The 144,179-nt window shown below is 42.7% G+C and overlaps 2 protein-coding genes and 1 long non-coding RNA gene across 4 annotated transcripts in view; 2 read left to right on the forward strand and 1 right to left on the reverse strand.

The window, feature by feature from the left end:
* Positions 1-15,543: 15,543 nt before the first annotated feature.
* ROBO4 (roundabout guidance receptor 4) lies at positions 15,544-78,349 on the forward strand (the record flags this gene model as incomplete). 2 transcript variants are annotated; one of them, XM_081961077.1, is made up of 19 exons in its annotated part: positions 15,544-15,718; positions 29,937-30,260; positions 35,650-35,807; positions 36,653-36,773; positions 36,943-37,081; positions 38,218-38,345; positions 39,264-39,385; positions 40,357-40,576; positions 41,193-41,314; positions 42,265-42,436; positions 43,027-43,221; positions 43,619-43,661; positions 45,505-45,644; positions 46,463-46,798; positions 48,691-48,804; positions 56,418-56,556; positions 63,301-63,540; positions 73,007-73,413; positions 77,425-78,349. In XM_081961077.1, the coding sequence occupies 19 exons, from the start codon at positions 15,544-15,546 to the stop codon at positions 77,739-77,741; spliced, it is 3,612 nt and encodes a 1,203-aa protein (XP_081817203.1). In that variant the 3' UTR covers positions 77,742-78,349. The 2 variants fall into 2 exon arrangements, with proteins under 2 accessions (XP_081817203.1, XP_081817204.1); XM_081961078.1 differs by lacking the exon at positions 15,544-15,718 and adding an exon at positions 24,991-25,240.
* An 11,259-nt stretch (positions 78,350-89,608) lies between these two features.
* The window catches only part of ROBO3 (roundabout guidance receptor 3), a 183,939-nt gene continuing 129,368 nt past the window's right edge, over positions 89,609-144,179 (reverse strand). Inside the window, exons 7-28 of the mRNA XM_081961076.1 lie at positions 141,298-141,422; positions 136,109-136,280; positions 124,751-124,956; positions 115,438-115,519; positions 113,576-113,744; positions 110,599-110,765; positions 109,348-109,469; positions 108,977-109,193; positions 104,616-104,740; positions 104,170-104,341; positions 103,291-103,485; positions 102,722-102,745; positions 102,560-102,605; positions 100,724-100,881; positions 99,884-100,159; positions 99,216-99,387; positions 98,188-98,415; positions 97,472-97,653; positions 96,120-96,227; positions 93,634-93,813; positions 91,538-91,692; positions 89,609-90,126 (exon numbers count right to left, since the gene is read on the reverse strand). Of these exons, the coding sequence (XP_081817202.1) occupies positions 90,115-90,126; positions 91,538-91,692; positions 93,634-93,813; positions 96,120-96,227; positions 97,472-97,653; positions 98,188-98,415; positions 99,216-99,387; positions 99,884-100,159; positions 100,724-100,881; positions 102,560-102,605; positions 102,722-102,745; positions 103,291-103,485; positions 104,170-104,341; positions 104,616-104,740; positions 108,977-109,193; positions 109,348-109,469; positions 110,599-110,765; positions 113,576-113,744; positions 115,438-115,519; positions 124,751-124,956; positions 136,109-136,280; positions 141,298-141,422 (3,293 nt within the window). The 3' untranslated portion in view covers positions 89,609-90,114. The remainder of the gene's footprint in view (positions 90,127-91,537; positions 91,693-93,633; positions 93,814-96,119; positions 96,228-97,471; positions 97,654-98,187; positions 98,416-99,215; positions 99,388-99,883; positions 100,160-100,723; positions 100,882-102,559; positions 102,606-102,721; positions 102,746-103,290; positions 103,486-104,169; positions 104,342-104,615; positions 104,741-108,976; positions 109,194-109,347; positions 109,470-110,598; positions 110,766-113,575; positions 113,745-115,437; positions 115,520-124,750; positions 124,957-136,108; positions 136,281-141,297; positions 141,423-144,179) is intronic.
* LOC309396195 overlaps positions 117,020-144,179 on the forward strand; it is a 395,535-nt gene continuing 368,375 nt past the window's right edge. Inside the window, exon 1 of the long non-coding RNA XR_014176064.1 lies at positions 117,020-117,059. This is a non-coding gene — a long non-coding RNA (uncharacterized lncRNA). The remainder of the gene's footprint in view (positions 117,060-144,179) is intronic.

Raw genomic sequence — 144,179 nt, forward strand, 5'->3', positions numbered from 1 at the left:
AGACGTCTTCGGACAGCGCTGGCTCTTCAGCTTTGAAATGGAGATGAGCACTGCCCCCTGGACTCGGGAACAACTAGCATATATGTGCGAGGGAAACCTTTACCTTAATCAAACTGGACTTAAACTGCATTAGAACAGAGAGTTTGACAACAGTAGAACAGCTATCTTTTGCTCTACGTTCTACTTGTAAGAGCTGTGGTGGCGCAATGGTTATAATGCAATACTGCAGGCTAATTCAGCTGACTGCCGACTGACAGCAGTTTGGTAGTTCAATTCCCACTGGCTCTAGGTTGACTCAGCCTTCCATCCTTCTGAAGTTGGTAAAATGAGGACCCAGATTGTTGGGGGCAAAATGCTCACTCGGTAAACCTTTTAGAGAGAGCTGTAAAGCACGGTGAAGTGGTATATAAGTCTAAATGCCATGGCTGTTGCTATTGCTCTGCCACAAATGGCCCCAAGTGGATTATACTTAAATTAGGCCAGCCTTCCAGAAATGTTGAATTGCATTTCAGTTCCCGGAAGTACTGGTTGGCGTTAGTTACATGAGACAATTAAGTCTCAAATCATTTAGGAGAAAAATGCTGGATGTGATCTTTGCGCACTTCCTCCATCTAATTTAGAATGTGACAGGAATAGTGATTGGATTTAAAAGGTGGATGATATGCAATCCCAAACCTATACAACGTATCTGTACAATGCCTATTGATGGCATTGTATGTAAATATATAGGCATGCAGAGAGAGGAGAAAGGTAGACAAAGGAGGGGGGGAGAGAAATGCAGAGCTCTGGATGTGTTAATAGGTGCTTTTATTTTGATTGGACTTAAGTATGACATTTCATAATTATATTCACAAAATTTAATTTTGAATACAGATAGTTCTTGACTTACACCTGACTTATGACTGGTCCTCACATTTAAAATCATGGGAGCATCCAACACTGTCATGTGATTAAAATTTGAGTGCTTAGCAACTGGCATGGATTTCTGACAGTTGCAGCATCCTGGGGGTCATCTGATCTCCGTTTGAGAACTTCCCAGCCAGCTTCCCAACAAGCAAAGTCAATGGGAGAAACCTGATTCATTTAACAATTGCCTGATTCACTGAATGACTGAAGCAATTCACTTAATGACCATGGCAAAAAGGCAAAAAGCCCATACAATTGGGCACGACTTACTTCAAAATCACCTTCCTTAGCAATGGAAATTCTGGTTCCAGTTATGGTCATACCTGTCATTTTTCACCTAAAATAATTCAAGTATCGCTTTGTACCACTCACTGGTGGTTAGAAGGCATCTGATCCAGGGATGTTACTCATCCTTGGTCCAGAATGAGATACTTAGCGAAGAATCCTTTTGGTTCAATCCCATAAGGGAAGTCATTTGCGATATAGGCATCATTGCCCAGTTCTTCCCTCCCTTCATATTTAGCTATAATTCCAACACTTCACTGCTCTTCCACTCATTAGAATTTCTGCTGGCCACATAGAGAAGAGGCAACAAGGGGATTTTAAAACGGATGAAAAGGCTCCCCTTGCATGAGGAAAAAAGAATGTGGGTATGGGAGGAAGAAGAGGAAGAAGAGGAGGAGGAGGTTAAAACCGATGAAAAAACTGTCCTTCCATGAGGAAAAAAGAATGTGCGTATGGGAGGAGGAAGAGGAAGAAGAGGAGGAGGAGGTTAAAACTGATGAAAAGGCTCCCCTTGCATGAGGAAAAAAGAATGTGGGTATGGGAGGAAGAAGAGGAAGAAGAGGAGGTTAAAAGCGATGAAAAAACTGTCCTTCCATGAGGGAAAAAGAATGTGGGTATGGGAGGAGGAAGAGGAAGAAGAGGAGGAGGAGGTTAAAACCTTGAAATGAAAAAACTGTCCTTCCATGAGGGAAAAGAATATGGATATGGAAGGAGGAGGGGGAGGCAGAGGGGGGGGGAGGGTGCACTATTTAATCTTTTCCTACAACCCTCTCCAGTCCCTTGGCAGACTCAAGTGCCTCCTGTCCTGTGTCTGGCTTGAAGAGTGCATCGGCAGTTCACATTAGCTCACTGCATTTCTTAATCCATGATAAATGTGGGGTAAGATGTGTTACGTGTGGTGGAAATCCCCTCAGAGCACATGAAAGGGAATTAATGAACAGAGTCGATCCTATTAGTTCCAGATTGAGAGAGAGAGAGAGAGAGAGAGAGAGAGAGAGATGGAGGAATGGAGAAAGAGAGGACGAGGAAGGCTCGTTGGGTTGATTTATTAATTTATTTCTACAACGCACTCCTCTCCTACTAGACACAGCTCTTCAAGTTTTTTTTTTTTTTTTAAAAAACCAAATAGGCTTCAAAATGGCAAATTTACTCAGGTTAAAATGAAATACAAGCAAGCATTTGAGAGGAGAGCTAAACAGAGAAATGAAAAACCAGCCTTCGTTTTTTAAAAAAAAGGAAAGGCTTGATTTCAGCCCAGAAGAAGAATATTAAAATTAATAAAAGAGGAGAGTGTGTCAAAAGGTTTCTGGTGTGGGAATTCGGTAGCTAAGAAAGGCCGCCCTTGAGAACATTTCATTCAAGAAGCTCTGCTTGTACGATGCATTTACTAAGGATTCATATAATGGATCTGATTCTGAGGGTTTGCAAACCACAACAATGCGGTCAGACTGGTGGAGGGCAAAATCTCAATTCCCCCCCACCCCGCCCCCATGTTGTGGATGTTGGAGGGAATTCTTGAAGACATCTATTTATGCCTTACACCAGGGGTGTCAAACTTGATTTCATTGAGGGCTGCACCAGGGTTGTGTTTGACCTTGCGGGCTGGGTGGGCGTGGCCAGGGTGGGCATGGCCAGCTTGACGTCACTCATATCGGGGGCGCTTGTGGCGGCCTGAGTGCCTCCGCCAGTGAAAACGGAGCTTGGGAGGCTGCGACGGCCTCCTGCAACCCTCCGCCAGTGAAAACGGAGCTTGGGAGGTTGCGACAGCCTCCCGTAACCCTCCGCCAGTGAAAACGGAGCTCGGGAGGCTCTACGGCCTCCTGTAACCCTCCGCCAGTGAAAACGGAGCTGGGGAGGCTCTACGGCCTCCTGCAACCCTCCGCCAGTGAAAATGGAGCTCGGGAGGCTCTACGGCCTCCTGCAACCCTCCGCCAGTGAAAACGGAGCTCGGGAGGCTCTACGGCCTCCTGCAACCCTCCGCCAGTGAAAACGGAGCTCGGGAGGCTCTACGGCCTCCTGCAACCCTCCGCCAGTGAAAACGGAGCTTGGGAGGCTGCGACGGCCTTCTGCAACCCTCCGCCAGTGAAAACGGAGCTCGGGAGGGCTGAGCTCTGTTTTCGCTGGCAGAGGCACTGAGGGCCGGTCCTTCGCTGTTACCAGGGCAGCCCTGCAGGCCAGATCTAAGCACCTTGTGGGCCGCATTCGGCCCATGGGCCTTGAGTTTGACACCCCTGCCTTACACTATAAAATGGACACAGTCATCCATATTGCCAGTTGACTACTAACTTTCAGCCTGTGATCCTGAGGGATTCTGGATGGCCTACCCATCACGAGGATTGGATTTTTCCAAAGAGGCTGAGCCCAAACAAACCTCATTCTGTAGCTTTGCCAGCACTATTTTAAGACCAGGATTTGAACTGGTTTAATCTAGCTACTAGCGCAGGAACTAATGTTCCAGTTTTATCAACTTGGTAGTTTCATGGAGAAAAAAGATCCCAAAAACATGCCCAAACTTTTATGACTTGGTTGTGAGACCTACTAGGTCAGCAAATGAAAATAGGAGGCATAGAGATAGTTCTCGACTTACGAACAGTTCATTTGCTGACCGTTCAAAGTTACAATGGTGCTGAAAAAAGAGACTGAAGGCCATTTTTCACACTTATGACTATTGCAGCATTCCCACGGTCACTTGATCAAAATTCAGACCCTTGGCAACTGGCATGTATTTATGACCCCTCTCTGCAGCCTGGGCTCATGTGATTTGCGACCTTCCAACAAGCAAAGTCAACAAAGAAGCCAGACTCACTTAACAACCATATCACTAGGTTAACAACCACAGTGATTCACGTAACAACTGTGGCAAGAATAAACGGGGCAAAATGTACTTGACAAATGTCTCACTTAACAACAGAAATGTTGAGTTCAATTGTGGTCCTAAGTTGAGGAGTACCTGCATTACAAGGGACATGGTGGCTCAGTGGCTAAGATGCTGAGCTTGTTGATCAGAAAGGTTGGCAGTTTGGCGGTTCAAATCCCTAGTGCCGCATGATGGGATGAGCTCCCGTTACTTGTCCCACTTTCTGCCAACTTAGCAGTTCGAAAGCACGTAAAAAATGCAAGTAGAAAAATAGGGATTTGGTGGGAAGGTAGCAGCATTCCGCGCACCTTCGGCATTTAGTCATGCCGGCCACACGACCATGGAGAACATCTTCGGACAGTGCTGGCTCTTCAGCTTTGAAACGGAGATGAGCACTGCCCCCTAGAGTTTGGAACGAGTAGCACATATGTGCAAGGGGAACCTTTAACTTTACCTGTATTACAGTTCTGAACCAACCTAAGGACATATTTTACTCATCGCATTTGACTATAATGTGGTTTGTTCGGCACGTTTATGATGTTTACAAACCACTGTGTGACATACAGATAGTCCTTGATTTACAACCATTCATTTACAAACCATTCAAAATTACACCATGGTGGCTCAGTGGTTAGAATACAGTATTGCAGGCTAATTCTACTGATTGCCAGCAGTTCGATTCTCACCGTCTCAAGGTTGATTCAGCCTTCCATCCTTCCGAGATGGGTAAAATGAGAACCCAGATTGTTGGGGGCAAGAGGCTGACTCTGTAAACCGCTTAGAGAGGGCTTTAAAAGCACTGCGAAGCAGTATATAAGTCAAAGTGCTTCTTGCTATTGCTACACCAGTGCTGAAAAAAGTGACTCAGGACTGGTCCTCCCACTTGCAACCATTGCAATGTCTCTGCAGTCATGTGGTTACAATTTGGGCAGTTGACACCCAGCATGTATTTACGATGGTACTTTTTAACTTTATTTAATTTTATTTAATTAAACTTAACTTAACTTAACTTAACTTTATTGGATTTCTAGACCGCCCCTCTCTCAAAGAGACTCGGGGTGGTGTACAGTCATATTAAAATAGTTAAACAATAAATATACATGTTATAGGTATAAAATAAATACATTTAAACATAGGACTGGAGGAGGTAGTAGAGATTCCCTGTACAATTTAGTTAAGTTAGATTAAAAATTTTAAACAATTAAAAAAGTTAAAACATTAACCTTAAAAGCTATCCCAAATAAAATATCCACCAGGAGGTAATAGTAGAACTATAAGTGGGCCAGGCCGGCTAATCGGAACAGGTGAGTCTTAAGTTTTTGTCGGAAGGAGCGGAAGTCGGTAGTGGTTCTAATATCGGGGGGGAGGTCATTCCAGAGGGTTGGGCCCATCACAGAGAAGGCTCTACTCCTAGGCGCCTCCCGTTGGCATTGCTTGGTGGACGGCACCCAGAGGAGTCCCTCCCTGTGTGAGCGAATTGGTCGCAGGGATGTATGTGGTAGAATGCGAATGGTAGCAGCATCACAATTTGTGTCCTTCCCAACTGGTTTCTGAAAAGCAAAGTTAACAGGGGAAGCCAAATTGTGTTAACAACCATAGCGGGGAAAAAAAGGTTGTAAAATCGCAGGATGACTCACTTAAGGACCACATCGCTTACCGATGGAGGTTCAAATTCCATTTGTGGCTGTAAGTCAAGGACCACCTGTACTGTTACCGTTGGGTCTTATTCAAGAAACTGCTGGGCATAGCAGAGCTTAGCATAAGACGGGGAAATAACCATATTATGCCTGTTTGGATTCAGTCATGATTGGAACGATGGGCAAATGGTTAGAAAGGAAAACAAACCATGGCAGTTAAATATAAGGAAGTATAAGAAGGCATCAGACTCAACATTAGTACTGCTTTCTTAGGCAGTTGAAATCCTCCTCCTTCTCCTCCTCCTCTTCCACCACTACAGAGCCCACTGCCACCAAGGCAAGCCTGGTCAAACAATGAGCGAGATGTTTATTGGAAGCCTGCTCAGACCTGGTGCCAGCCTAGAAATGGACATCAAAGAGATCCCAGCTATTTTCTTTTACACTGGCTCGACTGTCGAGAAACAACAGCAAACTAAGGGACTGCAAGAGCTTTTGATCATCCCATTAAGAAGAGGCTCAAAAACAGTCCCAGGATGCAGGATAAGGTCAGCCCCTACTTCATCCCCCTTGCCGAAAGACTCATACCACAAGTCCCTAAGCTCGGGGCTGTTTCTAATGCCCTTTCCTTTTTTCTTCTTCTTCCATGAAACGTGCTGAAAAGCAGCCCACTACCACTCCTCTCTCTCTCTCTCTCTCTTCCCCCCTCCCCAGATCACTTTTCCCTGAGTGGGAAAATAGCTGGAACAAAGCCGGGCTGCATTGGTATTAGAAGAGGGGGGGGGGGGTTCTGAGCAGCTCCCCTTTTGTCTAAGACCAGCTGGGAATGTGGGATAAAGAGAAGCCCCCTTCTCTTACAGCCGGGACCATCTCCATTGAGCGGCAGTCAAGCAGAATCCAGCTCCGATTCTTGCTTCTTTATTTTCCTTCCTACTCTCTTCTCTCTCCCCCACCTTCTTCGCCATCCTCCCTGCAACCCAACAATAACACCCCCCCCACCTCTCCCCCTTCCCCCGCCTGCTCTTTTTTCTCGGACGTCCTCCCCTTTCATGGGGCCAACCCTACAAATGAGTTGTATTTTCTGATTTAACTAACTTGGGGAAACAACTTTGGACTCTATCTTTCTTTTCACAGGGGGGAAGCTGGCAGCCAAAGGGATGCGAGGGAGCTGGAGAAGCAAGGGACTGGGGCAGGAGGGGGCAGACCGGGGGGGGGGCTTATAGGGGAAAGGTGGTTGCTACGGGGATGATGCGCAGGCTGCCAAGAGATGGGGTAGAGCAAAGGGAGCCATCAGACTTAGAGAAAGACCTGTCCATCAACACTGCTCACCTGCAGGGAAGGGGTAGGGGGTAGGCTGTGATGTAGAGCTCTCTCTCTCTCTCTCTCTCTCTCTCTCTCTCTCTCTCTCCCTCTCTCTCTCTCTCTCTCTCTCTCTCCCTCTCTCTCTCTCTCTCTCTCTCTCTCTCTCAATTTTTTTAAAGAACCAGCCTTGATGTGCTCCACTTCCCACTTTGTTGCTGTCAAAGCTTCCCCGAATGCAAACCAGGCCTGACAATGGCTTCCTTGCTGGAGATGGGTGTGAGGAGAAGGCATCGCCTCAGGACGTCTTGAAAGAGGCCTCTCCTCCTGTGGGGATGATTAGGGGCCAATGTAAAGGTCGTTTGGGCAGAAAAAAAGGCCCACGCTGGTTGCGGTTATGCCGGGACTACCTGCCTACTAGGCAGGAGTGTGCCTGAGCAGCCCCCACTGGGCTGGGGTTCACAGGTGAAAAACAGAGGGGCCACCAAACGCACCGTTGCCATGGCCCTGTGCCAAGATGAAGCTCCGTGAACGTTCAATGGTTGCCCTCGTTTGTGGCAGAATTTCCTCGCTGGAGCCACTTCTGGATGAATTATAATCTTTTATACACAAACAAATGGGGGTGGTGGGGTGGAGGAGGCCTCATACAGCCCCTTCCAAAGAGGTTGCATTCATGGGACGCCTTTTACAATAATACAATAATACAATACAATACAATAGTAGAGTTGGAAGGGACCTTGGAGGTCTTCTAGTCCAACCCCCTGCCTAGGCGGGAAACCCTATACCGTTTCAGACAGATGGCTATCCAACATCTTCTTAAAGACTTCCAGTGTTGGGGCATTCACAACTTCTGGAGGCAACTTCTGTTCCACTGATTCATTGTTCTAACTGTCAGGAAGTTTCTCCTCAGTTCTAAGTTGCTTCTCTCCTTGATTAGTTTCCACCCATTGCTTCTTGTTCTACCTTCAGGTGCCTTGGAGAATAGTTTGACTCCCTCTTCTTTGTGGCAACCCCTGAGATATTGGAAGACTGCTATCATGTCTCCCCTAGGCCTTCTTTCTCTTAAGCTAATTTTCCTAATGGATAAGTCAACCATGCATTCTTCAGCCCAGCCATTCGTGGAAACCTACACAGAACCATCAGCTAACTGTATGGGCCTGGTTTGAGCAGCATGATTGTTTGTTTGTTTTGTTTTTATTGGATTTATATGCCGCCCTTCTCCCAAAGGACTCAGGGCGGCGTACAACATTAAAAAACACACATCCCAAAAGTTAAAAAGAAATTAAATATATATCAAAAAAAAAAAAAACCCACAAATTGAATTTATGGAACAATACATTTAAAAAATGAGATAAATTTAACAGGCCAGGGCGGCTTGCTGGAAAAGCCAACTTTTTAGGGCGCGTCGGAAGGACCGGGAGTCAGGGATTGTGCGAAGCTCCGGGGGCAGCTCATTCCAGAGGGAAGGCGGCATATAAATCCAATAAAAGAGAGCTAAAATGGGACTAACTAGTTTGTGGTTTAGTGTGACAAGTAAATGCAGCTTGTTCGAATTTAATGCCAGACGGTACCATGTTTAGCTAGTCTAATATACACTGTATATTTCTGCTGGGTGTATGCTACTGCACATCACCCAGGGTCACTCTTTGAGGGACAAAGACCACAAGAAACACAAAATACATAAGTAAGTAAATAAATAAATTGTAGACAAAAGCGGCTTTCTGTTCTGTTCTGTTCTATTCTTTATTCTATTCTAAACGTCACCATTCAGAAATGCTAAAAAACAACAAACAACCCCAAAACAAAACTCAAACACTACCCTATAAAGAAATAGCAACTTCAGAGATGGCTCACCGAAAGGAAATGTAGTAAGTGAAACTATAAAAAGGTTAGTAGGGAGGGACAAATAAAGAAAGCAAGCAAGCAAACCAAGACTGCTCTACTATTCAGTGAGAGGCCAAAGAAATGTAAATGCTTTGATTAATAACATGCAAAAGTGGCAACACTCACACAAAGACTGTAAATCCTTTGGGGATGGGGAAGGTGTGAGGCGTGACTGGACTTTTTTATATATACAGAAAATAGCTGCATTGTGCATTATTAAATGAGACCCTGCAAAGGAATCCCAGTCTTCAAGTTTTTAAAACCATTGTTGATCAGGCAATAGTTAGCAATATTACCAGTACAGTGAAAAAGCTTTTTTTTTCAGAAATTTTATTAGCTTATCAAAATATACAATGCAATAAAGTACAAAGAAAATGAAAATAATGGGAAAATAACAGAGGAGAGAGGGAAGAGAGAAAAGTATTAACATAAAACCTCATCTTTTTTAGTTCTATATAATATATACTAGCCATTTCTATAGCAACAAATCTATCTAAAACCCAAAATAAAAATAAAAATGCTATTTTGAAATACATTACATACCCCAACCCACCCCAACCCAATTAAGTTCCTCGTACCTTACAGAGTGTTTCATACTAATCCAAAATGGATGCTGAGCATACCTTAACATGACCTTAACCTTAACGTAACTTTCTTCTCTGACTTAGTAGCACATTTGAAGCCACTCTCCCAATTGGCTGCTCTATTATTAACATGCAATCAGTATTATTTCCCCTGTCCTTCTGTTGAGGAACAAAGCACCCCCACATAGCTGGATCCCAAAGATGGGAAGAGGCTGTGATTGTGGGTTTTCCCCTTGCCCAGCATGAGGAAGAAATAATTCAATAGCCTGAGGAGGGGAACTGAGGAGCTTGTAAGCCATTCATGTATGTCTCCAACTTTGTCACTAGACAAGTTGTCTTAGCTAGGAATGCAAGACCTTGATGATTAACAACAGGATCTGCAGCCCATCCAGATCCAAGGCTCACCCAAGTAGGGACAGCACTGAATCAGTTTTGGTCCATTGTTGATGTCTGTATCCATGCATTTTTCTTGGTAGCGTGACACAAAATTCATTCCCTTCGTCCAAAACAATTTTTTATTTCCCAACCGTAACCTTAGCCAGCAGAGGAATTCTCAGTTAATTCTTCCATGAAAGTATTAACCTGGTCTGGAGGCTTTCAAGAAGAGATTGAACTGCCATTTGTCAGAAATGGTGCCGGGGCTCCTGCTTGGGTGGGGAGTTAGACTAGATGACCTAAGAGGTCCCTTCCAATTCTGTTAATGTAATCTGGCCTGAGACTGGAGCCAGTTGATCTAGTGGTTAAGGCACGAGGCTAGAAATTGAGAGACAGCGAGTTCTAGTCCCACTTTAGGCATAAAAGGTGGCTGGGTGACTTTGGGCCAATCACCAAGAGATTGTGAGTTGTAGTCCTGCCTTAGCCATGAAAGCCTGCTGAGTGACCTTGAGCCAAACACCAGGATAATAGGAGTTCTATTCCCACCTTAGGCATAATAGACAAGCAAAATTTTGGAAGTACAGGCATTCACCAAATTAAAAATGAATTCTGTTCCTAAATCTAGGTTAGTCAAGTTCAGGAGGTACTAACACTTACTGAGGCAGGTATAGAGAGCAAAGTTTTTCAAAAGCTCAGTTTCAATGAACATGAGCCATGCGCCATTTCAGCACTTTTGCTTCAGAAGTAGAATTCTTATTGCAGGGGCATCTATTACGACCCACAATGTGCGCTAAACGAAAACATGTGTCGTGACATCAGTCAAATGGTGCAACGGGCTATCCCCTTGTCTGACTTATGGATAACTCCTACTGATGAGGAATACCTTATATTACCTATTACTAAAAATGGCAGACATCATTCTTTTTCCTTCAACCGACAAACTGCTGGAGCCACGCAATATTTTTATGAACTGTTGATACCACACATTTTTAATATGCAGCCAGTTCACCACCGTTCTTGAAAAGCCATTGCATGGCTTCAGCAGGTCATTGGCTTAAGGAAGGAGAACACCATCCGCCATTTTTAGTAACAAGCAGCCTGTGTATAAGGATGAGTTCTGAGGTACATACAAAGATGGATTAAAGATGGAATTAGAAGCAGAACTCATATTTAATCTGGAGACTGCCTGTATTTCCAAGTATTTGTTTGTTTATTTATCCTGACTTTAGTTTTATAAATAATTCAAGATGGCGGAGATACCTAGCACTCCTTCTTTCCCCTATTTTTCCTCTGACAACAACTCCGGAAGGTTAATTGGATTGATAGAGAGCAACAAGTCAACTGTTGGGCTTAACATGACAGTAGAACTCACAAGCTCCTGGTGATTGGTCCAAAGTCACCCAGTCAGCTTTTATGCTTAAGGTCGGAATAGAACTCACTGTCTCTCAATTTCTAGCCTTGTGCCTTAACTACTAGACCCATGATGGCAAATCTATGGCATGCGTGCCACCCGAGCTGTCACCCCAGCTCAGCTCTGCCGCGCATGCGCGCGTGCCTCCCGCTGGCCAGCTGGTCTTGGGGTCTCTGCTGTGCATGTGGGGGGGGGCAGGGTGCATGTGGGGGGTACATGCACAGGGTGCAGGGCACATGCGGGGATCCCACATGCACATGTATGGGGGTGGGGCATATGCGGGGGGATGCATGCATGCATGGGGCAGGGTGTATGCACAGGGGCTGTGCATGCATTGCATTTTGGGGGTTTGGCATGCTTTGGGCACTCAGTCCGGAAAAGGTTAGCCATTGCACTAGACCAACTGGCTCCAGTGTGTAAGCTGTGCCATTGTTATGCTGTCATTTACCCCTCACTGCCCCTTATCCTTCAGTCCCTCATGCACTAGAGCCAGCTATTAGCTAACAGCCCTTCTATTTCTGGCTTTTGCTTATGCTTCCATATGTTTGGTTATAAAGCTACCGATGACACCTTATACACCAAGTAGCTTATGTGTTTTTTTTAAGTACTAAAATAGTTAATTAAAAACTGAATAAAATTGTTCTTTGGGAAACGCATCTTGATATATTTACAAAGCCAAATGGGTTTGTTAATTTCTCCTGCACAGAGATAAATACATAGCTCAACCATCTTAATTCTATTAAATATGAATAACCCAGCACATCAAGCTACATGTCACTAATACTTTTATTTGTTCCAGCGTGGCTACATCCTTTGGCCAAAACGTTGCCATGATAGAACAGCCAAGATGGGCGTAATTTAAGGCTAATTCTGTCCTGTTAATGTGAGCCCTGATACCAACATCTTACATAAATTTTCCCAATGATTCAAAAAATACGATGTCTTGTTCTCTTAAGCTGCTCCTGGGAGGGATATTAAGAGCAGGTGGATGCAGATTATTATCAAAGCGATTGCAGTGAAGAAAACCAGCTAATACCCACCTTTTCCCCAGACAACAATGCAAATCAAGGCAATTTCTTTACACAAACACACCCACCGTCAAACGCAAGCAGTGACTATTTCACAAATAGTTGCATTCAGAAAGTGTATACAGTGATAGCGCTTTTAAAAATGGGTCCATCTGCCTTTTTAAGCATGCAGATTCTGGTGGGAGAAGAATCTCTCTGGGAAACCTACAGAAAAAAAGAAGAAGCTCTGTCTATTGTAGACCGGAATGCTACCTTATTAATGCAAATAAGAAATGGACTGGGTTAAAACTGATCAATGTTTTCTTAGCCTCAAATAAAGAGTCTGGTGGGCTATTATAAGGGGCAAAGACAAACAACAATTCAAGAAAGAGAGCAGAAGGTCCATAGGAAGGCCAGGGGTCCTGTCACTTTGCTATCTACCTACCTATAATTTCTTGCTACGATTGGAAGATTTGCATTCCAGCAAAAGTGATCTGGGAAGACCCTGAACAACATCAGAGCTAACTTCCAAAGCCGTCTCTCCCAGCCATTGCCTTTGCAATCATTAGACTGACCCTAACATGACCCTAAGCAAAACAAGGACTAAACCACTTAATCTTTACTGGGGTTCATGGATGCCTCTTTCAAATGCCAGCCTCTCTGCATCCTGGCAGCCCCCTCCCCCCCTCCGGCCATGACCTGAAGCTGCCAAATGTTGACCTTTATGCTGATCTTTCTACTAGACCCAACCCAGCTGGACTAGGAGGTGTGATATAAAAGGAAGAAGTCATTTCATGTCCACAGCTACCGTCCTAGTTCCCACATCTGTCAGGTTTGGGGGACAGGGTGGGAGACAGCAAGCCTTTAACACAGTCTGCATAGGACCTCTAAAGAAACAGTCACAATGCTAGAATGGCCATCTTTGCATCATCTTTCTTTGGCTCTGATTCATAGGGATCAAACTGTTCAGAAACATGTCTTATGCCTGGTAGAAATCATCTTACAATACCAACAGCTATTGTGACTTGCAAGAAACCACAGTAAAAAATCAGAAGAGAAGGGAAGAAATGATAACTGATTTCAAAGAACAAACCATGGGTTTGTGAGGAGCAGAGACCAGCCATCCCTTTTGGACATTGGTAGATTTGCAGAAACGTGAATTGCTTGTACGTCTTGCTACTTCACCTTTCTCATCAGATTACATTTCTTTGTAGGGTTATTCATTAAAAAAAAACACCACTGTTTTCAAGGTAGAACTGTAGGTCAAAAGCCTAGATGGAGAAGAGCTCTCAGATGTAGCAAAACTTTCCGGTCAGGTTCAATGGTACGTGGAAGTAATACTTTCTAAATCCCCTTTAACCAATCAGTCAACAATTTGATAGTTCAACCATTATGCTTAGAGTAGGTTTTAAGGGATTCAACCTTGGCCTTTGGTCTATTAAGTGACTAGGGGTCACTGATGAACTTTATTTTTTAAAAAAATCTGCTTGGACTTTATGGCAATAAGGATGCTAGCTGAAGTAGACTTTTGGTCAAGTCTACTGTTGAAAACAAGATTTTCTTTGAGTCCAGCATGACTTCGGGTGACTTCAGGGATGGGTATGTAGCTTTGTTGTCTATCAAAAGAGATTTGTTATTGACTTCTTTAAATATCTCAGGGTTCTCTAGAATTGGAGCAGGTGATAAATATTATAAATAGATAGATAGATAGATAGATAGATAGATAGATAGATAGATAGATAGATAGATGATAGATAGATAGATAGATAGATAGATAGATAGATAGATAGATAGATAGATAGATGATAAATAAATAAATAAAACCCCAAATCACCCCAAAAGGCTGTTATTCTTTGATGGTTTTCCATCCTAAAAGGAAATGTGTCTGAAACTATTCACCTTTGTAATATCAGCCAAAATCAGTTGCACAATTCTCCTTAAATTCTCGTTTCCTAACACAGGTAACGCTGAACCCAAGCAAGGAAGAGGGATTGTCCGTAACTTGTTCACTGGGAAGGTCAGTTAAGTCAGCTCCTGGTTAAAAACATAATTAGGCAGCCCAGACGGGTGAGTTTAATGGGGGTGGGGAGGTGGGGGTGGGTGAGAAATTCCTGCTAATTGAAAGTTGCTAAAGTGGGTGGGCAGGGAGACAGGGGAGTGAGCAACGCAGCTTGGAAAGAGTAAGAATGATAAACGGCTCATGCCTTTCTTTAGGCCAATTAAGTTGGTTAAATCTGTTTTGAATCAATTAAAAAAAAAATCTCGAAAAGCAGGTCGTAAGAGGAAAGGGAGGAGGCCACGGAGAAAACTAGGTACAGTAACAGCCAAGTCAATAATAATGGATGCAGAGCGGTTTCCTATTCTGAAATGATGAAATAATTGGCAATCATGCCATAAATGTAATTGTAACCATCCCAAACACTGTGTGCCTTTGTGGATAAATGAAAATGTTCCAGGCCCCCTTCGGGGCACCCTGTTTCCCCACTGGATTGACAAAGGGTTTGCCGACAGGCGGTTAAATCTATCAAGAGATGGTCAATCTTGTTTGAAAACAGCCCTTTCTCTCCCCCCCCCCCTCTCCCAAAGCGGTGAGCCTTCTTTTATGCAGTCAATCTCCTCTTGCTGAGATGGCTTGAAATCAACTTTTTCCTTGCCTGTTTCCAAAGAGAGGAGAGGAAGAAAGAGAGGGCATTTTTCATGGAACAGTTTTTTTTTTAAAAAAACCCCACAAAGTTTATTGGGGGAGGAGAGGGTGGGTGGGGGGAAAGGTTGGGGAGGGGGTCCTGAGATGAGAAATGTCTGGCCATCCAGAGAGAACCCACAAAGAATGTTTCTCTTTTCTTCAGTGATCATTTAATTTAGTTCTTCACAATATTGTGGGAAGGGCCGGCCAGGGCGGGGTGGGGTGGGGGGGGAGAGAAAGACCCCCAAAGAGAAAAACCTGGTGGGGATGCCCCCTCCCTGCTTTCTGATGTCACAGATGGTGCAGAGAGGCAGTCTGCTCACAGCATGGTGCCTATATGCTTTTCTCCCCCATTGTTTGCCAAGTTAAAAAAGAAGGGGGGGAGACACAAAAGCTGTTGGAAAACATGCTTAATAACAAATTCCAAATAATTTCCCCAAACAGAGGACTTGAGCTAAGCAGAAGGGAGCATTGTCCGGGCCGAAGGAGAGAGGAGGAGGGAATCACCTGCCCCTGGTGCTGTCCAACAAGAGATTCTTTGAATGCTACCACTGAGAAATTGTTGGGCTCTTCCCCCCCTGGAGCCATCTCTCCCTGGTTGCCGTTCTCCTCCACAGGATGCTGCCTGGGATGCTCCTGCTGAGTTTTATGTCCTTGCCCTGGATTTGGGGGGCTCAGGTGTGTCAGTGCCACTGCACCTGCCTGCCAGGACACACCAAGAAGGTCTTGCAGGGACCAAGGAAGCAGAACTGGCAGCTTCCACACAGCTCTCCTCCTAGACACAGGCTAAGAGGTAAGAGATCCACCAATAACCTCCTAAACCAAATGGGATCCCAAGAATCCTGGGCTGCCTTCTTCTTCGGCTTTCAGACCCACACCTGCTTCAGTTTGCTCAGGGTGGGGATGGGGAAAGTCCAACAACCTGAAGCATCCCAAGAGATGGGTCAGTGTTGGGGGTGGCAAAGCTGAAGCTACTTCAGTGACCTGTGTGAAGTTTGCTAGGAACAAAGATACTGGTGATGAGAGAGATATGGAAGGGCCATGGAGAGGGACGTAGCAACTTGCACAACTAAATAACATGAACGGACCTTGCTTGGTAGCTAAAGCTGAATCAAAGTCTAGCAATGAAAAGCAGAAAAAGAACTTTTCAGTAAAGAAAACACACATGGAGCACAGATGAGGAAAGGATGGCTTCAGGATACCCTTCCTATTTCTTGCATGTCTCAGGCACCTTTCTGCATTATTTGTGAGGTTTGTAAGATTTTGTGGGCGCAGACTAAAGGAAAGAAGCTGAGAAGACAGGATATGTGAAGAATAGGTGGATTCAGAAAAAAAATCAGTGTAAGAGTTCAACCATAATTTCTCCTGTGGGATGGCGGTCTGAACTTATATGAAGGAGACAGTCTCAGTGAAGGGGTGACTAGCCTGCTACAATATAGGCCAACTGAAAAGAGCCATAGAAATCCTCTTAACACCTAACAAGTACAATTCCTGGTGCCGGGTCTAAGCTCACAGACATCAAAAGGGGCTTTGATCAATTGCTTGAAAATGACTTTTTTGGGGGGTTTTGTAGAAAACTTAGAATTGCCTTATTGTTGTTTAACCTTAACCTTCTTGCCCGAAAGGTTGAGTGTGAGTAATACTGTTCAGTCCCAGACTCAGTGCATTTATAGAAAGGAAGGATGAATTAACACATGCTTTTCAACAAAGCAGCTACTGAAACAATGTTCAATTTATAACATTCTTTTAATATAATGGTAGTAAGAGGATAGGAATGGTTTAAAAGGAAAAGATCTGCAGACGGATTTTATTTTGTAACGCTTTGTTTTCTTTGGATATTCTTGCTGACCCCATAACCATTTTATTCTCTTGCCAAATAAATACTAATTTTCTATTCTTTGGGTTGAGTGCATTCTTCATATGTATTCCCATGTTGGAATAAATATGAAGGACCCAGTTTTAAGTTTCTAGGGAAATCGAAAGACATACAGAAAATAAAGACAGTGGATAGAATCTAATGACATGGTTTATTTTATTTTTTACATTATATCTGGCACGATCTGTAAGAAGCTCAAGAAGACACTTCCGAGTTCATCTCTCATTTTCTCCTTTCACAAATGACCAACCCAAATTCATCCTGTGAGTTAAGCATGGACTTACTAGAGTCTTTTTGGTCCAGCATACTAACTCCTTCATTGTGTTGGCTCTCTGAATTCAGGGGAGATTGTTTGCTTGGATATATCCTGATATTGGGTTGTCTGAGAATTTTAGGTTTATTCAATTTACCACACATGGTGGCCACATTCTTGATACTTTTCTTGAGATCTTATTACAGTGCAAAGCAGGTTCGTTGACAACTCCATAGAATCAACCAGTCCATCTTCTTCAGTGGTTCTATTGATTTTCAAGAACTGGTTCTGAAAAACTGCATTTTCTGTGCCTAGACTGAAATACTAGATATCATGCTTCCCAGGAGTAGATGAAACACACACAAAGTAGACAAATATTTCCGTCCACTTTCTGTAGATTTCACAACCCTTGCAGAAGCATCAATGGTAGTTGAGTTATTTCATAGAGAGGTAACGAGACAGGACATCATCCTGGGGATTTGTTTCCCCAGTGTTGCAATGCTTTATGGAGTGACCTCAAAGTGCCATCTCATGGCTTCCTGTGGACACTGCAGCCTCCAACAAACCGTATTTAAATAACCGTTATATCACCTAATCCAGTGTTTCCCAACTGTGGCAACTTTAAGAGGTATGGACTTCAATTCCCAGAATTCTGGGAGTTGAAGTCCACAATTCTTAAAAAGTTCCAAGGTTGGAAACCCCTGACCTAATCAACCTGTGTCTTCATATATTTGGCAGATTGACTTAGAGTAACAGATAATCTAGGTGTAACTTCTAGTTCTTGAACAAAGAATTTCCATGCTGATAGAGGATATAAAATCTTGTGGATGTGATGGTCATTCACACAGAGCAAAAAGAGAAGACAGCTTTCCATAACAGCTGCATTTTGAAATCATTGCAGAAACATAAATATAAATCCAATAAATATCACTTTGAGTGAGTCACCTGTGTACCTACTTACCTTCTTAGAGATTAATTCTTGGTGGGCAAATTGAAAGATTCTGCTGTCTCTTTTTATGCTCTTTAATACTAGAATTCTTTATTGGCCAAATGTGATTGGACACACAAGGAATTTGTCTTTGGAGTATATGCTCTCAGTGTACACGAAATAAAAAAAAATACATTCATCAAGAATCATAAGATACTACACTTAGTGATAGTCATAGGCTACTAATAAGCAATTAAATCATGCTAGGAAACAAATAAAACAATATAAATTGTAAACATAAAAAGCAACAAGGTTATAGTCATAAGTGGGAGGAGATAGGTACTAGGAAGGGTGAGAAGAAGAATAGTAATACAGTCTTAGTGTTGTGGGAATTAATTGTTTAGCAGAGTGATGGCATTTGGGGGGAAAAACTGTCCTTATGTCTAGTTGTTCTGGTGTGCAGTGCCCTGTAGTGTCATTTTGAGGGTAGAAGTTGAAACAATTTATTTCAGGGTTTAGATATTTTCACAGCCCTCTTTTTGACTCGTGCAGTATATAGGTCCGCAATGGAAGGCAGGTTGGTAGTAATTGCTTTTTCTGCAGTTCTAATTATCCTCTGAAGTCTGTGTCTGTCTTGTTGGATTGGCAGAACCAAACCAGACAGTTATAAAGATGCAAATGAGAGCCTCAATAATTCCTCTGTAGAACTGAATCAGCAGGTCCTTGGGCAGTTTGAGCTTCCTGAGTTGGCGCAGAAAGAACATTCTTTGTTGCACTTTCTTGATAACTTTTTTGAAGTTAGGTGTCCATTTTAAGTCTTGAGATACGATAGAACATAGAAACCTGAGGGTCTCCACTGTTGATATGGTGCTGTCTACTATTGTAAGAGCTGGTAGCATAGGAGGGTTTCTCCTAAAATTTACCACCATATCTACAGTTTGAGTGTATTTAGTTCAAGATTGATCGGGTTGCAACCACAAGGCTAGTTGTTCAACCTCCCTTCATTATTGTCTCAAATGAGACCAATCACTGTTGTATCATCTGCAAACTTCAGTACTTTAAGAGAGAGATCTTTTGAGATGCAGTCATTGGTGTATAGCGAGAAGAGAAGTGGAGAGAGCACACAGCCCTGGGGGACTCCTGTGCTAATTATACAGGTGCCTGATGTGATTTTGACCAGCTTCACCTGCTGCTTCCTGTCTGTTAGAAAGCTTATGAGCCATTTAGTGTGGTCAGGTACAGCTAGCTGATTTAGTTTAGTTAGAAGACTATCTGGAATGATGGTATTGATTCCTGAGCTGAAGTCTACAAAGAGAACCCTTGCATAGGTCTTTGGAGATTCAAGATGTTGTAGGATGTAGTGCAGAGACATATTAACAGCATCATCTGTCAATCTAATTTGCTCGGTAGACAAATTGCAGGCAGATCTGTGATGGTTTTCAGGTGGGCCAGCACTAGCCTTTCAAAAGTTTTCATAACTACAGATGTTAGAGCAACTGGTCTGAAGTAATTGTGGTCTGTTCCAGAAGGAACTACCCTTTTCAGAAAAATAAAAAGTTCCAAAAACTGTAATTCAGGAGTCTCATTTTCAGTGTTTCTGCTTCATCACTATGGAAGCATAGCCTTTTTTTTGTTCATTTAAAGCTGCAATTGACTTTGTTTCCTATTTGAATTATTCAATCAGTCATTTCTAGTAAGAGTCTAATACTCAATTCTGGAGATAGGTATTGATGCTTTCCAGTTGTTCAAGATTTCAACTCCAGCCAAGATGGCCAGTTGAAAGGGGTTGTGCAAACTGTAATTCAGGCTTGATGTTGGCACCGTGTAGCTCAACTCATAGCTGATTAGAATTTTTGCATTTAAATCTCATGCTCTATTTCAAACAGGTTGTCTTGACACTATTATTCAAGGTTGAATAGCTGTATTGTCTAGTTCTGATAATTGTGTTGTTTTCCAGTTAATGTGCTACTTTGGAATCCAGGGGTGGTGAACCTGGCCCTGTTTGGCATTTCCCCAAATATCTATCTGAATGCATCATTTCTTTTACTTTTGTGGAGGGAATTTGTGCCTGGGAATTATTCTTTTGACTTATTCTTCTGGGGGTCAATAGCTCACTGGCAAAACATATGCTATGCATATAGAGAGTCAAGATTTAAACTCGATAACCTGTAGTTAAATAGCAGAGCATCTGTATGGTGCAAAACCATATGAACAAATGTGATCTATAGCTACAAGTAGATACGGCTGCAGATGACAATTTTTGGCAAATTCTCTTTTCCAAATCTTCTCTGAATGTTGGGATGGATACTCTGGAACAGGGGTCTCCAAACTTGTCAACTTTAAGACCTGTGGACTTCAACTCCTAGAATTCCTTAGCGAGCTGGAAGTTGAAATTCACAGGTCTTAAAAATTGCCAAGGTTGGAGAACCGTGCTCTGGAAGATGGGAATGGGAGGTGGCTCTCAAGATTATATGGGAATTTGGCAAAAAACTGTTCCCCATTCTTACAGTTACAAGAGAATCCAATTTTCTTAGATTGCAATGGAACATGAGATTCATCTTTTTGACTTAAAAAAAGTTTTGTGAATGATTGTTAATTGTCTTGCGTCTTTATTTTAGAAATATACATTCTTTATTAAAAGTATGCAATGCAGATGGAGATTCTCCAGCCAAAGATCTAAGGAAGACTTCTATTGATGGATCTTAGGATTCCCCGGTTCACCTCCCCACACCAACATTGCAATGCTAAATAGTATTATTTAGTACTGCAGAAAAATTCTAAATTCTTTCAGCTAAACAGAGAATTTTCTTTTGAATTTTCATTTATATCAGTGTTTCTCAAACTTGGCGACTTTAAGTCCTGTGGACTTCAACTCCCACAGGACTTAAAGTCGCCAAGTTTGAGAAACACTGATTTATATGATAGGATAACATTGGTGAGATTTTCTAGAGCAAGGTTGATGTCCTTATGAATGTTTTGTTATAATAATAAGCCTATTTTTTTTAAAAAAGAAGTTTTTATTGACCAAGAAATATGGAGTGATGACCATCATGAGTCAGGATTGAGTTTTAAAAATTTGGCTGGGATCAAGTCCCACCCATTCCCCTTCCTTCTGCTGAAGGCATACATTATGGATTTCAAGGAAAGACGCTGGGAACCAACCTGGAACATAACCTGAAGGTAACACAAATAAGATTTAATACTCAGTTCATAGATTCAACCCAAACCCCAAGAGAGATCAATCTTGCCAAGCCAGATGAGTCAGAGGCTTAGGAATTCTTACATTTGAATATCTAAGCTGGTTTAGCACTAATTATCTAATAGGACCCATCCTTAGCAATGGGATTTATAAGATTCTTTCAGCTGAAGAGCTAATCCCCATAGATGCTTACCATTATTAGCTCCAGAAGCCCGATAAACATTGACTAATTCGGCCTTAACTATAGCAGGCGTCCTAATGAATCAGGGCTTGGAGTTGGACCCCAGTCTGAAATTCTTCATTGGCATATTAGCCATTAGCAACTTCTGTAAATTACTTTTCAACCCTCTCTGTCGGGAGGGAACGATCAAAAGCTGCCATTGAACAGGCCCATAGGACCAACATTGCAGTTCTGTACTCCGTAGATAGTAAAGGCGGCAATTACATGCCTGCTACTACAAACAGCTATGAAGCCAAAGTAATTAGTCCTATGCTTTATAAGACTTGTTCTTATAAAACCCAAGATTCCTTGAGTTGGTCCAATCAGAACTTTAAAGATCTGAAGCCCAAGTGTCTTGTGTATTGTCTGCATCTTAAACTGAAGCACAAGTGGTCTTGTAGTCTGCAACTTTTTTTCTGGAAAGCCATTCATACTCCTTCACCATTTGAAGGATGTTCACCCCAAAGGGCATAGCTAAATGTCTATGGAGATTCTCAGTCATTCAGGTCATGGTTGTCCCAAAGGTGCTTTTTCAAGAAGCAACTGGATTTTCTTGCTTTAATATACATCCTTCATCACCACCATTCAGTCAGAGCTGAAGACACTTCTTGGAAGAAGCAAAATGTCTTCAAAGAAAAAGAAGAAAGTCCAATTGCCTCTTGAAAAAACACCTTTGGGACAACCATGAACTGGGTGACTGAGGTTCTCCATAGGCATTTGGGACAAAGACTAATCATTTTGAAAAAAAAAAAAGCCTATGGAACTTAATTGTGTTTTCAATCCAATACTTTGTTCCATTAAGGCATTGTTTCCCAACCTTGGCAACTTTAAGATGGGTGGATTATAACTCCCAGAATTCCCCTGCCAGCAAGGTCAAGGCTTGTCAAGGCTGAGAAACACTGCATTAGGGTTTGAGAAAGTTGTTCTCAAATTGAAATAATGTATTTTTAACATTCCTCTATTATGCATTTGGAGGAAAATAGATTCCTAACAGCAAATGTCTTTCTTTCTTGCCTATTGCAATTTGAGAATGCAGAATAACTAGGTATCTAAATCTGCAAAGACAGTGTCAAACTGATAGAGTAACAGAAAGAAACCAAGAATCTCTATATTTGGCACATTCTTCATTTATGGAACTTGGCAATCAGATCTGCTGTTACACTCACTTGCCTAAACAGGCATGGAGAAAACTCACCTCATTTTAACTGATGGATTTGCAAAAATATTTAGAGCCACATTTTGTATCATTGCTATTTCTACAATAGATGCCATTGTTTAGGTTTTCCAAAGATAAACCTTCTATACAAACTATTTTTTTTATACCATGCATATTTTAAATTAATTTCTAATCCTTAGGAATGTGTATTGTTTGGGCAGCTGATATATGACTTTTCTATACATTTAAATTAATTTTTTGCACACTCAGTAAGTTACCAGTTCTTGCAATTCAGTGTCTATTGGCTGTTCACCTGATATAAGAAGCCCCATGAATGCTTGTTTTAAGTCTTTATCCATAATGCTGCAAATGTAGTTTTTGGGGGGTTAATCTCTTATTTCTTAAGCCTCTCTGTCTCTGTCTCTCTCTGTCTCTCTCTCTCTCCTTCTGTTTGTTTGTTTCAAATACACTTCCTGCCTGCTTTGTTGCATCCGACTATTATTGAGCTCTACATTCCTGGCAAACTCTGGCTTTTTCTAAGGCATTATATTAAAACTTAGCGGAGAACTAAAAACAACACAAATAAACCAATGTGTTTAAAATCTCTGTGGACCTGGTGCAATCCAGAGATATTTACAGGATATGATAAAAAAAAAGTCAAGATGACAAGATGACAAAAACAATGGCACAATCAATGCTCTGCCTGTCGGTCCGTCCCCTTATGTGCGTCTCTTTAGAGTTTATTTTTTAAAAAATCGTACCTTTATTTTTATAAGCAACCTAAGGCAGTGAACGTACATAATACTCCTTTCTCCTCCTATTTTCCTCACAACAAACTTGTGAGGTAAATTGGGCTGTGAGGGAGTGACTGGCGCAATGTTACCTAGCCAACTTTCATGCCAAGGCAACACTAGAACTCACAGTCTCCTGGTTTTTGTCCTAGTGCCTTAATCACTAAACAGGCTGATTCTTGTTACATGTAAAGCTTTAAAGGTTTTGTCTGTCCAGTCATGACCAACTCTAGAGATTGTGTGCTCATTTCTGATTCTCAGCTGAGGGAGCCTGCGTTGTCTGAGAAATGTTTTTGTCATCATTTGGCCAGCATGGAAATACAGAATGCAGTAACTTTCCCACCAAAGTGGTACCGATTTATCTATTCCTATTTATATGCTTTTGAACTGCTAGGTTGGCAGGAGCTGAGGTGAGTAACGGTGCTTATCCTGTCACGTGGCACTTGGGTCTCGAGCCTGGGCTGTCAGCTTTCTGGCTGACAAGCTCATTGTTTTAATCATGAGCCATCACATCACCCTCTTGTCGTATGAATGCAGTATTGCAGGCTAATTCTGCCAACTGCCAGCAGTTCGATTCTCACTGGCTCAAGGTTGAATCAGCCTTCCGTCCTTCTGCGGTGATAAAATGAGAACCTAGATTGTTGGTGGCAAAATGCCGACCCTGCAAACCGCTTAGAGAGGGCTATAAAGCACAGTGAAGCAGTATATATGTGCTATTGCTATTGCTATGCATGACACACTAAAGAAAAGTGGAACTTTGAATGCACCACTGTGGATCCCATTTTGACTTTATGATCCTATTCTGCAAACATTCCTAGGGGATCTGTGTCTTGCGAAGGAAAAGGTTGTTCTGGAATTAAAGGCAGTGCACAAAATGCTTAACAGCCTCATATTTTCATACAGTTCTTAAAGGGTGTGATTATATCTTGATGAACATCTTACTGGTTCATGAGAAGTGCATTTCAGAACCAGCAAAGCTTTCAGGCAGCTGACATTATCATGTAATTGTACCTTGCACTGTGTATACCCAACTACTGTATAAAAAGTAAATATATATTAACATTTTGAAACGTAGGACACACTACAATTTAGAGATAAGTGAGTGCTATATAATCAAATCCCGGACCCTGTTGTGTTTCTGAGTGCCACCAAATCACTGCCTTAGTCTCATCATATGCCTACTGTAAATGCCTACTACACTTTGAGTAAAACAAGAAGAATCCAGATTTTGGGGAGGAGGGTATGAAATTATAGTTTGGATTTTTACATTGGCAAAGTGCTTAGCTTGACGATTAGAACCCATTGTGCTACAGAACCATTTGCATTTTCACAGTATTGTTTGGCCTACAGGCACAAAACAGGGTTGAAGTAGAAATAATTGAAGAAAGGGAAATGGGAAGGGGAAGAGACCAGAGTAAAACAATCTGCTTGGAGAAAAGTTCTGTTTTTTTCTGTTTAAAAATAGGACAGGGTCCCACTGTGAAGCAGGAATTAACTGGAATGCTTGTGCGTAGACTCGTTTTTGCGCAAAAGTGTGATTTTTTAGGCAGCTGGGCTTTCAAACTGAAGTTGGAAGATAGCTGCAGCTGAAATTCACACCCAGTACCACCCCTTCCTGTATCCGGTAGCCAGGAAAGGAAAAATATACGTACATGGACTCAGGAGTTGAGGAGAACTGTTTGCAGTGGGTGAAACTTGGTGTATGTGGGATGTGTGTGGGACTAAACAACCTAAAAGTTCTGGGGGTACAATGGAGCGGCGGCAGTGAACAGGGTCTCATCCAGTGACTCTCTTTGGGTGACATCTGCACAGCAACTAGGCAACCATGTCAAGACAAAAGCACATTGAGCCCTCAAGGCTCTGGATTTGGGCATCGCTTCTATTAATGGAAGGTGAGTGGACAGATCTCATGGGTAGAATCTCATGGATCTACAAAAAGAATCCTCTCTCTCCTTGCTTCTGAGTCCACGTGTTTAAGGTTTTGCTATAAACTGAGCAGAAAGCTCACTGGGTTCCATAATCTGGAATCTAGGGAGTTTGGATAGATGAGTAACTCTCAACAGCTCTTAAATTTACATATTCCTTGCATCCTAATAACTTCGCACGAAATTTGTTCTCCCTTGATGTAATTGATATTACGGCATGGTGTTTACAGGTGCTTTAGGTTTCAAAGGGTTTCTGTGCTGTTATAGGCATGAAGTAGAATAATTTCAGTTCTAAATCAATTGTTCTGTGTTATGTTGGGCACTTTGCATTTACGTTTTCTGTATTTGGGGCATTATATATTTGTGACATCTGGGCCCTTGCAATCCATAATCCGGAACTCAGCAGGAAGCAGAGATGGCAGCTCCTTGCCATCTGCTGTTTGTTTCTTACCACGAAAAACAAGTTTTTAATATCCTGAGCATCAGAAAAACCCAATACTTCATAAGGCAAGTTAGCTTAGATTCCAGCAATTCTAAAACCAGCGAAAACAATGCTTGTAGCATGGTTGCATGGAAGAGGATCAGTGGTTGCAAAATGGTGGTTTGTTTAACACATGGTTTTAGAATTGTTCCTTTGTATTAGCTGGGTTAACACTTATTACACAAATTCATGGACTATGGTTTATAGATTAGAATATAGAATCACAGAGTTAGAAGGGACCTTGGAAGTCTTCTAGTCCAACCCCCTGCTCAGACTGGAAACCCTATACCATTTGAGATAAGTGGTTGTCCAATCTCTTCTTTAAAAACCTCCAATGATTGAGACCCAAAATGTATTATATATATTTGTAAACATAATTATAGAGACTAATGATGAATAGACAAAGGTTAAATAGCAATTATAAGCATTTATATTTGGGAATGAATTTGAAAGGGGAAAAAAAACTTTATGGCTAAAAAAAAAAAAAGATTGAGCACCCACAACTTCTGGAGGCAATTGTTCCACTGGTTAATTGTTCTAACTGTCAGGAAATTCCACCTTAGTTCTAGATTGGATCTCTCCTTGATTAGTTTCTGTCCATTGCTTCTTGTTCTACACTCAGGTGCCTTGGAGAATAGTTTGACTCCCTCTTCTTTGTGGTAACCCCTGAGATATTGGAACACTGCTTTCATGTCTCCCCTGGTCCTCCTTTTCATTAAACTAGACACATCCGATTCCTGCAACTGTTCTTCATATGTCTTAGTCTCCAGTCCAGTTTGGTGTATTCATACAATACACCAAACCAAAATTATATTATCATAGCTGCAGTTTACTTCACATTACCAGCTTGATCATTTGACAGATAGAAGTTGCATATTTGTACTACTGGGAAAACTATGATTGACTTTGTCTATTTCTCTTGATTTTTTAAAATTAAAAGACAGCATGTTCTGTACACATTATTTTCATATCCTTTAACTAGAACTGCCTATTAGGTTAGGTGGTATGAGGATCCTGATTCATTGCTTGTTTCTAGTTGGATTTGTTCATGGACTAGAGATAGGGCCCCACCTAGTTTTCAAAATCTCAGGCAGCAAACTTTATTGAATTGGCAAGCGAGCTTACCTCTGTATTCTTTCCCCAGTTTGATTTATTTTGCATTTATGAAAATAACTGCTCATTTACTCTTCTCCTCTGTGTAATGGTATGTGGGCATGATTTTGGGAGACAGGAGGAAGAGCTGCAAACTAGACAAGAGGCAGACAAGAGGCAGGTGAGTCCTCAGAAGGAATGTGGTTGTGGCAAACACCTCAGAAGGGACACTCCCTACTTTCTTGCACTGTAAAAGTGAGGGGGGGGGCAGAGATGTACTTCCAGACTTCCAAGATTCTGTTAATGTAAAATTACAATAAAGTTAGAGCTGGATGTGCTCCTTGTCTGGATTACCTCAAAAAGCTGACACTAAGATTTGGAGACTAATAAAGGAGTCCTTCTATATTCCTTAGATCAGGGATGTCAAACTTGATTTCATTGAGGGCTACATCAGGGTTGTGTTTGATCTCGGGGTGGGTGGGTGGGGTGGGCATGGCCAGCTCGACATCACTCATGTCGGGGGTGCCTGTGGTGGCCCGAACGCTCTACCAGCAAAAACAGACTCCCAAGCTCCATTTTTGGCTGCAACAACTTCCTGCAACCCTCTGCCAGCGAAAATAGAACTCCATTTTCACTGGCAGAAGCTCTGCAGGCTGTTCCTTTGCTGTTTCCAGGGTGGCCCTGCAGGGCAGATCTAAGCACCCCAGGGAGCCGCAACTGGCCCCCAGGCCTTGAGTTTGACACCCCTGCCTTAGACCAGGGTGATTCTGGAACTCAAGCATTCAGAATTTGTCCTGGGTGCCATATTGGATTGGTGTAAAAAGTTATTTATCTTTACAATAAGTAGGCAGAAGTATTTAGATTACTACTTTTGGGGGTCCCTGTATCTGTCAGTATGTGCTGTGGCCTAGGCCCTGAGCAACATCTACAAACATACATGCACATATACACGGCAAGACGCATAGGTACGCATGGGCTTGTCCTTTACCTTTTGGCAAACTGAACTGCTATTTCCTTCTCTCCATGCTATTGCCAAGAAAGAAAAGCAAGCGCATCCTTTCAAAAGATGACTTTTTTTTTAAAAAAAATGTCATTTTAAGCATTGTGGTAGACTTAAGGACAATTTTTATGAAGTCATGATTGGGAAAATGAGCTGCACCTGGACTAGAGGAACAGCGGGAGCCTATTGTATTTGAAATACTCGTGAGACTTTTCATTGTGGTTGGTGGTCCATGACTCTCAGTCTCCTCCAAGGCGACAATGTCAGGAAGCTTTGCAGAGGAAGTTCCAGAAGAATGACCGTGGCCGATAACAAAGAGTTTGATTCTCAGAGAATTCATATGCACAGAATATCATTGTGCATGCAAAGTGGTGGAAGATGGAGGGAGGTTTTACCCGCTCTCATTAAATCCTGTTGCGTGAAGGCTAAAGATGTGTATTTCCCCCCTTTTTTTAAAAAAAAAAATGGTTATTGTTTAATAATATTCTTTGGAACACTAAAAACACAGTTGTTATCTCAGGACTTCATCTTTAACTTTCTTATAAATGTACTCCACTTTTCTCCATCTTATTCAAGGGCGCATCCATGATCTTGTAATGTTTAATGTCAAGCGTAAGAAATCAGGAGCCAGAGAGCTTTTATTTATTTATTTATTTATTTATTATTCATATTTATAGACCGCCCCCTCTCCCGAAAGGGACTCGGGGCGGTGTACAGTCACTAAAATACGTTATAAAATACATACAAAACAGTTAAATAATTAAATACGTAGGTGGAGGAGGTTGCAAGACTGTACATAGAATAATAAATATTAAATATAGTATATAGTGTATTAAAAACTTTTTAAAACCCCAAACCCAATTAAAATGAATAAATCCCCGGGAGGTAGAACTAAGAAAGTGCCAGGCCAGCTGATTGAAATAGGTGAGTCTTTAACTTTTGCCGGAAGGAACGGAGGTCGGTGGTAGTTCGAATGTCAGGGGGGAGGTCATTCCAGAGGGTTGGGCCCATCACAGAGAAGGATCTACTCCTAGGTGTCGCCCGCTGGCATTGACTAGCAGACGGCACCAGGAGGAGCCCCTCTCTGTGTGAGCGGATAGGTCGCAGGGACGTGTGTGGTAGGATGCGATCCTGCAGGTAACTAGGTCCACTGCCATGGAGCGCTTTAAAGATGGTGATCAATACCTTGAAACGCACCCGAAAGGCCACAGGTAGCCAGTGCAGCTCGCGCAGGAGAGGTGTTACGTGGGAGTAACGTGTACTTCCCATAATAACCCGCGCGGCTGCGTTCTGAACTAGCTGCAGTCTCCGGACGCGTCCCAAGGGAAGCCCCATGTAGAGAGCATTGCAGTAGTCCAGGCGAGACGTCACCAGCGCATGAGTGACCGTGCGCAGGGCACTCCGGTCCAGTAGGCAAGTTTATTGTATTCTAAAGCTCTCTACAAGAACCTGAACTACTAATGGTCAAAGCAAATTGGTGATAGATAAGAATCAACAATGAGCTGGATTTAGATCTCTTGTGAGCACAAAGGGACTCGAGACTGATGATGTGCTTGACCCCTCCCTCAAGTTCAGACTGTATCTAACTAACATCTAACTTCATAATAACCATGGGAATCAAGTTAGACAGGCAGCAGTCTGGCTACACCGTAATTCATAAGTTATGGAGATACATGGGTCCTTAAATTTTTCCGAAAGGTCCTATCTCCTGTCCGTCATTCCCTTTCAGTATCAAATCTCTAGTTAAAAACTCTTACCTCTCAGCAGCAACTATTCAGAGGTAAAGCTTTTGCTTAATAACCTTAATGTGCTCTTTGTTCACCACCACAATCTTATAATCTACAATCTATAATAAAGGAGGAAGGACTGAAAGTTAGTAAGGAACAAAAATGAACCCCAGCTCTTCCCATCGAGACTAACAGAGGAATAGAGACTGCCATCACAATGGAACTCTTAACAATTTGACAGAGGGGATGATGCTACTACCATCAACAGCAATAAGCAGAGCAAGGAGAAGGGAAGAGATTGGCTGGGGGGGGGGGAAATGATCAATATGTTTCTGCTTCCCCTCTCCTTTCTCCTTCTTCCAGGTTCAAGGTCTCGCTCCGTGGAATTTGCCCCACAGATTCTTGATCATCCCTCCAACCTTGTGGTACGGAAGGACCAACCAGCTACCCTGAACTGTCGTGCTGATGGAAATCCAGCTCCCACCATTGAATGGTATCGCAACGGAAAGTATGTGAAACCCAGCAAAGATGATGCTACTTCCCAGCCTACCCTCCTGCCAGATGGGTCCCTCTTCTTCCTCCGACTCAGCCAGGAGAAGGGAAAATCAGATGAGGGTATATACCATTGCCTGGCCAGGAATCATCTGGGTAAAGCCATGAGTAAAAACGCATCACTCTATTTAGAAGGTAAGGCATTGAAAGTTCCTGAAGTATTTGCAGTAGTAGTAATATTCAGGAATAAGCCTTGTTTATATCACATCCCAGCACTTTGGGCTGAGTTTGTTTCTTTTGAGCCTATTCAATATGAAGAGATACTACTGTCTTTTCTGTATCGTTTTAGCCAGGGCAAAGAGACAGCTGTGTATCAACTGCAGTGGTTGGCCATTTGTTTCTGGTTCCTCTCCCTGTAATGGAATGCGTGGGTGACCTTGAAGAAAGGGAAGAAAAAAAATCATCAGACAAGAGCGGCAGGAATCCCCTGTGCCTTAATAACCAGAGAAAGAAACTTAGGAAGGACCCACCCTAATTGCATAATGGTTACTTTCCCTTCACTAGGCCTCTCAAAAGAGGTCAGCAAAGACAGCAGGTTGGGGTGATAAAATGCAGAACATCTTACAAACTCATTAAGTTCCTTCATTAAGCCCCTCCTTCAATTATCCTGTAATGATTTGTGGGAAAGACCTTGGGAGACGTGGCAAAGGAAATGGTCAGATAAGAGGCAGCACATGGCAATAATGTCCCAATAAAGCAAGCAGTTAGAAGTGGAGGGAGGGCAGTTTGTACTTTCAAACTTACGATATTCTGTGAATGCAATAGAGTAGATTTAGCTCACCTAGTCACGCTTCCTGTCCGATTTACCTGGGAAGGCCAATAACAAACTAGCAAGTCTGAAAGTACAAACTTCCCAAGCTCCACTTTTAACTACTTGCTCCATTAGGATGGATCTTTCCTAAGTTTCTTTCTCTGACCATTTAGCCACTGGAGGCTCCTGTCTCCTGTCTGATGTTTTCCTAGGCAGCATCTCTTCTTCCTTTTCCTCGAGGTCACCCGTGCATTCCATTACACTGACCAATTTGTTTCTTCCTGGGCTGCAACAATACACCAGAAACATAAGGCATTTCCTTCATTCAAGGGTGCATGGTGGGGCAAGAACATACAACAGAGGCAATCAAGCAGCATCTCAAGGATACAGGCAACCAAGCAGACTTCATGTCCTTTCACAACAAAATCTTTTTAAGTAGCCCTCACATTTCTTACCATCCTGTTAGATACTTAAATCAAATCACTGTTGCTAAATTAAGCCAAGCCATGAGCCTAGCACGGTTTGATACGCATCCATCAGGAATGGAAAGGGATTCAAATCCTGGGTCTGCCCATATGGTGAAGGAACCAGCCAAACCATCACACGTGCCTTACTGTGCTGTCCATTTTATGCCGATGCTAATTCCACACTTAATTAAATATCCCGGTGACTCTGATCTGTTCTGTTTAAACCTCTTACTGTCAGATTCAAATGAGGTTTATCTCTTTAAATGTGGCTAAACTCTGCAACATGATATGTGAGATGTGGAGCAATCTGGCTGACAAATCTGTTCATCTAGCTACCGAATCAATATTAGTTACGATAATGGATTTGGATGGTGAGGTGGGCAGCATATATGTTAGATAAACAAACAAATAAGTACATTTTATGCATCCAAGTGTTTTAGGGGCTGGAAATTCTGTTATGTTCTATTCAAATTGTCACCTTCAATCTTAGTTCACTCCAGGGCAGAATCCTGTCCTAAGAGACGAACCCAGATTTTGGCCCTCTCTGTTCCCAGGTTTGCATGGCTGTTTTTCCCCCCTAACCTTCAGGGGTTTTGAGATCCAAAGGTACTAAAAGAGTTTAGAATCAGGCAGAAGGTGCATGGCACCTGAAGTCCCCTTTCATCCCCCCTACTAATTCTCCAACCTGCGGAGAAAGTTAGTCAAGCCATTAAAAAGCAATACCCCCCAAATTATACAGCAGCATCTTTCTGTTCTCAGTTAAATTCTGCCAATTTGCAGCCAGGAGGCTTCTGAGCTTATGGAACACTCGTAGCCCTAAGACAAGTCATTAAAGCTATTTCACTTCCTAAAGAACTTGGGAGCTGGCTAATTAAAATATGGTTACTTTGTTCATTTTAGCATCTCATTTGCATTTTCCTTCTGGGTCATTGTTAATCCACAGGAAGATGATTTTTGTGTATAGGCCCTGGACGTGGAACTCTCTGCTCCAAGACAGGACTTCCCACCCTACTTAAAATGAAATGAACTTGAATTTGGTTCTTCAGGGGAATCATTTTCCACATCTTAAGTGGGGGAGGTTGCTTTTTTAGATTTTTTAAAAATGTAGCTAACGAAATTCAGCGACTTTGTTTTTGTGTTGTTGTTTTTTTAAAAAAATCTGCTTTATGTTTTATAAGCCACGTTGTTGGTTGTTTTCTCCCCTCCTTTGCAATGAAGAAAACGAGGTAGCAATTTCTCTAGAAATAAATAAATAACACAGAGGCCTCAGGGAGAGAGTAAGCAATGTATTAAGAATAATAAATCAGTTGACAGAAAATAACAATTAAAAGAATAATTGGAACACAAGGTATGGGATCTATTCTCCACCCCCACCCACCCCCACCCCGTGTGTGCGTATGTGTATGTGTGGGTTTCGTGTTGGTGGGTCTCTGTGCACTAAGCTACATTTTTACTTCCTTGCAACTCACACACAACCATATCTGTGATATGGGCTGGATGCCACACAACCCTCAGTCCACATTTTCTCCACCTTGGCATGTAAAATGTCTCCCCTGTAGAGTTGTGCAGCTCAAATGATTAATGCAATTAGAATTCTTCTTTAATAAGCATGCCTGGAGTCTCTCCAATTAACACTTCATTACTGATCGGAGTCCCTTCAGCTCCCGTGGTCCGTCAGGAAGGCTCATGGTGATATTTGTCAGCTATAAATATTCATACAAGTAAAGATGGCTTGGGAGATGCTTCCGCTAGCCAGGCGCAGTCAAGTGTGCCAGGAGAAGCTGCCTTTTTGGTACATTTCTTGCAGAGAATTGCCCTCTCTGGATGGCTGTCAGGCCAAGCCAGGAAAGGATGCCAAACAGGCGCTCCAGGAGTCAGCAAAGGCAGCATTTTCCATTTTTTTTCCAGCTTCCTTCGTGATGCATCTCTTCCAAACAAAATCAGCAGGGAGGTAGATGTTGTTTTGGCATTTTGCTAGAAGTGTGAATCTCCCTTTGAGCAAATTGGCTACAAATGTGTGAAAACTGGGATGGGAGGATCCTAGCCTGGAATATTTCAGACAGCAGACATGAAAAACACTGTTTCATGTATCCAGACATTGTTTTTCTTTTTCTTTTTAAAAAAGTGCCACTTTTTAGCTGCCTCAAACATACTCAGATGCAGAGCTTTTCCTTTGTCCCGAGAACTTTACAATTCTGCCTCTCTTAAATGTCTCTCAACCTTGACAACCTTAAGATTTGTGGACTTCAACACCCAGAATTCCCTAGCCAGGAAGCTCCAAGCCAGCTGGGGAATCCTGGGAATTGAAATGCACACATCTTAAAGCTGCCAAGACTAAGAAATAATGTGTTAGAGCAGGGGTATCAAACTCAAGGCCCACGGGCCTGATTTGGCCTACGGGATGCTTAGATCTGACTCGTGGACCTGCCCTGGAAACAGTGAAGGACCTGCCTGTGATGCCTCTGCCAGTGAAAATGAGCTTATGAGGGCCGTGCATGGCCCTTTGGGCTCCGTTTCTAGCTGCGATGGCCTCCTGCCAGTGAAAACAGAGTTCAGGGCTGTTCAGAGCTCATTTTTGACTGCAATGGCCTCCTGGAGCCCTCTGCTAATGCATGGCCATCCCGGGCTCCGTTATTGGTGGCAGAGGGCTCCAGGAGGCCACCGCAGCCAAAAACGGAGGCTGGATGAGTGATGTCAAGCTGGCCACGCCCACCCTGTCCACACCCTCCCCGCCGGCCTTCAAGGTCAAACACAATCCTGATGTGGCCCTCAATGAAATTGAGTTTGATACCCCTATGTTAGACTAATCAGTAGCTTAGCATTGCAAAGACTTATGCTTGACAAGTTGAAGAGCTGTTCCTAAGATCCTTCAGCTTTCCAGGATGTCCTCTAGAACAGGGATCCCCAACCCCCAGACTACAGCTTGGTACTGGGCTGCGGCCCATTCAGAATCAGGCCGCACAAGCGGCAGGTGAGTGAGCATGCCTGCTGCTTGCATGGGACCATTTCTTCTTCCACACCCCCAACTGCCGGTCTGCAAAGCAGGAAAAATTGGGGACCCCTCCTCTAGAAAGCCATTCTTCTCTCTTTTTCCGAATGCTCTTCCAAACAAAACATGCACTGATGCCGTCAGTTACTTTCTAAAAATACCTATGAGATTTATATGAGGGTCAAAGGCATTCTTGAACATAAAGGTCATGCTGGACATTCCTGTTTTAATTTTTGGTATACTTGCTGCCAATTAACGTTTTAATTAACATGATTTTAGAAACTTCCTGCTGGAGCGATCTAAAAATATCTAGGAAGAATAATATCCTAAGGTAGGAACCCTACATATAAGCATTTGACTCATCTCCTGGAGTTTTGATTGTATCACAAAAGATTCACATCCTCCACAGGGAACAAATGCAGGAAACAGGCAACATTAAAAAAAGGCTGAATGGCAAAGGATAAAGAATTCCCTGTTTTTCCTCCCTGCAGGGTTTTGCTTTCAGATTGCCTTTCCAGTTCAGGCTGTCAAGGCAATTATTATCTTTAAGGGAGACAAACCAACGAAAGCATTTCCCTATCAACAGCTACTCCAGCTCTTGTTTCATTGCTACAGGATGTTGTGGGGATAACCTCCAGTAAGATGGTCTTTTTAAAGGGTTCCTTGAAAGGAATATATCTCTCCAGAAAGGTTCATCCCCAATGTTAAGGACAAAGTCAATTGATGGCATTTAAAATGTGCTAAGCCATGGTTTGCTAAGCAAGCCACAACAGCCTGCTGAACACAATTTCAAGCCACGAACCATGGTTTTCCAAAATGTCTGGATTTAACTTAATTCATTTGATCTTAATAAGATACGTTATTACAAACCCTGATTAATTATTACATATAAATACATACCGCACATCTGTCAAATGTTTAAAAGCCTCAAGATTTACTATCAAGAGTCAGGTAGGAACTGGATCTCCTTAGAATTAAAACAGGAGGACACAGTGCTGGGGAATCAGTTTTAGGTACCAACTAATCTTGGAATAGTTGATGTTTTGTTTTGTTGTATTTTTGTCATTTTTTTTTCAGAGTTAAAAAAAAATGAAGCTCACTAGATGCTATCATTGCCTATAAGATCTTTGTCTACCGATCAGAAACAATTCTGGCATCAAATAGTCTTGGAAGGCTATTTCCTGATTCCAGTAACTTGGCCACTGATGTCAAAATTATTATTTTTCTTCAGGTTTCTGAGAACGAACTAAAACGGTGGCAAGAGGGTGAAAATCCACCTATCGAAGATAATCTTTGAATGCTTTTGTTTATTTGTAGCCCTAGAAGAGGAATTCCGACTTCATCCTAGTGACTTGAAGGTGGCAAATGGGGAATCGTGGTTACTGGAGTGTGTCCCTCCACTGGGACATCCTGAGCCCACTGTCTCATGGATGAAGAATGGAGTGCCCATAAGTGCAGAAAGTGGCCATTATGAGGTAGCCAACAAGAACCTACCTCTTATTGTAGTCAGCATCTAGATTTAAGTTGCTTAGAGGCAGACCAACAGAATACAGCGTTGGAAGGGACCTTGGAGATCAACTAGTCCAACCCCCTGCTCAAGCAGGAATCCCAATACCATTTCAGATAAATGGTTGCATAATTTATTTTTTTAAACACATCCAGTGTTGGAGCACCTACAACTACTGGGGGCAAGTTTTTTTCACTGATTAATTGTTATGACCTTCTAAGATGAATGGGACAAATTGGCGATGATTAGCAGTCTCAATTACAGTAAATGTATAGAAATCAGTGGGATTGAAATGGCTGCATTATCACATCATAGGTACTACAAACAGAAGTTAATAAAATGCCAGGGCTTTCTTAATGTGATAAGTGATACTCTCACAAACCGTAATGATGGTTTAAGCCTGCAGGGGTGTCAAACTGGTGGCCCACGGGCTGGATGTGCCATGTGCAGGCCACGCCCAACGCAGTTCCACGAATGGGAAAACTGTCACGAAACGTCATGTGACAGCAACGTGGCACCATAAATGTGACACCTGTGATTTAAGGCCATAGCCTGATTCACACAACATGTTAAGACAAAGGCAATTTTGGGAGGCATTGCTGAGGTAACTTTGGAGATTGTGCACCCTCAACCTATCAATTGTGTTCTTCTAATTTTGAAAATAAAGAGAAATATTGCTAAATCCTCTTTGAAGAATAAACTTTCCTTTTCCAAGACATAAAAAAAATCAGGATTCTTTCCTTCAACTGTCCAATAAGGCCATTATCTCCTCTGATATTCCAAATTCTCCCCTTCCCCCCTGTATTTCTGCAGTTCTCGAAAGAAAGACTTCTGGTAGCCCATGCTCAGAAGAGTGATGCAGGAGCGTATGCCTGTCTGGCTGTCAATCAAGTAGGGGAGCAAGTGAGCAGAGCAGCCATGGTCACTGTCTTTGGTAAGAAAGTCCACAACCATTAGAGTTCACTTAGGCATTGTTTTGCACTTGAAGGGCCATTATTTAAGGTAATTTGGAACAATGCATGAACATCTCCTTAAGATGGCACTTGTAAACTGTCAGCCTGCCAAAATGGGATTGAGGAAACATTCTACTTCTTCCATTGTAGAGAGGCCATCATTCATTCGGAGACCCAGTGATGTTGTAGCCAGTGTTGGCAGCAATGTTCAGTTCATTTGTGGAATCCGTGGAGACCCCAAACTTGTTGTGCAGTGGTATAAAGAAGACGGAGAGCTCCCTCCAGGGAGGCAAGTATAACTTTCTGGATTGTGAAGATGTGTTCCAATTATATTCATCTTTAGAGTTGTAGGTGAGACAATGATTCCATAACCATTCTTCAGAACTCACCACCCTGGCTGGATTTATTTCTCAGACATTGCCCTTGGGGCACCTAACTTTTGTCCAATAGATTCATGGGGTAAAAGATGGTCTTAGGCAGGACTGGTCCTCCTTACTTCCTTACTGCAAATCACCACCATCCCTCAAGAAGTTTACGGATTTTTCCTTTGCCATTTCATTCTCACAAGAATTCTGAAAGATAAATTGGGTGGTGAGATACATTCTCAAACAAACTTCACTGGAGAGAGCAGTGCTGAGTATCATTGTCATTATCATTTCATGTATCCCTGCTATTTCTTTGTAAGAAGATCAGAAATGTTTAAGAATATCAGACAAGACAGCTATTACAATAAAGAACAAACAAACGAACAAACCAAAATTCACAGCAGCCAACATAAGAGAGTCCAAGGACATTTTTAGCTAAATGCAAGCAGTCGGGTGTTGTACGGCTCTCCAGATTTCTTCTAAGGAAACCTAACTCCTTGATAGAAATCTTCATCAATTTATGCAAGCATGAATAAAGAATTGGAGGGTCTCCCCACACACACACACACTTCATATCTTTAAAGTCCTGATGGCAGAGTGATTAAAAGGCTAACTCTGCCCACAGTCTGGAGTTCAATCCTGATAGGCTCAAGATTGACTCAGCCTTCCATCCTTCTGAGGTCAATAAAATGTGGATCCAGATTATATGCAAATAATGCTTCTACATTGTAAACCACCCAAAGAGTGCTGTTAAGTTCCATGGGATGATATATTAGCCTAAATGCTATTGCTAAATTCTATATCATGCACTAATATATATAGGGAGATGTCCAGTGAAGTTTGATAGATGGCATATTTATGGTGGACCAAATAATATTGCCATTCAATGCATTATCTGTTTTCTTAAAGCATTCCTAGGAATGGGGGAAGAATCACAAAAATGTATCATTGAGTTTTTGGATGTATTCCTAGGAAGGAAAGAAAACCAATTCTGGCTTATTTCTTGTTATATAACTAAGGTCATTATGGCCAGCTGAGAATTCTGGACTTTTCCTCACAGGTATGAAGTAGACCAAGAAAATGTCCTTCAAATTCACCATCTTACAATGTGTGACGCTGGGAAATATATCTGTGCTGCTTACAGACATGGAGGGACCATCTTTGCCAAGACAACTTTAACTGTGGAAGGTGAGCAACTTTCTCTACAAGACCAGCAAGGGGGGGGGGTAAGAAGGTCTTTGTTGACTGCTTGGGCAGTGGGTTGGATTAGATGACCTACAAGGTCCCTTCCAACTCTGTCAATCTGATCTAATGACTAAATGCCTGAGTTATCCTTCACAAGCATTTACCAAAATCCACTATTTTGTTCTTAGAATAACAACCCCCTATCCCACAACAAGATTATTTTTCAGCTACAATAAAAAAAGCTAAGATTGTTTTTTCCCCCCAGATGAACCACTAAATGATGACTTAACTCCCCAGTTAATTCCTCTAGAGCAGGGATATACAGATTATTTAAGGGTAAATCGGTTAAAAGCTGCATAATGAGCACGGGGGGGAAGAAGAGGACAAAGAGCTTTTACAAGAGTCGGGTAAGGGTAGGGAGGGGTGAGGTTGTTAAAAGTCGGCAATGGACCATATGAAATTAGATTAAAGGCTTCATGTTGTCCTAGGCTGACTATTGTCCTCTAAAATAAGGCCAGGTCAAATCCAAATACAAGGAAACCTTTGGTATCATTCTCTAGTTAGGTATCTATGGATATTCTCAGTCGTACAGGTTATGGTTGTCCCAAATGTGATTTTTGAAAAGGCAAGTGGACTTGCTTTGTTTTGTTTTTCTTGGAGAGGCTTTGCTTTTCATCCAAGAAGCTTCTTCAGTTTTGACTGAATGGTGGAGAGTGGAAGGATTTATACTCCTTGTAGTTGTCTGGTTGTTAGCACTCTCTCAATGAATCCCAGGATTGTTTTTTTTCCTTCAAGGAAAAAACAAAGAAAGTCCAGTTGCCTTTTGAAAAAAAAATACCTTTGGGATATCCTTCCAAGTATTTTAAAGTTGAGATTCACATGTATATTTTGGGTTCCTTTTCTGCCCTTGAAATCCACTAGATACCAGGCAGAAGGAATGGAACAGGCCAAAAGATGTTACGAAGGAACTGATGGATATCATCGTTTGTCTAGTAAATGTGACCGTTGTCCCTTCTGCTCCAGCTGCCCACCTGCATTGGAAGGTGAGTTAGAAATACCAAAGGGTGACTTGAGAAGTGATAATAGATCAAAAATTGAATATTCTTGATGAGGATGAGTTCTGATTTAGAATGACTTTAATTAACGTACCTGTTTTTATAAATAAGATGTACTTCAACTATTTTTAGGTTGGTGGGTTCATTTATGAACAACAAAGGAATGGCAAGAACCAGGCATGATCAGAGGGTTAGAAACGAGAAGCAGAGCAATAGTTCCTAAGAAGAGTGATGTAGCCCAAAGCAGCAAAAATAACAAACAAGTAATTTTAAAGCAAGATCTAAAAAATCAGGATGCAAAAGAGAAAGGGAGGAAGGGAGGGAGACTAAGAGATGGTCTTGGATTCACAGGAATCGTTTCAAAAAGAATGAAATTCAGCTTGGCAGGATAGGAGTCTCCCCCAAACAAATATATTATTCATCCACTTCAGAGACCAGTTAGATTCAAAACTGCAATAATAATTGTAATCCCCATTGTGCAAATCCTCATAGCTCTTGCTTGCAATAATTCACTTTATTATCTCCATTTTACTTTCTTTTTTTAAAAAAGTGTTCTTCATCACCACTTTTTTTATTTCAAAGGGTTTTGAATCGTTTTATTTCACTTATTGAAATTTTTTTTAACAAGGTTCTGCGTCAACAGTATTTGGCCCCAAATCAAATCTGAAATTCAAAACTTTGGGCTAACATTCCAAATGTTACATAATTCAAAACTAGGGTGAAAATTCTGGATTAGTTTAGCTCCCATTTTGCTTTCAAACCCTCCTTTGCCTGTACAAACTCTTCCCCATCCATTTCCTTCCTTCCTTCCTTCTTTCCTTCTTTCTCCCTCCCTCCCTCCTTTCCTCCCTCCCTCCCATTTACACGGTGACTCTAAGTGGCTTGCAATATTTAAAAATGCTCTTTCTATCCAGAAGGAATCCACTAAAGCACATTTCCAATTACTGTATTGCTTGAAGGTCACCCCAACTTCCCAGCCCATAGAGGCTTACAAGGTATTCTATCATTCTCTGCTGCCCACAAAAGTGCACTGGGCTGAATGGGATGTCCCAAGAGACCAACAGACGATTATTCCTGGACTTGAAAGAGGTTACAAGTATGAATTCAAGGTGCGACCGTATTTGGGAAAGATCCACGGCATAGACAGCAACGTGAGACAACTGTACATCCCAGAAGAAGGTGCAAAAACCTATCACCGTGTTTTGACTGGCATTGTTAATTTAATAGCATGCAGGGAAACCTTTTTAGACTAAAAACTGTACTAAATTTTGGAAGGAAAATCAGAGCCCTGACTTCCAAGCTGTGGGTTCACTTGCTTTCTTTTTCTTCTCCTTTTCTTTTCTCCTGCTTTTATTTTGCTTTGTTTTTCTTCAGGTGGCCTTGAGTGGGATGTATATATATATATTTGGTGGGTGGGGGCTTATTCTTCTTATGGGCAAAAATGATCTGAAACGTCTTCACCTTTCCCTCTGGATCTCTTGGAGAAGCCTTGGGTGGTTGAAGAGACAAGGAGTGTCACAATGGACATGAAATAATGGATGGACGAATCCTGTGTTGCCAAGCAGCTGAAGGGATGGGTGGTCTTGCTTCTGCTAAATATTTTTAAAGGCAACAGGACTTTCCTTTTTTTCTGTTTTTCCTTGAAAACATTTCACTTCTCATTCAAGGAGCTTCTTAGATGAGAAGTGAAATGCATTCAAGGGAAAAGCTGCCTTTTGGAAAAGCACCTTCTGGGCAGCCTGGATGATGGAAAATATCCATACACTTTCCAACTAGTGCTGTTTCTTTTCCTCAGTGCCAAGTGCTGCTCCACAAATCATCAGTATCACCGTGTCCAGAGGTGGGAATAGCACTGTGATCCTTCATTGGGAGCCCCCCCCACCAGATGCCCACAATGGCATCATTAAGGCTTATCAGGTATGGTGTTTAGTTATTGAATACCGAGGAGATGTTGGAAGGATGGAAGCAACCTCAGAGATGGATGATGCAAAAGATGTTAAGGAGTGGAGGGCTTGGAATCTTGACCATGGATGTCTTTATAGGAAGGAAGGCAAGATTGGTTGTGTTGTTTGGTTTCTTTTGTGCTTTGCTCTGTGTAGTTATACATGTAAAGCAGGCCATACGGATCTATGATAATTCACCGCGGCCAACTCATCACAACCAACTTGCCATGGCCAACTGACCCTGGGACAACTCACTGCGGGGACAAGAGTTACACTAATATCAAAGAAATGGTGGAATAGAATGATTAAAGGAAGGATGCAAAAGGACGGACAGAATCAAACGTGAATGACAACAATTAAAATATATTTTTTATTTATTTTAACTAAATAAATCAAATAGTTAAATTGTCCTATGGTGAGTTATCCCATGGCGAGTTGGTTGCAGTGAGTTGTCCCATTCTGATAACAACATCCCCTTTCAAGTGTATTTAAATATTGCTTTTAATTACTTTACTTTAGATATGTACAGTTTTCTTATTGCCTCCTCTTTGTGTTTGTATTTTCTATTTATTGATGTGTTTTTATTTGACTGTACACCGCCCCGAGTCCCTTTGGGGAGAGGGGGCGGTATAAAAATCTAAATAAAAGTAAAAAGTAAAAGTAAAGTAAGTGTTACATTTATTTGTTATTTTAGCTTGGCTTCTATTTGCTAAGCAGGAAGAATCTGATGTTACTCCAAAACATCAGATTGAGGAGCTCCAACCATTTCCTCACTATTTGTCAGATTGAATGGAGCTGCTAGACTGTTTCAGCAACTGTTGGCCTCCCAGAAATTTAAGGACCATCGTTCTTCAGTTTTGCAGAAAGTAACTTGCTTCACGTAATCCAGGAGAGGAGCCTTTATCTCTTACTTTCCCCACCCAGGTCTGGTTCCTTGGCAATGAAACACATCCAGGATTTAACAGAACAGTAGATGGAGACACACGTCGTCTGGAAACAATAGGACTCCCAAGTGGGCATAAATACTGTGTGAAGGTAGCCGCAATCAATGGAGCAGGTGTTGGAGTAGCTAGCAATCCTGTATGTGGCACTGCAGGTCAGAAGTGGTGATTTTGTCATTCCTTGAGACATAGATATATATTCTGAAATTATCTCCTTGCACTTTTCCTATTTTACAGTAGCGTTTGCATAGTGGGGCACCCTTTGGGGGCATCCTTTTGGTTGCAGAGGCTCCATTTTAATATCTTAGTGCAATGGCAGATGTGATGCTAATATGAAATGTGCCAGCTGCAGGTAGTCCTTGACTTACAACCATTCATTTAGCAACTGGTCAAAGTTACACCCATGAAAAAGTGACTTACAACCTGTCCCCACACTTACCTAACCATCTCAGCATCCACCTGGTCACGTTGTCAAATTTTGGGCACTTGGCAGCTGACATTTTTTTATGATGGTTGAAGCATCCTAGTTTGAACATCCCACACACTGGAGCGGACGGCTGGTGTGCCAGCAAATATGGCTCCATGTGCCAGCTGTGGCACGCCTGCCATAGGTTTGCTATCGTGCAACTAGAGCATTCTTGCATGTGCATGGGTTCTTAGTCTCCAGTATGCATGTTGAGGGTCCTAGAACTTACACTTTCTTCAGAGTCACGCCAATCCGTCACCTGAATGCATTTCATTCCAGACCCCATGGTGGAGAAGATGGCGAAGAGCCCAGACTTTCTGTCAGCCAACTATATGCTGGAAGTCGTGCGTCAGCCTGTCTTCATTGCCAGTGTAGGTTCGGCACTCTGGATCATGTTGATGGTGCTGGCGGTTTATGTTTGCCAGCAACAAGCCAGGCAGTTTGGTGGCGGAAGACGCTACGCCCTTGGAGAAGGTAAGGGAGGCCGCCCTTCAGACAACACAGTCAGGGCTCACAAAGGTCAGTCAAAGATTTAGCGTTTCTGTAGATGCCTTTGGAACCATAGAAGAGGGGGAAAATGCCACTTAAAAGCGATGGAGGATTATCTGCAGTGGGGAGGACAAAGAAAGGATTAAATGTCCCACCAATGCCTGTTGTTTCCTGAAATTCCTTGAATAATTACCCCTCTCTGCATAAGTGGTGCCACTGGAGGAAATGTAAGGTTGGCCTGCAGATAAAAACTTGCTTTTTCCTGAAAAAGAGGGCTTATTCAGAATAGCAGAGGGTGCTGTTGTCAGCCACGACACAAACATTGACTGTTAATAAGAACAGGGGAACCCCAGCATCTTACTCTACGCTTTCTTCTTTTCAGGACTGTACCGGAATGCAAGTGATGACACCATCATCAAACACAGGTGAGAGAGAGCTGGAATTGTAAGGATCCAGGATGCTTGTTTCTTTCTGAATATTTATTCTTGGGGGGTTAAATGTCAAAGAATGTATGATGCTATTAAGAGGGAGGGCTGGAAGGAGTTATGGCTGGCCCAGTTTTGTGAAAAAGACAAATGTGCTAATTCTTTTTGTTTCTGTTTTTGTAAAGTGAAGTCAGTGTACAATTATGAGAATTCACCCAAATAATTATAACTAGAAAACCTTTGCTATTAACCAATATAACTTGAGAGTTAAAACAGATGTCATACACTGTTAGGTAAGTAAGCTCCCCGTTAGGAGAATGAGTGTGCAGAGAAGCGTAATTATGTGGTAAGGAAGAACACGCACAAACCAGCCTACAGGGACACTGAATAGTATAAAATATAGTAGTTTACTATGTAGAAATATAGAGGTATTCAGAGGTCAATGTAAAGTCCAAGTCATACACGGTTCAGTCAGTCAGTTATCAATGTTCTCAGCTAAGGAATGATCCTTCGAACACAGTCCAGTATCAAATACCGTCCACTAAGCAATGCCAGCGGGCGGCGCCCAGGAGTAGGGCCTTCTCTGTGATGGGCCCAGCCCTCTGGAATGACCTCCCCGCCGATATTAGAACCACCACTGATCTCTGCTCCTTCCGCAAGAAACTCAAGACCCACCTGTTCCAATTAGCCGGCCTGGCCCAATTATAGTTTTATCCTCTAATCCTCCTGGCAGTTATTTTAAATTCTGGGGTAGATTTTAATGTTGTTTTTAATTTCATCATTATTGTATAGATTTTATGTAATTGGTTTTATGGGTTTTGATGCCTCCTCTATGTAAATGTCTATGTATATGTCTATGTCTATGGTGTTTTAACTTTTGATTGGACACCACCCCGAGTCCCTTCGGGGAGAGGGAGCAGTTTATAAATTTAATAAAATCAAATCAAAATCAAATAATCAGTTTAGCACACAAAGCAGCTAACAGTAGCAAAAGCACAGTAACTCACGATGCATCCATCGATCGGTGTCTAACAAACAGAGAACTAACAGTCATTCTGGCTCTCTCTTATGGCTGCTTGAGGTAACAGCAACCAATCACATTACAGCAGTACTTAAAACTACAGTACTATCATCCTGGTTTATATATTGCTAACCCAAATATTAGCTTACATTCCCAACATACACTTTTATAATTCCACATAAATAAATGGGCATACATAAAGAAATATTGCAGACCTTTATGGCCAACCACTGATGAAGACACGGTATTTAATTTCACGACTCATCCTCTTGTCAAATTTCTCCCTGGCAGGCTAGATAAGAAACAGTTAAACAAATGCACAAGAATCCAGAGACTTCTAGAAAGTAGTTTTACTGAAGAAAATCCTCAAAGTCATTGTGATAGAATTCCAGCAATTAAGCAGTAGTTGCTGGAATTCTATCATAATGGTTTCTTAGATTTTCTGTAGTAAAACTATTGTTTTTAGAAGTTTCTGGGTTGTTGTACATTTGTTTAACTGTTGTTGTTTTTTAATCTAACCTGCCAGGGAGACGTTTAAGAAGAGGATGAATAGGAAAGGAAACATAAATGTTTATCGATGTCTGCCTTGCTTACAGTAAATCTATTGTTGAATTTTTGTGTATGTTTCTTCTCCCCTGCTCTTCAACCTGCTGGACAGTGGTCTCTTGGGGACAGGAAGCCTGGTTTACATCTGTCTCTTATTTTGGTAACAGGATGATCTGATGTTAGGTTATTTTCCTTTGGCTGGGCAAAAAATAACTCTCAAAGCTATCATCCTGAACCATGTAAATGAAGTTATTTGTGTTTTCCCCTTGACTGCAGGATAGACTCCAGTGATTCTCCTTGGCTTTCAAATACATGGAAATCCACATCTGGTTCCAAGAATTACAGTACCAGCAGCAGCCTCAGTAGCCAACTTCTGTGGATGGAATCCAAAGACAGCCAAGAATTCCACAAATCGAGTATAGATTTTTTTTTCTCCTTCATTCATGGCTCAGTTGAAAGTCTTGTTTCCATCTTTATTACATTCCACTACCTTTTAATTAACCTTGTGTGGTAGTTTATGGAGGTCCAGATAAAATCAAAGAATGTGCATACAAAATTCAAGAAAAGCAATATAAAGCCAGGAATAGATTTAGCGTGCAAGGCAATTACCTTTTATATTACTTGGGTTGTTCTTTTATACAACACTTCATGCAAAAGATGTGCTATTGGAACTCAATCTAGAACAGGGCTGGGGAGCTAAACCTTGCAGAAGCTGTGGGCTTCTTTCCAGCATGCTACCTCAATGGGCTGGATGCTGTCCAGGATGTAGGAAAAGTATCTTCCTCTGTTTTTCTTGCATCCTCCCTCAAAGTGGAGGAAGGAGATCCTTTCTCCAAAAAGGAGATAAAAAGAGGTTGGAAATGCACATCCTGCGACTCCTTTTGCACCAGCATCTTCCTATAAAAATGAATAAATTGATATGTGGCTTTCAAGAAGAAAAACAATATTTACATGAAGCAAATATATTTTAATGTTTCTTCTTTCTTCTTCCTCTTCCTCTTCCTCTTCCTCTTCCTCCTCCTCCTCTTCTTCTTCTTCCTCCTCCTCCTCCTCCTCCTCCTCCTCCTCCTCCTCCTCCTCCTCCTCCTCCTCCCCCCCTCTTTTTCTTTCTTATACAGTGTGGATTAGGCTTTACCAATCCTGCCAATTAGTTGTTCACTACTGTAGGGATTTGACTGTAAAGTCAGAAAATCACATGCATCTCTTTTTGCCTTTTGTGTCTTCATTGCCACAGCGGTGTCCTCTGATAGGCAGAGTCAAGGGTCACGAATCCAGACTGTTCCTTTGGTGCCCGATAGCCGCAATAGTAGCCCATATGGAGCTTTCCGCATGAACCTTCCAGCAAAAGATCTCAAGACCTTCTACAGTTCTTTGCCATACCTTTCCAATCCTAACTTTAAAAGTATGGCGTTAACACAAGCTGGTGAGCTCATGTCTCATGGCAGCCAGAACCTGAGGACTGATCGTGCTAGTGGCCAAGGAAGAACACAACAAGGGCCATGGAAGGCAGCTGGTTCCCTGTCCCCAAATTGTAACATCAGAGGATCCTGGGTCAAATATGACAAGAAGGGTAAGGCAAACCCCATTCCCCAAATAACTGAACATGTATCTAAGCTTTACCAAAAGCTTCTTTGAGAGAAACCAAAGTTTATATCCATCACTACCTCGATAAACTATCATGATGGAAGCAATATACAAATTCCGCAAATGAATAAACATTTTATTTTTTAAAAAAAGCAGTCCAAATCTTGCAAGTTCAGATTCAGGAGATGATCCCAGATTCTAAAATGTATCTCTCTCCATCATTTCATGTCATGTAGAGTTTTATATACGGTTAACATCATTTTTAATCCAGAGACTTAATGCTACAGTATTTCCTCATGGAAGACTTGCCCATAATAAGCCTTAATGGTCTTTTTCTGTATCCTGTCAGGCTCTACAATATCCTTTTTGAGGTGTAATGACCAGAAATGTCATTCCGGCTGCAATCTTGTCATAGTATTATAGAAGGCCAGTTATCTCAATTTCCTTCTTAAGGATTCCTAGAGTGAAATGAACCCGTTTCCTTCCCCGCCAAGGCTATTTATTGAATTGTCATCTGGAGTTACTTCTACGCCATAACTCCAAGATCTCGTTGGTGGCCAATCACTGTTGCCACCTTACATTCCATTAGTATGCATCTGAAATCGAGTTTTCTCTCTCTCAAATGTGCTTGATTTTGCATTGCATTGTACTAATCAGCCATTTTCAATCCCTTTGGGAGATCTTTGCACTCTTTCTCTTCTCTTTTACTGCCCCAAATAAGTTAATATCACTTGCAACTTAATTATTTCAGCTACCCAAGTCCAAACAAGTGAAAAAGCTTTGGTGTCAATGCAGATCTTTATGGAAGGGATGCCTATACGCTATGCATTTCTCCATTGTGGAAATAAAGTCCTTATTACCTGCTCCTTGTCCTTCCACTTCTTGAACCAGTTATGAGTCTGTGAGAAGTCTTGTCCAACTCAAAAAGTCACGGGTGCCTTCACTGATTGCTGCCTTCACCCACAAGATCATGAAAATGAATAAGGGCATCTATCTAAATGTCAAGAGATTTCCTGCAGGTAGCCAGAAATGGGGGAAAAAAACACGAGTTCTCCTTGGTTGTAGCATCTCTCCACACTCACCCTTCCTCTTTGCAAGGGGACTTAATTGAATTATCTCCAAAGTTCAGGTACAGATTTAATGCCACAGCTTTTGTGGAGTGTAATAGAAAGCCTCATTTGCTTGCTGCAGCTGCTAATTGCCAGGAGCGATGCAGAGCGACTCATCCACTCTGTTAAGGACACAGCAAGGGCTGAGTTACTTGGAAATTAACTTGGCAGCTCAAAGAGCATCCCTATCTGGGGAGCCTGTTACAGCTTTGGCCTTTCTACCATGTCAGAGCCTTTAGCCACCAGCTGCGGTTTTATGAATCGAGGGAATAAGATTTGTGCACATGTAGAACCCATAAGTGTAAATGCCTACTCAGGAACATGCGTTTACTTACACGTTTGTATAGATATGATTTCTCACTTCTTATGCTCAAAATCTCCAGAGTCCTTTGGTGGAATCTTGAAATGCACACCACCTGACATTCGCAAGGAATGTGTTTGTAAGGCCTGGCAAGGCTGCCCATCTATTACATTTCATTGAAGGCTTTTTCATCCTTATTGTGGACCATCTGCGATTTGACCGAAGTAGCTCATGCTCCTCTCACTGGGAAGTGCTGACTGTCACCCGGTGTGGACTCCAAATCTTCCGTTTCATGGGCATCAGTTTCCTCTGATTCTTCAGATCTGTGACTTGGAGTATCTTCCCGGACAAGTAATAACTTCAGTATCTCGATCATCCTAGCTTGACCAATGGTTGATCATTGCAACAGCATGAATCCAGGTTGATCTGATAGGCACATACTATCATAGAAATCTCTTTATCTTTCAGAGCTGCAACAGGTGCACAGCACACCTATGTCCCCATCTGGATTCTCAGCAGATTGGAGCAACCATAGTAGCCCGAGGAGTGTTGTCAGTTCTGGAAAGCATCAAAGAGTCCATGGTAAGAGAAGAAACATTTGCCTCACTGTTTGGGGCAAAGACCCCATCAGTTGTAGATATTTTGTTAGACTGGAATCCACCATTTGATTTCTAAGACATTGCAATGACTTATCTGGACTGATTTCAGTAGGATAGAAGGCTAGGCAGAGTGCTCTTCAAGCATGATATATGGGAAGAAGTAACACACATATGGTGGGGACTGAGTACAATACATTTAACATGGTCCTTGGCTCATGTGATTGTCCTCTGCTGCTTAGTCAGGTATAATAGGCACTTAGGTCTTCCAGGTGAGATCTCTTTAAACACTTAGATCCCAACAGATGTAATCTTGGCTGGCCATGTCGAGTTTCTGTCATCTTTGAGTTCATGTGCAATTACTTATCCCCTTTCTGTCCCCTCTTTCCTTCTTTCCATCTGCTGAAAGAATGGCCTCCTTTTTAATATCACAAGCTTAGCTGTGGAGGCAAATAGGAGAGAAGAGAAGCAGTTAGTATTTCAGAAACCAATCTGCTCAAAGAGAAAGTCTGACATGCCCTTAATATTGTCTTCAATATTTCATTTTCACATACACCGCCTGGAAAAATGGAAGGGAATTTGTATTCCAGATGCAAGCCAGTTTACTGGGGGGGAAGACTACTTTTTACATCTTGTCACAGAAAAGCTATTCAGAGAGAAGGCCGGTGCAATGAGCCCTGTTTCTGATTGGTGCAACAGAGCCACTAACCTAGTTTTAGTTGGGGAACCAAAATGCAAACTGAAGCCCAACTATCTTTCCAAACATTTCCCCGAAATCTGGCAGTGCGGTTTTCAAGCATTAAACAAGAGGTTGTTTTTTTTTTAAAAAAAAAATCCCTTGATATTGCAAGATGATGTACCACAATCTATATGTTACAACAGTTAACTTTATTTCTAAGTTGCCCAGTAACTGCTGTTAGTTTTAACAACATTGATTAATGCTTTGTTCTAGAAATTTGGGGAGTGCAACGTATGTGTGTGCATGAGTATGGGGTAAGAAAATGCATATATGCATGATCGCTTGGTCTAGTGCTTAAGACATTAGGCTACAAACTGGGAGAACGTGAGTTCTAGTTCCACCTTAGCCATGAAAGCCAACTGGGCAATCATGGGCCAATTACCAGGAGACTGTGAGTTCTAGTCTGCCTTAGGCAAAAGAGGCTGGCTGGGTGACCCTGGCCCAGTTGCTCTCTCTCAGGCCAACTCACCTCATAGGCATCTTGTTGTGGGAGTTGTAGGAGGAAGAAGGAGTGTTGGATATATTCTACATATTAAATTGCTTATTAAAAAAAAATAAAGGCAGGATATAAAAAAATAAATGGCTATTTTAAAATGAAGCTTTAAAAATCTTTTACAGACATGACAAACCACATTTAAGTGAGCAAACAATTGTAAGAAAAGTCATATTTGGCACACTCCTATTTTCCCTACTGTTATCTCTGACTTTAGCGCTTTGCAATCTGATTTAAAATTCTGAAAATATGCAAAGCTGTCGGCTAGTCCAGGTAACGGTATTGTGGTGGGATTGGTTTGGTAGACTTTTAAAATAATGCCATCTCATGTCTTGTTTTTGTAAGCGTTCTTATTGGGTTCATGTCTCTAAGCTGATTCCATCTCTCTATTCCAGTAGAGAGCAGCAGAGTATCACTGGATATTCATTGAAACCTCAGATTTCCCCCAAATTCTTTTTTAAATAGGAGGGTCATCTTAGATTCAGCTGGAAATATTTTAATAGAAAGGGGTGATAGGGTTCCCCCTCCCCATCTTTCATTCTTCATTTGGAGGTGGGGAGAGGAGGGAGAAATCATTTGAAACTCAGGATCACCAAATGCTTTTATTTACTCTGGTACCCTGGATTCTTTATTACCATATTGCGATATGATTTTGCCTGTAGAGAAACTGCTTTTTCTATTGTGATTGATCATCCCTCAATAAATGCTGAAAACCGAAGTTGAGCATTGCAGTGGGAAAAAAAATTAAAGACAAGAGAGCTAATCTCTGTGGTGCCTTCCTTCCTAAGCTTATGTTTATTTTACTTAATGGCTAATTCTGGACTGCTGCAGGCAACTTGTTTTTCCTCTGAGTCTTTGACAGCATATGTGAGAGAATATGAAAGCAGCTTCTATTCTTTTATCTCATTCTCAGATTGTTTTTGTGCTAATTTTATTGTTGCAAGATGATCAAGAACTACCTTCCTTCCTTCCTTCCTTCCTTTCTTCCTTCCATCCATCCATCCATCCATCCATCCATATGCCTTCCTTGCTGCCTTCTGCTATCTGATTGGAAAAAGTCCCCAAGAAAGATGCTCATTCAATGAATATGTAGAAAGTCAAGGTGAATGAAGAACAATAAGTAGTTAATTGTACATGACATCTACCTACCGGTATATGCCTCAAGAGTGCCAATGTTTTGAGGCCATCCATGAGAATCAGTTCTCCAGATGGGAGGGAATGAATGAATGAATGAATGAATGAATGAATGAATGAATGAAAGAACGAAGGCTTTCCTTTTCTACCTACAGCAAAAGAAAAAGATCAGAAAAGAAAAATTCCATGGAATTGTTGAATGGATCTAAATGCAAACCTTGTATGCTTGCAAAAAACCAAGGTCTCCCCCTCTTTAATATTTATTGAACTCTGTTGTTTAAATACTTTTCCAATTCTCAATAATTCAGCTTTAAAGAGCTCTAAAAGTGAAGGTAAGACTATTAGATACTATTTGAACAGTGTGTTTATATAGTCTGCTCTGGTGCTAAATATATGCAACTCCTTGTGTACTTCTGTGCTTTGCTGCCATTGCTTTATTATGGGATTCTCACTGCCAGATGAGCCTTGAGCTGAGAAGCTGACTCTCCAACCAAGAGGCCACTTGGAAGCCCTTTCAAATGCTTAACGAGGCACCAGCATTACTACTGATGAGGATTTTCCTTGTAATCTATGTACAAGACCTCCAACACACCTTTCCCTAGTATCCTGTGTCCATAGATCCTTCTCGGTTATTCATGAAGTAGTGTCTGCAATGAATAGTCAATCTGGCCAAATTTGACCTTCTGGGAGAAAGGATTTAAGGGTGTGACTCACAAAAGAGCTTTACAAATGGTTGTGATCAGAGGTGGTATTCAGATGGTTCTGATGAGTTCTAGTGAATCAGTAGCGGAAATTTTGAGTAGTTCAGAGAACCGGCAAATACCACCTCTGACTGGCCCCGCCTCTTGTTAAGTAAGTAAGCTCCCCATTAGGAGAGCGAGTGTGCAGAGAAGTGTAATTAAAGTGGTATGGAAGAACATGCACAAACCAGCATACAGATACACTGAATAGTATAAATAATAGTAGTTTACTATGTGGAAATATAGAGGTATTCAGAGTTCAATTTACAGTCCAGATCATACACGGTTCAAGTCAGTCAGTTATCAATGTTCTCACTTAAGAAATGTTCCTTCGAACACAGTCCAGTATCAAATAATCAGTTCAGCACACAAAGCAGCTAAAAGTAGCAAAAACACAGTACCTCACAATACACCTATCAGCGTTTAACAAAACAGAGAGCTAACAGTCATTCTGGCTCCCTCTTATGACTGCTTGAGGTAACAGCAACCAATCACATTACAGTAGTACTTAAAGCAACAGTACTACCATCCTGGTTTATATATTGCTAACCCAACTGTTAGCTTACATTCCTAACACCTCTGATCTATTTACTGTCTCCCGAGTCCCAGCTGATCGGCTGGGTCTTCTTTTGTTGCCCTGCACAGAAGAATGGAGCTGGAAAGCAGATTAGTGGGGTGGGGAGGGAATGGGAATTTTGCAGTATCCTTCCCCTGTCACGTTCACCAAGTCACGTCCACCAAGCCACACCACGCCCACCAAGCCATGCCCACAGAACTGGTAGTAAAATTTTTTTGACTCCCACCATGGATTGTGATGCTGGTTTGTATTATGTGTGCTCTTAGAGCATTCAAATGCCCCGATGAAAGGCTGATGTATATTTCCAGGACAATCAAGCAATAAAGCTTTCCTTGAAATTTACTACATCAGATTGCAGGCAGTGTGGTGTAATGGTTAAAATACCAGAGTGGGAATGGAGAGTCCCAGTTCTCATCCCACCTTAGGCAGGGAAGCCAACTGGGTGACTTTGGGCTAGTCACTCTCTTTCAGCCACAGACTGGAAAGTGAATATATCTGTTTGTCCATTCATCCGTCCATCCATCCACGAAGAAGATAGTGACAAATCCAAATTATGTTTCAGATGCATTTAAGGGTAAGGTTCAAAGAGTCAATCAGGATAATTCTGTGATAAAATGAGTGGTTCCTAAATCAAGAAGAATGATAGAATCGTCAGAATTGTGTTGAAAAGCTAAAACAAAGCTGTTGAACCTTCTCCAGAGGCACCTAAGGGGCCATTACAAAAAGGGGAGCTACTCTTTTACAGGCCCACTAATGCAATGAGCAGATTAAAAAAGGTCTCCCTTGATGAGTTCCAAGGGCAGCCAGCAAGAGAGGAAATGGCTTCTTTGAGTAATCAGGTGCCAAATCAAAAGCTCAGCCAGAAGCAGCAGAATGAACCAAATCACTACTTTAATACTAGTTGCTCTCCTGAAAGACTGGCTCCACACACGTCATTTAACATATATTAAATTTTATTTCCTTCTGCTGATAAGCAAGCTAAAAAATGTCTCAGGCTTGCATTCACAAATGTGTTTCCTTAGAAGGTATAGAAGACTATTTTTTCCTTGGGAAAGAAACACTCAAGAGGACAAGAGGATAGAATCCATAGTTTGGAAAGACCACCGGAGAAGGCCTTCTTCTGCATTATCTTCCACAGATGATACAAATTAGCCAGTGACCAGGAGGACACCATTGGAGGGACCTTTGCATATCCAAATGGCCAGTCAGGTTCATAATAAGAGAGGGAATCTCTTAGATAGTTGGCCATTGAGTCGTTTAGACTTCAAAGATTAGTACTGGATTGAATAATGCTTTGGAAGAACTGATAAAGTTGTGGAAATCTTTCATTGTGGCATGCAGGATCCCATATCTTGCTCTTGCTAGCAGCCTAACTGCTGTGTCTTTCATCACTTGAAATCACTTCCATTTTTCAAAGGGAGAACATGTTTTTTTATTTATTTATTAAATCCGGAAACTGCCCATCTCCATCTCAAGAGCATGTGTTGCCATAATAGTTGCGGACAATCAGTTTCCAAAATCATTTCAACCTCCCTATTGTGTTTATTTTATGGAGTCCTCCACGAGTCAATTTCTCTTTCACTTTGATCTATTTAATTCTGCTCTTTATGATTCCACTTGTCCAGGTTGTATTCTGTTGATGTTACTGCTGCTTTTTCTTTTTGAATTTATAACCTGGGGCAAATCACTGCCAGAGAACCCAAGAAATATCTCAAATGCAGTCTGCTTCTTTAGGAACTACTGAAAAAGCTCCGGTCTGAATTTTTGGAGGGCAGCTAACTGTGTGAATAAGTGCTGAGCCTAGATGGTCTCCATTTTCTAAAGCAGCGGTCACCAACTGGTGGTCCATGGACAACTGGTGGTCTGCGAGAAAATGTCGGTGGTCTGCAAAAAAATTATTTGCATTTTTTATATTGCACTAAATCAGGGGTCCTCAAACTACGGCCCCTGGGCCCGATACATGCAATGAATGCTTGTGTTGCTGCAGAGAGTCTTCTCCTCCGGGGTCTTTTTGTGTGGGTTGGAGGGGAGCAGAAATTCCAACTTGGGATCTGCTTCAGCCTCCTGGTGCAGGGCTTTGGGCGAAGGCTGGAGGGAAGTGCTGCTGATGGCAAAGAGATGGAGGGCCTTGTTCCAGTGGGACTGTATCATGGCCTGGAAGTGGCTGACCATCTCAACCTACCTGGCCTTACACTCCTGCAGGTCTTCCCTCTGCTTGGAAAACCTATGCTCCTAGTCCTCAGTGAGGTGCTTCTGCTGAGTCTCCTTCTCAGTCAGATCCAATTTGAACTGAGCCAGCGGTTTTGCCAACTCTTTCTCATGGTGGCTGGCTAGCTCCAACAACTGTTTCCTGTTGGGGCCCTAAGGACCCCAGGTGGGCAGACAAGGAGTGGCTAGGAGGGGACGGATGAGTAGGGGCTGACGAGGTGCCCCTCAACATGAGTGACATTGAGTTGGCCACGCCCACCCAATCACATGGCCACCTAGCCACGCCCCACCTAGCCAGTCATTAGGCAGATCATATTAGTGGTCTGAGGAATTTAAAATTATAAATTGAGTGGTCCTTGAGGTCCAAAAAGTTCTAAAGTATGCTCCAAACTCCCCAATGGAGAACATGGTCAGACATTGTCATTGGTGCAGACGTCTATCATCAATCTGCTTCTTTCCTATCCAGCAAAACTGACAGGGCTTTCCCACGGCCGTGTCTGTTTAAGTGACCAATACAAAGATAGGCAGAAAAGACAGCAGCGGTTAGCACCAATTTGAGACTTACTCAGGGGATGGCATCAGAGTGTTGCGCGTGGGCTGGGCAGGTAATGAAGCATCTGGGGTCAGCATCTGGTGTAGAATAGCCAAGGGAATATCTCCTCCTGTTGCCTTCTAAAACAGGGATAACAGAAATGGTGGCAACGCACCTTAATTGACGTGTAGGAGTGCTAATTAAAGCAGTTTAAAAATGCATGTGTGATTTCAGCCTAAATGTCAGAAGCAAAGAAAATCTTCCCGAGGCACGACTCATATTCTTTCCTTGTGCTTCCTTCGGTTTAAAACTGGATTGGCACCAGTTACTTGCTGAAGTCCAGAGCTGAACACGTAATAATACACATAATGGTCTGAAATGGAGAGTCCTCTGGCTTAAAAAAACCAAGGAAGGTACTGTATTTGCCTTACGAAACAAGCAAACAAGGACAATACGTTATAGCCTGTACTATGTTACAGGATCCATTTCTTGAGCCTCCGTGGACAACTTCTCCAGAATTTTTGATCTACAGAAGACACCTAATTGTAGAAACCAGCTTGTGAGAAATGCTGTAAAAGTGTTATGGCTTTAATCTTTTCCCCATCGCTGCAGGAAAAGATTTGCCTATCATTTTGTCCAAGACTCAGTTGGCATTTATTTGGACCTCTCCTCTTCTTTCTTTGATGGACTCATAAAATGTATCCTAATCTGGATTGGATCTACCCACCCAGAGGGGCTTTGGGTGGCTATTTAATGAGACTTTCAGGGGGAAACATGTTTGCAATTTTCTACAAGTTGGCTCATCTTTTGTTTGCTGGAGATGGGAAGGAAGCAAACCAATTCATGTGCTTATCCAATGATTTTGTGTGTGTGTGTGTGTGTGTGTTTGTTTGCTTGTTGTGTATTTCCCAAACAATGTTATTATTGTATTGTTACTTTTTTTTCAAAACTCTTTTAAGCCATTGTACACTGCTCAATGATTTTGATCATTTTGGTAAGGTGCATTATACAAAAATGTAATAGTAATAATTTAAAGGGACTAAAGTGGAAGGATTTGATTTGGACATCAGCAAGGGAGCTAATTGCTTGAGCCAGTTGTCCAATATGGATAAATCATAGGTGGTGGGAAGGTTGCCATTTGTTGATCTTTTCCCCCCTCTTTATATTCCTTCTTAGGGAGAGCGAAAAAGGTGCTAAAAACCTACAGCTCCTCCAAGTTCTCACTGTGCAGTTCACAAAATGGACCTTCACTGCCACCGCCTCCTCCTATTCCACCCGGTTTTCAAGCTCTCCAAGATTCCAGCACCAAGCAAGAGTAAGATGGGATCTGAATATTTTGGTTGTTTATCTTAATCTCAGAGCCTCTTTCTGCAGCCTCCTTCTACCTGGTACACAAGGTGAAGTTGATGCAAACTTCACAGATGCTGGATTATTTGAGACTGAAGCAGTAGTAGAAACTCATAGCAATGAATAAATACTCTGAGACAGGATCCTAAATATTACTGATTGGATTTTTAAACCAAGCACCGAAATTAATATTAATAAAACACCTTGAATTCAATTAAGATATCAATAGAAATGAATATATGTAGATCAGGATTAAATTATGGAATCTTCAGAGGTCTCTGACGTTGGTGGTTTGCTTGCAGATGTTGCATTACCTGACTAGGAAAGATCATCGGTGGTAGTGAATGTGGAGTTAGTTTCTTGCATATACAGCGGCTTGCCTTGCCAGTGTTGTTGAGGGCGTGGTTTTCTCCTTGGTAAGGAGGAGGAGCTAATCAAGGAGAAACCCACATCCCCACCAACATTGGCAGTGCAAGCTACCCTTACATACAAACCCCACACTCACTAGACCTGATGATGTTCCCTAGTTTGGTAATGAAACGTCTATATGCAAAGAGCCAAGCTCTGAGCAAAGGGGTTGGACTAGAAGACTTCCAACTCTGTTGTTTTGTTAATAACTCTGCTAAAGAGCACTCAGAAGCCATCATTTTAAAAACACTTTCCTCAGTTAAAGTTAAGCTAACAACTGATGACCCAATACTTCACTTGTTTTCATACTCGTAAGGTTCTACATTTAGGCAACAAAAATGGAATGCACAGGTACAGTATAGGTGGTACCATGCTCAATAGTAGTAACTGTGAGAGGGATCTTGGAGTTCTAGTGGACAACCATTTAAATATGAGCCAGCAGTGTGCAGCAGCTGCCAAAAAAGCCAACACAGTTCTAGGCTGCATCAACAGAGGGATAGAATCAAGATCACGTGAAGTGTTAATACCACTTTATAATGCCTTGGTAAGGCCACACTTGGAATACGGCATTCAGTTCTGGTCACCACGATGTAAAAAAGATGTGGAGACTCTAGAAAGAGTGCAGAGAAGAGCAACAAAGAGGATTAGGGTACTGGAGGCTAAAACCTATGAAGAACGGTTGCAGGAACTGGGTATGTTTAGCTTAAGAGAAAGAAGGCCTAGGGGAGATATGATAGCAGTGTTCCAATATCTCAGGGGTTGCCACAAAGAAGAGGGAGTCAAACTATTTTCCAAGGCACCTGAGGGTAGAACAAGAAGCAATGGGTGGAAACTAATCAAGGAGAGAAGCAACTTAGAACTGAGGAGAAATCTCCTGGCAGTGAGAACAATTAATCAGTGGAACAACTTGCCTCCAGAAGTCATGAATGCCCCAACACTGGAAGTCTTTAAGAAGATGTTGGATAGCCATTTGTCTGAAATGGTATAGGGTTTCCTGCCTAGGCAGGGGGTTGGACTAGAAGACCTCCAAGGTCCCTTCCAACTCTACTATTGTATTGTATTACTTGAAGACAGCCCAGGTGAGAATGAGCAAGATGGTGGTTGGCTTGCAACCCCCTGCAGAAGAAGGTCTCTTCTGCTTCTCCTCTAACTTTTGATAGAGAGCCACCTTGCAGAAAACTCTGCAGAGTTCATCCTTTGCTGACTCATCTCCTGGTTGTGCCAGATAGTAGTATAAATTGCCTGCTCCTTCCTCTAGCACCAAGTAGGCAAATCTACATACTTTGCATATTATTCAGAGGCACCCTTATGATGGATCATCAGGATGGCAGGAACAAATGTGGCTGGGAAATGAATCCCAACTATTCTGTCTCCCTATTTTGCACTTAAAAAGCTACAAATCATGGTATATGATTCCCTGCCTGGCTAGAAGGGAGCATTTCTCATCGAAGGGGGGAAGGCCTCTGTACAAGTGCCCAGCTATTTAAGTAAATGGGCAATTATCATTCCAGGCAAGTAAATCAATCCATTAGTGAAATATCAGCTGACTCCATCCTTTTTTTGCTGCCCCTTTGAATCCCACATTTACGTAGAGAAAAACGTTGTCCTTGGATCTTGCATGAAATAATGTTGGTGTCATTTTAAATTTATGGGCAATTACACAATAATTGACTGCTCTATTGAAAAATTCATTTGGTAGCAAAGGAGAGCAGAGAAGAGTTTGTGTAACAGGAGTGGGTGAAGTACATTTCCTGGGGCTTCTCCTTTCTTTGACATCAGGCTCCTGTGCATGTCCCAAATGTCTCTTTCTGGTCATGGAGAAGAAAAGGTTGGTCTGTCCACCCACTTCGGATGATCCCAAGGTTACAGATACACTCAAATAAGAGGAAAGGGAGCAGATCTCATTTCATATAAAACACTTGCTTCTTTTGTTCAGCAGTCAAGATATGTTTGCTTGCCAAAAGGGCTGCTTGAGCATGGAGCTAAACTCTGAGCGCATGGATGAATCTCAATGTCTATATATCTGGTTAGGATTAGATAGGTTAAACAGAATAAGTCTACATGATGCTACATCTTGCTTCTCTATTTACAAGGCATGATATCTGTCTTACATATGTAAATTATGTGATAGTCCTTTCTTTCTTTTTTTCTCTTTCTTTCTTTCTTTCTTTCTTTCTTTCTTTCTTTCTTTCTTTCTTTCTTTCTTTCTTTCTTTCTTTCTTCTCTTCCTACTTCCTCCTCCTCTTCTTCCTCTTCCTCCTCCCTCTTCCTTCTCCCCATTCTGGAACTCAATTTTTCTTCTCCTACAATAGATTTGGGCCCACTCTAATCAATCATGAGAATTATTGTGCTGATAAACAGAGGGAGAATTGGACAGAATCCTGAACCTCTTTTCATAATATCTTTTCTTTATTTATTTATTTATTTATTTATTTATTTATTTATTTACTGCGCTTCTAGACCGCCCCCTCTCCCAAAAGGGACTCGGGGCGGTGTACAGTCCACACAAAAATACATCATAATATAATTAAATAGCTGAACAATTAAAATTGTTAAATAGGTAGAGTTAAATATGGAGGAGGTTAAAAATATGGAGGAGGTTAAAAATACATATTCATATATTTACCAAGAGTCTAGCTCAATTCATAGGAAGCTTCATCTACTGTACTTTTAACGGCAACAGGTGGAATGGGAAGTTCAGAAGGGGACCTTCTTCTTAGTTTATCAGTATGTAAAGGAGACAGTAGAATGTTTGTATTTTCAGACTTGCAAGATTTTGTTAACATAACTTTAGAATACAGTTATCAGCCCCAAACCCAAAGACAACAACAGTGAAATCCTATCAACGCCAATCCTTTATTAGCCTACTTCTAATGGCAGAATCTCGCCAAACTGAAGCTATGACTTTCTACCCTAATAGATATATTATTAGGGTGGATGGACTAGAAGACCTCCAAGGTCCCTTCAAACTCTGTTATTCTGTTATAAAATAGATTGAATTATGGGATTGCCTTTTTAAAAAAAAAATCTACTCACTAACACATAATTTAAGAATTTGGGTAGTGTTGGATATAAGAAACTAAACACTGAACTTCTAATACACAGAAATGGTACATGAACAGTCATATCACAGCCCATTTTGATTGCTCCTCTCTCTAAAACTGTCTAGAGGATTTTTAGAAGGGAACATACTGCTGCCTCTTAGTAACTCTGCCCCATCTCCTTTGATTTTCTGACACTGCAGCTTTTTTTTTTAAGCAGAGAAGAAATGCAGTTATTTAATTTTATTTATTGATTTAAAAATCTTCCTATGTCACTTATGGTTAGAATAAATCCTTTCTGATGTACCAAGTAAAAATATATAAAGCATGAGTTATGCCATTACATAAAATCCAATTGAAGCATCCATATGATGTTGCTAAACTCAAGACAAGCAGCAAATATCCAGGGACGGGCTTGGGCAGAGAGAGATGTCTTAAGGATGAAGCAGACACATTTTAATTTCCTCCAAGAATTGTCTTGTTGAGTGGATATCTGTGTGATGTCACTTGGAATGTAAGTTGGCAGCTGTAGCTGAAATTTGAGTGGGTGTTGTGCCGTCTAGCGTGCCTGCTCAACTAAGTGGTATATTGGTTTTGTTTTGATAGAACAAGGGGATGACTTCTAGATAATAACAGCAGCCTGGTAGTGTCTCTGCTGCTTGAATGATCTTCACTATCTCTGCCCATTATTATGGGAGCTAGCAAGATGCTGACTTTAAAACTCATCAAGGAGAGAACTAAGTTAGAACCAAGAACAAATTCCCTGATAGTTAGAACAATTAATCAATGGAACAGCTTGTCTCCAAAAGTTGTGAATTCTCCAACACTGGAAGTTTTTAAGAAAGATTACACAACCATTTGTCTGAAGTGGTATAGGTTTTCCTGCTTGAGCAGGGGGTTGGACTAGAAGACCTCCAAGGTCCCTTCCAACTATTCTATTCTATTCTATTCTATTCTATTCTATTCTATTCTACTCTACTCTACTCTACTCTACTCTACTCTAGTCTAGTCTAGTCTAGTCTAGTCTAGTCTATTCCTTCTGAGATCTATTCCTGTGTGATTTAAATGAAACACATAAACAAGTATCATTTTCAGTTCTTTGAGAATAACAGTAGCAACACCTGGAAGCTTTTATCGGACACTGAACTGAAGTTCACACAGGAATGCTATTTTTAAGGTGCCTGTTTCAGGTTTGTGTAAGGTGACAGGCACAATGTACTGACACACAAGTGACAATGGCTGTTGCTAACTTTGCCTGCTCTTGGGGGGGGGGGTAGGGAGAGGTAGAGAGAAGGGCTGAGGGACAGCTTCGCAAGTGATGGTGCAGCTCCTGAGGTGGAAATGGGCATGCTTCCGGTTCTGAAATCACTCACAGCTTCGGGCAGACTTGTAAAAATCTTCAGTTCAGGAAATCTGCTAGAAATATGTAATTGGGCCAAGGAGGTGAGAATGGTAGGCTGGGCTCACTGTCAGAGGCTTGCTATCTAGCTTGATCTGCTGGGGAGGAGAAAGGAGTCCCTGCGGATTTCACTCCGCTAGTCACTGTCAACTTTAGGGGTCAGTTCTCATCTCCATTTCGAGGCCATTGAGCCAGTTCTGTCTAAAGAAATTTCTGCAGTCGTGTGGCCAGTCACAGAGCTCTGTTCCCTTCCCATCAAAGTGGTACCTATTTATCTACTTGCATTTGCATGCTTTCAAATTGCTAGATTGGCAGAAGCTGGGTCAAGTAATGGGAGCTCACCCCATCATGCGGTGCTCGGGTCTCGAACCTCGGCAGTTGACTTTCCAGCTGAGAAAACCAGCATCTTAACCACTGAGCCCCCGTGCCGCCCCTGAGAAGGAGAAAAGGGGTGGGATTTTTTTTTTTTTTTAGCATTTCTAAGTTCTGATGGCATGGAATCAGGAGAGGCAAATAGAACTCTTGGGTAGCAGCAGCATCTCTCTTGGGCCTCCCAGGTTCCTTACCTGCCAGCCTCAAACATTGCCCTCATTTCCAAGAATGTTCTTTGGTCCCCTTGTTGGATGTATAGAAAGCAAAACTGGTGGAAATGATAGCCCCAGGGCTTTATCTGCAAATCTCTCTGCTTGTCTAACAAAAAAGAGAAGATTAAGTTATGTAGTGAGGCAGGAAGATCTTTCTTTCTGGGAAGAAGCATTAAGCACACCCTAACCAAACTACCTCCTAGTACAAAGTTCAAAGTTCAGTAATAAGAGTTTATGGAGTAATGGGCATAAATGGTACGTGGGTATTTCCTAATAGGTCATGTTCACCATAACAATAGCATTAAGGCTTAACTGCTCCATAGAGCTTTATTGAACTCTCTGGGTGGTTTGCAATGTCAAAGCACTGTTTGCAAATTGCCTCCAACAATCTGGGTCTACATTTTAATGACCTCAGAAGGATCCATCTGAGTAACCTTGAGTCCCGTCAAGATCAAACTCCAGACTATGTTTCTTTGTTTATGTTTGTTCATTGGATTTATATGCCGCTCTTCTCCCAAAGGACTCAGGGCGGCGTACAACATTTTAAAAAAACCCACATATTACAAAAGTTAAAAAGGAAATTAAATAAAGTATCTAAAAACAAACCCGATTAATATTAACAATAAAAATTTAAAAATTAGATAAAAATTAACAATTAAATTAATCATTTATTTTATTCATTCCAGGCCGGCTTGCTGGAAAAGCCAACTTTTTAGGGCGCGTTGGAAGGACCGGAGGTCGGGGATTATGTGAAGCTTAAACTCTATGAGCAGAGTTTGCCTGCAATACTGTACTTTAACCTCTGTGCCACCTGGGCTCTTGGGTACCAAATCCCCACTGGGCAGCCATTTTGTGAGAGTGCTTAACAATCTGCAGCTGACATTCCAGTTGTAGCCACCAAATAGCAATTGCTGGGGAAGGGAATTCATCTTCAAGGGGTTTTGTAGGTACTGAAACCAGAGGGCTGTGATTAGAAAAATCAAAGCCAGCAATACCCTTTTCATTTCCCCCAAAGACTCAGATGTTCATAAGTGAGAGGACTTGAAGGAGTCTGAACTCTAAGATTCCAGATCAGCCTCCAGTTTTGTACTCAACAAATCCTACGATTCCCACTCATACACGCCAAAACATGGATGCACACTCCTCAAAACAAAACAAGCTAAAAACATAGGGAAATGGCCTCTTTTCTCATATTTTGAGTTGTTCTTTTGTCATTTTTTTTAAAAGAGAGAAATTATTTGCCAGTCATTTACTCTCTGTACTTGTTGCCTGTCCCTCAGGTGCTCCTGTACCTGCTATCTTGATCCCCCAGAGGACTTCATGAACCAGCAGCTGGACAAGGATTCTCTGAAGACAGTCAAAGAGTCCCCGGGTGAAAACCAGTCCTTCCCCACTTTGCCTTACAACCAGTTTTCTGCAGCCCCAGTCCCCGTATCTCTCAGCGATGACCAGGAGACAGTTCTCACCCCAGAAGAGGTGGCAGAATACCTAGAACTCAGTACAGAAACTGACTGTCAAAGGTAAACATCTACCAAACATCAAATGTTCAGTAAGAAGAGTTTATGCGAGGACAGGCATAAATGGTCCAGAATGGCACAACTTGGTGCAGCCAACTAACTGTGGACAATTTGTGGTGGGCCAATTCAACAATTCAGTTTAAACATTTAAAATAATTTTAATTTTTGTCGTTCGCAATTTCACTTTGTCCCTCCTTTTGTATCCTTTCTTTAATTTCACCATTTCTTTTATATTCGTGTCCTGTCCTTGTCCTGTGGCAAGTTGTCTTGGTTTGGGTTGGCCATGGTGAGTTGCCCCACAGTGACATGGCTGCAGTGAGTTGGCCACGCCAAGTTGGCCATAGTGAATTTTCCTATACCCTAAACAGTTTTCTCCCTGGATATATCCCTCATTGTGTTGAGAAACATAGAGTCTGATGCATCTTTCAGATTTAGTATTCACTCCATGTCCTCTTTATCTAATCCTAACTTTGAATCATTCTATTTTTGCTTCAAGAGCTTCATTTTTAAACAAGTGCACATCAGGTGGCATATGGTAGATTTATTTTAATGTATTATTTTGTCCAATATGTTCTCTCTTTTTTTTTGCATGCTATACATTTTAAGGTTATTTTTAATTCCCAGTTACGTGCCTACATGCAGATTCCATCTAATATGTGTATTTATAGTCAGAAAAAAATGGAGATCATGCATTGGAAACAATGAGAATGTTAAAATTGAAACTTGGTTCTTCTTTAAAATTCCCAACACAAAGTTGCAGTTGAGTCAAGCTCTCCCTGGCAAGCTGGAGGGGAAGAAATGAAGAGATTTATTATAGAAAAATGAAGAAGCCATTATAAACATTTCTCCTCCTCATAATTAAAACCAACTCTAGGACAGACAAATTTCATATATTCTTTGTTTCGTGAACAGCCAGATAACTACCAGATCTGGTTACCATGTTTCCCTGAAAATACAACATGTCCTCATAATACAGTTGTTGAATAAGCACGAAAGGCGAGCGGAGTCGTGAGGAGAATCAACAGTCTTTATTGAACAGAACAGTCTTGACAAAATACAGGAGAGAATTCAATGCAGGGTTCGTCTGACAGCTATTTATACGAAGCTGTCAGACGAACCAGCCAATCCCCAAGCCAGAGTTTCCCCGCTCTCAGCCAGGTCGCGTCTTAGCCAATCAGACGCGACCTGGCTGTTGCTAGTGCAGAACCCGGCTGTCAGGGGAAATTCCCTGACGTCATCTGCCTGGACACAATAACAGTCATGCCACATTTTTCTGGTGGGCAAAAATATAAGCCCTCCCCCAGCATATAAGCACCCTGAACCACCACCACCACCTTCGGCCAGGCAGAGCGCCACTCACCAACCTAGCAGTAACCCGAAGGTGCTAAGCCGTGGTAACCTGGGGGGGAGGCAAAGGTGATTGCGTTCCTTGGCACCTTTGGGATACAGCTAGGTTGGTGAGCAGCGCTATGCCCAGCTGAAGAGGGGGGTTGCTGGGCAGCTGCTCTCTTGTGAGAGGGCTCCCAAAGAGCTGGGCACAGCCTCATGGGTGAATGGCTCTGTTGTTGCACTGTAGCGCACACTCTATGGTTGTGGGCCAGCTGCCTGCAGAGCGTACAACCATAGAGCGTGCGCCCAGAGTGGCCACTGCCGAAAGACTCAGGTTGGAAGACGCGGAAAAAGCCAGGTTGGGATGGCGGCGGCAGCGGTGAAGGTGTCCTGGCTCCGTAAGGAGAGCTGGGCCATGCATCATGAGGCTGGGAGGCGGGTGAGCGAGAGCGGAACAGACGCTCGTGCAACCCCCCTCTCCAGCCATGCAGAGCGCCATTCACTGGCATTTGGAAGGCACCAAGCCACGGGAGCCAGGCTGCGACGAACAGGTGCTCACGCAGCTTGGCAATACCCCTAGGTCAGTGAATGGTGCTGTGCCCGGCAGGAAAGGGGGTTTGCTGGGTGGCTGCTCGTGAGCGTGGTAGCTTCATGGCTGTTGTGTTGTGCTGCTGCGACAGCGCAACATGGCCATTCACCCATGAGGCTGTGCCCAGCTCTTTGGGAGCCCGCTTGCAAGAGAGCAGCCGCCTGGCAACCCCAAAACAATAAAACCTCCCCCCATAATAAAGCCCAAGCCATATTTTGTAGGTAAAAAGAAAATAAGACCCTGTCGTATTTTCGGGGAAACACGGTATCATGTGGTTACTTTTGACGATGTGAGAATTACTGTCACTGGTGTTTTTATGGGCACTGAGATTTCTTGTTGATCTCTCATCTATGTACATCAGATCCACTTTTCTGAGATCAGCCTACATCAATGATATGCTGTCATCCCGCTCAGCATAACGTTCATGCAACAATCTTGCAAAATACAAATCCACTGAAATAGTAATTAAGCGGCCAGAGTCATCCTAGGAATGGGGATGAATTGACTCAAGATCTACAGTCGGTGCACTAATCCTTAATATACATTAAGGTAAAGGTAAAGGTGCCCCTCGCACATATGCGCTAGTCATTCCTGACTCTCGGGGACGGTGCTCATCTCCGTTTCAAAGCCAAAGAGCCAGTGCTGTCCGAAGACGTCTCTGGGGTCATGTGGCCGGCATGACTCAATGCTGAAGGCGCATGGATATTTTAAAATGCTGTTATCTTCCCACCAAAGGTGGTCCCCGTTTTCCTACTTGCATTTTTACATGCTTTTGAACTGCTAAGTTGGCAGAGGATGGGACAAGTAACGGGAGCTCACTCCGTTGCACGGCACTAGGGATTCAAACCGCCGAACTGCCGACCTTTCTGATTGACAAGCCTTAGCCACTGAGCCACCACGTCCCTTTCCTTGGATTAACTTTGGTAAAGAAGAATGGAACTGTACAGCAGAAAACGTTTTTGCTCCTATTTCAATATTCGTAACCAAACAATGTAGAAGTGGTCACTGGTACATCTGGCCTTGTGGCTTCAGAATTATCTGTGAATATTGGCCACATCCCAGTCTGATTCTATGCTTCTTTCTCTTCGCCTTGTATGTCTATGGAGATTCTCAATTATTCAGGTCACGGCTATAGATATGAGTGCTTACCACACAGTCCTTTCAGCAGTTTCAAGAAGGTTCCACACCCATTTGCACTATTCAGGGCACAGATAAACCTCCAAGTGGCCTCAAGGACTCTCAGAAAGAGTGCTAACGACCAGATGACTGCATGGAATATAAACCCTTCCATTCTCCACTATTCAGTCCAAACTGAAGAAGCTTATTGGATGAGAAGAGAAACGTTTCCAAGCAAAAACAAAGGAAGTCCAATTGCCTTTTGAAGAAGCACTTTGGGGATTTTGTCTTGTAGACAGGCAAGACTCCATGGAGATACAAAGACCTCAAAAGTATCCTAGACTTAAGGAAACTGCACATAACTGCTTCAGCCTGCCAACTGCTAAAACAAATGTCCCATAACTGCTGCTTTGGTGGTTTGAGGACAGCTTGTCCCATAAGGCTGACTCCTTACACTTTGGTAACCGGGACGCAAAGTAGCAGATTTTATGGGAAGCGCAGTGACTCCACTGAGATAATTACAGCTCTTTTTAAAGCCTAGGCGGGCTAACCAGCAGCCAACTCAATGTTTTCGGCAATGTTTAACAATCTTCAGCTGGTTCTGGGTGCCAGTGAGTGACATTGCCTTCCAGTTCCAAGCCACATCTCCTCTTGAGGCACGGAAAAATGTACTAGTCTACTTCCTTTGTGACTGAATTGGCAGGGTTATTTCAGTTTTGACAAAGGTAAAACGCTGCCTTCGGCAGGGAGAAACTAAATGATTTCTGCAAGAGGAAAAAAAAATCTCGTTAAAGTTGTAGCCTAAGCGTTCAAAAGCTATGCAGACGCCTGTCTTAGCTTTATTGCAAAACACACATTTTAGTTAATAGAACGACAATTATGAGAAGACTTTGTCTTTGTGACCATTCCACTCTCTCTCCTATCCATAGAACAGTGTTTTTCAACCTTGGCACTTTTAAGAAGTATGGACTTCAACTCCCAGAATTCCCCAGCCAAAGGAATTAAGGAATTCTGGGATTTGAAGTCCACACTTCTTCAAGTTGCCGTGGTTAAGAAACACTGCCATGGAGTTTTACAATCCTTCTACACAGTTGTAGGAAATGGCTGCTTTAATGAATATCTCTTGGATGATGGAAACTTCAGAGATAATGTTTTGGACTTATCTGCCTGCTTAATGAATGTACAAGGTGAAGCAGATACCACCATCCGAAAGCATCCATGTAACTGGAGTTAGAAGAACACAGTTCTGAAATCCAAGCAATTGGGAAGCCGGAGTTGGTTAGAGTTGTTGTGTCAAGTATTCTTTCTATATGTGTACAATCCATTTGGAATAGACATCCCAGAGCACCCACGAAAAAGAGGGGTACTCGATCAACCATGCTTAGATCTCTTCTTACATTAAATTACTTCACTACATTACAATCTAGATCAGGGGTATCAAACTTGATTTCATTGAGGGCCGCATCAGGATTGTGTTTGACCTGGTGTGTGTGTGTGTGTGTGAGTGTGGCCAGGTGTGTGTGGCCAGCTTGACGTTACTGGTGTCAGGGGTGCTTCTGGCCCAAGCGCTCTGCCACCGAACATGGGCTCCCAAACTCCGTTTTGGGTCATGACGGCATCCTGCAGCCCTCTGCCAGCAAAAACGGACCTCAGAGTGGCCAGTGTGCAGCCCTCCCGAGCTCCGTTTTTGGCTATGACAGTCTCCTGCAGCCCTCTGCCAGTGAAAATGGAGCCTCCCATCGCAGCTGAAAATGGAGCTTGTGAGGGCTGTGCAGGGCCCTTCTGAGCTCTATTTTTGCTGGCAGGGGCATTGTGGGTTGGACCTTCATTGTTCCAGGTGGCCCTGCAGGCCAGATCTAAGCACCCCATGGGCCGGATGTGGCCCATGGGCCTTGAGTTTGACACCTCTGATGTAGAGTCTCCAAAATACAACGGCTGGATAAGAAAGCTAATATTTTATTTTTCTTCTTATTCCAAACATTTTTTTTGAATGAGTTGCAAAAAACTGTGGCTTGGTCTCTCACCTCCAAAGCCTTGAAGAATTCCACATGGCCAATTAGGGAGACACAATGCAGGCAGCTTAAGCAAGTCTGAACGATCTTGTTTGCCCCCTTTGTGTTCACGAGGATAGGCCCAGTCTTAGAAGCCTTTGTGGATCCTCTCACCTCTGAGGTGGGCTTTTTGCCACACCTTCTTTTAATGCTAGGCTGCTATTTCTGAAAACGTTTGGGCAGGATGTGGGTTGAATGCAGTGTTTGATCTGGAGGCGTTGCATTCAGGCTGGTGGCAAAATATTTCCCATCCCTTAGATCTGAGCTGTGGTTATGGACTGGTGAAAAAAAACAAACAGCAGACGGTTATTCATACATATATTGTGCCCTATAGCTTGGTAAGGAAAGGGGAGGAGTGGATTTTGTTGCCATGCAAAGGCCTCCCTGGATAACTGAAACATCCAACAACATTTAACACTTTTTACTTGGATTTTTTGAGGGATTTTTGTTAGATCTGGCATCAGGGCCGTCTTAACAGCATTATGGGCCCAGGGCAAAACAGTGTACTGGCCCCTTTATAACAACTACTCACAGGAATGATTGATAAAATTAAGCATATATTTATTTTATTGGAATTTCAAACAAAATCAGTGTTGAAACGTTAAAAACATGCTGCCCAGCAACAACTAATCAACATGGTGAGCATTTGAACAAGACACGAGGCTTGAGAAACACAATAAGACCCAGTAAGCCAAACAGTTGCTTTATTTATATGATACAAGGTGCATTGAAGGGTTCATATACACAGATTAGTATGGGCCCCCTATGTTTGTGGGGCCCACGGGCAAGTGCCCATCAGTCCCGTGCATTAAGACAGCCCTGTCTGGCCTCTAGAAGCTGAAGACCTGCTAGGTATGAATGAAAAGGGCCACAAGCTCTTTCTCTCTAGGTAGAATTTGGGGGCAAATATCCAGGAGGTTCTACTTTAGCAAAGGTTCCCCATCTGTGGATGGATGGCTCTACCACACTTAAAGTGAACTTACCTGTCAAAGAAAGGTAGAGCTCTGTGAAACCTCCTTACCTACAGTAGCTCCATAAGTGGAGTACTGTGAGTGGCAAGGTCTTCTCACCAGAGTGGCAGTGAATTAAACCAGGAGTCTCCAATCTTGGCAACTTTAAGACTTGTGGACTTCAATTCCCAGAAGCTGACTGAGGAAATCTGGAAGTCTACAAGTCTTAAAGTTGCCAAGGTTGGAACCCCCTGAATTAGACTGAAGTATAGAAATACAGTTGTTGTTTCCTTCTTCTTGTTGTTGTTCAGTTGTGTCCGACTCTTCATGAGCCCTGTGGACCATAGCATGCTAGGGCCCCCTGTCCTCCATTGTCTCCTGGAGTTCGCCAAAGTTCATGTTCATTGAATGGATGACACTATCTAATCATGGCACTCTCTCACCACCTTATCCTCCCTTTCTCCTTTTGCCTTCAATCTTTCCCAACATCAGGGTCTTTCCCAATGAGAGAAATATTGAGAAGCATTCAGCTATGGATTATCCCAGGAATTAAGGTCAGAATGTTAGTGGAACACAATATGTATGTTCATATCTTGTTAATTAGTTATGCAAGGCTTTGTAGTTATATGTTGCTCATTCCTTTAATTGCATTTTTTTGTTTTGTTCTACAGAATTTTATGATACCATTTTTTCCCTTCTGTCTGCCAAAGTTACTCTTCCCAGAGTTATTTATTTAAGAAGGGCGGCCCCTGTACATTTTCTAAATAAAGAAATGAAGTGAAGAACAACATGTCCTTGTTTAAGTGGCATCCATCTTGTTAATTTAACGTCTTCAGTGACCTTGTATTTTAACTGAGCTGAGGAGGAATCCAGATATGAAGACTCGCACAGTTGCTAGCCAAAAGAGCCCTCTATAATATTGGTTTTCCTTTTTGGGTCTCTGTAGCTGAGCTAGCAGTTTCACCTACATTTCTCCTTCCTTCAGAAAACAGCAACGTTATTTCTATTGAGGTCTGTGGCCTGTCTCCACCACGGGACTATTTGCATATGCTTAAGACAGTGTTTTCCAACCTTGTCAACTAGAAGATGCATGGACTTCAATTCCCAGAATTCCCCAGTCAGCTGGCTGGGGAATTCTGGGAGTTGAAGTCCACATATTTTCCAGTTAAGGAACACTGGCTTATGAGGTCATGCATGCTTAGTAAAAAGGTTCAATTTCTTCTCAGCCTACCAGTTATTTATTGGGCAGTGTTGACTAAAGAGACCAACAAGAAAAATGAAGATAGTTAAGCAGACGATATAATAAAAACCATTATGAGCCACAGTGGCGCAGTGGTTAGAGTGCAGTACTGCAGGCTACTTATGCTGACTGCCAGCTGCTTGCAATTTGGCAATTCAAATCTCACCAGGCTCAAGGTTGATTCAGTCTTCCATCCTTCCGAGGGGGGTAAAATGAGGACCCAGACTATTGTGGGTAAACTGCTTAGAGAGGGCTGTAAAGCACTGTGAAGCGGTATATACGTCTAAGTGCTATTGCTGTTTATTATTTTTCCAATAAAGCTTATAAGGACAGCATTATTTGGGAGGGTTTGCTCCCAGGATCCATAGCAAAAAGGGTACAGTTTTTAAGGGGGGAAAAAGGATTTCATCCATGAAGTACTTTGGCAAGAGAACAGTTTTTTAATGGCCTGAGTTTTGAGCAGTGTATGTTGGTGGAAAGTCTTGGTACGGATAGAATAAATAATAGGAATAGAGATAGCAGGTAACCCTTAATGCTGTTTGTCAGCACTGAAATGTGCTGTTGCCTGTTTCATTTCATTTTTGTAGATAAGCAACGCACACACACCTCATCCATTCAGTTCAGCTGGGCTTGCATGGGAGAAAATGACTGGGCAGTTTGATGGGAGACAGATGCACAACTGATTTTCTTTTATTTTCTGCTGTTTAATCCTTGGAGTTATGACAGAATGAATCCAAACAACTCATCACATGGGGTGATATGTGTTCCTTCTTCACCACTGACTGAAGACCTCCAGCAATGAAGTGGGAAAGAAGAGATGGTTCCAACTGCTTCCCTTCACTGCTTCACCCCTTGCCCTATCTGAAACACATCTCTCTCTCTCTCTCTCTCTCTCTCTCTCTCTCTCTCTCTCTCTCTCTGTGTGTGTGTGTGTGTGTGTGATCCTTTTGACTGACATCATCAGAATTGGTGGTGGAAAACTTGCAAGAAAGAGGAGCAATAGAGAAGACCTCTTTTTCTGGCGATGACCACCATAGATGGACACAACTATACTATTTCCAGGCTGAAATCTGTCCTCTAACTTGGCTACCCTCCTTTGAAAATGTCTACGGAGAGTCTCAGCCATCCAGGTCATGGTTGTCCCAAAAGTGCTTTTTCCAAAAGGCAACTGGAAAGTTTCCTTGAAAACGTTTCCTTTCTCATCCAAGAAGCTTCTTCAGTTCTGACTGAATAGTGGGAAACTCCTGTTTTTCTGATTCATTAACAGGATGCTTTTTTATTTATTTTGTGTTATGTTATGCTATGTTATGTTATATCTTGATGCAGTGGTATTACAATGCAGTGCTTTTTTTTCTTTTGGCCCTAATTAATTGCATTTTTTTTTTGTTTTATTTGCTGGTTTATGACCGGATTAAAAACTGAATGATTGAAGCTTGAGCTGAGGTTGCTGCAAGGATGAAAATTAGCAATTCCCCTCTCACCATTCTCTGCAGGCCCAATCACTATCCATTTGCCATTTTTAGAAACTGTAATCAATGCCAAAACACATTTAGTGCCTTTGCTCATCGGATGCTGAACTCTTTGTCCTAATTTTGTTCATTTGCTGCTGCAGCTGTTAAAGCTGTTGCTATTACAGTTTGTCGCACAGTCAGCCAGATGTTTAGACTGGATTCGGCATTTTTATCTACCGATCGAGTCTTCCCCAAGGACCCGCAATACACAAATGTTGCGGTTTGATATTGTCGTTCAAAGATACTGTGGCAAAATGTAAGCTGTTCTAAGTCAAGCTGTATTTTGTAATTGACTGGTGGTGATTTTGTCAATGTCACCGGCGGTGTTCAAGAGGCGTTCCAGTTATTTTGGGATTTTGCTTTGTTTGTTTGCTGCGGCTGTAGCTGCCATGGTGATGCAGTGGTTGGACTGCAGTATTGCAGGCTAACTTACTGCTCACTGCCAGGAGTTTGATTCTGACCCGCTCAAGGTTGACTCAGCCTTCCATTCTTCTGAGGTCAGTAAAATGAGGACCCAGATTATTGGGGGGGGGGGGAATTTGCTGATTCTGTAAACTGCTTAGAGAGGGCTGTGAAACAGTATATAAGCAGTATATAAGTCTAAGTGCTATTGCTGTTGTTGCTACTATTATCACTATTATTTAGGTTCTAACACCAGCATGGTCCTCTCTCTCTCTTTCAAGGGAGCCAGATGACAGTGACTCAACCACTTCCCACATCCTCTTTCCATCCCACAGCTATGGCTATATCTGTGGTCCTCTGGCCATTGAGCTGCTGGAAAGCGATGCGTTGGATGAAGATGAGGATCCCAACATGGTGGAAGGTCCCTGCTCACCCACCAAATTCTTCCGCAGTTCCTGCCAAACTCCGTCATCCAGCCTAAGTGAAGATGAGGCCTCCCTAGGAGGCTCCCTGGTGAATGGCTGGGGGTCTGTTTCAGAGGACAATGGCACCAGCACTCGCTGCAGCCTGGTCAGCTCTTCAGACGGTTCCTTCCTGTTGGATGCCAACTTTGCTCAAGCCCTGGCAGTGGCAGTGGACAGTTTCTGCTTTGGGCTGGCAAAGAAGGAAGTTGACAGACCTTTGACAGGTAATGGCATCTGGCCCTTCCCTTCCCGTCACATTGGATGGAACCCCAGACTGTGTTTGGATGTTATCTATGCTCCATTATAGGACAAGAGAAATATACTTTCCCTTCACTGCAAAGACAGTGAGTTTATGGAGAAGGCCTCCTTGGTCATCTGGGATTCCAGAAGGCCTTCAGCACAGTTCTACTTCAAACTTAAATCATAGCACTCAGATTTAAATGGTTCCCGCCCCCCAGTGAGACCGGTTTATCAGGGCAACCTGGTCTCCCCAAATATGGGACGGAGCATACTGCTTATGCTTTCTCCTTTCAGCCCCAATCCAGGGGCCTTCGCAGGCAGTCACTTTCACAACGAACTATTTTTGTGTTGTTTATCGACAAAGTATTAAAAGGAGACTAGTATAGATCTATTTCAAGCTATTTAGCTCTCATCAGCTAGCCATATCCTTCTGGGATTCGAACCCAGGCTAATTCAGCTTTTAATTTTACACTGTGCTAATTGTGTGCCTGAAAAACAAACTTCTGTTTCTGATTTTAATCCCAGGTTTAAGAACTACTTTTTTTGCTTCTCTTTAGTGATATTCTTAAACTGACATTATTGTTAGGGATGGAGGGGAGGATGGTTCTCTAGGGTGGTTTGCTATTACCCATCCCCCAACTCTTCTGAGGGTCCCTATATCTAAAACAAAGAAATATAAATCCCTCTAGGAAAAGACCATTAATAATAATGGGTTTTGTTTTCCATTTTTTAAAAATGAAGTTTTGGAAAACCAAGGTGGTAAATTGACCATGGAAAACCAGAATGTTTTATTTCTAGTCTATTTCATTGCTAAGTGTGAGAATAACAAATTCCAGTCACAAGAAATTAACTGACGCTCTCTTTTTCTTTGAAAGAAATATCAAAAGCAATCTCACTTTCATCTAATGGATGAGAACCAGTAAAAAACATTTTCGGAAGTTTTCTGCATGACATTCGGGTTCCCCCCCCCCCCAAAGAAGTTAAAAGTACTAGGAAACAAGAGCAGAATGAAGAATAGGAGGAAAGTTTGATGGAAGGGCGCTTACTTTGCATCCAGAGGGATCTGAGAAAAATCCCCTGCCTGAAACTCTGAAGAATCATTATCTGCCAGGCACAACAATATTAGGATAAAGGAACCCTGTAGAAATCAAGTTTTCTGTCTTCCTGCCCAGCATGAATCATTGAGGCTGGATTATAAACAGATACAGCAAAGCAAATGATTTCTCTTGTGCTATAAAAGCTGAAGATTTTCAACTTGTGGAGAAGTAAAACATTCCAATGCACTTTAGTTCGCTTCCGTTCAATAACATTGACCTCCTTGCCAGTTGTTGAAACATCATTCATTGTTAGTTAACTTGGTGGGCAAGATGTTGGCAGGTGAAACCAAGGTCTTACCCTCCCTGGCAGTTGAAAAATTCTACAAGGGTAGGAGCAGAATCTGCACGTTCCTGTTCTGACCTAGGCTTCCCAAGAGCATGAAGCAAACTCCTTGTCCCAACAAAAACCCCTTTTATTAATTTACTGTGAATTCTGCTCATTCAGATCCAGCAAAGTCTTTCAAGGGAGGATTTACAGTCACAGACCTTATCTGGCTTGGAGAGCTGACAAGTTGATATCGGCAAAACTTGGCAAAGCTTGGCAAGGAGTCTCGGAGAGTCAGAAACCGATTAAGTGAACTAATTGTCTCCTGCAAACTCCACTCCCCCTTTCGCTCCTCTTTTATTTCCTCTGGGAGGGGCCATTCATCATCCACCTGTGGCCGAACTCCCAAGTCAACCCCTGTTCTTTAGCTGTTCCCTTCGTCCGGCAACTCTGCACATACACACACTGGGAACAGGCTCCAGCTGTTTGTCTGCCTCACTGATATCTGACTCTGAAGGCAGCTGATAACTGGCATACAGCTCTGGCTCCGTCTCTGCCTCCGACACAGAGCCCTCATCAGAGCCTTCCCCAGACTCCAGGACTGGCCCATGTTCCTCCCCAACCTCCTCACTGTCCGAATTTCCTCCCAGCTCTGCTGGCCGCTGGTGGACCATAACAATTTCCTTGACCTCCTCAAGGATGGTCTCTGGGGCACCAAAATTCAGCCACAGGTTGTGATTGTGTGCGCTCTAGAAAAAAAAAACCAGAAGATTTGATTTATATGGTATCTTCTGTTCAGGTTTGAGCACTTCCCTTCCATCTCTGTTCCCGATAATAATAGAGGCAGCCAGGAAAGCAGAACTTGGTTTATCACTGCAGCGATTCTCTGTTGCTGTTAGAGTAAGGATTTTGCTTTGGGTTTTTATTTTTCTCTCCTTCTACCCATTTTGAGAGAGCTGAGCGTGCCAAAATTGATGGCACAAGCAAGGAAGCAAAAATTGTGGGGGCAAATTCAGAAGAAGGAGAAGGAGCAAAAAAAAAAAAAAAAGGCTTCCAGACACAACTATGCAGTCCTGGAATAACACAGCCAGGTGGTTGTGGAGCTCCTATGCTCCGTCCCTCAAAGGCAAAAGCGAGATTTCCACCTTCTCTAATTGATTCCTTTGAAGCTTTCCCAAGCTCTGTCAGTTACTCAGCCAGATCCCTCTTTGTCAGCCAGACTTAAGCCGCTTGATCCTTACAGCCTCTCTATCTCACAACCAGATTCCTGTATTTTGTGTTCCCGTCCCTGCAGTGCAAAACAACAAAGGGATTTAGGAGCAGGGCATCTTTAAATTTCCGGGAAGGGGGGGGGGGAATGAGGCCTTTGAATGTCTCTTCTTTATTCAGGACCACTTTACGTAAAGCATCCAAACTGGATCGCCGGAAATAGCTGCATTTCCAGAAGGCAGAATAGATCGCTCTATTCTTCAATCCATTACAATCGCAGGGCTTTCATTTCAGTCTCCTTTGCCTCGTTGCCTCCATATCTTTGTAGTTATCAAGAAAATAACTGGGCAAATATTAAGTTAACTTTCCCTAAAACCACCTTTCCCTGAAAACACAAGCGTGCATGCTTTCCCCCCCCCCCCTACTGGGCCAAGAACCGTCCTGCAAATTGCAGAAAAGTGCACCATTATCTTCCCATCTATATATTAACCATGGATTGGTTCACATATTTACACACAGCGCAAACAAAGGAAAATGAAACAAATAATAATAATAATACATGATGGCATTTGCAGCTGGAAGCTGGAATGGAAGCATGAACTGAAAGGCTTGGGAGTTCGTAATTTGCTAGCTATAAATTAATTGTGACTTGAATTTTACCCTGTTGATCATTTCCTTGAAATGCACACATATATCCATTTGGAATCCATTATAGATACTCAAGGTACTTTGCAGTTGTGATTGGTGTTCTCTCTCTCTCTCTCTCTCTCTCTCTCTCTCTCTCTCTCTCTCTCTCTCTCTCTCTCTCTCTCTCTCTCTTTTGCCTTTTTGCTGGCATAAATTTATGTTCTGCGTGAAACGCTTCTTAGAAACAAAGGAACTATTCGTGGTCACCCAAAATATTCCATAAATTTAACTCTTCCCCCATTCCAGGAATTATTCCGAGACCCCTAGTCAACCTTGTAAATTAGAGGGTTCTAAAGCATCTCTGGCTGGGAATGTTGGGATTGGAAGTCCTGAGGTCATTGGATCGTTGAAGGCTAAACAAAGTAGTGCCTATTTCTGTACACACCATGTGTTTCCCATGGGTGCACTTATGCAGACAGTTGAAGCTTTGCCTGAGCTTTAATGGGCCATTATAGTTATTTGTTGCTTTTATGTCCTACCAGAAGCTCAAGGTGGTGGAGATACTAATTTTGCACTTCCAATAACCCAGGGAAGCTGCCTGAGCTGAGAGATAGCAGCCTGTTCTCAATCAATCCATAAGCTCATGGTGGAGAGAGGATTTGGCTCTCTCGATCCTAATCCAAATGACATGGCTTGACATCCCAGTTCTCACAATACGTTGGGGGTTCTTGGAAGCTCCACTTCTTATCTTCTGATGCATAGGTGCTGAACACGTGCCTGTACTTTTCTCCCTGCAGATTTTTTGCCTCCTGTATCTCCTCTGGATGGCCTCCTGCATCCTCAGGCTCTCATGAAGAGCTCAGAAGAAGTGCAACAGAGGCTTGGATCGAAGCCCCTTCCTGTGTGGGAATGGAGCACTGATTGGGTGGAGGAGATGGAAGCCAAGTATATGCAATCAGCTGAGAACTGGGGAGCTGCTGTTAAGCCAGAGAAAGGCAGGATAGCTGCACCAGAAGAAGACCAGCTAGTCCCTACTTCTATCCAACAGGGAACGAATGACAAGTGTTGTTACTCCAAGGTGGAGGGCCACCTACCAGGAATGCTAAAGCAGTAGCTGTCCTGCTTTGGTTGGAGTTTGGTGTTTGGAATTTGATGAATTTGGAATTCTTTTTCAGTGCTAGGAGTCTAATTCAGGAAAGCCGTGGCCCCTGCCAATCATCTGTAGAAACGGACAACTCGCCTGCTTTCATTTTTTTTTTAGAAGAGGAAAATGCTTATGTTCCTTCCATCCTGTTTTTGATTTGATTTTTAGAAGAAAACAGACTCAATTTTCAGTCATCTTCCCTGCGCAAATCCAATAGTCCCAGGTTGCATTTCTTGGTGTGAAAAAGAATAAGTTGTACCTGCCTACTCTCAAAATTGAAGAACTGGTCAGAAAGCAACTCTGATTCAGGGCTGACGTCACTTGGATTTGAACCAGGACTTTAAAATGGTACATGATTTCTTTTGCATTCTGACTGGTGCTAAAGACATGGGATCCAGGTCAGAATGCAGATAGGGAAATCTCATTTGGATTGACACTAGGCTAATATTACTTTAAGGCCAAGATTTCTGGTCAGTTGGAGCTCGAGGCCCAGGAAAAGGAGATTCTAAATCCAGACAAAGTAGGGTGTGCTTAGGTTTCTAACATACCTAGATAAGAAATAGCAGAATTTGCATTTTGTTTAAAACTTTATCGCTACTTTATTTATAGGATGGGGCACCTAGCAAATGTTCTGCAAGTGGTCAGTGGGACATGGGAGGTTTTGAAGCTTTGAAAACCTTCTCAGACAAAAGGATGTTGAGGTTTCAAACTTATGCCAAGCTGTGACTTAGCAAGCTGCTGTACCTGTCAACCTCCCCCCACCACCATTTCTTCTGTTGCAAAAGGCACGTGAGCTTGGTTGGTCAGGTGCAATAGGTTCATCTTACCTGACCCACTTCTGCCATGTTGCACTTGGGACCCACTGAAATAGGTTACTCTGAACAATGTTTTATTCATTATCATTCCCAGGGATTTTTTTTTGTTTTTTTGTTTTGGGTAGTTTTGCTCAAAGTCATCTCATTTTGAAGCAGGCAACTTCACTTTTCCTGTCCCTTCTGCTTGTGTGAGTCTCTGTGAGTCCAAATAACCAAAGACTCAATGAATGTCATCCCGAACCTGCAGCCCTCGGCTGCTTCAAGTTTATAACGAACGGGGGTGGAGGAGGGAGGAAAAACCTATTGATTTCCAATGCTGCTACTGACTGATGGGGGCCTTTCAACCTCCCACACCTTTGCGCCTCAGTGAGCAGGCAAGAGAGATTCAATTAGTTGAATGCCTTGTCTGATGGAAATATCTAGCCCAGCCTTTGCTCTCTGCCATACTCACTTTGGATCAGAGCTTCATCTAGCATTAGAAGGATGGCTGCTTTTCAGCTGCATTCTAGCATTCTATAAAATAGAGTTGAAGGATACTTTATAGACCAGAGCAAATGACTCATTCATATTAGGCACTGAAGAGCCCACCTGGATAGAGACAAAGACCACGTGGTCCAACATTTTGGGTCCCACAGTGGCCAGCCAGATCAATTCAAGAGCCCCTAGCAAGCATCAACAAGACGAAAATTGCTCACGTCTACTGTTACTCCCCCAAGAGATGGTATTTAAGATCTGCTTCTTTTGAGTTAGTAAACATCCATTAAGTCCAATAACTTTTGTTAGTCGTTCAATGAAGTGAACTTGGCAGTGGCCATCACTGCAGCCCATGGTAATGAAGTCTGTAATTCAGTCTTGTTTTGAATGTAGACATGATTTCAGAAGCAACTTTGTGAGGTCCAGTATCCTTCACAAAGGAGGCATTAGATAACCTTGTTTGTTCACGCAATGAAATGACTGGGTTATTAGTAAAGAATATTTCTAATGATACTATTATCAGAGCAAGAAGGGTGGTAGCTCAGTGATAAAGCATATACTCTGTGTGTCAATCATCCAGAGTTCAGGTGTTCACCTAGGATTGAGGAAGACTCCCATTGAAGCTTTGGTGAGCTGCTTCCAATTGTTATAAACCAGGATTTTCAATTCTCTCCAAATGTATTGAGAGTACAACTCTTTAAGGTTTGGTCATAATGATGTCAATACTTTCTTTTTGCCTGCATTCTTTTTGTGTGAAACCTGGATTTTAGTCTTGACATGTATGTTGGATACCACCAGTAAAAAATAATAATACAGAAATTGAAAAAGTGTTTGTTCCCATTTCTATACTAAAGCAACCATTCTTTGCATTAGCTCTCTTATAAATCTTGAACATGCATCTTCTGATGTCCCAGGTAGAACGATTCAAAGGTCTGATCCACCTTTTCAGAAGAGAGCAGAAGAGCATTGACCAATTAAAATGCTGTCAACTTTTAAAGACTGACCCTTTTCATGACAATCAAAGGGATGCTTCCTCTTGAACTGAACCGTTCCAATGTTCAAGGTTTGGAAGCTTTATTCTTGCTTAGCTGAGAAACGATGCATTTCTATGCAGTAGATCCTATTGATCAACAGATCAATCTATAATAACCCCACAGGAGAATAAATAGATTTTGTCTGCATTTCAGCCAAGTTCCCAAATCCATTATTTTGGATCTTTATAGGACCTATTTCTTCCATTGGTATATAAGGGAGCTAGAATAAAAAAAGAGTTTTACTAGCTTTTCAGATTTGTCCCATCCCATCTCCAAATCCATTAATAGTGAAAATTGTTATTATTATCTCTTTTATTCATTAAATAGGAAACTCAATTCCAACTGAACATTTAAAAATGTATCACAAATATCATTGGCTGGTGCCGATGGTTGGTGTGAGTTGCCGCCAGCATCCTAGGTATCAACCAAGTATCTTCTTAAAATCTATGATGTTCCGAACAGTGCAGTTTTTTGCCATTCCACTGGTCTTGTTGCAGGAAGCTGCAAATTTCTGGATGTATTTTGTAAAATTCTTGGACATGGTACCAAGCCCCATGGATGAAACATGTAACAGTGATACCCATTGCCATTGGGGCACTTGGCACCATGTCCAAGAATTTGACAAAATACATCAAGAATTTGCAGCTTCCTGCAATAACGCCAGCGGAACTGCAAAAAAAAATCATACTTTTTAAGGAGATACTTGATTGATGATGATGATAATGATTATTGTTGCTGTTATTATTATTATTTTCCAGGAGCCAAGCATCCAACTCTTGTCAATTACACAGACTGGATGATCAGTATTGTCCAGTCTGCTTTGGTTAGTCCCCCTGGATCCTGGGTCAGAAAACTTTTCTGTTTAAAGGGGAAAAAAAGGAAGTGGCTAGGGAGACTTTGACTTCGCACCACAAAAGAGGGAGAGCAGTAATAGGGCATGATTGATAGTGAGAAATGTCTTTGTTGAAGGTGTTCAAAAGTCAGTGTTTTTCACCATGTTGGCACTCTTGACTTTCCTTATTGGAACCAGAGTCCTGTAAATGCATTTTCTGACTGGTCCGTTAAGTTTCATCAACCTAGACATGGATTGACAAGTGTCCTCCTTTCTTCTCAATTATTGAGCTTATTCCTTTAGACTGTTTATGCCATCTTCAGAGAGCTCTAAGGGGACAAGGCTGATTTGAGCCTCAGCTTCTTGCTATACTTTTAGTCTGTGTATATTCTTATCCATTGAAGCCAATGGTCTAGAAATGGACATGGGGGAAATGACAATTTGGCTATTTTTAATAAACTAGTTTTGCAATTCTGGCTGTGAAATGTTCCTCACTCTGACAATTTCAAAGTATACATTTTGGGTCAACCTCTTCCATGTATGGTGCCCATTGATTCCATGTCGAAGGCCCAGCATGGCAGTGGAGCATTTTGCCATTTTTTCACCAGCCTTCTCCCAACAGTTCTAGTATAATATTATTTATAGGGTGAATAGAAGATGTCATCAGCCCACATCACATCTGGTTTGCTTGTTTGGTGATTAGCTGGAATGATGACACATCCTCATAGGAACATTTACCCTGCAGGCAGCTATTATGAGACCAGAGTGCCTATAAGCCATTCTCTCACATGTCTCCTTATCTTTTGCTGGCAGAGGCCTAGGTCTGCCAACATATGAGCCATGGCTTGGTTGAACTGCGCTCTCTCCAAGAAGATCACATTTAGCTCTGCCCAATCCTGCCAGCTGCATTTTCAATACAATACAATACAATAGTAGAGTTGGAAGGGACCTTGGAGGTCTTCTAGTCCAACCCCCTGCCTAGGCAGGAAACTCTATACCGTTTCAAGGGGTAAATTCCCTTTAAAGCTAGAACTCCTTTCGTCAGTTGATTACCTCCAAGTACATTGTTATATACAGGTCATGTTCTGAGCACGCTAGTTTCGTTTCATGGTATTGGAAGTTGAGATCTAAAGATAATTGTTGACAATTGCAGAATTGCCCCGTGTAGTTAGCGTGTTTAGGATTTTGGCCAGCTCTTTCCTGCTCCAGATCATTCCATTTTTTTTTCCCTGCAGAAATCCTGCAGATTTCTGGAGCATTTGATTGGTTTCACAGAGAGAGACATAACCAGAGGAGCACTTGGTTTTGAGTTTTTCACATCTCGTCTTAGAAATGTAGGAATTAGAAAGAGGAAAATTATTAATTTAAATTTTAAAAGGTTAAAAACTTTAATAAAAAACAGAACTGTATATCGTTTTAGCCTGATCCCGGCAGGGATATTTCTGAGCAGTTAGTCATTCTGTGATCTCTGTGCATGTCGGTCCTAGGGGGAAACTGTAAAATGGCGGCCCCCAACATTTTTGGAACCAGGCTCCAGTTTAGTGGAAGACAATTTTTCCACCTGGGGGTGTGGAGGAGGAACCCACACAACCTAGATAATGTGCCTGTGTATGCTCGTTTGCCTGCTGCTTACCTCCAGCTGTGTGGCCCAGCACCTAACAGGCCACAGATCGGTACCGTTCCATGGCCCAGGAGTTGGGGTCCCTTGCAGTAAAAGACAGATAGTTGCAAACAGATTAACAGAGTTGGAAGGGACCTAATCCAAGCTAATCCAAGCCCACACATCATGTAGGGAGACCCTACATCATTTCTGACAAATGGCAGTCCAATCTCCCCTTGAAAGCCTCCAGTGATGAAGCTCCCCCAACTTCCAAAGGCAACTTCTGTTCTATTGTTCTCACTGTCAGAAAATTTGTCCTTATTTCCAGGTTGAATCTCTCCTTGATCAGTTTCCATCCATTATTCCTTGTCTGGCCTTTAGGTGCCTTGGAAAATAGCTTGACTCCTTCCTCTCTGTAGCAAACCCTCAGATATTGGGATACTGCTATCATGTCTCCCCTGATCCTTCTCTTCACTAGACTAACCATGCCCAGTTCCTGCAACTGTTCATTGTATGTTTTAGCCTCCAGTCCTCTAATCATCCTGGTTGCTCTTCTCTACATTTTCTCTAGAGTCTCAACATCTTTTTTGTCTAAGGTGTTGTTTGAATAGTGCCACAATCACAGTAAATATCATTATTCACATTAGTTTTTCTCATATTAATTCTTTATTAACCTTAACAATGGGTGTTGGGTGTTTTTGCCCTGGTTTTTCACACATAGCATCTTGAGTTGAACTTCAGATCTTTGCTCCTCCATCTTTCCCAAGGCTTGAAGTTAAGTCAGAGTGAAAGTTGGCCTCGGGAGTTTTATATTCCAGTCAGCCCCCGCTGCACTCAGTGAGCCAGATGGGGTCAGAGAGTTAAGTGCCTGTGGATAGTTTTAAAAGGATGGATAATTTTATGGCTGTGACAATAATTTTATGAGCTTTTGCTTCTGAAGATGAACTAATTAGAATTGGTATTTCGGAACGTCAGCAGACCTCTGGCAAAACTGGGCATAAAGTTAGGTGAATATATTTTATCTTTGGGAGTGACAGCACAATTTGCTTAGTATTCAGTCCTCTCTTGCAGCATCTCATTGGCTTTCTGAAGCTTTGTGCATTCATCCATTGTATTCCTCACGATACTACCAAACTACTCAAGCTAAAGCTGTAGTTGGGATAATATTATTTAAAAAAAACCTCGTAGAAATCATGATAACTCAGTTTTCAGTACTCATCCACCACTGTAAGTTAAAAATGACATCATTCCATAAAACAGAAAGTCTGCATGTAAGATAAGCTACAGAAGCATTACACACACAAGTTATTATCAGAGTGAAGATTACTGAAGCATAGAAATTAGACTTCATTGCTTGTTTATTTCAAGTATTTCTGTACTGCCGCAATTACGCATCTTGAGATGGTCCACAAATCAAAATGATAAAAATAATAAATGACATCAACCTCACAAAACATCATTCAAATTTGCTTCCTGTCCACTGCCATTTGGATGGGAAGCAAAATGTTCAGGTCTGTCAAAAATACCATGCTTTAACCTTAAGAAGGCTAAAGTAGGAGTGAACTAATGTGGAGAGTAACAGAAAAACAGGGCTTTATGGGTATTGGTTGCTTTCACTGCCTTCACCTGAAGGAAACGGAAGCACCTCTTCCCAAGCAGAATGGACAAGTCAGGTGCAGTTATCCTGGAGGAGAGGGAGGCCAAAGCTTTTTTTGAAACCGAATGCAGAAAACAGATGCCGCATCAAGATTCAACGACCAGCAAATAAAAGTAGAATGACTGTGGCAAAAGAAATCAAAGATAACTCCAATTGTGACAGGTGCTTTGGGTGCAATTGGAAAAAATATCTGGAACAACGCCATTTACCTTGACCATCATCAGTATCTTGACCACCATCAACATTGACCATCAACTGCAAAAGGCAGCTTTACTTGAAATAGCTTACATTCGGACACAATACCTTTAATACCATCGAACAATAATTGTCAAAAATGTCAAACCCATTCTAAATATCTAACTAATTATATGATGATGAATAATAAAGAATAAAGTTTTAGTTTTCTGTAGGTTTGCCTACCAAGTTTTCAGAATTATCATTCCCCACTCTCTCTCGTCTTGCTGATGGCCGCAAACTGGAGAATCAAAGATAGAGAACTCTGACTAGCTAGAATAAGGGAGAGAGCCACCCCTGAATGGAAGAGAACTACTAGAGCTGTGATGGCGAAGCTATGGCATGCATGCCACAGGTGGCATATGGAGCCATATTTGCCGGTACGGCAGCCCTTGGCGGCCCTCAGCTCGGACGCACGCATGTGTGCCAGCTGATTTTCAGCCTTCTGAAGGCCGAGGGAGGCCATCTTTGCCCTCCCCAGTCTTCAGGAAAGCCTCGGGAGTCTAGAGAGGGTGAGAAACAGGCTCAACTTCTGGTTGGCCCATTGGGCCTGTTTTTCACCATCACTAGGCTCCCGAGGCTTTCTGAAGCCTGGGGAGGGCGAAAACGGCCCAACAGGCAAACCAGAAGTTTGTCTGTCCCCCCCGCATGGGGGGGTCACTCGTGTATGTGTGGTGCAGGGGTCGCTTGCGCAGGTGGGGTTGTTTGCACATATGCAGATGGGTGGGCAAGTGCACGTGTGAGATACTGCACACAGTTTTGGCACACCTTTAGAAAAAAGGTTAGCCACCACTGTAGTATAGAAATATGCAGCTTCTTGTGCAGTGTGCTTGGTTTTTGTATCCTTAACAACCTAGCTGTGCAAAGCATGGTTAAAATTTGACCACCCTTAGGTGTCATGTTCAATGAAAAGCCAAGAGGAATATGGTGGGACCTTTCAAGATTAACAAACTGTATTGGCAGGGACAGATTTGAAAAGATGCTCCCAGATTCCTTTTGATTTTGGGCTATTATGGACTTCCCTACATCAAGCAGGTTAGGGCGAAGCATGAACCAACCAATCTGTAATGCTACGTAGGAGTAATCTTCAGAGATGGAGAAGAGTCACAGCTAGGGAAATGGTTGGATAAGAGGTTGCTTAGCCCTACAACAGAAATGTGGGTGTGGCAAACATCTCAGAAGAGACCTTCCCTAGTTTCCCTAGAGTGTAAAAGAAAAATGGGGAAAAGTTTCAGACTTGCAATTATTTGCAAGTCTGAAATTAAACTTGCTCTAGAGAATTATTTGCAAGTCTATTAATTAAACTTGCTCTAGAGAAGAATTGGATGGTGTGACGGCTCAGCAGGTAAGAGCTGGACGTGTCAGCCAGCAGCCCAGATTCAAGACCTGAACATTGTGTGATAGGGGTGAGCATCCATCGTCACCTAGCTCCTGCCTACGGAGCAGTTGAAAAGCATGCAAATGCAAGTAGATGAATAGGTACCACTTCCTCTCCTCTCCCCTCCCCCCTTCCATCTCCTCTCTTTTCCATTCCTTCTTCCCTTCCCTTCTCTTCCTTTCCCTTTCCTTCTTTTAGGATTAGTTCATCTGGACATGTTTCTTGCCTTGACTACCTTGTAGGGCAAAATTTGGATCAAGGCGTGGTCAACCGTTTTCTAGAAACAGGAAACGAAAGATATTCAATGCAAGTATCTACACCCGTTTACTATCCTAAGCCTTGTTCCGCTCTTCCAATCCACTCCTGCCTTTGCTGATGCACTTTTGGCCCAACCTTTGAAGAGGAGCTCTTAAAACAGCCGATTCCTGGTACAGTTGAGATTCAGAGTCATATAAGGCAAAGCTCTACCGTGGCCTTTTGCCAGGCATCCTACACAGCTCGGCTACATTTGTGGCCCCTTCTGGTTTAATCAGGGAACTCCAGGGGGGGTTTCCTGTCGAGGAGGGGGTTAAGTAAACATAGACAGCTGCTAGGCAGGGAGCCTGGAAACCCAAACCTATTGTGTTTGTTAAGTGTGGCTGAGGCCCCATTTCCTTCAATATATTACATAAACATCCCTTCCATCTCAGAACAGAAGCCTCATATGGTCCGGGGTGATGAGTTTAGCATCTGTAGGAGGAAGATCTATGAGCTCAGGAGATTTGACTGCAACTTTGGGACCAGCTGCCGTGGAAGTGGATGAAGTCACTGACTTCTTTTGTTGAATCAGCTTGGTGGAATCAGAAGCTGATTGGGCTGGAGACTTGGTCCAGCCCAGGTTGGCAGGACAATTGGAAATTGTGTCTCTGGCTGGTACACAGCATGATTTATATGAACGGCTGATTGCAGCAAAGTGACAAGGCACTCCCCTGAGTCCCATTGCCTTCATGTAGATTCTGGACACATGTATCTGGAAGAATGGGGAACAGGATCGATCAGCCAATGAGAAGGAGAATCTTAACAACCTAACAGTAACAGAGTTGGAAGCGACCTTGGATGTCATCTAGTCCAACCCCCTTCTCACACAGAAGACCTTTACTAGGGATTCGAACCGCCGAACTGCCGACCATTCTGATTGACAAGCTCAGCGTCTTAGCCACTGAGCTACCTAACCAGAAACTGAGGGTCAGCTGGAAGATTTTTAATTGCATGGATAAATGGATAAACACTTTCTATTAGGAGTGAGCGCAATCCCTATGTCTATCCTGTTTGTGAACATTCCTCGTTTTGCATATTGTAATTTCGATGGTTAAAGTACACTGAGCTTGTCAGCTGGAAAACAGATAGCCTGTGTTAGAGTTCCGAGTGCTGTGTGACGGGGTGAGCTCCTGTTGCTCACCCCAGCTCCTGCCCGTGTAGCAGTTTGAAAGCATGCAAATGCAAGTAGATAAACAGGTACCACTTTGGTGGGAAGGTAACAGTGTTCTGTGTGCCTTTGGCATATAGCCATGCTGGCCACATGACCACGGAGAATGTCTTCAGACAATGTTGGCTCCCTCAGCTAAGAAACAGAGATGAGAACCGTGCAACACAACCGGGCTTTTATTGTGGAATTCTGGAAACAATAGCAAGTACTGTTTGTGACCCTCCGCTTGTTGTTGTTTTTTCTTTAGCTTTGGACTTTTATCTCATCTTATACTTAATTCTCACAGGACTGTCTTAAGTCTGTTTACCCATGTGGTATGGCTGGATTATTATTATGCTTCTCATCTTCTCTACTACCTTCTTTTATTGGCATTATGATGATTATTCTGTTATTTTGCAAGCACATTGAGACCTTCTGCACCAGAAACAAATTCCTGGTGCGTCGAATTACAGTTAGACAAATAAAACTATATTCTATTCTGTTCTATTGTAATTCCTATTCCTGTTCCAAACGGAATTGCTCGAATTGAATTGCAGGTTTGTTTTGCTCTAAATTGGGGCTTGTTCTTCAGCTGGGCAGCCCTTCCCCTACGATGTTGTAGTACTGCAGCTCTTCCCATCTCCTGAAGCTCATTCGAGTCAGCCTTGATGCAAAGGAAACAAACTCATAAATCCTACTGAATGAGCTTGTCTTCTACTCCTGCTTTATGGCCCAGTTGCAATAGACTTCTTTGAAGGCATGTCAGAATAACTTGAAGAGGAGTGGATTGCAGGGAAGAAGTTCAAGGCTCAATTTGATTTCCCACCAGCCAAAATGAAAGAGGCAATCCTTGTTTATTTACCCCTAAGGTAGATATGTATTCTGAAAGAGTGCGCTAGAAATTGTTTTGTGGTGTTGTTGGCAAACGATCCCCACTTTTGCAGACCATAAAGCTCATCTTCCCGGGAAAGCAGTGAGACGGTTTCTTGAACAAAATTTCTCCTTGATTTACAGACTATAAGCTCATGTCTCACTAAGAGCAGAAGGAGGAGGTGGGTGGGTGTGGTCATGTAGCCCCACCAGGAGGATAAACTGAAAATATTACTTCCTTGAACAAATCATTCCCAACTTCTTTTTAAAATAGCCCAGCTCTCTGCCATCTTGCACACCAATTTGCGTGTGCTGACTCGGAGGTACATCTGGGAAAGGTAGACTGGGGCAATGGGTATTGCAATTTACATTAATAGCACACCACAATGGGCAAGGAGAAGACCGTGTCCCAGATACCTGCCCAGTTTGACACCCAAGGAGGTTCTTAATTGGCAATTTCAAATCATTTTAATTGATCACATCCCTTCAAAGAAAACAGAAGCAGAACATAGGCTTAGGGTGCCTATGGGACCCAAAGTTATGAGGATGCCCATCAATCAATCAATCAATCAATCAATCAGAATAGAGCTGGAGGTGACTGTGGAGATCTTCTAGTCCAACCCCCTGCTCAAGCAGGTGACCCTATACCATTTCAGACAGATGGCTATTCAGTCTTTTCTTAAAAACCTCCGGTGATGAAGCACATACAACTTCTGAAGGCAGGCTGCTCTAGTGGTTAATTGTCCTCGCTGAAGTTTCTCCTTAATTCCAGGTTGCTTCTCTCCTTGATTAGTTTCCAATCCATTGTTTCTTGTCTTGCTTTTTGGCTCTTTGGAAAATAGGTTGGACACCCCTGCCTTTAGAGCAGGGATGTCTATCTTGGCAACTTTAAGACCCTGTGGATTTCAACACCAAGAATTCCTCAGCCAGCATCTTAAAAGTTGCCAAGGTTGGAGACCTTTACTTTAGAGTAAAACAAAGACCCCTGTTTGTGAATAGTCATGTATGGCTTTACTTCCCTAGCTCTTCTCTTCGGCTCACTCGGATCTTGCCGCTTGGCTGACCCTGGGCACTGATTTTACTTTCTAATGTGCTGTCTTCAATTTGGTTCAACTCGGAAGCCCTTTTGGCCAGCTAAACTACAGAAATGGTCTTGTGTCAGGGGCAGCTGCTTATGGCCGCAAGGAGTTTGATGCGTTTCGTTCAGCCATCAGGCAGTAGACCTGCTTGGGGCTTAGTGTGTTGCTTGAACTTAGCCAGTTGTGAGGTTCGTAAACCACAGCTTATAGCTTCATGATGTAGCCAAGCCAAGATTGACCTCATCCTTCTGTTTCATATTTCTGGCCCTCAGAAAGTTGCTTTGCAATTCGATAAAGCAAAAAGGGCTGCCGTTTCTGGTAATTCCCTTTTGCAAAGGGAGGTGGAACAGGCAAACTATCTGTGTCCATGAGGATGCATCACCAGAGGGGGGAAAAAAAGCACAGATTGCTCAGCAAGACTCAGGTTAACAAATAGCTTTATTGGCCATTTTACAAAAGGATTCATTAGCTACCAAAGAAATCCCCACTGAGCCCTGCTTTATGGCAGGCAGGGCGAAGCACCTGTGCAGCATCTGATTATGTGCTTGATGTGATGGGCTCTTTCAGGGCCCAACATGAGCTGAACGTCTGTAGATCCACTTCATTTTCTGCCTCGTCTCCCACTTCTTACCCACCACTGCTAGTGGCGCCAATCTCCCCCATCTCGAAAAATGCCCAGCCTCTTCCCAAACAGGCCCACCGAGGCTCAAGGCTTGAATGTCTCTTTGTCTCCATTTATAAATACAGTTTCCTTGCCTCTCTTGAGGGACCGTCAACCTCCAGGAAAACAAACCTATTTACATGGAGCCAGGCCGTACTGCTCCTTTGGAAGGATCATAAATTAGATGCACAGAAAACCACCGGGCCCCAAGTCTACAGATGTCAAACTCATAACATTGCTTTGCTCATGCCAATGGCGTTTGGTTTCATCTTTTCTCCTGAAAATGCAAGAAGAGAACACATCAGTATGTTTGTTCCTGTCGTTTGTTTGCCTTTCTGTATTGCTTCATCCAGGTTTTTTAAAAAAGGTGCCCATTTATTTCCTTCTCAAAGCCCATCACCCCAGGCTGCTTAGAACACAGATGGGCTACCTGTAGATCACACATCTGGACCCCTGCCCACTTTTCTCACCGCCTGGTTGAGCCGTATCTTGGCTAGTTGCCAGTAACTGACCCCGTCTGGTATTTGCTAGCAGTTTATGGGGAGCACTTAGATTATTGGCATCTCAAAGCTAAGAGCAACAGAAAACTAGCAGCCATCAGTGATTTCTGAAGAAGGAAGAAGTAACTGAGGGAGAGGGAAGAAGCTCTGGTCTATTTTGATGTGCATGAATGCAGATTATTACCAACCTGTAAATGTTTTGGCTCACACATATCTCCAAGATTTTAAGTGTTATTTCATTCCCCCCCCCCCCAACAATTTGCCAATTCCCTGCTTAACTCATCTATTTTTTCTCTAAACCCACTTTGATTATTGTCTCTAAAAAGTCAAGCTGCCTATGATTGGGCTCCCTAGTGCAACTGCTACAAAGTTGAAGGAGATCTGAATCAAGTCTCTTGCATAATAAGGACATGATTGGGGTTAAAATTTTGCCTGGACAAAGCTCCCCTAGATGCACTGAGCTAGGAATCTTATGAGAAACATTATTTAGGTAGTTTAAGACCTCACATGCTTGCTCATTAATGTGGAGGGGAAAAAGATACATCTTGGTTTATAAACCCTGCTGATCGATTTAATACAACACTCAAAATATAATGCTTTGTTTTATCTTAAACATGGCATACAATTTAGCAGGTTGTATACTGCAGGCACTGTGAGCTAATCTAATACTTGGTTTCTCCGCTCCAATGAGCAATCCAGAAGAGTCCAAGTAGAACAAGGAGTTAATACTCTTCCCAGATTCTGTGGTTCTAATACATGTCAGGCAGTGGTGGGTTGCAGGCGGTACGCCCGGGTACGCCCGGAGTACCGGATACCATTACGGTACGGTGCTCTGGAGTGCCCACCCACCCGCCCGAGCTCCTTACCTGTATTTTAAGGCTTCTGCACTTCCATGCACATGCCTGGCGCATACAGTGCCTGCGCAACGCAACGCTGAGCAGCTGGAGCGTTGCGGAGGCTCGCGGAGGCGGTAAGAACCGTACCAGTTGGAAGAGGATCCGGGACCCACCACTGATGTCAGGATACACGTCCCTTTTAGTTGTTTTTGAGATCTTGATGGCTCTATCAGCTCTGTGTGACAGCCAGCCAACCTTTCTCACCCCATCCCAAGCAAGGGTTCTGAACCCCTTCCTTCAATCATGCAAAAGAAAAAGGGAAATGGGGCAGCAGGGATCCCTGTGCAGTCACCTCATTGCGATCCCCTGTTGTCCGGCTGCGTCCTGATCCATGGCCTCTGGATGCCGTGGAACCCCTGGAGGAAGAGCTTCCTGTTGTCGAGCAATTGCTTGACATCTGGCTCCGGGAAAGAAAGCTGGGCTTGTTGTAGGGAATAATTTCTTCTTCTGCCAAGATAAGCCCAACAAGAGAGTTTAAAACAAACCAGGAAAAAAAGCAAGTTTCTCTAGCAATGCACACCACAGCTGTTTTGCCGTCTACACAGTTGTGGAAACAAGGATGGGCTAGAAATATGAATAATCACCACCTCTTCCATCAATCATCCTTTTCTAAGTAAGTAGATGTTTGTGAGCACACTCAAAATCATGAAATAACAGTTGTTGATTCATTTCAAGTCCTTGAATGAACATCACCCATACCTGTGTGATCATTTCAAATTGCCTCTAATTCCTGCTCTTCAAAAAACCTACTTAAGAAGCAACTTCCAAGCATCTCTCTTGGCAAAAATTCAGTCCAGAGAACAGGAAAGTTCTGGGCTCATTATAGCATGCAATGGTCCTTGTCAACTGCATAATTCAACGAAGTGGCATTATAAATAAAAGTTGTGGGTCTTGAAAGAGATCGCCTAATCTCCATAATTTGGTCTTGTGGAAGTGCCAAAAAGTAAAGGGGAGTTAGAGGTGAGAAGAGTGATTCATTGTAGGAACCTCTGCTTCTAAAGGTTAGGGTTCTTCTTCACTAATTCTTCACTAGCTTGGATCGTAAGATGAACTAACACACCTCCTTCTCTCCAAGTGCCTCAAAAACAGCAACTTAGGCACTAAGAACTCTGGGAACTGTAGCTTAATTTGTGGACCTGAATTCTTAATACATGTACAAACCAGATACCTTAGAAATTATTTCTCAGGGTTCCTGCATTCAGATATATTTCTCTCTCTCTCTCTCTCTCTCTCTCTCTCTCTCTCTCTCTCTCTCTCTCTCTCTCTCTCTCTCTCTCTCTCTCTCTCTCTCTCTCTCTCTCTCTCTCATCTATCTATCTATCTATCTATCTATCATCTATCATCTATCAATCATCTATTTATCTATCTATCTATCTTTGTCTGTCTGTCTGTCTGTCTGTCTATTTATCATCTATCTATCTATCATCTATCTATCATCTATCTATCTATCTATCTATCTATCTATCTATCTATCTATCTATCTATCTATCTATCTATCTACCTATCTATCTATCGTGAAGGGAGGATTTAAGTATAGACATTCACATTTTGGCAAACTGAAAAAAACAGTAAGACTGTCCATTGCCCGAAGGACCAAGAGCAAACTGGCTTGCCGTATATGTCTTTATTATAGGAAGTCCTCGACTTGCAACTACAATTGGAACCAGAATTTCCATTATTAAGCATGGTGGTGATTTCAGGGAGTGACGCCCAATTTCATGACCTTTTTTTGCCACATTATTAAGCGAATCATGCAGTTGCTAAGTGAATCACATGGTCATTACACGAATCCAGCTTCCCCCACTGACTTGGCTTGTTGGAAGACAGCTGGGAAGGGCACAAATGACATTCGATCCCGGGAGGCTGCAACCATCATAAATCCATGCCAGTTGCTAAGCACCTGGATTTCTACCATGTGACTTTGGGGATTGGGTTGTGGCTCACTTTCTCAGTGTTGTGGCAACGTCAAATGGTCGCTAAATGAATGCTTGTAAGGTGAGGAGTACCTGTATTGAAATCTACTGCAAACTGCTTTGAGACTCATTCTGTTGAAAGGTGAAACATACATCAAATGAGCAGAAGCACTCAATTTTTCAAGTGGAAAAAGCAAGCAGATTTCAATTTTTTGTATAACAATTCAATTTGCCAAGCCCTGTGCTTGACCTTTCTATATAGGAACTGCAGGAGAAAAAGAACATTTCCAGGATAAAACAACAGGCCATCCTCCTTGAATTGTCAAGGAGCTCCAAAGTAGTCATCTTCCTTCAAGAGAAGAAAGCCTGGAGATGGATGATTATTCATCTTGCTGGCCCGTGACTCCAGTTCAATACCTAATCTCGCAATCAATCCATCCATAGTATGAGAAATGCTTCCTATGACTAACATTACCATCTCGGTGCTGTTGGTAGAGCTGGCCGGCCACTGTGCGATGGGCAACTTTCCTCTCCATGGCTGAGGAACCGTTGAAGTCCTTCTCTAAAGAAGGGTCACAGTCTAGACGTTGGGCGCTGTCTGGAGCAGAGCTGCTGAGATCTTCTGCAGGTGGTGGCAAAGGTGGTGGTGGCAGATCTGCAAGCAGAACCGATGATAAAGCATCCACTCTTGCTTTCTATGAAGTCCCTGAAAGGTCTTCAGTCCTCCAGTGCATTCCAAAGATTCATCTTAGAGCAAGGGGCCTCCAAACCTAGCAACTTTTAGATGGTGAACTTCAACTCCTGGAATTCCTCGGCTGGGAATTGAAGTCCACCAGTCTTAAAGTTGAAGTAGAGAGTTGGAACTCCACAAGTCTTAACATTGCCAAGTTTGGGGACCCCTGTCTTAGAGCATTCATCCTGGCAGCCTTAGGAACCTGAACATCTCAGAATGGTATGTGCTGTACCCTGAATGGTGGTGCTTGGAGAATTAGGTGGATAGTGATAGTACTTCAGTTGTAGTTACTAAAAAAGAAGAACTGCTTGCTGTTATTAGCAGGAACCAGAAGCAAGTGGGAGGATCAGGACCAATATCAGCAAATGCAGAGCTTGTCATTGGCTGGCTCAATTCAGAAATGGAGTGTCCAGGCAACCAGTAAGTAGCTACAGACTTGGAGCAAACCAAAATGACTCCTGCCCTCACAGATCACCCCGGATGCTTCCAGGTGAAAAGCTTTAATATCTATAAAGGAGAATATTTCCAGCTCAGGGTTGAAATGAGGGGTTCTTGGTGCTATCTGAGCTTGGTTGTTTCCTTGCAGATGTTTCATTACTCAAACTAGGTAGCATCATCAGTGCTAAGATGTTACCTAGTTTGGGCAAAGAAACATCTACAAGAAAACAAACAAGCTCAGAGAGCACTAAGGACCCTTTGCTTTAATTTCTTCCATAAGTAGGATTTGACATCACCTTTGGACCATGGGGGTCATGTTGTGACCTCATGCAATGGCCTGAATGCCCAATAAACAATACAATACAATACAATACAATACAATACAATACAATACAATACAATAGTAGAGTTGGAAGGGACCTTGGAGGTCTTCTAGTCCAACCCCCTGCCTAGGTAGGAAACCCTATACCGTTCCAGACAAATGGCTATCCAACATCTTCTTAAAGACTTCCAGTGTTGGGGCATTCACAACTTCTGGAGGCAATTTCTGTTCCACTGATTAATTGTTCTAACTGTCAGGAAATTTCTCCTCCATTCTAAGTTGCTTCTCTCCTTGATTAGTTTCCACCCATTGCTTCTTGTTCTACCCTCAGGTGCTTTGGAGAATAGTTTGACTCTCTCTTCTTTGTGGCAACCCCTGAGATATTGGAACAATGCTATCATGTCTCCCCTAGTCCCTGTTTCTCTTAAGCTAGACACACCCAGTTCCTGCAACCGTTCTTCATATGTTTTAGTCTCCAGTCCTCTAATTATCTTTGTTGCTCTTCTCTGCACTCTTTCTAGAGTCTCCACATCTTTTTTACATCGTGGCGACCAGAACTGAATGCAGTATTCCAAGTGTGGCCTTACCAAGACATTATAAAGTGGTATTAACACTTCACATCACGTCAAGCCAAGCATGGTGAGAATCTAAACATCTTGCAATTGTGACAAGGACATCACACATGCATGGATACACATTTGAAACATCACAAAACCAAGCCAAGGTTGTTCTTGAGGATTTAGCGGGCACGCTACCATCCTGGGGCCCTGCGTTCCTCTCGCCAGGCCTCAATGGTGGCTTATTAGCCTTTTAAATAAGTAGCCATTCTGCTTGGTAAATTGCTTCATTGGTCCCCAATGGCTGAGTCCCAATTTAATACTTTCAATGCGTGACTTGCCTGAGATACGAGAAAGAAAACATTAAATGTGTTCCTGAAAACAATTGTGTGAGCAAGATTCTATAAAAGGAGGTGGAAAGCAGATGCTTTCCAGATGTGAGTGGCTGCTTTTTGGTACGTGGAGGAACTGAACCGATTAGGTAATGGAATTAAGAGGATGCTATAATTAAAGGCATCAAGCCAGTTTCGAATAGTGGTTACAGATCTGAGGCTAAAAAAAAAACCACACACCAGGAGACTGAATTTGAATCCTGCTTTAGGCATGAAGCCAACTGAGTGACTTTGGGCCAGCCATTCTCTCTCGGCCCTCGGAAGGAGGAGACAAAGGCAGATCACTTCTGAACGCATTGCCAAGAAGACTGCCTATAGCAGGGGTGTCCAAACTTGGGAACTTTAAGACTTGTGGACTTCAACTCCCAGCTGGCTGGGGAATTCTGGGAGTTGAAGTCCACAAGTCTTAAAGTTCCCAAGTTTGGACACCCCTGGCCTCTAGGCTTGTTCATGCACTCACCAGTACTCAAGAGAACAGAAGAGGATTTAAACACTGCATAGCACAAACATGGGAGTTACCTCCTTGTTTCTTCTCTCGGCGATAGTGGCTGGACTTGGATTTCTTTTTGCCTTTTCCTTTCTGACCCAGAGGAAGCAAAACATCACCCAGGCTGGAATGGGTCTTGCCTGCCAGTAAAAGCCCAACGTCAGTAATAACTTAGCTTTCCCCACCAACGTATTGGCAAAGCTCAGAATTGCTCACCTGTGCTAAATGGATTAAAAAACACAGGCAAGATATGCACATTATGCTAAGCCGTCATGTGGCATGTTGGATTTTGGTTTTGGGTGTTGGGTGAACTCCATCATAATGGTTGATTTCCTTATTTTCAGGTCAACCTGAAGGCCCAAGCACGTCACCTTTTAGCCTCCAATAACCCATGAGGCAGGACAGTGATTTTCATGAAATTGACAACAAGGGGATTCCGAATCTGGTCCTCCCAGTCTAAGGCACTGCACCATGGAGACTCTTGAAAGCCTCAACGGGAATTAGTCTTCCGTAGCGCAATTACAGGCAGTCCATAATTTATGACACTTAGAGACTGTTCAAAGTTATGATGGCTCCCCCCCCCCAAAAAAATACTTAGGACCAGGTTTCAAAGTTCTGACAGCCAAGCCTCCATCATAGTCACATAGCCACACTTCAAGCTCTTGGCAACTGGCCTGCATTTATGGCTATTTCCCATGGTCACATGAGCACAACTGATTGTTTGTAAGCAGCCCAGAGTCACTGAGAGTGAGTAGACAGCCATATAAATCCTCTAAATAGATGAGATAGATGAGATAGATGGATGATAGATAGATAGATAGATAGATAGATAGATAGATAGATAGATAGATAGACAGACAGACAGACAGACAGACAGACAGACAGACAGACAGACAGTAGACAGACAGATAGATGATAGATAGATGATAGGCAGAAAGTCAGATAATAGGTGATAGATAGATAGATAGATAGATAGATAGATAGATAGATAGGTAGGTAGGTAGGTAGGTAGGTAGGTAGATGATAGATAGATAGATAGATAGATAGATAGATAGATAGATAGATAGATAGATAGAGGATATTTTTGCTGAAAACTATTTACTTCTGTTTTTAGCAAAAATACCCAATGGCTTTACTTACAAGCCTTCGCTTAACAATTATGGTATTCACTTAACAATCAAGCAAAGAGTAAAAAAATCAAATCCACACATGGATGACCCACTTTATTCCATTACAGTCGTAAATCAGGACTACATGTCACTACAAATATTTTACTCTTCCTGTAACAGGAAGCCAGTTCTCTTCAAAGAGGATGCCACGGCCACCCCTGTTCCTGTGATGCGATGGGAATACCTGGGAAGAGGGCCTTAGAAGATGAGCTCACCTTGACCTGGGGAGTCCACATTCTCTGCACTGTGCGCTGGTGTTTGGCTCAGGTTACGCCGGTGACTGTGCCTGGGAAGCATGGCTTCTGACCTCTCTTCGGGCAGGTTTAGATTGGGATTAGATTGAGTCAAGGGAGGACTTGAAGGCCTTGGCAATGGACCTGACCCATTGGGTAACCGCCTGGGAAGCAAAGGAGCAACAGATTAAATGGACAGGTTTTTGGGATGTCCCAATTTTCTAAATCACTTAAATGTAGAACATTATCAGATATTTTTGGAGAATAGGCATGGCTTTAGACTTCAGATAGCATGCTTGAACACCATCAAGATGACAGGACCTGTCTGCTTTCACTTTCCATTGTACCAAACACTAGAGGGGGGAAGGGTATCTTGGGGGGTTATTTCCTTACTTAATAGATCTCTTCCTCCCTTTTTTCCCCAATACATCAAAAGAGCTAATGGCACACATGGATAAGAGAAAGACATATTTATTGAATGTGATTCAATACAGTCAAATCTATACTAGCACTCAATCCACTGCAATGGATTAACATCTGCCTAAAAGTGACTTGCTCAGTCACTTCCCATAGCAAAGAGACACCACAGATACTGACCGTAAAGCTTCTGCAGATCATTAGGAGGAATGTGGAATCTGTGAGGGCCACATTAAAGGTGACATCATAAGCCTAGGCTGCAGACTTGGGGAACCTCATACCTGGGCAGGTGGGGAATCTCAAACTGGTGCAGCCTGGGAATATCCTCTGAAGCTCTCATCTCTTCCCGTGGTGAGGGAGTCAAAGTGGCCGTGGACTGCTGTCCATAGGAATTTGCAGGAGAAGAGGCATCGTTGCGAGGTGGGGGAGGAGGACATTCTTCTTCCTGGATGTTCTCCATTAAGTAGGTCCTCTCTGGGAGAGGTGGACACCATTCCTCCACCTCTGACCTATCAAGGTTCATACATTGTCTTAAGCCATGACTTATTTTAACCATGCTTTATTAAACATATGCTTGTTCATAAGTAATATAAAGCCATTGTAACTATGACCTACACATATGTGCAACAAACCAAACAAAGCATGTCATGGATTCATTGATGCCTAAAGTAAGCCATCCAGCAATCTACCTGGCTGTCAGTGGACTAAAAGATGCTTAATGTAGTTACTAAATTCATTCATTTGGGTTCATACTCAACATTGAGCCATCAACTGCTACAAACTACAACCGAAGCGAGACCAAGCGAAACCAAGCTTAGAGCATTTTCTAGGTTTTCAATTAGCTGGTTTAATTATGTTGAATGAACTCAGCCAATAAACTGGTTGGGAAGACTAGGCTCCCAATACTCAACTAGTAACCGAATTGATGCATGCTCCTTGTAGCATCAATAGGGAGAAGAAGAATTAAGGGAGAAGAAAGTCATAGGTGGAGGGGCATTTAAGGGTTCTGAAGGTTAAAACTTGATTTTTGAGTCAGTTGAAGATATCCTGCATGGAACTATTGACTTCAAAACTGGCAATACTGATTATAATTATTTTTTCCTCTCGTACGTTCCTCTCTGTTCACAAGCAGAACATTAGGGCAGTCTGTACTACAGGAAAATGCATTACTCCTGGAAAAAGCTGGTCAAAATTCAAGTGCAAACTCAGCCTTAAAACGAACATGAAACCCACTCTTCAGTGCCAGCTCTTTCAGCAGAGAAAACACAGTAAAATACATGTAATTTCCCAGTCCTCCGATGGGCCTTACGTGAGTTCTAGTTCTTCTTCCTCTTCTTCTTCTTCCTCTTCTTCCTCCTCCTCCTCCTCCACATATTGGCTCAGCTCATTGGCAGATGGTGGTGGAGGCAGCACTTCTGTCCAGTTGAGGGATGGTGTTTTTACTGGCTTCCCCATCGATTTCTGTTTCCCAGGTTTAGCAACTACGGAAACAGAGAAATTAGACCTTCCATTACGGTAAAAGACTTTGGTTGCAAGCCTAGTCCTATCTGCAAAGAACAACTCTGATTAAAATTAATGAACCTGCATGTTTTCTTAAAGAGGCCACCTCAGTATGCTAACTTTATAGTTCTCCTGATCTTCCTGCAGCAATTTGTGTTTCTCTTGAACAAAATGTTATGCATTTTTATGGTACACGTATTGTATTGCATTGTCACCAATGATGAATTAGCCTTTTCTGGGAAATGCCAGGCCTATTCTTCTCAAGACAAGATGACCACATTGCAAGTTGAGACTAGATACATGATACACTTGGAGGGGATGGGAAGGGCAGAGGAAGATCTCTAGACTAGGGATAGTGTAGGCTACAATTTCCATCATCTCTAACTTGCCTACACTAGCCACGTCTTAATTAGACTTGTACTATCAAATATTTGAGTATGTCCATGGTCTAGCTTCTTGTAGGCTTATGGTCCCTACCACTCTCCACCCTGCCCCGGTCGGGCTGGGCATACTGGATGGTAGAGATGCCAGGCTCGTTGTTCCATTGGCCTTCCTCTTCATCAGGTGAGTGTAGATGAGTTGCGCCATATGGTACCACAGGAGTTGTGGCATATGGGGTGGTGTGCTGGGAAAATGCCCCATTGAAGGTCCTCATGTCATCACTGGCCGGGTCAATGGTGCTGTATATGGGGCCATCGGACACCCCCGTCCCAAACTTCTCTGTCTGAGCAATGTAATTAGAAATCCCAGCATCTGTAAACAAGGACAGATGTTGTGAGCCTTACCAGGTTTACGGGTTGAGCTGAAGCAGATTAAGGGTGCCTAAATTCCAAATGCCTCTAACATCTGTAGGTCTTTTATTTGAACTTACCGAGAGAGAGAAAAGGGGGTCCTTGCTGTGTTTTCAAAATCCTGTTTCCGTTTTTCCTCTTGGGTGGGAAATGTCTCTCAGCCACTTCCTTTAAAAGATCCAGCTTCTTACTGGAGCCTGCCCACCCTGTTCCCCCACGGATCCGCTAGATTTTTATTTATTTATTTATATATCAAATATAATAAATCAAGAGGGAGTCTAGGCAATGCATGTTTGCCTTTGGCTAGCCAGTTCTGTTTTCTCCCATTCGCATTTTTATTGAGTTATAAAGTAATGTAAAATACAAAGTAAATGGGAAAGCAGTGGGGAGGGAAAGGGGAAGGAGAGGTGAGGAAGGATAAGAAAAAAGGAAAGAAAAAGAAGCATTGACTTCCGACTCTCTCTGCTAGCCAGTTGTAGACCTTCTGTCCTCCTGAGAGACACAATTGGCACTATGGAACTCTTACCATTGTAGTATCTTTCAGTGACGTTATGGTTTCCTGTACAACAGGCCATTCCAGGATCTTTTGTCTTCCCATTCCGCAGCAGATTTGGGGCTGGCCAGGAATCTGCCAGCCATGGGTAGCTGGAAGCATTGGTAGCCATGGCTAGCATGCCAGGGCGGCTAGAGGAGAGACAGAGAATTATTTATTTGGTGACTAATGTGACAGGCATTTAAAAATAATTAAAAAGTGAGTGTGCATGCATTAGTTGATTAATTGTTTAAAATGGTTTCAATTTAATACAGGTCTTTTAATTAAATTCAATTATGAGGTGAAGAAAGCACTTTCAATTATCAAGGGTATCCAGCCAAGGGAAACGTTAAGACTTGTGGACTTCAATTCCCAGAATTCCCAATGGCTGGCTAGGGAATTCTGGGAGTTAAAGGCCACAAGTCTTAAAAGTTCCTAAGGTTGGACACCCATCTTTTGGATATGCACAAGGTTGCAACAAGCAAGGTATTAAAGGAAGTGTTGCAATTTTTTTTTTGTTCAAGAATGCGCCACTTTAAATTTTGGAGTTTGGCTTACACCATATTTTAAGCTTTGCTGGTAATGTTCAGATACCTAAATTGGTGTCCTGGGGAGTTGAGAATTATAGCCCAACCACATAACAGGAAAACACTTGACTGAAAACGGCAGGCGTTATTTATTTGCTTGCCTGATTTCTTAATTAATAAATAATTGCGTTCTTGTAATGTTCAATAGCAACCCTTTATATATTTCTTGGTATTTGAGGGATGAATGTATTCCAACATGCTGTTCTGTTTTGTGATTAATTTTTTAATCTTCTCTTTGGGGAGAGTGTTTAGAATGATCCTGAAACAGACACATGAAACTTGGCATATAATGAAGCAAGGTACTCTGGAGGGATCTCCTGCCATTTTAACTATTTCACTGAAAACTACTGAAGGGGTTGAAATAAAGATTAACTGACAGCCTGCCTAAAAAGAGGTAACCTCTGGGTTATATGATGGATTATCATCATGGTTTCATCATTTCCTTCAATCTTCTCCTTCTCCTTCTCCTCCTTCTCCTCCTCCTCCTCCTCCTCCTCCTCCTCCTCCTCCTCCTCCTCCTCCTCCTCCTCCTCCTCCTCCTTGTATGTTTCAGCGTAACTCTGGAGCACCTCCAGCAAGTTCAAGCAAACTTGGTACACAGATGACTTGCCCACTGGAAACAAATACTGGGTGGGGGGGGACACCCTGGGGTATGTCTGTGTCTGTGTGTGCATTCCAGCATAGCTCTGGGATGCCTGGGCCATTAAGGAGACTGAGTGCGGCATCCTAGAGTGGCAACTGTTTGTGATGTCAGTTCCTTTGCAGTTTCCGCTGGAAAGCCAGCCATGACATTTGCCCTCCAGTAGACCAATGGGAAAGCGCCTGATGGATTTGGGGCAAAGTGCCAGGATCATAGGCAGGATGGGAAAGAGAAGCGCATGGGAGGGGAAAGGGAGAGGGCAGGGATGATGGGCATGGGAGTAGGGGAAAGAAAGGCCCAGCTCAATGGCTCTCTGTCAGACAAATGCTTCGAGGTCTATAAATACCCGGGCAATGCTAGTATCAGATAAAAAGGGAGGGAAGAACTTTGTCTTTTCAGAACATGCTTGCAATGTTTATTGCTCCTTAGAAATGCCTTGATTAGCAGGACTTAGTTGACCAAAGGCATTTAACTGATCAATCCAAATCAATTAACTGATTAAATGTTGCAGTAGCTGTAACTTCTAAGATTTTGCCCCAATCAAGCAGAAACGTAAAGCTTATGGGAGAATCCTTCCATTTAGCCCGAGGCCTCCGCACTCACCTGCTGCTGCCGACGCGTGCTGGTCCATCCGTATGGGGGAAAGAAACTGCAAAGGAGAACAGAGCAGACTCTCAGGGATGCTCCTTTCAAGAACAAAAGAAGGGGAGAATTGATGGTATGGAGGACAAAGCAATACAATGGGAAGGGGGCACAAAGCCTTACCTGCTGGCGTGTATGCAAAGGAAGCTGAAAAGAGAAGCAAGCAAAGAGTGAGGCAGCTCAAAGAAAGTCATCGCTGGGGGTCAGCATGGATGGGCAGGGAGTCTAAGTTAAAATGATGGGGCATAGCAGGTGCATTGCATGCAAAATGACATATATTCCAAATCCCAATTAAAGGGAACCCACCAAAGGTGAGAAGGAAGCCCCCAAATGGGCGTGGCGTCCCAGTGACAAAGACTACACTTTCCTCCAGTACTCAAATCTCTACTTGGCCCATTAACACAGTACAGAACAGAAGGGGAAGCTGGAGGCAAGGAGACAGAAGTCTTCCTTCCCCTTCTCCAACAAGGGAAGAGGTTGAGGTGGGGTGGTCCAGCCTCCAGGGTAGGGTCCAACTTCATCTTTGGAGCAAGTGAATCCATTGGAGCTCTCCATGGTGCTGAGATGCCCCATTCTGCTTAGTAGGCTTCTAGTTAAGACAGGCCAAAGGACCTAGTCTAAGACAGCCCACCTACACCCTCCCTTAAGAATGCTAGAGTGGGGATCTGGGAGTAAAGATGAGTTTATCTTGCCTGTATAGTGGCTCATCTCCTTTCTCTTCTTTCGGCGACAATAGATCCACACACTGAAGCACATGAGAATCACCCAGCAGGCTCCTCCGATGCCAGCAATGAAAGCCGGTTGTTTCACTACACCTGTGATCTGCTCAGCAAGGCTCACACTATCCCCGTTGTCCACAGGGACAGTGTCCTGGTCTGGCAGGGGCTCTGCAGCAAACATGGAAGGCAAAGGCATTTGGAGTCAGGATTGGTACAAGGCTCGAGCATGGTTAATTATGCGGTGAGGACAGTAACCAGGTTGAGGATTGCAGTTTTCCTTTAGCATGCCAAGGAAAGAGCCTTGTTTCTTACTAATTTTCCTTCTGGTAGGAACAGGGCTTGCATGGAAGAACACTCAATCCTATGAGTCTCTACTTTCACTGTTCTTAAATAGCAAACTGCTGTTCTATTGTCCTGACAATGTTGCAAGTCTGTCTCACACTTCCTTAATCCTATTGCATTTTATCACTTTTCTTACCTTTTGGTATCAGCTGACTCCTGTTTCAGAACTACAGTTATGGAACATTTGCAAGAGAGTCATTGAAAGATGGTTTATCTTTGAATGAACGTATTTAAGAAGCCCTTGAATACCATTCAAACCATCTAAAAAGCACGGTAGTAATAGTGGGTGGATATAATTTTAGTCATTGTCCTCTTGGTTGTAACACATCAATTTATTACAGGCCATAACTGAAAAGACCATCTCTTGTTCATATGACAGCTGTACCTTTGAAGATGCTAGGAATGTGCTGCAGAGCTTCCCCAGGTGATCCACCTGGTTGGACAGGACTGTATGGAAATAAATCCTCTTTTTTCCAACTGTGGGCATATGAAGGAGTCCTGAATACTCACTGATCTGTATGGTGATGGGGGCGCTCCTTACTCCGATGCCAGCACTTGTGGCAGCAGCAACCTCTGTGCGGTAGATCATGCCAGGGATTAGCCCCATCAAAACTGTGGAACGCATTGTGCCATCCACTGTCTTATTAATGTGATAGCGAGTCTCATTTCCCAGACACCAAACCTGTCCAGGAGAAGGAGAAGACCATAGTAACTAATGGCTGAAGAAAACATTACCCTGCAAAAAGAACTAGCTGCACATCATTGGATTGCAGTATCTACCAGAGTAAAGAATGGATGCATTGGCCAGGCAGTTGGGCAAGTCAATCTACAATGTGCAACCCAACTTTATGATAATATACTCCAGCTTCTATGATCATCAGAAGTCCAAAGGACTTCAGATCCATTCTTTTGGGGGGTGTCCCTCATTGCAAAAGTTGTCAAGGAATCCATCTTACCCGATAATCTTGAATGATCCCATTTTGTTCTCCAGGCGGAGGTGGCTCCCAGGAGATGCTTATACTAGTACTGTTGCTGGTTCCCACCGTCATAACAGAAACTCCTTGTGGAGGAGCACTAGGGGCTGAGGAAGAGGAAGAGGGAAGAAAAGGGATTTCTTGCTCAGAATAGTCTGATGAAAATAGCAACCATTGCAGCTTCCACTCCGAGTTGTGAAAGCACACCAAGATATTGTCAGGACATGCTGGATGAATTTTTATACAACGCTAAGGTTTGATACGGATTTGCCTGGTTTTTGCTAAACAGAAAACTGAGGAGCATGTGGTCTTCATTGCAGACAAGAAATTCACAACAGAAATGGAGAAGCTATTGTTATGAACAGAAGGATGTCAAAGTCACTACTTGACCACAACATCGAAATGTTAAGCTTAAGGCAAGTCACTTAACATTGCAGTGATCCAAGTCTTATTTTCCAACTCCAGATACAGCTCTATAGCATCTTGCAACACTTACAAAAAAAATATTGTGGGAGACTGGAATCTTAAAATTGGAACTAAATAATATCTGCAATATTGGGACAATTTGACTTCAGTATACAAACTAAAGCAGGAGACAGACTAATAGAGATCTGCTAAGGAAATTCAATGTTTACAGAAAATACCTTCTTCCAACAGCCTGAAAGATTACTTTACACACGAACATTAGTCAACGGACAAACCCAAAATCAAATTTACTATATGCTCTGCAAGCTGAGATGGAGAAGATCTATTCAATCAGCAGAAACAAGATTTGGTATTGCCTGTGGCGAGCATATGAACTCCTCCTTGCAACTTAATTCATCAGACAGACAAGATATTATCTCAGCAATATTCAATATGATTATACAGCGAAGGTAAAGCATATATTTAGTGGATTAGAATTGATAAATAGAGTGCTTGAAGAACTCTGGTTGAAACCTTGTGACATCACCAAAGATAAAGCCAGAGAAATATATTGAAAAGCAGAAAGCAAAAGAGGATGAAATTGCTGTCTGCTAATATATTGAAAATAGCTGAAGAAACAAAAGGAAACAGAGGCAGAAAGAAATGGATGTAAAATGCTAAAATGCTACATTCTAGAGAATGGTACAAAGAGACAATGAGTTATATCTACACTGACATACAAAGAAACTGAGAATAGCAATAAATGAACAGGACAAGAAATTTGGGAAAATTATAGAAATTGGGGGAAAATTTAATACACTTTAAATGTAAAGTGGTCATAATAAAAGGCAAAGCTCTAAAGAAGTTAAAAAGGATGACACAAACACACACACACACACACACACACACAAGATGTACAAGGTTGGTTCAGAAGAGGCAAAGGCATCTGAGATTACAGATAACATCCAGTGGAAAATGAAAAAAAAGACCATAGTCTCTTTTCCCCCATTTATTTATTTATTTATTGGTCACATTTAAAATAAAAAAGCGACTCTGAGTAACCTATCGGAAAACAGAATCTTATTCTATATTGTCAACCATGTGTTCAATCATTTTTCCTTTGTCACTTTCTAGAATATCAACAATTACTATTATTTCAAATACTTTTATTTTTGTGACCTGAGCCTTTTCGATATTGCTCCTTCCTTCCTGTCCCCAGAGGGAGCCACAGCCCCCCCCTTCATATCTTGTACCTTGCTATCCTTTTCACTACCTTCGCTGTGTTTGTCCTCTAGGAGGGGAAAATGCTTTTTAATGAAGGCTTCAGCCTCCTGCACTGTATTAATTCTAATCCTATTTCCCTCCCAGAAGATCAACATTCCCTCTGGCAATAACCATCTAAACCAAATTCCTTTATTGTATAATTTCTTTGATAAGGAGGAATACTTCCTCCTTCTCTCTCTTATCTTTTTCAGAATCTGTTTAAGAATGGTAATTTCTTCATCTTTATATTTCAGTGGTCTCTCCCTTTGGGCCCCAAGCACCTCATCCCTTGTGGTCCTCCTGAGGACTGTGAGATTTGGATGGATTTCTATCACTAGTGTGGGAGCTGTCAAAATTTTCTATGTATCCCCTTACCTTTTCCCATAAATGTTTAAAAACCAATAAAATTTTTTTTTAAAAAAATATTATATTTCAATAAAAGGAGGCAGTTAAAACAAGGGTAGCAATTGGAGTTGGCAAGGCAGGGGAGAGCCTTCATGGATGTTGGCTATACTGAGCGAAATGTGGGATTAAGGGAGACAGAAATTGGAGTTACAACTGCTGTGAGAAATGTCAACAACCAGAGACATGGTTGATGTTCTGATGATACCACTTGATACTTGGAAATGGAGAAGACTTAAGTGAATTCTTTTTGAACATGCTGGTCTGCTGCTCCATATTAAAAACAACAAACCCATTTAAAATTACGTTAATAGGCAGTGCCAACCCAATGCAAAGAAACAGGTTAACTGATGTGGCCAACAGATTTTACCTTCCTAGGCTCAAACATGGCATACATACTGTGGAGGTGCCATGCCTGCAACTAAATTATATATTGTCAAAATCATTATTTTTCCAGTTATAACATCTGGTGTAAAAAGGTAGATGATCAGAAAAACTGAATGAAAAATGCACGCTTCTGCATTGTGGCGCTGAAGAAGATTGTTGGGGAAATAAATAATTTACTTTCCTTGGATTGCAAAAAGAAGAAATCATTCAAGAAGAGATGAAACCAAACCAGAGCGCGCGTGGAAATCCGAACAATGAAACTAATGCTTATATATTTTGGACAAGCGAGCAAAGCACAGGAAAGATTTATTAAAAAAAAAAAAGCTGGGATGCCTGGAAAAATCAAACTCAATTGAAAAAAGCCAATAAAAGAACAAGTGACTGGCTATAAGGTATAAGAACTAAAAAAAAAATCATCACTGATAATTCTGGTGGAATGATGTCCTTTGGGAAGCAGAAGCGACTGAATGACTGAACAATCTCAACATACTCTGTGAAAGCAGCCATTGTGGTTTATCGGCGGTGATTTATTTAGTGTGTTGTGTTAACCTGACCAGTTTCAGTCTGTTAAAACAACTCTCATCCTTATGCAGGGTTCTCGTTTCTTCTGCTTATAGGTTTTCTGTAGAAATCAACAGATCAACCAAGCGGAAGACCCTATTTGGCAGAAGATACAACCGCTTCATCAATGCATGCTAACTTTATAAATCGAGACCATGCACTTTGGTTTGTCCAATTTGGTTAACAATTAAGGCCAAATTATCATATCTATCTATCTATCTATCTATCTATCTATCTATCTATCTATCTATCTATCATCTATCTATCTATCTATCTATCTATCTATCATCTATCTATCTATCTATCTATCTATCTATCATCTATCTATCTATCTATCTATCTATCTATCTATCTATCTATCTATCTATCATCTATCTATATCTATATCTATATCATCTATATCTATATCTATATCTATATCTATATCTATATCTATATCTATATCTATATCATCTATATCTATATCTATATCTATATCTATATCTATATCTATATCTATATCTATATCTATATCTATATCTATATCTATATCTATATCTATATCTATATCTATATCTATATCTATATCTATCTATCTATCTATATATATATATATATATATATATATATATATATATATATTGGCCTGTTCACAGGAAGACAATTTGGGTGGGAGGAGAAAAGGGAGCATATGGAAAGGGATCGTTTTAGTGTCTTATAAACCATCCGGAAGATAATTAAATCAAAGGGCCAACATTTGATCAATCGGGTAGGGAGCAAGTGTTTGATGATTAATAATAGATGAAGCGGCCCTGAGAATCCTAATTCTGTAAGATATACTGTACTTTACAAAAAAAAAAAAATCTCAGAGACCTCCTAATCCATCCTACCAATGTTAACAATCATCAGTCATGAAATAGTTCCCTGGGAAATTATTCCTTTCCTTACTTCCGTCTAACAATCAATACAGCATTCAGAATTCATGTCTCTGTAGAAAAGAAGTCTATAGTGCTTACAGCGCTGAGTTAGACACAAAAAAATTGACGATGATACAGCACACAGCCGGAAATACCAAAATATCAAAATGTTCATGTTGATGTAAAGAGCAAACCAGAGGTGGGTTGACCCTGGTTCGGACTAGATCGGGCAAACCGGTAGTGGCGCAGGGGGAGGATCCACCCACCCACCCAGAGGCCTCTGCGCATGCAAACCGGTAGTAAAAAATTTGGAAACCCACCACTGGAGCAAACCTCAATATTCACATGACCATTGAAACCAAGAGATTTGGTTGTAGGCAAGTGGGGATGACTCGGGCATAAAGATAGCAGCTTCCTTTTCCTACCAACCTTCTTCTGGGGTTCGCACCAGGAGCACCTCACTATCCATGCCCTGGAACTCATCGAAATATGGCCGGATCTTGACCTCATATTCTTGGCCTTTGCGTAGGTCTACTAAGACAGTGTTCCGTTCAACAGGTGACTTTACATCCTGCACCAGCCAAGCGCTGTTCTTGGGCCGGTACATCACCCGATAACCTTGGATGAATTGAGCCTGGCGATCCACCTGAATGAAATAAAGGGAGAGAGCATTGACTGTATGGGTATGGGACCTATTGGCTGGATCCATGCTTTTCCCATCCAGGATCCCATTTCTTTCTCTTGCTATTGGTTCTGATAATGTTGTTTCAAGAAAAAAGTATGAGCTTATTGGCACTCACAGTCCAGGTCACTTGGATGGTGGTGGAAGTGAGGACAACGGGTTCCTGGAGCTGAACTACCACATCCCCAAGTTCCCGTTGCACCTGCCGGTGGTCTACTCCTTGTCTGGTGGGACTCACATCTATTAAAAAAAAAACCCCACAAATCCCATATCAGATGATATTCTTTGCAACAAGACCAACATAAAATATCCAAAACAGAAAACAGAAAAAAAATGATCACCAAGCTGTAGAGATGCATACGCCCATGAAGTTTGTTTCTAGTTTTACTGGATTAACTTAACTCTAGGTTGCTTAGTAACTTCAAGAGTTAGAAACATGCTTTTGTAGCAATGTTCAATCTGTGCTAGGCCAACTGAACTTTCTATGGAAAGATTGTAGAGATGCAGATGTACAACTGGAGATTATAAACCAAATACTCTTCTTAACTATGGTTCCTAAAGGGTTTTCTCAAAAGAACAAGGAATAATGGATGGAAATTGATCGAGGAGAGATTCAACCTGGAAATAAGGAGACATTTTCTGACAGTGAGAACAATCAAACAATGGAACAGAAGTTGCCTTCAGAAGTTGTGGGAACTTCATCACTGGAGGCTTTCAAGAAGAGACTGGACTGCTATCTGTCAGAAATGGTGTAGGGTCTCCTGCTTGGATGGAGGGTTGGACTAGATGACTTACACGTTCCCTTCTGTTAATCTAATCTAATCTATCCTGAAAGGCCTAAGAGGGCTGAGAACTAAAGGAGAAGGGACCATATATTATTTGAGTAGATTTGCAGACTTCTCTACAATTACTTGGAGGACTGCAGAATGAAACTAAGAAGAAAAGAGTTCTACATAGGTAGTCACCCTATGCATTTGCACAGCTTCTGATTCCTTAAAACCACCAGGAAATAAATCTTTTTATCTCTTTCACATGTGGAGTAAAACCTATCACAACAGCAGTGGAATTCAAGATGCGGCCTTGATCAATCTTTTAACCCCTGTCATAAACTTCCATCAGTGTTACTATTTGGCTCCCTTCACACATCCATCAAGCCAGGGTTTGTTCTAGCCCTAATTTTCTAAATCCTCTCATAATTACCTGGATTCACACAACATGTACGCTCACGCAAAACCTCATGGTTGGTTCTTCTTCCCATGTTAAGCCCAAACCAAATAAATGACATTAAATGAAATTGAATCCACTGCATCAACCAAGCTCATGTCAGATCAATCCCCTAATTCAACATGGTGCCACGTGGGAAGCTTACCTTGTGTACGAACTGGCTCTGAGACCGGGCTAGGATCACTGAGGCCATAGGAGTTGACAGCTCGTACAAGGAAGAGGTAAATGGTGTTTGGATTCAAGCCACTGACTGTGTGCTTTTCAAGCTTGACATCATCTGCCACGGTTTGCCATGTACTGCCTGAAGACTGACTGCAATGGGACAGAGTTCAAACAGGAAGAAAGAGACAGCGCAGGCTTCATGTGTGCCCTTGGCCTCTGATTCAGATGATTTAGCCAAAGTCTGATTTAACAACACTCTGATTTAGCAAAATTCAGAGGCAGAGACATCCACTAGTAGTGCCTGGTGTGCATACTTACAAATGTCCCATAGTTTACTTTGAGATCAAAAAGCAATAGCAATTAAGTTTAATTTAATTTCATTCCTTTTTATTCACTCTATTTAGGTACCACTGACTCCAAACAACTCTAGGTAGCTCACTGTATAACAACGAAGATAACACAAGTCAAAATCATAACCAACCAACCAACCAAAATAAGTAAAAAACAGATTACAAATGTAACAATAACGGGTAGGACTTTTGATATATACCAACGATTAGTCCACATTTTTCTTATCATGAAATGCAGAAAATTAGTGGCTCCATTAAGACAAGACTATTGACAGCTTGTGACATTCGTGAACAACTATTTGTGCTCATGCAACCTCCAAACCTCATGAGGTTTTCCTCTGGCTGTTGGGTTGCCCCAGAAGGTCTTGGGTTACCCCCTGGCATTTTAGATTCCCCACACTTCCCTAAAGGAACACGGTGCAAAGCATTCTGGGAAATTTGAAAGGGCGGGTGGATTTTAGCTGCTTGCTACGAAGATGGCACTCTTCCTCCGAGGAGGGTCCATGATGGATGGCATTAGAAAGAGACCAATTTGTCCAGACAGTCTCCCTGCCAGCCTTAAAAGATCTCAGCAACTGCAGAATGACTTTGCAATTATAAGCACAGACGTTGCAGTTATAAGCCCAGCCTTTTGTAGACACAAAGGAGCGGTAGACAAGATCCCCGTTTGCCTTAACCACTGAATTTTAAGGTTCACAAAGTTGTTTTAGAATTGCTGTCCACTTTGAACTTTCAAGGTCCAGAATTCAATGGCGCTCTGATTGACAAGCTTTTGGCTCAGGTACAAAATGTAAACAGGGACTTGGCCCTTAGCCCAATCTATTCTCCCTGCAATCAGAAAAATCTTTTTTTTGGAGCCTTTTGATTCCGCTTCAAAGAGGTGCAATTTTTCTGTAGCCTTTAAATGGGATGCGGGAACAATGGGGTAATAAAGGTTCCATGCTGGAAGCTAGAAAGAGATGAACCTGAATGCAACACCAGGACATCTTCAAGGCTTAGAATGGGATAGCTCAGAATTCAGATCGGCTCTGAATTCTAAGCTGAACACACAGATGCTCAAGTCCACGTTAAAGAGGATTTGTAGCAGATGCCAGGCTGAGCCTAGCCTTGTGTTTCTGTGTCCCTTCGTGCATGCTCCCATACAAGTCTGGATTAGTTTACTCAATGATTTATGATGTAGCAGCCCGTTTGCCAAACCCTCTCACTGTAAGTGACTGGCTCAGCCACCTGCGCTTAACCCCCCAAAACTCCCCTTCCAGAACAGATGGCTCTGTTAGGTAAGGTGTGCAAACCACATGAAAAAGAAGAGTTTTCCTTCATACACGCATCCCTTCTTGGTAGCTCAGCTGCAGGGAGGCGGAATCCGAACAGGGCATGTGGTGGTGGTATGTGTGCCGTGGGCAGGAATCACAAACAGAAGCTTAATATGGATTTAGCAGGGGAGGAAATGGACGGTCTTGGAATGTACCGCCAGCAAAAAATTTACACAGCTGCCTGGATCTGCTCTCTTGCCCTCTGAAAAACTAGCTCCAGACACAGCTGATAGATGGGGAAGTGGGGGGTGGGGGGGGGAAGAGAGAGAAAAGAGCTTAGATCTTTATAAAGCTTATAAAGTCTTCCTTTTCAGGGGAGAGGTAGAAGTTGCCACTCTTGGAAAACAGAACAGGGATACCCAGCCTGACTTGAGTTGTGCTTCTTGTAAACTCCACTCCCTAAAATAAGGGGTGAGTAACGTTCAGGGATGAATATTGCATGTTGACTATTTTGTCAGAGTGCTGGATGGAGTGAGCAGAGCTAAGAGGAGCCTAAATTAAATTGACAGTTCAGCAGGGTTCCGCTTTCTGCAATGAGAATTCTAATTCTGGCCCAGAGCAGTACATGATAAAATAATAATAATAATAATAATAAGGAAAGCACTCTCCATTGTCCCATCTTTGCAGCAAAATCCCAAGTTCTTTTGCTGACTGGAACAAAACAAAAACGACTCTGTTTCATCACCTCTGTCAAGGGGCAGCCAGCCCAACAGGAGGCATAAGATTGCTTGACCCATGGGCTAAGGGGAGACGGAGAACTATTTTATTGCCCAAGATCGTATTACATGGCTGAAAGCAGCAGAGCAAAGCTAAAAATGTGGGGGCTTTTCCTCCCATTTCCCTCCTCCTTTCCCTCTTCTCATGCAATGAACTGCTAGGGAGGAACAGATAGTTCTTACAGGAGATCTGATCTAATCATTAGTGGAGAATTTGTGAAATCACAGAAGACATTAGACCAAGGGCTGTAGATTGCCTAGTCTTGAGCAATGGATTAACTCTTCTATTTATTACATTTTTATCCCACCTTTATTACTTTATAAGTAACTCAGGCACCAAACAAACCTAATGCTCCTTTCTCAACAACAACCCTGTGGGGTGGGGTGGGCTGAAAAAGAGTGACTGGCTTTCATGCCTAAGGCAGGACTAGAACTCACAGTCTCCTGATGACTGGCCCAAAAATCACCCAGCCAACTTTTATGCCTTTTTATGCCTAAAATGGGACTAGAACTGGTTTCTAGACCAGCACCTTAGCCATTATACCAACCTAACTCTCCAGTTTTTTTTTCCTGTGAGTTACCTGAATGCTTCAATAATGTACGAGCTGATAGGAACACCTCCATTCCCAGGGTTTGGCTTCCAGATCAAAGCAACACTGTTCTTGGTGACGTCAATGACCAGGGGAGCCGAAGGTGGACCTGGAAGGAGGTTTTGCTCTGGAAGCTGCATCTGGAGATCTACTCCATTCTCTGGAAAAAAAACAAATGTCGAGGATGAAGAGAACATTAGCCAGAAGGTCTTCAAGGAATACTGATCAAATCAACTACAGAGGGTGGGCTTTGTAGATGGTGGCCTGAATTTAGTCTTGTGCAACCTGTGGCTTTCCAATGCTTTTTACATTTGGCAAAGCAAAAAAAAAAAAAAAGCATGATCTGGAACATCTTCCTATGATGAAGATGTAACTATCTGTGCAAGGAAGTATGGAGTTTCTTCATCCTGAAAACTAGGGTCTCCTGCTAACCAGGATAATATTAATAGAGTTTACCACCATGAGACGTGACAACAGCCATACACTTTTATGATCTTTTTCTCATTCCAAGGAATTAGGCAACTAGTGGTTTTAGGAGACAAGAAGCCAAACATTTAAGTATGGCAGGTTTCAGATTCTTTCCAAGGATGTAGAAAGACTGGCCATGTTTAGATTTGCTGGTTGACAAAAAAGCCACCCAGGACTGGTCTCTGGGGCTTCCTTTGTTTACATAACTGTGGACAGGATCTTTCTCTGGGACATACTAGGAGAAATGGTGTTTGGCAAGCAAACTTTAAGACTCGTGGACTTCTGCTCCCAGAACTTACCAGCCAGTATGTCCACAAGTCTTAATTTTACCACTGTTGGACAACCCTAGATTGAAATCAAACTAGATCTGCATTTAAATGCAGAACTTTTAAAAAATTGGAAGTGCTCAGGGAAAAGTTCTGTAGGAAGTTAAAACATACTCCTCTCCTAGAAAAAATGAAATATCCTAGGAAATATTGAAAAGGCAGAATATTATATTTTCCTGGATGTGAAAAGTGAGAAGCCTGTTTTAAAGACAAAGTAACTTCCTGCAGCTTCCTGCCCACCCAGCTTTTGTCAATGGGCCATTAAGATGCCCAAGCCAGTCTATTTACATAACAATGACCCCTCTCCTTCAGCTGGAATCAAGGCATTAGCCCTTTACCCAACTCACCACATGGCATTTGAGAACTCAACCAAACTTGGGACTCAAAACACAGCCTAGAGAGTTGCCCCTGCATGGAGTCTGACACCCAATCAGAATACATTTCTTACACAGGAACAAGAAACAAAGAGGTGGGGCCAAACAGAGTATTAAAAACCCAGCAAGCTCCTCCTCCTCCTCCTCCTCCTCCTCCTCCTCCTCCTCCTCCTCCTCCTCCTCCTCCTCCTCCTCCTCCTCCTCTTCTTCTTCTTCTTCTTCTTCACCTGGAAGCATGTGATCACCTTTTCCCCCAGGACCTCAAGCCATGTGGTCCTGTCCACCATTAAACCATCTTTCTAAGCTGCCTCCATGTTTCCAGTGTCTTTTCCCCCACTTGGAACTGAACCCAGATGGACATTTCTTCCAACCATTCTTCATTATTGGCAGCAGCCACTTAGGACAACTTCATTCTCTTCCAACTATGGTCTGAAGAAACCAAATTTTGCCTTCATTTTTGTGGCACACCTGGCACCTGCGTTCCCCTCCCTGGCCCTATGTATTTATTTTCAGAAGAAATCCAATAATCTCAATTGGGTTTAAGAGTTTGCTCTATTTTTCAATGCCTCCGAAGTTACTGCCCCTTCCATACCCCACCACCGCAGAAGAAGCAAAGCAAATATGAAGTCCCAAGTAAACCACACTCCCCTCCATCTCCACTCAAGGGGTCCTGCAAATGACTCACCTTGCACTGCCAGAAAGCCACTCCACCTGGTTTCACCGGTTGAGCTTGTAGCAATGCAAACATACAGCCCAGAGTCGGAGATCTGAAACATGCCAAAGAGAGAAGCTGTTATTCCTTTCTGCTCACTGCAATTGTAGTTTGGTCTTGGGAGTTTTCTTGCCTTCAGGGAGTATATATCCTATAGTCCTTATATGTATACTATTATTTCTCATCCACAGGAGATACTTCATATTTCCTCCTATGGCTTTGAGGAAAGAATAGGCTTGATGGAAGCTGGATGGTATGAGACCAGCCGAAATGTCCTGATACTCGTTGACTTACAAGTATTTATTTAGTCACCGTTCAAGTTCCACTCAACAGTGATTTACAATCACTTGTACTTATCACTGTTGCAGCGATGATCCCTATGATCATGTGATCAAAATGCAGGCAGTTGGCTATGGGTATGTACTTATGTCCGCTGCAGTGACCCAAGACCATGGGATTGACATTTGCAACTTTCCCAGGTGACTTTCAACGGGCAAAGTCAAAGGGGAAAGCTGGACTTTGGGATTCAAATTAACTGTAGCAATTTGCTTAACAACTATGGTTTAAAAAGAGTCATAAAATCAGGCTCAACTCACTTAAACAACCACCTTACTTAGCAATGGAAATTCTGGTCCCAATTATGGTCGTAAATCAAGGATTACCTGTTCATTTCCACGACCCCTTCTGCAGGCTGTGTTTGCTCTCTGAAATGCAGTTGAGGAGCAGAGGTATACATCTAATGATTTGGGTGTCATAAAAATATGCCGGCAGAGGGGCTAATCCAAAGGATTCTTGCATTATACTTTTACAGACAAAGGGGAGCAGGACTCAGTGTCCCCGGGCACATTTATCCATATTGGTATTTTTACATTTGAATGCTCAGATAATCTGAAAGACAGCAGAGGATCTGTGTGTTTGTCCCAAAATCTGCACAATGGAAAGATGTGTTGCCAGGAATGAAGTCCCACCCATTTCGTCCATACGAAGGTCCAGATTTTTCAGTTGTGACACTGAAATTGCCATCTTGCAGATTTTGACCACTCTCTGGAACTGCCAACCTTTGGAAGAACTATTATTTTGACCTCATTTTATCAACAAGCAACATGAAGGTACTTCTATTAATTCCCTGCCTGTTATCGTTCATATTTTCCCTTCCGTCTCCCTTCTGGGGTATGATAATTCTTAGCTCTCTTGCCAGACTATTTATTTATAGTTAAAAACATGAGATCCTTCAGGTATGAATACAGCTGGGGGAGCTAACATGTAATAATGACAACAACAACAATGGTTTGGTATTAAATTAAAGATGTAAGTCAAAATAAAATTAAAGTGGAACAGTTGACGGAGCCCATAATGAAAAATAAAGTGACAGATGGAAAGAAAAGAAAGAAGCCTAACTTTGACAAAAGCAAAAGGAAAAAGAAAAAGTGTCTACCTAGCGCATAAAAGCAGAAGAGTTGTAATTCTGCACAACCGAGTCCTTTCTACAATAAGATGTTGGATCTCTCACCTGAACCCTTGTTGAAATGGAGACGGCGTTCATCAGGCTCTATATCAGGGGTGTCAAACTCAATTTCATTGAGGGCTGCATCAGGGTTGTGTTTGAGTGGTGTGGCCAGGGTGGGCATGGCCAGCTCAATGTCACCTATGTCGGGGGCGCCTGTGGTGGCTCTGCCAGAGAAAATGGGCTCCCAAGCTCCGTTTTCACTAGCAGAGTCACTGTGGTCCAGTCCTTTGCTGTTTCCAGGGCAGCCCCACAGACCAGATCTAACCACCCCGCGAGCGGGATCCATCCCCCGGGCCTTGCGTTTGACACCCCTGGTCTAGGTCAATTCACCATGGCCAACCCACCACAGCCAACTCACTATGGCCAATTTGCCACAAGAGAATTCGCTGCGGGACAAGAGTTACACGAATATCAAAGAAATGGTGGAATAGAGTAATTAAAGAAGGGATGCAAAAGGAATGTGATTGAGAACAATTAAAAATATTTTTTCCTGTATTTAAATTAATTAAATTTAATTGTTAAATTGTCCCATGGTGAGTTGGTCATGGTGAGTTAGCCACACTGAGTTGGCTGCAACGTGTTCTCCCATTCTGCTTCGTCAACCTGGTATTTTTTGACAACGTTAAGATTGCCATTGCAAATAAAGGAGGGATAATGATAACAATGTGTATGCATGTATGTATGTATGTATGTATGTATGTATGTATGTATGTATGTATGTGTGTGTGTGTGTGTTGTATTTGTGCTGATAAATAAATAAAGGGAGACTAGTATAGATCTATTTCAAGCTATTTAGCTCTCATCCGCTAGCCATACCCTTACTGGGATTTGAACCGTTTCGGCAAGATCTCACTTGCCATCTTCAGGCTTGCTTTCATGTCTTCACCTGGTGGGCTCTATGATTTGAAGACCACTGACTTGCTTTCCTCCATGTATCAGAAGGGCCTGATGAAGACAACTCATCCTGGGGGGACCATTAATTCATGTTAGTCTTCCGAATCACCTGACAGTTCTAATTTTTTCCTGGGCAAAACGCCACAACTGCTATCAAACAATGCTATTAGGTGCTCTGGGACCCAGTTGATGCATTAACCTCCTGACTCTGACACAATGAAAGCACAAAACTAACGTGAAATATTTCACTCCCTGCTGCCTGCTGGCATTAATTTTTAAACAAATGTTTAGCATTTGGTCTGTGTTTTGATAAGTAATTCATGAATAACTTTCGCATTACCCTGTCACTGTATTTGACTCTAGTGCATGAAAAAGCAGATTGGACTTGCCCAGTTTGGAATTGTTACAAGGAAATGTAATGCTACGAGCGCTAAAATGTTTAGCTAAGATCTTGTAGTGTAGGAGGGATTGTTCCCTTGTCTCTGAGCTTTTACACTACATCTGTCTCAATTCAAGATTCAAATTATGCAACAAGAAAATCAGATGCTCAGAGCCACAGCTCCGTGGCAGAATCCTTGCTCAAACAAGCAGAAGGTTGTAGGTTCAATTTCTGGAATCATTGGCTAAAGAGGAATTGAAATCTTTGTTGCTCCTTTGTTGAGAGTTGTATTTGTGCATCTCTAGGTAGCAACATTTGCATGATGGGTGGAGCCAATCCCAAACTGGGACAGGAAAAAGCCCTTGCGAATGGAGGTTTAAAACTGGCAGCATCCGCAAATGGGTGAAAAATTGCTTTAACTTTTAGCTTTGCAAAGCTACTTCTATTTATAGAAGAATGGTGTGGAATATATAACAAATGGCTTGAGCCAAATCTAACTGGTTTAGTATGTGTTTATGGGCTGGCTGGAGCCAGGGATATTAGGTGGGTGAAACTGACATGTCCTCATGCCATAATAACTGTGCTCCTTTTCAAAATGGAACAAAAGTCTTTGTTGGTTTTCCAAACTGAATGAATGTCCTGGATGTATCTTCTTTGTATGTGGGATCTGGCTCTAGAGGGCCATCAGAACAGCATGAAAGCAAACGCTTTGTGGTCCCCATGCTTGCCTTTATGCACAGAATGATTTTTTTTGCCCAACTATCAATCTGTTCTAAGCTATCAAATTATGTTGATGCATTATATCAATCGCAATGCATTTATAACAGCAGTGAGGTTTACAGTCCCCCATCTCCCAATGGAGTGAGCATCTCTTGGAATCTCCGCATCTACAAAGCACACATGCGCACACCTCCTTCTTCTGCAATGTTGTAAATATTCATAAATTAACTTATACTGGGGGGTGATTATGTGAGAGTGCTGAGAGACTTTGGACTCACTGAATCAGTGGGAAATTGAAACCGTTAACCGCGTGTGATTGTAATGCATCAAAATATGCACAATGCTTCACCGGGGAAACAGTTAATTTCTGAAAAGAGGTAAACAAGCAAGACCCAAACATTAGTCTTGTCAACTGTTAAGATGCTTTTCAACTGGAAGGCCCTCATACAGAAATATCGCAAGAGCTCTGGCTTTATTGTAGCTCTCCACATGTATTAGAACTGTAGCTACAAGATTCAGCAACTAACACTTCCAACACCACGTTGGGCACCATGTTGGTGAAGGTATATGTAGATGACAGGATGTTGACACTGGTTAACGAACACGGTCGTTTGCACAGGGCAGGAAAAATATATAATGAAGACTAATTAGAAGAAAGGTCTACCACAATGGTTACTATTAATAAGAGGCTTTATTTCTAATTTTTTGCAGGTCTAGGTTTCATTGTTTAATTTCCAGAATGGCTCTCCAAGGTCCGGGCATCATCAGCATTTGGGTTAATTGGCCACAATAATTCAGTTCCAAGATTATGCTTTTCCTCCAAGAACTGCATTTATCAGTTAGGACTAGAGTGTGAAAGTTCTATCAAAGGAAGTTTATTTTAACCAATACTTGATTCAACAAGATAACCAAAGTTGAGTCTCTACCAAAAAGCATTAGACCCACAATCAAAACTGTCTAAGGAGACTTCGAGGTCAAAATGTAGTAGATAAGAACCAGATTGAATTCCTCTTTGCAAAACTATTAAATCTAGAATCCAGAATGTCAGCCCTGCTATGCCAGGTAGAGCCAAATTCAAATATTGATTATTACATTGTAGCTCTTCTGATTTCCTGCTGATTGGGCCCAAAATGTCACAGAAATGGATTCATGTGTTGCATTAAAACATAGCTGGAGAAAAACAGAATAGCTTGCTTCGCTCAGCACAGGAAGCCATAAAACATGGGATTATAAACTACATTATATACTAAAAACCCAGTGTCAGCCATCTTTTTCGTTGGAGCTTTAGGATTGTCACATTTAGTGCCTGGGAAAATGGGGGGGGGGGGGTGTGATAACAAGGAGTGGTGGAAAATAGCCATAACAACATTCATTTCTCTGGGAGTCAAGGGCATTCAGTCTGCACCTGGATGGGAGTGACTGGGGGTTGTCTTCAGTTGGGATGGTGAATTGATTGGACCATGTAATGGACCTGTGGGTGCAGGGGATGGGTCTTTGACTTTCTTTTGGGTGGGGAAAACTCAGATTCGGGTTTTCCCAGATGTGCCAATATGACATCTTTAATAAAATGGAACTTTGAGGAAGCCTTGGAGTCTTCTTTCATTGGGGGTGTTACCTGGAACCCTCACAACCAGTTAATATCTATGATGGGGTGATCAAGGCCCACAGATATAGGGGTTTATGTTGAAAATCTTAAGTATATTATTACTGGACTTCAGCAACCAAAATATAGTTTTCTCCAATAAGATTTTTCTTTAACACTTAAAATAGGCAAACTAAACCTCTAGGAATGATTTAAAGAATGTATTTTGGGTTGTTGTTGTTTTTTTTAAAAAAAAAAGCCACATCCCCAAATATCATTCCAGGAAGCAGAATAATGTCCCTCTCTGAACTAAGATATTCCTGGTTTAGAAATTCAGCTTTGAACATGAACCACAAGCAGTAGTATAATTGGCTTGATTCTATCATTGCACTGAGACAATTATGGTTTTCTGAAAAGATTAAAGTGACTGGACGGTAAATAACTCTGGTTGGAGAACCCTGGTTAAAAAGAGTTAATTACAATTGAGCTCTTGGCAGAAAGTTATGTTATAACTTTGCTCATAATAGCATTCGCCGCAAAATGGTTTTCAGATTCAGCTGTGTTGCACGGGGATTGATTTGGCAGGCTTTGTTCTTTGTTTACTGATATTTACTTTGTTAAGGATAAGAAAATTGCATTCAGCTGTTTTTAGCCAGTAAAACAAAGGAATTGCTTATTGCTTGTTAACGACATTAATTTCTTAATAAGTACACAGTAGCTTATGGGCCCATTCTCTATGTTAGCTTTCAGGAGTATTTAAGAATTCTTTTTCAACTTCTGAACCATGCAATTACAGTCTCTCTTTTATTGAGTAATTTCATTACTGAGCTCTTTAGCACAGTTATGAAAGCAAGCAATTTAATCCCTAGCTAGGTTTTGGCATTCAGTTACTAGCTGGCTGCTTGTTCACTAGAGAGATTGAATTTTCCCAGCTATAAGAAGTCATGAGCTGGGAGGAAAATCAGAAGGTTTGCAAAATTCAAAAATATTAGAACTGGGAGAAGGAAGGGGAAGAGCATAATCTCATATTGACTTGATTGCATAAAAATGGTCATGTCAAATGGTTCACTGGGAAAATAATGGGTTGAATCCAGTGGGAATTCTAACCAAGAATAGCCAAAGGACAGTTGGGATACATCATTCCTAAGCTGCATCTTATTTGGTTTGAATTTGGCTTAGCATGTTGGGTGAACTAAAATGGGCATTTGGAGCCCTGGTGGTGCAGTGGTTAGAAGGCAGTATTGCAGGCAAACTCTGCCCACAGCATGGAGTTCAATCCTGATGGGGCTCAAGGTTGATTCAGACTTCCATCTTTCCAAGGTTGCTAAAATAAGGACCCAGATTGTTGGGGGCAATATGCAAATACATTGTAAATTGCCCAGAGCGTGTAATAAAGCACTATGAGGTACTATATAATTCTAAGTGCTATTGCTACTAATGAGTTTTCCGGTCAATTCTGGTTATCCTGCAAATCACGGTAAAACAAATTATGACAGCGTAATGAATGAATCTTGACAGATAGTCCACTACTGGTGAGATAAAAGTGGAGAAAGTACAGGAGAAGTGGAGGCAAAGCAAGAGACAAGGGAAAGCCAGAACAAGGCTAATGTCCCCCCCGACATTAGGACAACAACCGATCTCCGCTCCTTCCGCACGAAACTCAAGACCCACCTGTTCCAACTAGCCGGCCTGGCCTGAATTATAGCTATTTTCTAATCCCTCTGGATAAAATTGTAAATTAGTTTGACTCTGGGTATTTTAATTATTTTTACTTGCATTTTGCTGTTTTTAATTAATTGATTATTTATTTATTATGTGTTGTACAATGCCTTTTGTATATCTCCTCCTTGTTATTTATTTGTTGTATAATAAATTGTACGCCGCCCCGAGTCCCTTGGTGGAGAGGGTGCGGCACATAAATTAGATTAATAAATAAATAAATAAAAGGGTCAGCAAATGGGAGCAAAAACAACCAGGTTGGGTGTTGTCCAGTAGTATTTGACCCATGATTCTGCTGCCTTGGAAATCATGACAGAGGTCCTTCTACATTGCAATGTCTGTTGGGATATACAGTATGGAAGCAATTTATCAGTCCACTAGTTTTGAGATTATCAGAAAAAAAAGTATTTAACGTTACCCAATGCCTTGCAGATATGAGCTCATACATTGACAGTTGTGAAGTATTTTTGTATTGCTATTAAGAGTTGTTGTTGTAACTTCAGATTGTGTCAAGCTAATCTTATTATCTGATTTTGTTGAGAGTTTTGTTGCACTGATGGATTGGCCAACGGCCTTGATAAAATATATTGCTGCTGTTGCAGGTACCGTGGGAAAAGGGAGTAGAAGTGGAGAGCAGAAATGCTCTGGAGGAAGCATTTGGCTGAAGAGTTGGGAAAGGATTGGTCTGACGGCAGATTTGAAATGAGGGCTGGAAGGAGCTGGTGGGCCCCAAGGGGAATGAAGAAGTTCAAGCTACAGACATCAAATCTTAGGTTTTTGAAGAAATGTTGCAGTATCTTAGATCCTTCCTTACACAATTTCCTTTTGCCCTCGTAACCATATAAAAAGTGATGTTACCGTTTGCTCTACTTTTACACATGCAAACTATCAATAGGGGGGAAAAGAGATGATTGTACTATGGTTTTCGAAAGAAAGAACAAGCAGCTACACAGTACTTGTGAAATGTCCTTGTACCAGGGGTGGGTTCCTGCCAGTTCTTACCTCTTCTATAGAAGAGGTTCCACAAATCTACAGTGCCGTTTAGAACCGGTTCCAGCTCCCTCCCCCCCGCCCGTCCGCACATCATCAAGATGAAGAGCGAGAGGAGGAATTCTGGGAGTTGAAGTCCACAAGTCTTAAAGCTGTCAAGTTTGAACACCCCTGGGTTGTTTTTTTCTAAAGGGTTAGAGGTGCAAGGGTCTTGTAACTTGACAGCTTTAAGACTTGCATGCTTCAAATGCCAGAGTTTCTGAGCCAACATTTTGGTTGCTAAGCAAGAGTGTTGTTAAGTGAGTTTCACCACATTTTACAAGTTGGCCACGCCCACCCAGTCACATGGCTGGCAAGCCACTCCTACCCAGTCACATGGCCAGCAAGCCACTCCCACAAAGCAGGCCACACCTACAGAAGAGGTTCTAAAAAGGTTTGAAACCCACCACTCCCTTGTACATTACTGACAGACAGATTTCACCCTGACAATTTTATCTCACTGCAAAGAAATAGATAGGCTGTTATCCTGAACATCTCTATCTATACAAAGCCCAATTAAAAGCACTTGGCAGAGGTAACCTGGACATTCTCCCCTTTCCTGATTTGTTGCCCCTGTGCAAAGCTGAATCTTCCCAACTCAAACATCCCCGGGATAAGAAAGCAAATGCAACAAGGACAGCAAGGTCCTCCCATCAGTCATGTTACACGCATGGCTGGGGAAATCCAAAGAACATTTTTGTGGATCTACTGTGCTTATTTTACAAATGATAGAAAATATTTGTAGCTCAGATGGTAGATGTCGGTGGTGGAATGTTCTACAAGCTTGCCGTTTAGCTTCTGAACGTTTCCTCACCAGGCTGGTGACATCCTCAGCCAGGGACGTGCGGTCAGGGGAGCTGCGGAGGGCGGAGGCAGAAATGTTGTCGGCGCTCCCAGATGATGAAGGCACGAAAGCGACTGGGGAACGACGAGAACCTTCCTACATCTGCTGGATTTTGTGCGCTCCTCGCGACTGCAATATGCAGTTGCGAGGAGCGCGCAAAGTCCAGCAGAGGCAGGAAGGTTCTCGTCATTCCCCAGTCGCTTTTGAGGACTGCGGAGTGCAAGCCGGTGGAGCACGCTCAGGAAGGCAGGGAATGGGATCACATGTGCTGGAGGCTGAGGCAGCCTGAGCCTCCAGCACACATGGTCCCATTCCCTGCCTTCCTGATGACGTCACCAGCCTCACCAGCCATAAACCTCACCGCACGTCACTGTCCTCAGCGGGACTTCACACAATAGGTCATATAGCATGACCACCAGTCAAGCATCCCACCAACCCCATGACGAGATCAATATAAGTGGTGAAGAATTGGAATGAGGCGCTTCAACCAAAGTCACACGGAGGATGTTACCTAACTTGGCGACGAAATGCTCAGAAGCTAAACAGCAAGCTCGGAGAGCAAACCACCACCAACGTTGCTTATTTTGTCCAAGAGGGAGGGGGTTATCATACCTGCAGATTTATAATCTGTAGTGTTCCATTGTCCAACAGGCTGATTCTTGGATTACTGCCCACAATCCGCTGTCCATCTCTTAGCCACTGGATGCTGGGGAGGGGGTTCCCAGTTACGTGACACTGGAGCAGCGCTGTAGAGTCTATGGCAAGGGTTTGGTTCGCGGGACCCCGGCGAATAATCGGTGGAATGCGATCAGTTGTCACTTCATGCAAGACAAAGCCAAGACAGTGCAGCATATTAGATACAGAGACTCTTACAAATACACTTGTTTCTGGATTGTTATTCATTTCTTATGTGAGATTTTTCAGTGGAGTGAACGGATCTTTCCTGCATTTGGAAAACTTTCTTACAGATCCTTCTTACAGATTCTTGACAGATCCTTACCAGCCTCTGAGCTGCAGGTGGTGAAATTCCAATCCACCAGCTTGTTTAGTAACATGTAATTAAGCAGTCAATTAAGGGCAAGGCACTAATTGATTACCTGGAGCTGTACTGCTGGAGAATGACAAAAAGCAATGAAGGTGTCGATGTACCCCTTTGATGTAACCCATCACCTGCCTGATCCGAGAGAGCAAGAAGAGTTTCTAACGAGAAGCAGAAGCCTTTCTCTTGTACCTCATTACGGGTAGTCCTCAACTTACCACCGTTCATTTAGCGAAAGTTACAAGAGCAGTGAAAAAAGGTGATTTATGACTGTTTTTCACACTTACAACCTTTGCGGCTCTCCCTGGTCATGTGATCCTAATTCAGACGCTTGGCAGCTGACTCCTACTTATGACGGTCGCAGTGTCCTGGGTTTCATTTGATCCCCCTTTGTGACTTTCTGACAAGCCAAGTCAACGGGGAAGCCAGGTTCACTGAACAGCTGTGTTACTGCCGTAACAACTGCAATGATTCATTTAACAACTGTGGCAAGAACGGTTGCATGATGGGGCCATACTCAGAAATTTGGAACTCAGTTGTGGTTGTAAGGGAAGGAACACCTGTACTACATTTTATTTGAGTACCAACCTCTTCCCAAATAGAGCGAAGACACCGAAATTTCTTCGCACAGCAGGTTGGGAAATAACTGGAAGAATCAAAGAAGCCCTGTGTGTGACTGGCAGGCTGGAACCAATTAAAGCAGGCACACAAGAATCCCAAAGTGCTGAAATTATCTTTATTGTAAAAAAAAGCGACAAACCCATCATGAAAGAATTCCACAATTGCTGTGCACTGAACATGAGGTGTATTTATATTGGAATCACAGTTCGGATTCTTAATTCTCATGCCCTTCTCTGCTGCCTGCTGTAAGTAAAGGACTAGACGTTGGCTCTGTCGATTCCATTTCCATTCATCTCTTGCTGGAAACCTATTTGCACATTCTCCTTATTTTGGACAGGGGGGCAAAAGGACTTCAGATCTAAGTTGTTAGCAGTGTATCTTCTGGTGGGTGCTCTCCAGGTTAGTGGGTCCTCAAGCTTGGCAGTCCATCATTGAAATGCTTCCTGGGATGTTCAGTTCAGCGGTGGGATTCACTTAGGTTTACCACTGGTTCGCTACTGGGACCACAGGTGCATGCCTTCGGTGCATGCACTTTGTTGTGCGCGCAGCATGCATGCATGCATGTGACGTCGAAAACAAGGCTACATAGGATGTTTTGGAGCGGGGGCTGGCCTGCAGTTTGCCACTACCAGTTCGGGCAAACTGGTCCGAACCGGCTGAATCAGTGGTGAAATCTAATTTTTTTTTGCCTACCGGTTCTGTGGGTGTGTCTTGGTTGGGAAGGGGGGTGTCATGTGACTGGGTGGGTGTGGCCAACTTTTTTTTCACTTTTTAAAGCATTTTTTCCCTGCCTAGTTGCCCATACCGGCAGGGAAAAAAATGCTTTAAAAAGCGGGAGGGGGGGGAGAAGCTTCTCACGATCGCGCGGCTCTCAGCACGATCCTTAGAAGCTTTTTTTTTTTTTACTACCAGTTTGCAGAACCAGGGACAATCGTTCCTACTGGTTCGGCCAAACTGGGCCGAACCGGGAGGATTTCACTCCTGGGCTGAATACCAATTCTGGTTCGGTTCTTCCCTTTTCAAAATGTCTCTTGACAGGCACCAGGAGCATTATGGGTAATTTAAACCAGTGGGGGTCCAAGAGAGGAATGAACAACAGCAAGACCATCCCTTATCATCTGCAGCAGTAAGAGCTACCCATGCCTTTTCCTTTGATGCTTTCTACGCACACATTTCCTTCCCTTAGAATATGTTGAGCCTCCTAAACAAGCTGTGGCCATCAGATGCGATGACGGCTCCTCTTCCAATGCCAACAAGGAAACAAGATCGAACTGCCTTCTTGACTTCTACTCAGATGGCTCAGTGTTATTCTCAAGCACAAACTTGGCCACAGCCCTTGTTCAAGAGGGCCAGAGATACAATACAATAGTAGAGTTGGAAGGGACCATGGAGGTCTTCTAGTCCAACCCCCTGCATGGGAGATTGGGGCCCCTCCATGGGAGTGAGCCACCGCATACCCTTGTAGTGATACAAGATTCATAATGTCTCCTTCACACATGCTGTTAGCACAAAATGTTAAATCTCTGTGTGTGAATCATGTTTGCGGGATGTAAAGACGCAGGGAAAGGGGAGACAACAGTAGAGATGATTTAGTAGTATGAGCAGGCTAAACACAACGAAGTGCCTTGCTTTTCCCTTTGCTGTCTCTCAGTCATCAAAATAGCGCCGTTATTTCTTTTTACACATACATTGTTTGCTGTAGAGGAAGAAAATGCATTAAACTATTTCTTGTGCAGAGACTGGGACCAAGGTAGAATTAACATTGCTGAAATGCATACTTCTCCTTTTCTCCACCCCAGCCTTGCAAGCACTCTACAATTTGCCTCCTATTGAACAGAGTTAAAGAAATATGTAATCAGCCAGCGATGCAAAACATTCGGCTGAGATCTAATAGTGAGAAATCAGTTTGACTGCTGTTAAATACTTTTGCTCAATATGTTGCTTATATTAGAAGCATTCGCCTAACATCTGCACAGACATTGAAAAAGAAGAAAAATTATATTTATAACTATATACAGTACTCTAATTTCCAAGACCTGTGGTATATATGAAAGAAAACTCGTGTTCTTTGATTTGGCTATGTAAATGTGTGCAACACTCCTAGCTGTTTAATTGTGCTGAAAGTGGATTGAACAGAAGAATGAACCTCGCCTTATGATTCTACCTAGTCAACCACCAGATTAAAGCATTTTCTTAAGCCCCCTTCGTACGTCATTCTGCAAGGATTCCAGATTTCACGATAACCTGTACTACAGTATTGAGAGTTCCTGACTTACGATCATAACTGAACCCTAAATTTCTGTTTTTAAGTGAGACTTTTTTAAAAAATGAGCTTTGCACCCATTTAAAGACCTTTCTTGCCACAGCTGTTAAGTGGATCACTGCAGTTGATAATTCAGTAGCCTGGTTGTTAAGTGAAGCTGACTTCTTCATTGACTCTGCTTGTCAGAAAGGGCAAAAAGGGGATCACATGACTTTGGGGGGAGGGGACAGTAGCGGTCATACATATGAACCAGTTGCCAAGCAATTGAACTTCGATCACTTGACTATGGGGATGCTGCAAAGGTTGCAATTGTGAAAAACGTTCATAGGTCACATTTCTCAGTGCCATTATAACCTTGAATGGTCACTAAAACAAACCGTTGTAAGTCGAGGGCTATATGTAGAAAACCCTCTTTTCTTTCAGTTAAGGATAATCATTTGGGTACCATGCTGGGCAGGATTAGAACAAGCTATGAGTCCTGCTAGAGGCAACATGAGTGGTGGGGGGAGGGGGAGGGGGAGGAAGGGGAACCAACTTCTCCTTGATGCTGCCTCTATCAGATGTTCTCTTCCCCAAGATGCAGAAGAGCAGTAAAAAATTAAAAATATCGGAAAATCCAGATTCTATCATCTGTCTACATTATGACACGCATTTCACCTTTTCTGATCATCACAATGGGATGTCTGGAGACATTTGTTTTGATTTCCCCGAAATAACCCGGGGAGGTGGCTCACATTGAGAGGTAGCAACTGGCCCAAAGTCACCTGGCACACTTTATGACCGAGTGGGAATCTTCTTGGTCCCAATCAAAAACCTTAACCACTACCTTATGCTATTCCCAGTGGATGGTATGCAACCTGTTGTCATCCACAACCCAGCTCTTCTAGTGATATAAGTAAATGAATACCCCTAATTAGTCATCTTCTGGTCTATGTTTACTGAAGGCCACAGCTTGGTGGAAGAACATGTGTTTTGCACACAAACAAAACTGCACTTTCAGTGTACTGCATCTCCAGGTAAGACTGAGAAAGGTTCTGCTTGAGGTCTAGGAGATAAATTATGGCTAATAGTGCTGGTCTCTATGCCTAGAGTCAGGATAATCCTGCAATTACCCGTATCTGTTGGATTTGCTCTTCCCTTTAACCTTGGTCCTTTCTTGGTGTCAGGGATGCTTGTCCTCACAAGATCTCAGATCATCTACACCACTGCTATGTGCTGCTCCTTATTTAAATGGGAAGAAGCTATTAGACCTGATCGTGCTTTTTCTTCCCTACATACTCTCTCCATGGAGTGTCTTCATTTGGTAAGTAGGTTCACACCTCATGTTAAATCACAACGTGGTAGCTTTGGCTTAGGGTGTTCTCAACCACTGTGGATCATAAACCATGGTTTACAGCTCAGGATGATGTGTGAACATCCCACTACGGTTTGCTCAATATGCTGTGATTAAAACAGGTCATGACTTCACTTGAGGTATTAACCCAACCGCTGACAGAGGTCATCGCCAATTGAATTGGTGTCGATAGCAGAACTGATCCGTCACTAGTTCATCAAATCATCATTCCAGCCATCGTCTATCCACTGCAAGACGAAGGCCTTTTCCGCACGTATCCAACCAATTACGGTTCCAACCAATTTCGACAAATACACATTTAGAAGCAAAAGAACTTTTTATGAGCTGGAAAAAAAAAAAGCCAGCAGCTGGGCTAACCCAATAAGCAACCCACGCCTTAGTTGAGAAGTCTTTCGTTCTTCTCCAAGCACTTGGTGTCGGTGCCGATTCTATGGTGGATCAATCTGATTGATCAGTCGCGCTGGAGGGAGCTTGCTCTGACAGTATGAGCAATGACACTAAATAACAACCTTATTGAACACAGGCAAAGCTGAAGCCTATGAGCAGAGGGAGAAGAGGGGAAGGAGAAACTGCGGGTGGGCAGGAAGGGGTTACTGGTCAGAGCTTGAAGGATTATAAGAGCACCTCAATCCTCAGAGAAACAGCCATTAATCGAAGCTGAAATATTATCCGACTTCTTTCGGTCAGCATACTGACACAAACATTAAAGGGTAGTAATGGGGTTTCCTAAAGAGAGCCGGACTGCAGGACTGGAGAAGCAAAATGCACTGGGATCACAAATAAAAGGCAGCCATGCGGGAAGACCACAGACTTTCATCCATCCATCCACTCCTCCACAGTACAATATTCTGTATCAGCCCTTCCTGACTTCCCATTCCCGCCTCCTCAAGGATGTTTTCGGTGGCTGCTGAGCACATTCATCTCCTACTGAGATACTTTAGGATTCCCCCCTCCTCAGCTCCATCTCAGATTTTCTCTCCACCCGTCCCCTTCAACGGTCAGGCTTTGGGCTTCTCCCAGTCTGCTGATAATGCTCTTTAGTGCGCTGATGGTGCCCTGCTTGCTTTATCCTAATGCTAATGGGGAATTTTGGAGAAACAGAGGACAATCTGTTCTCTCCTCCCTCTTCTAGAAATCTGGCTAGTCCAGGCTTTTGTGTGGTATTGGGTGAATGCTCTTTAAATTCCTTATGCTGTTTTAGGTTTCCCTTTATAAAAGCACCAGGTCTACCTAAAAATTAGCAGGAAAACAAATGCTTTTTACACTTGGGGCACTAAAGTTGTAGAAGCAGGGTTTCAAACGTATTTCATAAACAGCCTGGAATGGCTCTTTTAGTTTTATTAATATTTTTCAGGGTGATTTGAAAAATGTGCATTGGGCTTTATGGGAAGCTCTTTTTTTTAATTGATCAACTAGTCAGGAAATGCTTAAGGGTTTTCGGATCAGCTGGCAGCCTGCAAACCCCGATCATATCATAATTATTTATTCTCTGTACTTAAAAGTCATCTATTGCTCCCCAGAGGATCGCTAAGGTGGGTTACAAACTGCATGAAACTGGATATCATTTGCCTTTGGATCTGAGCCAAACATTTCCTGGACAGATAAAGTGATTCTCATTCAGGGCCCACTTTCATTCCATTGTGGGCTGGGAAGTAATTTTGTGAAGGGGAAAGTTCAAAAGCAAATGCCCTCTTTTGATGTGGCAGTCCTTATACTTTGCTGTCATTGTGATTAATGCTCACAATTAAGAGGTAGGCTTAGCTTTGATTCCCTGCCACTAAAGAAAACATAAAAAAGACTAGATGAAGCAGGTTTCACCCCCACAAATTTGGTGATTTCCTAAATTGCAAAGATGAGTAAATATTTGTACGTCTGAAGTCTTAATTTTGACTGAAGTACGACAACATGCTTCTGCTTGGTATTAGGTTGCACATTGTATCCTAAAACCCCACACAGCTTTTTCCTCAAAAACAATTGAAAAGCTGAACTTTTCTGAGATTGTTGAGTCTTAGGCGATTATGACTTTCTCACATGAGATCTGGAGGACAACGGTTTTAAGGATGCAAATTCTGGCAAGCATATTATTATTTATTGGTATCTTACCTTTATTATTTTTACAAATAACTCAAGGTGGCAAACGTATCCTCCTTCCTCCCCCCCCCCCCAACCACCACTCTGTGAAGTGAGTAAATCTGAGAGAGGATGATTGGTCTAAAGTCATCCATCTGGCTTTCATGCTTAAGGCAGGACTAGAACTCGCCGTCTCCTGGTGATTGGCCTCAAATCACCCAGGTGTCTTTCATGCCATAAGGCGGGACTAGAACTCATAGATTCCTGCTTTCTGATGTCTTAACCACAAGACCACACTGGCTCTTGTGAGATTTCAGCCATTTTGGGGGGAGAAACCAGAGCTATCATTATAACACTGCATGATCTTTAACTTTAACTTTAACTTTTATTTAATTTCTAGACCGCCCCTCTCCCAGAAGGGACTCGGGGCGGTGTACAGTCATATAAAAACAGTGAATATACATAATATAAATATAAAATAAGTATAGGACTGGAGGAGGTAGCAATAGTTTACTGTACAAGTTAAAGTTAGATTAAAAATTTTAAAAATTTAAAAATACATTAGAACCATCCCTAAAAACTATCCCAAGGTAAAAATATTTGCCAGGAGGTATGAATGGGGTTATAAATGGGCCAGGCCGGCTAGTTGGAACAGGTGAGTCTTAAGTTTTTGTCGGAAGGAGCGGAGGTCGGTAGTAGTTCTAATATCGGGGGGTGGTGATACCTGGAGCTTGAAAATATCACCAACCTCTGCTCCTATACATAAACAGCTTGCTTGATCTACTGCCCTTCTTAGGAGCAGGTTGTCAGAGGCAAAAAAGAGCATCAGTGTTGTGTTATCATGCCAGCTTCCTGAAAGATACCTCTTTCTATTCCCCAGATGCTCAACCAAAGAAGTGGCCAAATTCCATCAACCCAGCGAGCTACCGGCTCTGCCTATTATTTACAGCCCTAATTACTCTCCATCGACTGGGAAACAGCAAACGGACAAAAGGGCGATGAAAAGTTCACACACAATTGAATTTCCCAGTAACAATCAGCAGTGAAAGCGTGCACAAGGGGAGGAAGGAAGGGGGCCAAAAAATCAATCATGGCAAAGGAGCTGGCTTCGGACAGACACACCTGCCAAGCTTTGAGCATGAGAGACTCGCACCCGTCGTGCACAAAGGGGGCTGATCATTGGTCCTCTCCCCCCCCCACACCTCACTCCACCCAGCTGCCCTGCCAAAATCTCCCATGCAGGAGAGAAACTGCTTGATGTCTTTGGTGACATGCGTGGGTGCAGTCAGCAAGACGTTGCAGGAGCCCAAATTCTGAAGCCTTGAGCTCCACATGCTAGAGATAGAGAAGGGTACAGGAGCCAAATGGCTGTTTGGTTCAGCCAACTGGCTAAGGCCTCCCTAGCAGACTCTGGGCATTCAACTCTTTTTTCTTTTAAAAAAGAAAGTATTGCTTTGTGTAATTTTTTTTAAACAAGTGACAGAAAAGAGCCCCATCTCCTGCCTAGTGTGCTAGAGCAGTTTAGGAAGAATATGCCTCTTTCTGTTGCCTTAGAAACCCAGCTGGTGATTCTGCAACTAAATGAGGATTTGGGGTTACAAACTCCTTTGTCTTCTTAATCTCTTCCAATTGTCCACCACCAATGGGTCAGGTGTTGTCATTTTTTTAAAAAAAATGGGGGAGGGGGAACAGAGGAGGCCTCTAATCAGGATAAAGAATTGGTATAGAGAGGAAAGCCCTAGAGAAGAAAGTGAGTGCAAAACCTTTGATTTCCAGATCATTAGTTCTGCAAGGTAATAGCTCAGCCAAGCTTGTTTGCAGCTGGAATGGATAAAGTGGGCACCAGCTGGAACCACAGAGTCTTTGGGCCATGATATAGTGCCTAACATCCTCCTGCAAGAGCCAGATCCACATGTTCTAGAAACAACATTGTGAGCCTCTGGAATTCTCTAGATTGACAATGGCTGGGAATGGGGACTGGATGGAATCTAATGATACCTTGAAGTTTTGTTGCCTAGCCTTCATATGATTCAGACCAGTGCTTCTGAACTTTACTGTAGGAGTAGAGCAAGCTGAGCTGGAAGGTGGAGTTAAACATGTCATTAGTTTGGAATCATTACATTGCCACAAGAGACCAAAGTCCAGCCTCATCCCCCACTCACCTGAATTTTGAGGAACCTTATCTAGAGCCAAGTTAGCTTTGACCGTTCTTGTGTATAGGTAGCAATAATAAACCCTTCTGTGCTTTGAACGCCACAAATATTTCTGGTTATTTGCAGCTGACAGTGGCTTTAAGTTAACAGAATAACAGAGTTGGAAGGGACCTTGGAGGTTTTCTAGTCCAATCCACTGCTCAAGCAGGAAACCTTATATCATTTGAGACAAATGACTGCCCAATGTTTTCTTAAAAGTGATGGAGAACCCACAACTTCTAGACGCAATCTGTTCTACTGGTTAATTGTTCTCACTGTCAGGAAAGTTCTCCTTAATTCTAAGTGGTTTTCTCTCCTTGATTAGTTTCTATCCATTGCTCCTCGTCCTGCCTTCTAGTGCGTTGGAGAACAGGCTGACTCCCTCTTCTTTGTGTCAGCACCTCAAATATTGGAACACCACTAGTCCTTCTCTTCGTTAGGCTAAACATACCCAATTCCTGCAACCGTTCTTCATATGCTTTAGCCTCCAGTCTCCTAATCATCTTTGTTGCTCTTCTCTGCACTCTTTCTAGAGTCTCAATGTTTTTTTTTTTTTTAATATTCTGCTGGCTGGGGAATTCTGGGAGTTGAAGTCCACACCTCTTTAAATCACTAGAGGTGAGAAACACCGATTTAGACAGTGATTTCTGAACACTGGGTGCTACTTGCAAGCATCACTCCCGTATGGAGGTGCCTCTCTTCCTCCTCTATTGAAGAAGACTTAATAGTTTGACATTTTACTAGTGGCTCCTTTGGCTTTGACAACGTGCAACCTGCTTGGAAAGGTGGGCAGCTGAAATAGGGTTATGAGAGCAATTCTGAAGAAAAAAAATAATACCCAGCAATTTTCAGAGGCAGCAGTGAGAGAAAGAAACCTGCCTATTCAGCTCTTATCTCTCCCCTCCCGCTCCCCTTTTTTCTTTCCGGTAGTTTTATTTCTAGCAATAAAAGTGAGAGGTTCTCTGATCCAGACCAGCTTGTTTTTTCTGGCATCTGAACATTGCCAAGGAAACTCTCCCCATATAAAATTAACTGCAGAAAAAGCCGAAGGAGAGAGGCGGAAGCAAAATCCTTCTGGGGTTCGGGGAGAAAACATTAGCAATTCCCTGCTGCCCATGAAAATGAAATGCCACCAGGAAGAAGCTGCAAGACCAGAGAAAGATGCTGCTGGCTTCTCCCCCCTCCCCCATTGGGCGGAAAATGCCCACCGTCTAGCTTCTTCCTGCCCTGGGTTCTTTCAGACATGGTTGAAATTACACACGATGCTCTTGGCCCTGGTGGGAAATAAATTGAAAACATCTGGAGGGCATCAGTTTCTCATTTGTCATTTGAGGGGATGACTTACAAAGTATCTGTGATATTTGCGGTTTATCCATCAGCCCCTCTCCTGATCTTACGCACACATGCACAAAACTCTTTAGGGTGGTGGGTAAGTGGGAGGAACTCTTTTCCTGCCTGCTGAACGTTAAAAGAAACGGGATCAAAGCATTGCTAAATGACTTTTATTTGGTAGGCATGGTTGACTAAATCTTCTGCTCCTCTGGGTAAGGGACCTATCCCCATACACCAATAGTGCCTGATTGCAAGCCACTTAGCTTGGAAAGCAGCTGTTCTCTGACTCCTGCCAGCTGTTGCAAAGGCAAGTCAAGGAAGAATGTCCCTTCCTCTCTACCCATCCACTCCTATGAAGTGGGTACAGGGACAGAAGGAGACAGGGAAAGAATACCCAAAGAATTCCCACTTTCACAGCTTCATGCTTTCTGTCAGGTGGGAAAGACCAGATCCACACATGAAGGTCTAATTAAACTGATTTATTTCTAAATAACCTATGCACAGAAATCTTCTCAACTGATGGTTGATACCTGCTTGAAGTTAGATAAGGGTCCACAGAATTCAAGAGAGGGGTGTTGGATTAGTCTTCCTGTGACTGCATAAGGATTCTAGGCAGTTCCCTTTTTAACTTCACCCCCAGGTTCTGCAACTTTCTTCTATGGTTCCCATTTTACAAGCAGGAAGGGAAAATCGATGCCCCCAGCTTTAGTAAACAGTTTGTGAAATATGGCTGACCAGAGAAAGTAACTTTAGCTCCAAACACCTCTGGCTGTGCTAAAACTATTCCCTTCATGATTAGTTGCTAGAATTAATTGAGTTGGGATGTCCACATATTGATCTCCTGCTCAGCTTATTGTGTGGACAGGGCCACCAAACTTTAGCAAGAGACTTTGAGGAAGCATCTAAACCAGGTTCCTTGAGATTGCTCCTTCTATCCTTAATATGGAGTATACTGAAATTTCTAAGAATTGGCCTCCCTCCCCACTTCTGTTATGAGGACCTTTTCTGCGGCTTCTCTGGGACTGGAACGATATGTACATTGCCTCTCCTTTTTGACAGAGAAGGAAGCAATACAACTTCACATTCTTTAAACGCTTACCATCTTCCACTTCCAGGAGAGCTTTGGCAAGGATGCTTCCTGCCACGCTAATGGCTTGGCACATGTAGTAGCCTGAATCTGAGGTCTGCACATCCATAATTGTCATCTCGCCACTTGGAGCTACAGAAAAGCGGCCAGTAGCTTGAGGGGGTTGGCTGGGAAAAAGAAGAACCTGTACAAAGGGGCAGAAAGAGGAAGGTATCATATACGAAGGCATGGAGCTCAGCTATCACAGAATTCCAGTATAACTTTCTTTTAATAATAATAATAATAATAATAATAATAATAATAATAATAATAATAATAATTTTATTTGATTAGCCGCAACCCTCTCCCGAAGGACTCGGGGCGGCGTACAATCAAAACAGATAAAATACAGATAAAGACAAACATATATACATAAAGAACAAAGACATATACATGTGCATGGAGGAGGTAGACTCATAAGTGAAAGACAATTAAAAAACACAATTTAAAATCCCATTAAATAAAATTACCGAATTAAAAAACCCATCAGGAGCGTTATGAAGTTATGATTGAGCCAGGCCGGCTATTTGGAATAGGTGGGTCTTGAGCTTTATACGGAAGGAGCGGAGGTCAGTAGTGGTCCTGATATCCGGGGGGGGGGGAGGTCATTCCACAGGGCTGGGCCCGCCACAGAGAAGGCTCTGCTCCTAGGCGCCGCCCCATGGCACTGTCTGGTGGACGGCACCTGGAGAAGTCCCTCTCTGTGCGAGCGGATGGGTCGTAGGGATGTATGGGGCAGAATACGATCCCGCAGGTAACTAGGTCCTGAGCCATGGAGCGCTTTAAAGATCGTAATCAAAACCTTGAAACGCACCCGGTAGACCACAGGAAGCCAGTGCAGCTCACGCAGGAGAGGTGTCACATGGGAGTACTTAGTACTCCCCATAATCACCCGCACGGCCGCATTCTGGACCAACTGCAGTCTCCGAGTGCATTTCAAGGGAAGCCCCATGTAGAGAGCGTTACAGTAGTCCAGGCGAGACGTCACCAGCGCATGGGTGACTGTGCGTAGGGCGTCCCGGTCCATCATTCATATGCTAATCCATCCTCTACTGAGACTATTATGGGACCCACAAGAAATGAGAAGACCATCCATCTCAAGAAGTACTGAAGAAATTGCGTTTTAACTGGTTTTTGACAATGGATCTCCCTCTCTGAGACCTGTTCTTATTTGGGAATTACAGGAGACTGCTGCAAATTGAATTCCTACGGCAACATTTCCCCCTCTCCGCAATAGAATTATCACTTTTAAATAAACCATAGACATACAGGGAACCGTCTTGTGTTCCAAAGGTAGCTTGAGAACAAATCTAAAACTATGGGGCGATCGTCACTTGTTCTCATTGCCTCTCGTTTAACAAATTGGTTTCTTGAGAATGGAAGCTACACGGAGGTGTAGATTGCTTCAAACTGGAAGGGCAACGTTTTACAACTTCTTTGGAGACATAAAGACTGAGGCAAGAGTTCTTGAGGTTAAGACTCGCTATGCCTCATTCCTGAGGTAGGGAATCATGGCTCTCTAATGTGTCTCAAGTGCTCTACAATGCTTAGGCATGCGACATAGCCTTTCTCCTCCACTCACACTGTTGCCTATACAGAGCAAACACTCCTGAACATGCCAAGTTAGACAATTTCCCGGACAAACGGCCTGCCTTCAGAGGCTACCCATTAACGATCCCTCTATCAAACCGCCTGGTTTTTACCTGCCTTGCTCTGTCTGGATGAAACTGAAGAGACTTAGGTGGGATACTGGAAAAAGTGCCTGTGCCTGGATCAGTGGGGATGGAAAGATTGCCCTTGTTGCGATTGTGGTGCTGATAGACAAACCATTATACGTATCGTGCAAGATTGTGTGTTCTCTGCACAAAGCAATGCCAGAAGCGATCGCCTGGATAGCTGAATTGGACACCCAGTTATGAGGTGTAACTCCCATTAGACGTTTTGGCATATGATTACGTAGATGGTGAGTATATGTTTGCTTCTCTTCTGTCATGTTCTGATCATATGCTAAATAATAAACAATACGGCTTCCCAACCGTGTCCCACTACTTAGAGAAGAGCGGAGCCCCACCCATTCTTTGTACGGGGCAGAAAAAGAGTTCCGTGTGATCAGTTTTCTCTCAGGGATTCTAACTCTGAACTCATCAAATGATCTCCCCCTCCCCCCGGCAGGCTCAAATGCTGTGATTCTGTGAATTTGACATCTGCCTTACTGAATGAAGCTCAGCCCTTGCTCTAGAACAAACAATCCACTCTCCTCGGGCCCTTTGCCTTCCCCCTTCCTTTCTATCACTGATCCTCTTAGGATGCAAGTAATTGACACAGTAATAGCTCAGTGCTATTTAAAGGCATCTTAGAAACTCCAATTGTTCGTTCCAAGAGACTGGGTCTCCCAAGAGGTGCCTCCTCCCATGCATCTGGATGACATAAGCAGCTTCGGCTTGTAAGGCAAAATCTTAGCTCCTGTTGGCAGCTCCACAGAAGAAACAACACAATTCTAGCAATTATTAAGCATTTCCCCATCAAATCCTCTCCTTCAGTTATTTTACCTAAAACCTGGGAGGTGTCAATCCACGCAAAAACCACCGAATTAAGAAAACTGTGACACCACCTTTTTACCAAAATAGAAGGGCTGCCGTAGCTATTATGATGTCCTTCTAAGCTCCTACAGCTAAATAATCTATATTTTGAAAAGCTGAATTATCATTTTGCCCTGTTTTCTAATATAGCTTGATGATCTGCGAATGAGTAAGCAAATTCACCAAGAACGCATCTGCGGAAAACAGTGCTGTTTACATCTCTGAACTATTATTGTTAACAATCTGGAATGCCAAAAAGAAAAAAACGTTCACATCCTTTTAAAAAAGGAATAAGTAAAAGATCGTAGACTAGGAGACAGCTGGTTGCGACATGGTCTATTGACATGGGTTTGCGATTCCCGATGTTGAATACAGCAAATACAATTACAAGCATCCACTGCAGATGTCATTTGTGACAAACTATACATGTTAAATACAACTGTGAATGTAATGTATTGCCTAATCTGGTCCTGGGGTAAAGGCTGGTTTCTATAACTTTTTTTTTATAGGATATCCCTCAAGGTATACTTTATAGGATATGGCTCAAGGTATACTGGAGGTAAATGGGTTTTGGCCCAAACCACCTCACCTTCCTCTGTTTTACCCTAGTGAAAGTTGACATTCTAGAGTACAGGTGTCAAACTCGCAGTGCCACGTTGCCCTCACATGACATTGCATGATGTTTTTTCCCTGTGCGTGACACATCCAGCTCGTGGGCTGCCAGTTTGACACCCCTATCTAGACCCCAGAGAGCCTATAACCTAGAGTAGGTAATTTTGCTGTGATAATTCCTTTTTTTTTCAGACTACAAAACACTTTTGTAATCCATAGGTCAAGGGTTCCCAACCCCCCAAGCTAGAACCTGTTCGAAACCAGGCCATGGGAGAGATGGGCAAGCACGCATGGATGAAGTTCCACTTGTGTAAGTGGAAGGTGCCTGTGCGTGAAGCTTTACTCGTGTGACTGGAGCTTCATGTGCAAGCGTTAAGTGCCCTTCGCTCACACGAGTGGAGCTTCGAGCATGAGTACAAACACCTTGTGCTGAAGTGCACAAGCACAAGCACTCTCTGCTCGGACACGAAGCTCCATTTGTGCGAGCGGAGGGCGCGCCTGCGCCCGCTGCTCGTGCAAAAAGAGCTGCGTATGTGCATGTGCACCCGTCACTCACATGCCCCCTCCCCTAATGCAGGGCCACCAAGATGGAAAGGTTGGAGACAGCTGCCGTAAGTCATGTAAAAACAATCTTCAATGCCTGCATTTCCATAAAGATGTAAACACCAGCTAATGCTGTCCAAGCTCTTCCCGTAATGGGAAATTACTGCTGACTTTAGATTCAAGACAAGAAATCTGTTGGTTTTTTTTTTTTGCTCAAGGACCGTCTTTGTCAGGAACATCCTCTCATGCATTCATGCTGGCCAATAGCAGAGTGAGAGATGAAATCTGATCCGTTTGCAACCCTGCAGGAATTCATAACACTTTAACATCCTCTCTTTCTCTCTACGACACTCCATCTCTGTTGGCAGCATGAGAATTGGGGAGAATACGAAATTAAGCCAAGAACTGACTCTAGTACTTTTCCCACCGTAGTGCGTCTTATATCCTTGGCCATGGAAGTTCATTGGGTAACTTTAGGCTAGTTGTTATTTCTCAATCCAATTTTCGCGATAGAGGAATTGTGAAGTGAGAGAATTGATGCTAACCTGAGCCACAGGGAGAAAAGTGAGGAATCAATCTAATAAGCCCTACAACCAGGAGGATCTGTATGGCTAAGTGGTGGCTATAGTTTTAATCATCCCAGCTGCCATAAGAGCAACTGCCAGAATGTTATTTCCCACTTCTGGCTTTTGTTTTTTCATCCCGTTGGACTCAGGATCAGCACCCCCACAGATAAGGTTAGATGGTTATATGAACCTTTATTGCACCCCATGTAATCATAGGGGGATTAAAACTGAAACACCACAGGGATCCATCGTCTCCAGAGACCCATTTTCATAAACCCCTCCTGGAATTCCAACTTGATCACAGGTATTAGAAGAGACATTTAACCTTCAGATAGTTTGCACTACTCCTGGAAGCAGAGTTAGTTAAACGGGTGATTTAATTTACACTCCCCCCAACCGCTCCCCTCCCAGTTGGGCCAATTAACTGCATTTTGAAGCTTGCGCAACTCTCTGCCCGCCCCCCCCCTTCATGATCCTGTGGAATAGGATGTGAGAATAGGGCAGTGATGGGTTCCGGATCCCGGTGGAACTGGTACAGTGCAATGCAGCTGGGCGTCCACCACATGCATGCTGCAGCACACACGTGTACTTACCGCCCGCGATGCTCCAGCTGCTTGGCGGAGCATCGCGCAGGAGCCATATGCTCCGTGTGGGTAAGCCCCCATTGGCTCAAATACAGGTAAGGAGGGCAGGTGGGCGGGCGAGGGCTCTGGAGAGCACCATACCGGAACGGTACCTGGTGCTCCCAGCAGGCACTAGTACGCCTGTACCGGGGCGTACCGGTTGTATCCCACCACTGGAACAGGGTCAAAACCCAAGCTACATGCATATTCCCCCAATGCCTATGTACCCATTTACTTACCTGACTCCCTTCCTTCTGCCAGAACACAGCTGGTGGTGGGTTTCCTTTGGTCTCACACTGGAAGGTCACAGTGCGGCCTTGGGTCACAATCTGGTCCCGTGGACGGGTCACTAACTGAGGTGGGACTATAGACCAAAAAAAAAGAGGCAGGAAAAAGATCGTAAAATGGTCCAGTTAGACCAGCAGCTTTTTTAGAAATGTTTGCATTTAAAGGCTGACCGGGTTTAAAAAAACAAACCCTGAGGGATGGGTTGTGGCAGGGAGGGGGGGAATAAAGGAGAGAGGGAGCCTTTTTTTTTGTTTAGGAACATTGAAAGCTCCCTTATATCAAATCCAACCACTGGGTCAACGCTGACCTACATGGATTTCCTCAATGTAGTCAACTTCCACCAAAGGTCCTCTAGATGTGCTGGAAGGGCAACTCCAGATTCTTCCAGAGCTCTATTCCCAATCCAGTCCAACCCAGACTATCGTCTTTTCCAGTTCTATCAAGAAATGCTGAGAATTGAGCCTGGGCTTCATTTTGTGTGACCCCTCCTTGGCTTTCCCTCCTTTCCCATGGGAACTGAGTATGCTGAGGCTGTGTCCTGGCTAATCCCTCTCTCCATTTTGCCCGTTCCTGATGATCCTAAAGTAGAAGGATCAATGCCTTGGCAGTTCCAAAAGTACCGGGAGCAGCTTCACAGTTTGGGCATCTCAGAAGAGCAGCTAAAGGCATTTGCAAGGAAAGAAAAGGGGGGGGGGGGGATTCAAAGCATTGGGAGGTGCCAAAGACAGTTTAAAAGGGGGGGTGGGAGACACCAAACAAAGGCAAACAGTTTTTTTTAAGAGAGCCCTGAGATTTTCTTTTTACAAAAACCACCCCGTACACGCATGCAAAGAATATCAATTTGCAATGGAAGAAGGCATTTAAGAAGTCTGAGGGAGGCCACGAAAGGAACAAGTCAGCTAAATCAACCACCCAACCATGAATAATGTCTTGGATGTAAATTCCTCTCTTTCTGAGCACTTCTGGCTTTTTGAAAACCTTCCCCCATCTCAGCTCTCAATGCAAGACAAATGACAGTCAGGTTTTACAAATGCTAATCGCCTGCCTTATCACCTCTCCTCCCTTCCCTCTATTCTACCAAGAAAAAGAAGAAGGAGACAGAATGTTCCTAGCTCCTCTTGCAGAACTGTAAAGCATTTACAGAGCATTAGGTGCTATTAAAACAACAACAACAACACTTTCAGGTGTGCCATTGTTGGAGCTCTGCAAGCCTCCCCTTAATGAAGTTATAGATTTCTAGGTTACCCACATGCTAATCAGGAGAGATGTATGAGCCTAAGAGAAACAATGTGCTTGCTTGCTTCCCTCCTTGTCCGCAGCCATCTTCCCTCGGATAACTTCCACAGAAAGAAAAGAAGGGGGGGGGGGAAGAAACCCTATTGATTGTTAATAGTCATTGATTGGCAGGAGAAATGTTTGGTTGGGAGGTGCAATGGAGTACGTGCAGATAGAATTTAAATGGGAAGTTAGTGCTGAAGGTTAGTGTTGAAGGCTTGCTCCTGGGGAGGAAAGCTATGGCAAATCTAGACAGCATACTAAAAAGCAGAGACATCACCCTGCCAAGAAAAGGGCGTCTAGTCAAGGCTCTGGTTTTCCCAGTTGCAATGGATGGCTCTGAAAGTTGGACCATAAGAAAGGCTGAGCGCCAAAGAATTGAGGCTTTTGAACCAGTGATGGGTTCCTACCAGTTAAGACTGATTCAGGCAAACCGGTAGTGGTTTGGTGGCCTAGGTTGCTGGAACCGGCAGAGACCCAGACTTGCCACACTCCCGAACCGGTTCTCCGGGCAGCAATGTAGGCACTGCCATCTTGTTTTTTTGGTTGTGCACATGCACAGAACAATTTTAATTGCATTGTGCATGGGGCAGTAGTGCCTGCTGGAACCCACATCTGCTTTGAACGATGGTGCTGGAGAAGACTCCTGCGAGTCCCTTGGACTGAAAGATGATCAAACTAATCAGTCCTAGAGGAGATCAAGCCTGACTGCTCTTTAGAAGGCCAGATCCTGAAGTGGAAACTCAAAGACTTTGGCCACTTAATGAGAAGGAAGGACTCCCTGGAGAAGAGCCTAACGCTGGGAACAATGGAGGGCAAAAGAAGAAGGGGACGACAGAGAATGAGGTGGCTGGATGGAGTCACCAAAGCAGTCGGTGTGAGCTTAAATGGACTCCGGGGGTTGGTAGAGGACAGGAAGGCCTGGAGGAACATTGTCCATAGGGTTGCAATGGGTTGGACACAACTTCACAGCTAACAACAACAAAGTTCTGAAGGACTAGATGGCTTTCAGCTCTTACACTGGTTCCCTTAAACTTTGTTTTGGGGTTGACATTAGGCAAGGAAATTATTATATTTCAGAAATAATGATGTAAGTGGGCAGGAGGGATCAAAAGGCTGACCAATCAAAGAAATGAGTATCTGAAGAAACACAGAGGTCAACTCATCCTACGTTGCAATAATCGAGTGCAATTCTCTTTTGGAACATGTGTTGCCAATGTAGCCAGGTGGTTAGCAGAGATTTGGCCTTTGGGGTGACAGTGTCCTGCTTTAAGCATCCTGTCCAAAAAAGCTTGCATATTACTTATTTTGTTATTGTTGCAGCCAAAGTAGAACTAGCTTTATGTTATTGTTCCCTGGTAGCTCCCATCGACATGCCCAATGGAAAGAAATTATGGGAATTCCAATTCAGCATAGACAGAGGAAAACACTTGGCTTATTGTATATTAGAGAATATCAAGGGGAAATCTTATTATTCTCTCCAGTCTCTAGTTTAAGCAAAGAACTGCAGTCAGAAACAGTTTGTTCCATCATCATGAACTAAATTTGATCTGATTTG

The sequence above is a fragment of the Natrix helvetica genome (genome assembly GCF_964273705.1).
Source record: "Natrix helvetica genome assembly, chromosome: 8".
In the NCBI taxonomy this organism is placed as follows: domain Eukaryota; kingdom Metazoa; phylum Chordata; class Lepidosauria; order Squamata; family Natricidae; genus Natrix; species Natrix helvetica.